The sequence below is a fragment of the Phacochoerus africanus genome, chromosome 5 (assembly GCF_016906955.1).
Source record: "Phacochoerus africanus isolate WHEZ1 chromosome 5, ROS_Pafr_v1, whole genome shotgun sequence".
NCBI lineage: Eukaryota > Metazoa > Chordata > Mammalia > Artiodactyla > Suidae > Phacochoerus > Phacochoerus africanus.
Window position 1 is genome coordinate 63655485 of NC_062548.1, and position 140661 is coordinate 63796145.

General features: G+C 49.4%; 4 protein-coding genes and 2 long non-coding RNA genes across 14 annotated transcripts in view; 4 read left to right on the forward strand and 2 right to left on the reverse strand.

The window, feature by feature from the left end:
* Positions 1 to 5567: 5567 nt before the first annotated feature.
* On the forward strand, positions 5568 to 46618 carry LOC125126807 (uncharacterized). Its single transcript, XR_007134787.1, has 3 exons — positions 5568 to 5768; positions 19499 to 19632; positions 46454 to 46618. It is a non-coding gene; the product is annotated as an uncharacterized LOC125126807 (long non-coding RNA).
* Positions 46619 to 53166: 6548 nt separating this feature from the next.
* SH2D6 (SH2 domain containing 6) lies at positions 53167 to 60252 on the reverse strand. Its single transcript, XM_047782794.1, has 16 exons — positions 60223 to 60252; positions 60097 to 60122; positions 59676 to 59710; positions 58988 to 59058; positions 58598 to 58885; positions 58088 to 58147; positions 57275 to 57356; positions 56824 to 56846; positions 56335 to 56395; positions 55858 to 55930; positions 55676 to 55706; positions 55523 to 55547; positions 55027 to 55079; positions 54704 to 54793; positions 54380 to 54538; positions 53167 to 53755 (listed from the first exon to the last, which is right to left on the reverse strand). The coding sequence occupies exons 1-16, from the start codon at positions 60250 to 60252 to the stop codon at positions 53639 to 53641; spliced, it is 1224 nt and encodes a 407-aa protein (XP_047638750.1). The 3' UTR covers positions 53167 to 53638.
* An 8300-nt stretch (positions 60253 to 68552) lies between these two features.
* LOC125127890 (uncharacterized) lies at positions 68553 to 73443 on the forward strand. The gene is made up of 3 exons (XR_007135082.1): positions 68553 to 68677; positions 72992 to 73154; positions 73295 to 73443. It is a non-coding gene; the product is annotated as an uncharacterized LOC125127890 (long non-coding RNA).
* Positions 73444 to 82858: 9415 nt separating this feature from the next.
* CAPG (capping actin protein, gelsolin like) lies at positions 82859 to 99591 on the forward strand. Of its 6 annotated transcripts, none has more exons than XM_047781637.1 (11): positions 82859 to 82935; positions 83664 to 83717; positions 89985 to 90020; positions 90181 to 90353; positions 90450 to 90604; positions 90804 to 90971; positions 92774 to 92923; positions 93283 to 93375; positions 93832 to 93964; positions 98497 to 98585; positions 99416 to 99591. In XM_047781637.1, exons 3-11 carry the CDS (start codon positions 89998 to 90000, stop codon positions 99479 to 99481), a joined length of 1050 nt encoding a protein of 349 aa, XP_047637593.1. In that variant the 5' UTR covers positions 82859 to 82935; positions 83664 to 83717; positions 89985 to 89997; the 3' UTR covers positions 99482 to 99591. The 6 variants fall into 6 exon arrangements, with proteins under 6 accessions (XP_047637593.1, XP_047637594.1, XP_047637598.1 ...); XM_047781638.1 differs by lacking the exon at positions 82859 to 82935 and adding an exon at positions 83132 to 83194; XM_047781642.1 differs by lacking the exons at positions 82859 to 82935; positions 83664 to 83717 and adding an exon at positions 84792 to 84813.
* A 2978-nt stretch (positions 99592 to 102569) lies between these two features.
* Positions 102570 to 134111, reverse strand: ELMOD3 (ELMO domain containing 3). Of its 4 annotated transcripts, none has more exons than XM_047781644.1 (13): positions 133974 to 134110; positions 132583 to 132751; positions 131105 to 131368; positions 125893 to 125970; positions 124627 to 124708; positions 120408 to 120476; positions 119373 to 119464; positions 118822 to 118945; positions 118480 to 118602; positions 113810 to 113940; positions 104485 to 104561; positions 104104 to 104231; positions 102570 to 103496 (listed from the first exon to the last, which is right to left on the reverse strand). In XM_047781644.1, the coding sequence occupies exons 3-13, from the start codon at positions 131156 to 131158 to the stop codon at positions 103294 to 103296; spliced, it is 1161 nt and encodes a 386-aa protein (XP_047637600.1). In that variant the 5' UTR covers positions 131159 to 131368; positions 132583 to 132751; positions 133974 to 134110; the 3' UTR covers positions 102570 to 103293. The 4 variants fall into 4 exon arrangements, with proteins under 4 accessions (XP_047637600.1, XP_047637601.1, XP_047637602.1 ...); XM_047781645.1 differs by having other exon boundaries at positions 132571 to 132751; XM_047781646.1 differs by having other exon boundaries at positions 124627 to 124696; positions 133974 to 134109.
* A 69-nt stretch (positions 134112 to 134180) lies between these two features.
* RETSAT (retinol saturase) overlaps positions 134181 to 140661 on the forward strand; it is a 14053-nt gene continuing 7572 nt past the window's right edge. Inside the window, exons 1-5 of the mRNA XM_047781643.1 lie at positions 134181 to 134482; positions 137010 to 137192; positions 137680 to 137921; positions 138568 to 138769; positions 139901 to 140098. Of these exons, the coding sequence (XP_047637599.1) occupies positions 134314 to 134482; positions 137010 to 137192; positions 137680 to 137921; positions 138568 to 138769; positions 139901 to 140098 (994 nt within the window). The 5' untranslated portion in view covers positions 134181 to 134313. The remainder of the gene's footprint in view (positions 134483 to 137009; positions 137193 to 137679; positions 137922 to 138567; positions 138770 to 139900; positions 140099 to 140661) is intronic.

The window sequence follows — 140661 nt, forward strand, 5'->3', positions numbered from 1 at the left end:
TCCTCCCTCTCTAGCAGAGCAAAAGTGTCACTCCTCACCCTGAGGAGTCTGTGACCTTCCCAGGTCAAGGCCATCATTATTGTCAGCTGCAGCCTTTATTGAGCATGTTTTGAGGCACTGGTGCTATAAGGAAAGCCATCATTTCTCGAGTACCCAGTGTCATATACACAAAACCATGCAAACTTTTTTTTTTTTTTTTTTTGGCTGCACCCATGACATGTAGAATTTCCTGGGACAGGGATCAAACCTGCGCCACAGCAGTGACTCAAGCCATGGTGACATCAGATCCTTAGCCCATTAAGCCACAAGAGAATGCCCATGCAAACATTTATAGTCATCATCTCACTTTATTTTTGACTATAACTCTGCCAGATAGGGATTGACATCTTCATTTTACAGATTAATAATAAATAACATTTAATAGATGCTTACAAAGTGTTTAACATGTATTAATGCCTTTCAGCCCCATGATAGCCTTGTGAGATAAGTACTATTATTATGTATCCCCAATTTTGGGAGGAGGAAACTGAGGCAAGCCGAAGGTAAGTAACTTTTCCAAGGTCACACAACTGGTATGTGATTGCGGCCCATGGTTGGTTCTGGCTCAGATTATTCTCTCGCCTTTCCTAACCTCTGTGCTGTATCACAGAGGACTACATTTCCCAGGCTCCCTGGCTCTCTCGTTTCCAGGTTGATTCAGCCAATGGGAAGCACTAGTGGAAGCTTGGAGAGAAGGAGGAGGAGAGAAACCAGAGTATTTCTTCCCATCTCTCTCTCTCTGCTTCCTGAGGTGACTCTGGCAACAGCTATGTCTCCCACAGCTCCTGTATTTGCTTCACAGGCCCTTGCTCCATGGTCCCAACTCCTATCAGGCAGCCTTATGGGGTTCTAGATCCCATCACTTGGCTCCCACTCCAGGCTTTTGCAATAGTGCCTCCTCTTCTTCTTACACTTCTAGTGTAGTAGCTTCCTGTTCTTGCATTAGGCTACCTGGTCCTTCCATCTCCTGTCACCAGTTTCCTGTATTAAATCCTCTCTGCTTGAAAGATCTAGAAGACTTTCAATTTTCCTGAGTGGACTTACTGATATTCAGACAAAAATGACTGTAGAGCCCATAGTCTTCTTAATCTTTTCAGATGAGAAAACTGACTCGGACTTAATCCAGGTTGTTGGACCAATGAATTATTTTTAAAAAAGAGCTAAGGCGTTCCTGCTGTGGTGCAGTGGGTGAAGAATCTGACTGAATTAAAAAAAAAAAAAGAAAGGAAGAAAGAAAAAAGAAAGAAAAAAAGAGCCAAGAAAAATTGAGAAAATAAAAATGAGATGTCTTTTTAGATAACAGAACATACCTTGAAGCTGTAGTAATAAAAACAACATGGTGCGGATGCAGAATCAGTGGAACAAAAAAGGGAACAGAATACGATCCAGAAACAGCCATGGAATAAAAGAATGTTTTATTTGTTAAAGGAGGCATTTCAAATAAATGGAGAAATACTGCTGAAAGGATTAATTCACCCATAAATTTGAGAAAGACACCCAAATAAATTCCAGATGGATTGAGGAGCTAAACCATATGAAAGTACTTGAAATAAATACAGGAGAACTTCTTTTTTTAAAAAAAAAAATCTTAAGATTAGGAAAGCTCTTTCCAAGACTGAAAATACAAAAACCATAAAAGGATAAAGCTGACAGTTTCGCAATTTATGTAACAATTTAAAATGTCCGTGTGGAAAAGAACTCAAAGCTCTAAATCATTTTTTTTTAATTAAAAAAAAATTTTTTTTCTCCTTTTTAGGGCCGAACTTGTGGCAAATGAAAGTTCTGGGCTAGGAGTGGAATCAGAGCTGCAGCTGCTGGCCTATACCACAGCAGCACGGGATCCAAGCCGCATCTGTGACCTACACCTCAGCTCACAGCAATGCCAGATCCTTAACCCACTGAGTGAAGCCAGGTATCAACCTTGTGTCCTCATGAATATTAGCCAGGTTTGTTACTGCTGAACCTCAACAGAAACCCCAGATCCTTGCCTAACTTTTTGTTTGGGATCTCCACAGTGCACTGAAAATGAAGAGGGAAGCTGGGATTGATTCCTTCGATCCTGTTCCTGTGCTTTAAATGGGAGGAATTGCACATTTCTAGCCCTTCATCTAGTTGGAGGCACAAGGAGCCACCTCACAAGAGCAGGGAGATCCTGGAGTTCCTGTTGTGGCTCAGCAGTAACAAACCCCACTAGTAACCAGGAGGATGTGCATTTCGATTCCTGGCCTTCCTCAGTGGGTTAAGTATCCATCTCAAGTTGCCAGGCACTGTGGTGTAGGTCACAGATATGGCTTGGATCAGAATTGCTGTGGCTGCAGCTGTGGCTGGCAGCTGCATCTCCAATTTGACGCCTAGCTTGGGAACTTGCATTTGCTGTGGGTGCGGCCTTAAAAAACAAAAAGTAAAACAAAACGAAGAAAGTGGGGAGATCCTGCCTGTTTCCTCATGGGCAGTTTTCATTGAGTCCTTGAGCTGCAAAAAATGAGATAAGCTCAAGCCCATGGTATATGAGAAGTGGAGATGAAGAGGGCAGAAATTCTATACTCTTTTTATTTTTTATTTATTTTTTGTCTTTTGTCTTTTTAGGAGCCATGCCCATGGCATATGGAGGGTCCCAGGCTAGGGGTCCAATTGGAGCTGTAGCTACCAGTCTACACCACATTCACAGCAACACCAGATCCAAGCCGCATCTGTGACCTACACCACAGCTCACAGCAACATGGGATACTTAACCCACTAAGCGAGGCCAGGGATTGAACCCGAGTCCTCATGGATGCTATTTGGGTGCGTTAACCACTGAGCCACGATGGGAACTCCCTGTGCTCTTTTTTTTTTTTTTTTTGGTCTTTTTGCCTTTTCTAGGGCCGCTCCCTGTGGCATATGGAGGTTCCCAGGCTAGGGGTCTCATCGGAGCTGTAGCTGATGTCCTATGCCACAGCCACAGCAACATGGGATCTGAGCCACGTCTGCAACCTACACCACAGCTCACAGCAACGCCAAATCCTTAACCCACTGAGCAAGGCCAGGGGTTGAACCTGCAACCTCATGGTTCCTAGTCAGATTCGTTAACCACTGAGCCACGATGGGAACTCCTCCCTGTACTCTTTTTTTTTTTTTTTTGTCTTTTTGCTATTTCTTTGGGCCTCTCCCTCGGCACATGGAGGTTCCCAGGCTAGGGGTCGAATCGGAGCCGTAGCCACCGGCCTACACCAGAGCCACGGCAACTCGGGATCCAAGCCGCATCTGCAACCTACACCACAGCTCATGGCAACACCGGATCGTTAACCCACTGAGCAAGGGCAGGGACCGAACCCGCAACCTCATGGTTCCTAGTCGGATTCATTAACCACTGCGCCACGATGGGAACTCCCCTGTACTCTTTTTAAAGGAAGGTTTCCACTTGGCCTATTTATTTGCTTGGGAGAAGACAAGGAGCACAGAACAGATAATGTTCTGAATCACTGATCCATGAGCAGCCAAAACAGGATAGGTGAGGAGAGCAGAGCAGGAAGACAGCTAAATTCTTCTTTTCTTTTTTCTCTTTAGGGCTGCACCTGCAGCACATGGAAGTTCCCAGGCTAGGGGTCAAAGCGGAGCTGCAGCTGCCGGCCTACACCACAGTTACAGCAACGTTGGATCTGAGCCGCATCTGTGACCCACACCGCAGCTTTTGGCAATGCCAGATCCTTAACCTACTAAGTGAGGCCAGGGGTGGAACTAGCATCCTCATGGATACAAGCTGGGTTCTTAACCCCCTGAGCCACAGTAGGAACTCCAATAGCTCTTAGTTCATATTAAGAAGTGTGAGGAGTTCTCCTGTGGCACAAAAGGTTAAGGATCTGATGTCACTACTGTGGCTTCAGTCACTGCTGTAGTGAGGTTTCAATCCCTGGCCTGGGATCTTCCACATGCCACAGGCATGGCAAAAAATAAAAAATAAATGCTGCTTTTCTTTGTACAGAAAACGTTACTTCTTTTCCTCTTATGGTGTAGTAGACAAAGTCTCTAGATGATTTAAATTATTTTGTTTCTGGTCTATCATTTTCCACATCAATTTTTTCTGAACTAAAATTTTTTTCTTGTTCTCCTTTTTTCTTTTCCCCCCTAGAGTTTTTCTTTATATTAGAGGTTTCTTTTTTTTTCTTTTTTTCCTTTTAGGGCCACACCTGCAGCATGTGGAGGTTCCCAGGCTAGGGGTCCAATTGGAACTACAGCTGCCAGCCTACACCACAGCCACAGCAACTCTGGATCTTTAACCCTCTGAGCAAGGCCAGTTCAAAGCGGAGGATACCAATTGGGTTTATTAATCACTGAGCCATTATGGGAACTCCCTCTGCTTCAATTTTTAATTGGACATTTTACCCAGACTCAGAACACTGGACTTTTTGTCCAAATATACTTTGTCTTAAGGTTTGTTACCCTTGAGGACTTATTTAATGAAGTCATTCAAATAATAAGATTTAGGTATTTTGGGAAAAAGTTGAAAAAGAATGTAGTAGATGTAGCTAAAGAATACCCATGATACTTTTTCCCCCCCTACACCCGCAGTATGTGGAAATTCCAGGGCCAGGGATCAAACCTGCACCACAGCAGCAACCCAAACTGCTGCTGTGACAACACTGGTTCCTTAATTTGCCAAGCCACAAGGCAGCCCCCATCATACTTTTAAGAATGAAAGAAGGAAAGAAAGGCAAGAAGGCAGGAAGAAAGAAAAGAAAGAAGGAAGGAAGGAAGGAAAGAGAAGGAGGGAGGAGGAAGGAAGGAAGGGAGGGAGGGAGGAAGGAAGGAAGGAAGAAAGAAAGAGAAAGAAAGAAAGAAAGAAAGAAAGAAAGAAAGAAAGAAGAAAGAAGAAAGAAAGAAAGAAAGAAAGAAAGAAGAAAGAAAGAAGGAAGGAAGGAAGGAAGGAAGGAAGGAAGGAAGGAAGGAAGGAAGGAAGGAAGGAAGGAAGGAAGGAAAGAAGGAAGGAAGGAAGGAAGGAAAGAAAGAAAGAAAGAAGAGAAAGTTCAAGGACATATGTACATTATGGTTGCTTCTTTTTTTTTTTCTTTCTTTCTTTTTAGGGCTGCACCCGCAGCATATGGAGGTTCCAAGGCTAGGGGTCTAATCGGAGCTACAGCTGCCGGCCTACACCACAGCCACAGCAATCTTAGATCCGAGCCATTCTGCGACCTACTCCACAGCTCACAGCAATGTGGGATCCTTAACCCACTAAGCGAAGCCAGGAATCAAAACTGCCACCTCATGGTTCCTAGTTGGATTGTTTCTGCTGCGCCACGACCGGAACTCCAATGGTTTCTTCTTTGTAAAAAAAATAAAAAGAATCACATGATATATGTATGCATGTATGAAAAGGTATGGAAGGACAAGCTGCCCACAGTAGGTACCACCTGGGGCATGGAGAGTGAAGAGGGTAAGGGGAAGAAACTTCCTTTCCCTTATGTCTTCTGAATTCTTTTTTCTTCTAGAAGCATGTGCCACCATGTAATTTTTTATTCCAGTGAAAAAGCATAAACAAGGTTAATGAGCCACAGAGTCAGGATTGGAATCCAAGCTGCTTTCTGAGCCCAGGCTCACCGGGTCATGGAGAAGACAGCATGCACACCTGCAGAGAAGAGGTGCAGCCCAGGGCGGCTGAGTGAGGACTGGTGGGAAGAGCATCTCAGGAATCTGGCGGTGGGAGTGACCCCCAAGCCGTGGGGCAGGTGGCAAAGGAGGAGAGGACCTTTCAGGTAAGGGGAGGATGAGGGGTGGAACAACAAAGGCCTGAAGGCAGAGTGGGAATGCTTGGGACAACCTCTGGGCTGGAGGGCTCAGGCATGTGAGGGGTCTAGGGTGAGTTCTAGGGTGAGAGGGGAGGGGTGGGAAGGAAGCAGGTGGGAGGGCCAGGGACTGAGACTTGACACTCTGGGCACGGGGATCCAGTGCTTTAAGGAGAACAATCTAGATAGCAGTTCCCAAAGTTCACTTTGTGGATGCCTGGGGAACCTCAAGACCCTTCCAAGGGGATCTGTGTGTCCAAACTAGGGACTTCCTGTTGTGGCTCAGTGGATTACGAACCCAAGTAGTATCCAGGCAGATGCAGGTTTGATCCCTGGCTTCGCTCAGTGGGTTAAGGATCTGGCGTTGCCGTGAGCTGTGGTGTCACAGATGTGGCTCGGATCTGGCATTGCTGTGGCTGTGATATAGGCCAGCAGCTACAGCTCCAATTCAACCCCTAGCCTGGGAACTTCCATATGCTGCGGCTGCAGCCCTAAAAGTAAAACAAACAAACAAACAAAACTATTGTCATAACTAGGATATTATTTACCTTCTTTACTCTCATGAGCATGTATAGAATTTTATGGAGGCTGTGTAATGTGTGATGGTGTCATCACTCCAATGACATGTTTTCAAGTAATGGGGTATTTTCTTTAAATTTTTTTATTTTTTATTTTTAATTAATTAATTAATTAATTTTTTATTACTCACATGAATTTATCACATCTATAGTTGTATAATGATCACCACAGTCCAATTTCACAGGATTTCCATCCCACAATCCAAGCACATCCCCCCACCCCCCAAACTGTCTCCTCCAGAGACCATAAGTTTTTCAATATCTGTGAGTCAGTATCTGTTCTGCAAAGAAGTTCAGTTTGTCCTTTTTTCAGATTCCATATGTCAGTGAAAACATTTGATGTTGGTGCCTCATTGTATGGCTGACTTCACTTAGCATGATAGGTTCTAGGTGCATCCATGTTGCAAAAAATGCTGGTATTTCGTTCCTTTTAATGGATGAGTAATATTCCATTGTGTATATGTACCACATCTTCTGGATCCACTCCTCTGCCGATGGACATTTAGGTTGTTTCCATGTCTTGGCTATTGAAAAGAGTGCTGCAATGAACATCGGAGTACATGTGTCTTTGCAAGTCATGGTTTTCTCTGGGTAGATGCCCAGGAGTGGGACTGCTGGATCAAATGGTAGTTCTGTGTTTAGTTTTCTGAGGAATCTCCTCCATACTGTTTTCCGCAGTGGTTGCACCAATTTACAATCCCACCAACAGTGTACTAGGGTTCCTTTTTCTCCACACCCTCTCCAGCACTTATTGTTTGTAGACTTTTTGATGATGGCCATGCTGGCTGGTGTAAGGTGGTACCTCATCATGGTTTTGATTTGCATTTCTCTAAGAATGAGTGATGTTGAACATCTTTTCATGTGTTTTTTGGCCATCTGTATGTCTTCTTTGGAGAACTGTCTGTTTATATCTTCTGCCCATTTTTTGATGGGGTTGTTTGTTTTTTTGGTATGGAGTTGCAGAAAGTGCTTATAAATTTTGGAGATTAATCCCCTGTCAGTTGATTCACTAGCAAAGATTTTCTCCCATTCTGTAGGTTGTCTTTTCGTTTTGTTTAAGGTTTCCTTTGCTGTGCAGAAACTTTGAAGTTTGATTAGGTCCCATTTGTTTATTTTTCTTTTTATTGTCAGTACTCTAAGAGGTGGATCTGAGAAGATGTTGCTGTAGTTTATGTCAGAGAGTGTTTGGCCTGTGGTTTCCTCTAAGAGTTTTATAGTGTCTGGTCTTATATCTAGGTCTTGAATCCATTTGGAGTTTATTTTTGTGTATGGTGTTAGGGAGTGTTCTAATTTCATTCTTTTCCATGTGGCTGTCCAGTTTTCCCAGTACCACTTATTGAACAGGCTGTCTTTTCTCCATTGTATATTCTTGCCTCCTTTGTCATAGATGAGTTGGCTGTAGGTGCATGGGTTTAATTCTGGGCTTTCTATCCTGTTCCACTGATCTGTATTTCTGTCTTTGTGCCAATATCATACGGTTTTGATGACTGTTGCTTTGTAGTATAGTCTGAAGTCTGGGAGCCTGATTCCTCCAGCTCTATTTTTCTTTTTCAGGATGTCTTTGGCTATTCTGGGTCTTTTGTACTTCCAAACAAACTTTAAAATATTTTGTTAGAGTTCTGTGAAAAATGTCCTTGGTAATTTGATAGGGACTGTGCTGAATCTGTAGATTGCCTAAGGTAGTATAGTCATTTTGATAATATTAACTCTTCCAATCCACGAGCATGGTATGTCTTTCCATCTATTTGTGTCATCTTTGATTTCTTTCATCAGTGTCTTACAATTTTCAGAGTACAGGTCTTTTGTCTCTTTATGTAGGTCAAAATACAGCAGTGACTCTGTTATACATAAATATACATTCTTTTTCTCATATTCCATCATGTTCTATCACAAGTGATTGGATATAGTTCCCTGTGCTATACAGCAAGAAATGGGGTATTTTTAAATGACTTAATAAAAATATCTTAAAATTTTCCCTGCTGTAATTTCTAATATAGTAACTATTGATAGATATAACCCACATAAATAGGAGTTCCCCTTGTGGCTTAATGGGTTAAGAACCTGATTCTGTCTCTGTGAGGATGCAGGTCTGGTCCTTGGCCTCGCTCATGGGGTTAAAGATCTGGTATAGGTTGCAGATGTGGCTCACATCCAGAGTTGCTATGCCTGTGGTGTAGGCTGGCAACTGCAGCTCTGATTTGACCCCTAGCCCAGGAATTTCCGTATGCCCTATGTGTGGCCAAAAAAAGAAAAAATAAAGTAAAATAAAATAAAAAATAAAAGGAAGATTCGCAGCCCTGTGTCCATAGTCTTCAGGGAATCTTTGAGAGGCCTGAGAGTTAATGTACAATTGTGTGTGTATGTGTTTGTGCAAATGGGTGTGTATATCAGTGAACAGATTAGATTCTCTAAGTGATGGAACACCAAAGGTTGAGAACCAGAGATGTAAAAATGGTAGATGATTGACTTGAAGAGGGAGAAAAGCCAAACCCCATGACTGAGCAATAGTCCACCTGGAGGCTGGTTTTGGAGGGGATAACGTGGCTTTAGACAAGTAATATAGTCTCTTTGTTCCTCTCTAATTTGCAAATAATATCTACCAGTAAGTAGGTAAGAGGTACATGTGAAAACACTTTGCACATCAGAAATGACTCAGAGATCTTCAAAAGCTATGCAATGATAGTAACTAAAACTGTGGATAATTCAAGTGTCTGAAACCTTTGCACCCTGACCTCTACCCATGGTATGGTGAGGAGAGAAAGCGTGACATCTTAGGCCAGTGTTTTGTCCTGGTCTAGGCACGCTCCGGGTGAAGGACATGGGAGAGAAGATAGGGTCTAACCTCTCTTGTTGGAGGTCAAGTCTGCCCGTTCACACATTGGTTGCTTTTGCATCATCTGGATGAGGGTCTGCCTGATAGCTTGGCTGGACTCCTGCCTGGAAATAGGTGGCATGGGAAGAAGACAGGACTTGTCACTTACTCCCAAAGGAATGCTTTCCCAGAGACTTAACTTCCCTCTCTCACCGTGGGTAGCTTCTGCAAGTTCCTTCAATACCCTTCCTATGGGAAAAGATCATCTTATTTTTCTAGGCTTTTTCCAGACCCCTTGGACTACTGGGGATTCATAACGAATTTGTGCCCAGACCAAGCTGGGTGGGGGGAAGGGGCTGGAATCAGGACCCAGGCTTCCTTGGGCAATTATTTCAAGCCAGTAAGGTAAGAAAAAGAAATGCCAGGTGGCGCATGAAAACTGGAGCCCTAGCCCAATAAAGGTTGCAGTGGAGGAGAAAGAACTATAAAACCATAAGGATCTCCATTTTAATGAAAACACCATCTTTATTGATAAGAAGCTTAGAAAGATTTAGTTGGGAAAACTCTTAACAATACTTCCTCAGAGTTCTATGCCAGCTTTTGTTCTCAAATGCCAGGTGTGAATTTCTCAATATGAGAGCTTTATGAAACACGGCAGGTTTAAACACAACTATTCTCTTACTGTTCACCTCTGAATTCTGTGCTATGTTCTCCAAATGGTTAAGATCTTTTGCAAGGTGTTAATGAATCTTTCAATAGCTTTCTCTTGAACTGCTAGGACTTGACCAGGCTATGTGATCCTTATAAAACCTTAGACTATTTGGGAGCCAGTAAGAAGATGAAGTCTGACAGATGTGACTTTGGATTAGCTGCTGACCTAATAATTGGTAAGCTATTTAGAATCTCTAAGCCTTGGTGTCCTCACTTGTAAAAGGGGGATTCGAAATTCATTCAACAAATACGTGTTGAAGGCTTTTACCACGGGCCAGGCACCGTTCTAGGCACCGGGGATCCAAGGGCAAACATGACAGATGTGCTCCCTGTGCTCCTTGACCTTATCCCAGGACGTGGGATACGAAACAAAAGATTACATAATTAAGTTGTCAATTCCAATTGCAATAATAGCAATGACCTCGGCAGATGTTGTGAGGATTAAGAGTCAGGCAGGCCAATTCAAAGCTGGCTGATAATGATACTAGTCATTAGTTTTGCTAACAATCCTAATTAGTGTAAATATGTATTGGGTATTGGTTCCTCTCTTGGTATTGGCGTTGTGGTAAGAAGTAACTGCTGTCCTGTGACTTACATGCACGTGCCTTACAGCAAATGGGAAGGCAAACAGCCCTCCTAACGTTGGGATCATGGTCTGCCCATCTTTTTTTTTTTTTTCTTTTGGTCTTTTTGCCTTTTCTGGGGCCGCTCCCGCGGCATATGGAGGTTCCCAGGCTAGGGATCCAGTCGGAGCTGTAGCCACCGGCCTACACCAGGGCCACAGCAATGTGGGACCCAAGCCGCATCTGCAACCTACACCACAGCTCACGGCAACGCCAGATCCTTAACCCACTGAGCAAGGCCAGGGATCGAACCCATAACCTCAGGGTTCCTAGTTGGATTCGTTAACCACTTTGCCATGATGGGAACTCTTGGTCTGCCATCTTAAGGAAGGATGCCGAACTTGCTGCTGACTGCCGTCAATTTCATGTTTCATGTTAACATTAACTAGACTCACAGTGCCTAATCCCGAGAGTGGAGGGCCTGGGCACAAAATTTTGTGAAATGTCTCTGAATCCTGCTGTGCACCAAGCGGTGTCCATAGAATGAAAACATATTTTGCCCACATATGGACATTACTACAGTCTGTAGTTGCTCATGTGGTTAATGCAGTATAGCTTCCTTTAAATGAATTACTGAAGTCTTACTACCACTTTTCCTCTTTTTTTTTGGAATAGGGCTGCACTTGCGGCATATGGAAGTTCCCAGTCTAGGGGTGGAATCTGAGCTGCAGCTGCCAGTCTTACACCACAGTCACAGCAACACCAGATCCAAGCCGCATCTGTGACCTACACCACAGCTCACAGCAGCACTGGATCTTTAACCCACTGAGAGAGGCCAGGGATCGAACCTGCATCCTCATGGATTCCAGCCTGGTTCATTACCGATATGCCACAATGGTAACTCCTTACTACCATTTTTCATCACGTATTTTCTCACTCAAATCTCATCCTGGGATTTCCCGTCATGGCTCAGCAGTAACCAATCTGACTAGTACCCATGAGGACACAGGTTTAATCCTTGGCCTTGCTCGATGGGTTAGGGATCCGGCATTGCCATGGCCTGTGGTGTGGATCACAGACGTGGCTTGGATCCCGAGTTGCTGTGGCTGTTGTGTAGGCTGGCAGCTGTAGCTCCAATTCAAACCCTAACCTGGGAACCTCCGTATGCTGTGGGTGTGGTTCTAAAAAGACAAAAGACAAAAGACAAAAACAAAAAACAAAAAACAAAAAAAACTTATCCTGTCTCTTCCTGTCTTAAATCCTTTAACAGCTCCTCAGGATAAAGTCCAAATTCCCTCCCCAGCACCGTAAGATTCTGTTGACCTTTCTTGGCAAGTACACTACCCCCACTCCTGTCTATGCCCCAAGCTCTGACAGGAAGCCTCTTCCGGGCCATGGCTTAGAGCCTTTGGCACTCAACCCCACACTTGTTCTGGCCTGAATAGATCCAGCCACTGAGTAGGGAAAGGTATCCATGCTTCCTATAGGTATCATGCCTTTTGAGGTGGTCACAGGTCCTCTCCAGCACTAGATCCGGCCTCACCCTGGACCAGTCAGTTCTCACCTGAACCATCTCTCCTCCCAGGCTCCTGTTCCACTCTCTTCCCCTCCCCCTCTAGGAGTCAGAATGGTCCAGATGGAAGTGAGGTGCCTTTGCTTTTTCCTCTGGCACTGTTGCATCAGCGCTCCAAACAAGTACACAAGCCGTTTTCCAGTTAAAGCCATTTTCCTTTCAAGGGTTTCAAAAATAAACAATCTTGGAGTTCCCTGATGGCCTAGTAGAAAGGATCTAGCGTTGTCACACTGTGGCTTTGGTTCAATCCCTGGCCCTGGGAACTTCCAAATGCCGTGGGTTCACCCCCTCAAGAAAAATCTTGGAAGTCGCAAAACTTATCTTTTTTTGGCTGTGCTCGAGGCATGCAGAAGTTTCCCAGGCCCACAATCAAACCCGAGCCACAGCAGCAACCAGAATCACAGCAGCGACAACACCAGATCCCTAACTAACTGAGCCACCAGAAAATTGCACAAAACTTCTTTTTCTCTTTTTCTTTTTATGGCAGCACCTGCAGCACGTGGAAGTTCCCAGGCTAGGGGCTGAATCAGAGCTACAGCTGCAGGCCTACCCCACAGCCACAGCAATGTGGAATTTGAGCTGCTTCTGTGACCTACACCACAGCTCATAGCAACACCAGATCCTTAACCTACTAAGTGAGGCAAGGGACCAAACCTGGGTCTTCATGGATACTAGTCAGGTTCATAACCCACTGAGCCACAACAGGAACTCCTTGGTTTTTTTTTAAATTGAAGTACAGTTGATGTACAGTATTATACAAATTACAGGTATGCAATATAGTGGTTCACAAGTTTTAAACATTATGTTCCATTTATAGTTATTATTATTGGCGAGGAGTTCCCACCGTGGCTCGGCAGAAATGAATCCAATTAGGAACCGTGAGGTTGTGGGTTTGATCCCTGGCCTTGCTCAGTGGGTTAAGGATCTGGCATTGCTGTGGCTCTGGCATGGGCCAGCAGCTACAGCTCTGATTGGACCCCTAGCCTGGGAACCTCCATATGCTGTGAATGCGGCCCCCCCCAAAAAAAGCAAAAAAATGAAATAAAATATTGGCGGTATTCCCTACTTTTACAATATATCTTAATAGCTTATTTTATACATAATAGTTTGTACTTCTTAGATTATTTTTTTTTTGTCTTTTTAGGGCCACACCAGCGGCATATGGAGGTTCCCAGGCTAGGAGATGAATTGGAACTGTAGCTGCCAGCCTACGCCACGGCCACAGCAACGCCAGATCTGAGCCGCATCTTTGACCTAAACCACAGCTCACGGCAACACTGGATCCTTAACCCACTGAGTGAGGCCAGGGATCAAACCTGCAACCACATGGTTCCTAGTCAGGTTCATTTCCTCTGCGCCATGATGGGAACTCCCTGTACCTCTTAGAGTTTTAATCTTCCTGTATAATTTCCTATACAATACATTTTAATTTGGGGGTGTTGGATTTCATTGAAATCACAGTCTTTATCTTCTGTGACTTACTTTTTCTCACTCAACTCTATGTTTTTGAGACCCATCTATGCTGCTCTGCCCACCTATAGTCCACTCATTTCTATTGATAAATTGTGTTCTGTTGTATGAATGTGACACTGTCTACCATCCTCCTGGTAACAGTCATTTGCATGTTTCGAGCTTTTGGTTATTACAGGCAGTGCTGTACATTCTTGCACCCGTCTCCAGCTTCAGTGACACAAGGAAGCCATGTACTGTGAAGTAAAGGCAAGGGCACTGTTCCGGAAGGCTCGTCTTAATGGTCCATTGTTTGGAACCATAAGGCAAGCAGCTGGAAAGACTCCAGAGAAGAAACTCCATCCTGCAGGATATAGGGAGTGGGGAGGTGGAAGTAATGGAGAAGCCATGCTTTGGGGCCATATTAGTTATCTGTGTCCTCACCTTCTAGCTGGGGAGCAGGGGAGATGTGGGAGGGGGAAGGAGGGAGCAAGAAGTGTCAGAAATTCTGCTCTACACTGAATGTGTCCACTCAAAATTCATATGTTGAAACCCAATCCCCAGTGCAATGGTATTTGGAGGTGGGACCTTTGGGAGGTGATTAGGTCATGAGGGTGGAGCCCTCACAAACAAGAGTAATGCCCTTATAAAAGATACCCTAGGAGTTCCCGTTGAAGCACAGCAGAAACAAATCTGACTAGTATCCATGAGGATATGGGTTCAATCCCTGGCCTCGCTCAGTGGGTTACGGATCCCGTGTTGCTGTGGCAGTGGCGTAGGCTGGCAGCTGTAGCTCCGATTCGACCCCTAGCCTGGGAACTTCCATGTGCCGCAGGTGCGGCCCTAAAAAAGAGACACCCCAGAGCTCCCCCACCCTTTCTGTACAGGGGTGGGAGGTGTAGATAGTGAGAAAACAACAGTCTATGAACCGGGAAGCAAGCTCTCACCAGACACCAGACCTGCTGGTGGCTTGATTTTGGACTTAGCTTTCAGAACTGTAAGAAATAATGTTTAAGCCACCCAGCCTATCACTTGTTTTTTTTAAATAGCAGCCCAAACGGCAGAAGACCAAGCCTGTCTTAGGGAGTGTCACCACACTGATTCCCTTTATCTGGAAAACTGGGAAGATAAGGCCCCAGACAGAGGAGAAACCAGATTTGGTGATATAATGCTTGAAGCAAAAATGTCAATTTAAAACTGTGGTCTGGAAGTTCTCATTGTGGCTTAGCGGTAATGAACCCGACTAGTATCAATGAGGACACAGTTTTGATCCCTGGCCTCACTCAGTGGGTTACGGATCCTGTGTTGCTGTGACTGTGGCATAGGCCGGTAGCTGTAGCTCTGATTCGACCCCTAGCCTGGGAACTTCCATATGCCAGAGGTGCAGCCCTAAAAAGACAATAAAATAAAATAAAAGCAGTAAAACAAACACCTGTGGTCTGTCCAGATCCCTTGCCTCATCTTTATCTAAACTAATTTTTTTTTTTTTAGGGTCACATCCTCGGCATATGGAGGTTCCCAGGCTAGGGGTCCAGTCAGAGCTACAGCTGCCAGCCTACACCACAGCCATAGCAACATGGGATCCGAGCTGTGTCTTTGACCTACACCACAGCTCATGGCAGGGCCGGATCCTTAACCCACTGAGCGAGGTCATGGATCGAACCCATGTTCTCATGGATACTAGTTGGTTTGGTTACCTCTGAGCCACAATGGGAACACCCATCTCTAAGCTAATTTTTAACAAATAGCTGTTTTCTTTCAAAGATGAGCAATGGCCAGAAAGACACGCATATTAGTGCAATTTCCAGTTAAACAAGCCAGTGTTTATAGCCTCTCCTCCCCAAAACCCTCCTGAAATGACAGTGAAGGAATATAACAGGGCCTCACACCTACAGGGGTCAGGAGATATCAGTACCTGAGAGATTTCAACAAGTTTTTGAAAGACAGAGGCTGAAGTATCGAGAGGCAACCGAACTAGTAAAGTGAAGAAAGACATCATTTAAAGTCTGCGGGACCTCCCGCTGTAATGCAGCAGGTTAAGGATCTGGCATTATCTCTGCAGCAGCTGCGGCTGGGTTCAATCCCTGGCCTGGGAACTTTTATATACTGTGGGTGTGGCCAAAAAATAATAATAATAATTAAAACAAAGTGTCTGTAGACCCCATGAAAACACCCAATACTGTGTAAAGTAGGGGTGAGGCAGAGAGTGAAAACAGCTGAATGTTTTCATGGGCCTCTTCCTCCAACCCTTAAAGCAAGGTGACTACCAGACCAAGCAAGAAACTGTAGGTTCAGTCTATAGAGATTAAATCCAAAGGGGGTTGGTGAGGTCATGTGGAATTAAAAACTCGGGGATTAAGAGTAAGTCTGTCCTCTTCATATGATCCAGAAATTCCACTGCTAGGCATATACCCAAGGGAATTAAAATTGTATGTCCACAAAAAACTTGTACACAAATGTTAATAGCAACATTTTCATAATATCCAAAAGGTACAAACAGTCCAAATGTCCATCAGCTGATGAATGCATAAGCAAAACGTGGTATATTCATACAATGAAAGAATATTTGGCCTTAAAAAGGCCTTTAAGTGCTTCTCTACACTACAACACAGGTAAACCTGGAAAACATTATACTAAGTGAAAGTAGCCAATCGCAAAGGACGACTTATTATATAATTCTATCCATACGAAATGTCCAGAATAGGCAAATCCTTAGAGGTAGAAAGCAGATTAGAGATGGCCAGGAGCAAGGAGGAGAGAGGCATGGGGGTAACTGATCATTGATATGAGGTTTCTTTTTTTAAAAAAATAGACATATAATTGATTTACAATGTCGTGTTGGTTGCAGATGAACAGCACAGGAATTCAGTTCCATGTATATATATACATTCTTTTTTCATTCTTTTCCCTTATAGATTGTTACAAAATATTGAGTATGGTTCCCTGTGCTATACAGTAGGTCCTTGTGGTTATCTATTTTATACATAGCATTGTGTGTATGGTAGGTATATGTTAATCAATACAGGATTTCTTTAGGGGACTATAAAAAGGTTCTGAAAATAGATAGTGGTGGTGGCACAACTCTGGGAATATACTAAAAACCACTGAGTTCTACACTTTTAAAGTACAGAGCTGTATTTTTAAAGGGCAGATGTAATGGGATGTGAATGAAAGAGCGAGAACTTCAGTGTATCCAAGTAGAAGCAGCAAGTCCTGTACAGCAAGGAAGTATCAGTTATCCTTGGACTTCCCCCCAAGCATCACTCAACATCAGAAGACAAAGAAGCCAAGTCTAGGAAGATCTGAGGGAAAGAATGACGCAAGAAATTTTGCCCAATTTTCCCTTTAAGTATAAAGACACAAACCCTTTGAAGCGTGCAAGAACCCATGAGACCGCTAGGATAACAAAAATCGACTTGATGACAACATCCCACCAAGGAAAGGTTGACTCCAAAAATAGAAATGGAGAAGTCATGGTAAAAGAACAATAATGAGCACCAGATCCCCTACAATACAGAACCAATTGGGCCATTGTGGGAATTGTGGCAAAAGAATGGAATGTAGGAATTCCCATCATGGCACAGCTGAAACGAATCCAACTAGGAATCCTGAGGTTGAGAGTTCGATCCCTGGCCTCGATCAGTGGGTTAAGGATCTGATGTTGCTTTGAGCTGTAGTGTAGGTCGCAGATGTGGCTGGGATCTGGTGTGGTTGTGGCGGTGGCACAGGCCAGCAGCTGTAGCTCAGATTAGACCCGTAGCCTAATGCCGTGGTGGTGGTGGCAGAACTCTGGGAATACACTAATATACCATATGCCTTGGGTGCGGTCCTAAAAAGCAAAAAAAAAAAAGAATGGCGTGTAAATATTTTTCCTGTGTGTAAATAATACAAACAACAAAATTAAAGGGAGGAGGCAAGGGGAGAGAGAATGGGAGAAAATATGTATGTTTGTTTCCCCATATGTCTTGGCTGGAAGTCAATCAATATTGTCTAAAATTGAAACAAGTTGTTTTTTAAAATGACTTAAAATTCCTAATGTTATCCTTTTTCTTTTTTCTTTTTCTTTTTCTTTTTCTTTTTTTTTTGTCTTTTTGCTATTTCTTTGGGCTGCTCCCGCAGCATATGGAGGTTCCCAGGCTAGGGGTCCAATCGGAGATGTGGCCATCGGCCTACGCCAGAGCCACAGCAACGCGGGATCTGAGCCGCGTCTGCGACCTACACCACAGCTCACGGCAACGCCAGATTGTTAATCCAGTGAGCAAGGGCAGAGACTGAACCCACAACCTCATGGTTCCTAGTCAGATTTGTTAACCACTGAGCCACAACGGGAACTCCTTTTTTCTTAATTTAAAGGGCTATTTTTAGGAAGCTATAGATTTTGGTGTTAAGATATGTATATATTGGCCATGTCCGAGGCATATGGACGTTCCCAGGCCAGGGATCAAACTAGTGCCATGCAGCAGTCCCAAACTGCTGCAGTGACAACACCAGATCCTTAACCCCCTGCACCACCAAGGAACTCCTCATTTTCATTCTTATCTGTATGTTTGACTATAGAAGCATCTGGAAGGATGATCTCTGTCAATAGCAAACTGTCTCTGAGTGGTGGAATTGGGATCAAATTTATTTTTGGTTTTTACTTTTCCTCTTGACAATTTTTGGCATGCTTCAGATTTTTATAATACAGTAAGAATTCAATAACCAAGCATAGATCAGACTTAGAAAATGCCAGATTATTAGATTTTCTAGATTATGTTTTCTGGGTTTTTGTCTGTCACTATTCCAAGGTATTATAATTTCACAAATGTATTTGTAACATACTTCATTAATCTGTTCTTCACCGGAGTTCCCGTCATGGCTCGGTGCAAACGAATCTGACTAGGAACCATGAGGTTGCGGGTTCGATCCCATGCCTCGCTCAGTGGGTTAAGGACCCAGAATTGCTGAGAGCTGTGGTGTAGGTTGCACACGCTGCTCAGATCCTTCATTGCTGTGGCTCTGGCGTAGGCTGGCAGCTACAGCTCCGATTGGACTCCTAGCCTAGGAACCTCCATATCCTGTAGGTGTAGCCCTAATTAAAAAAAAAAAAAAATCTGTTCTTCACCTTAAAAATATCATAATTGAAGTAATTCATATACTAAAATAGTACACTCCAATTCAGTTATAAATGTAGTTGACTATAGTAAAAAGACACTAATAATTCAATAACTGTCTCTACAATGTACAATGCAGATTCTTCAGTATATTACAGCATACTGCATGTGTGGAGTTAATTTGAAAAGTGAAATAATTTCTTGCATATTTCCATGTGGTGCAGTCTCTCTTTTGGAAGAGGTATATTTATAAACAATTGAGAAAATCTATTATACTTGTCGTTTAAATTGAAATTCCATTTATCAAAAAAGAAACTTCCTTTTATCATCAAGAGCCTTTAGAGCACGCACAATAATTTTTTGAAAGCATGCACATATATAGGATTTATTCACTATTATTTTGTAAAATTGAAGTAAAATACACATAAAATTCACCACCCTAACCAATTTAGTCTACACTTCAATGACTCTTATTTTATATTATTTTTTCCCAATGGCTTTTAATACATTCACAATGTTATGTGAGTTCCCGCTGGGGCAGAAGGGGGTGGGCAGCATCTCTGGAGCGCTGGGACACAAGTTAAGTATGGGGCCAGGCACAGTGAGTTAAGGATCCCGCATTGCCACAGCTGTGACATAGGGCAAAACTGTGGCTCAGATCTGATCCCTGGCCTAGGAACTCCATATGCTCTCCAGGCGGCCAAAAAGGAAAAACAGCAACAAACAAACAAACCCCCAAATGACATTACGCAACCATCATCTAATTCCAGAACATTTTCATCACCCCAGAAGGAAACCCTATACCCATCTGTCGGCCACCCCCCACATCCCCTTCCTCATTTCCTCCTCCATGACTTTGCTTTTCTCACCTAACAAGACATCAAGAACCTCCTTCCCATTAAAGGGCTTGTTCTTTTCCAGGACTGTGATGACTTTGTGGCATTGCACCGTGGATGGATGTCCTGTGGTTTCCCAGTTGGGGCTGCTCTGAACGGTGCCGCTTTGAGGGCCCTCATCCCTGTGCTCTCACATCCTGCAGCAGCCAGCTTTTAAGGGTGAGTCTCAAAGAGAAGCTGCTTTGTCAAAGGGTGTATGTGTGCTTCAATTGCATAGATATTGGCACAGTACTTTCCTAGAAGATTTCTTTTTTTATATACAAAAACAATTGTTGCTTACAAAACATATGCAAAAAAGGTAAAAAACAAAAAAAGAGATCAAAGGCATCTTTTTTTGCTAATTTTCTTCTACATAAAAAAATCTCATAACTAAAGTTCCTTTTACCCTCCTTAAAAAAAGTATCAAGGCGTAGGCACAATTTGCTGGTAGCTCTGACCCAGCTGGCTCCCTTGTAGCCCTCATTTTATGTACTTCCTCATTTTATATAAGGCATTTTTTTTTTCCTTTTTGACAAAGAGTATATACCTCCTGTTTACTTTCTTTTCCAGTTTTGATTAACAAAAACAAAACCAAAAATGCTCCCTTGGACCTGGGTGCAGGCCAGTGGTAGGGTGGCCGAGTCCTGGGGTGGGGCCTGCCTTCAGAGCCCCCAACACTGGAGCCCCCAGGTCAGCATTGGCTCAGCACTGACGGCAGATGTCCGTGAGGTAGGGACCTGGTACTGGCGTGACTGACCAAGTTAGATTGAGGTCGGGTCACTTGACCGGGCTGTGTCCTTGTCACATGTGTCCAGTGGGGTTGTGGGCCTCGCCCAGGCCAGGGTGGGCAGCTGACAGCACCATCCTTTCCCAAAAGATTTCCACAATTTTTCTTTTTGTCTTTTTGCCTTTTCTAGGGCCGCTTCTGAGGCATATGGAGGTTCCCAGGCTAGAGGTCCAATCAGAGCTGTAGCCACCAGCCTTTACCAGAGCCACAGCAAGGCAGGATCCAAGCCGCATCTGCAAACTACACCACAGCTCATGGCAACGCCAGATCCTTAACCCACTGAGCAAGACCAGGGATGGAACCCGCAACCTCATGGTTCCTAGTCGGATTCCTTAACCACTGAGCCAGGGTTTTTTTTTTTAATATCAGATATTTTCTTTGTTCAAATGGGGTCGAATACCATTGGTATAGTTTCACCCAACTTTAGGTCTTTGCGTGAAATCTTTTTTTTTTTTTTTTTCACATATGTGAACAGATCTGGTCTTGGGATCAGAATGGACGAGAAGATTTTGCCCATGGAGAAGGCCTGGTCACTGGGCTCCGGTGTTTTCTGTGTTTTCTCCTGAGGCAGGTGTGTTTGGCATGGACCATCTATAAAATTCATCTTCAGCAGGTGTCTCTGTAAAGATCCTCCTATTTTTTAGTAGCGATGAAATAGCAGGCTGGCAGAACGTTGTGTGTGTGTATATGAGAGTAATAAACGGCTTATTTCAGGGTAGTTTCAGATTTACAGAAAAATTATAAAGGTAGTACAGAAAGTTTCCATAGACCTCAGACCCAGTTTCTGCTTCTAACAATCTCTAACACTGAGATGGTCAATTTATTACAATTAAGGAGCCCACATTGGTACTTTACTACTCAGCAAAATCCATGCTTTGTTGAGATATCCTTGGCTTTATTATTATTATATTATTATTATTATAGTTGATTTACAATATTGTGCCAATTTCTGCTGTATAGCAAAGTGACTGAGTCATACGTGTATGTACACAATTTTTTTTTTTTTTTGGTTGAGCCCACAGCACGCAGAAGTTCCAGGGCCAAGATCAAACCCATGCCATAGCAGCGACTCACACTGCTGCAGTGATGCCAGATCCTTAACCTGCTGTGCCACAAAAGAATTCCCTATACATTCTTTTTTTAATATTATTTTCCACCATGGTCTATCCTAGAGGATTATATATAGTTCCCTGTGCTATACAGAAGGACCTTGTTGTTTATCCATTCCAAATGTAATAGTTTGCATCTACTGACCCCAAACTCCTGGTCTATTCCACCCCCTACCTTCTCCCCCTTGGCAACCTTAAGTCTGTTCTCTATGTCTGTGAGTCTGTTTCTGTTTTGCAGCTAGGTTCGTTTGTGCCATATTTTAGATTCCACACATAAGTGATATCATATGGTATTTGTCTTTCTCTTTCTGACTTACTTCACTTACCATGAGAATCTCTAGTTACATCCATGTTGCTGCAAATGGCATTATTTTATTCTTTTTGCATGCACAATACTTTAACTTAAATTTCTGTACTGCTCAGTGCTTAACCAAAATGGTTTATTCCATAATAAAAAGAAAAGTCACTTATTCACACACCTACTCAAAACATACCTTAAAACAACTTTGGCAGATGTTAATGGCTGCTTGGAATTCCACCAGATGAATTTACTCAGCAAATTCTCTGTTGTTAGCCAATGAGGTACTTTCCAAGTTTTTGCTGATATAAACAGTTTCAGGTTCCTGATGTCTTGTTAAGTGAAAAAAATCCTGAATTTTTTCTTTGAGATAGATTTCTAGAAGAATTGCTGGGTCAAGGGAATGTATCTTTCCAAGGCACTTTATATTTCTTGCCAAGACACCTTCCAGAAAGGCCTACCTGGTTATGCCTTCCCACCTGCTGTTCAGCAAAGAAAATTTTGCTGCTCCACACCCTCATTATCACAAGATGTTTTTCTAGGCCAGATGAACTCTGAGCTTTCTTCTTAGGTGCCTGGAGGAAACTCCCTCACTAACTAAAGATGTGGATTATTATATATATGCCTCTAAAGGCTGGCCGGTGGGGGTAGGGCATGGACCTTCTAAAGAACCCTTGGTGTAGCCTGAGTTAAGGTGCCTACACCAGAATGGCCAGGTCTAGCCCTGATTCTCATGTTGGTTCACCATTCATCAATAATTTTCTCTAGGCTCTGCTTCCCAAAGTTGCCTCCTCATGGTGCATATTTGTTCCCAACCCCACCTTGTGTTTAAATTGCTTAGCTTGTACCCCTCCCTGCAAGACATGATTTCCATGAGGGCAGGAAGCAAACGACTTGCCCACCAATGACTTCCCGACGCTGATTCCCATGCCAGGCACATGGCCCCTTGTTCGAGGCAAGGGTGGAAAAGACTGAGAATTGGAAGCCCCTGGGGGGTTAACTAGACATCTGACAGTCCTCTAGTGGTCTCGGTTGTTTTTTTTTTTTTTTTTGGTCTTTTTGCCTTTTCTAGGGCCGCTTCCCTTGGCATATGGAGGTTCCCAGACTGGGGGTCTAATCGGAGCTGTAGCCCCTGGCGTATGCCACAGCCACAGCAACACGGGATCTGAGCCGCGTCTGCGACCGATACCATAGCTCACAGCAATGCCAGATCCCCAACCTACTGAGCAAGGCCAGGGATCAAACCCGCAACCCCATGGCTCCTAGTCGGATTCATTAACCACTGTGCCATGACAGGAACTCCTAGTGGTCTCTGTTTTTTTCCTCATTCTCCACATCCTACCAGTGGTGTTTAGCCAGTTTGGGTCTCTCTAAACCATTCCCTCCTTCCCATTGCCTTGGGCTCCCCTGCCTAGTTCAGGTTGTGCATACATATGGCTTCAACAGTTAGCTTGCCTCATAGTCCTCTGCTTCCCATGTCCCTGCTGCCTGGGTGCCTTAGTCTCTCAGTCCATTGTTTTCTTTTGAGCCAAGGATCTGTGATCTCTTGATATCCCTGCTTAGAAACCTCCAGGGCTTCCTAGCCCCTCCAGAAAGACCAACCTTTTCTATGGAGTTTGGGGGTCTTTTCATCACCTTATTTTGGCTTTCTATCGGACTCTGACACCTCATTTTATTATTATATTTTATTTTTTAAATTGTATTGAAGTATAGTTGATTTACAATGTTATGTCAATTTCTGCTGTACAGCAGTGATTCGGCTATACATATAGTTTATCACAGAATACTGAGGAGGTTTCCCTGTGCTGTACAGCAGGTGCCTGTGGACCATCCATTCCATATACCACAGTGTGTCTTTGCCATTCCCAAGCCCCCAAGTCTTCCCTCACCCCACCCTTCCCCTTTGGTAACCATAGGTTTGTTTTCTATGTCTGTGAGTCCATTTCTGTTTTGTAAATAAGTTCATTTGTATCATTTTTTAGATTCCACATATAAGTGAAATGATACGATATTTGCCTTTCTCTGCCTGACTTACTTCACTTAATATAATAATTTCTAGGTCCATCCATGCTGTTGCAAATGACATTATCTCATCCTTTGACAACTCCATTTTTTTTTTTTTTTTTTGCTTTTTAGGGCCTCACCTGTGGCACGTGGAGGTTCCCAGGCTAGGGGTCAAATCGGAGCTGTAGCTGCCGGCCTGTGCCACCACCACCACCACAGCAACATCAGATCCAAGCCTTTTCTGCAACCTGCACCACAGCTCATGGCAATGCTGGATCCTTAACCCACTGAGTGAGGCCAGGGATCGAACCCGCATCCTCATTTTCATTACCTCAGTTTCGTTACCACAGAGCCACAGTGGGAACTTCTGACATTGCTATTTTAAAGACATTTACACAACAAATCAAAATCACCCTTGAAGACTCTTATCTGTTTTAATGTTTCTCTTTGTGCATGCTTATTCCGGCACCTGGTATGCTTTCTCTTCCACTCTGGATTTCTCTTCTGTTACAGGCCCAGCTCATTTGGTACCTTCTCTATGAGGCTTCCCTTTCTCTCTAGACAGAACTCATTGCTACTTCCTTTCTCCTCCCACATTCTCTTATTTTTTATTTTTTTGTCTTTTTGCCTTTTCTAGGGCCGCTCCATAGCACATGGAGGTTCCCAGGCTAGGGGTCGAATTGGAGCTGCAGCCACCAGCCTACGCCAGAGCCACAGCAACTCGGGATCCGAGCCACGTCTGTGGCCTACACCACAGCTCATGACACAGCTTAACCCACTGAGCAAGGCCAGGGATCGAACCCGCAACCTCATGGTTCCTAGTCAGATTCGTTAACCACTGAGTCACGATGGGAACGCCCTCCCACAATTCTTTGTTCACATCTTTACAAAAGTTTTTTTCTTTTCTTCTAGGAATTCTTTTTGGCGTGGGTTCAATCCCTGGTGCAAGAACTTCCACATGCCCTGGGTGCAAAAAAAAAAAAGTTTTTTTTTCCTTATGATATAATATTCAGTTGATTTTTAGTGCCTTCCCAAAATGTGTAAGTTCCTTAAGAGCAAGGACTCTATGAACTTTATCTTTGTGTTTCCTGTGCCCAGAAGCATCTGCTACATAACTAGTGTTTGTAGCAGAAATTGCTAGATGCCTACCTCAGCATTCCTTCATGATTCCATTTGGGACAGCAATGCATCCAGCTAAGATTTTCCCATATTTCTTTGTAGTTGGGTGTGTCCGTGTCATTAAGTTCAGCCCATTAAAATGTAGGTGGGGGTGTTACATAGGACTTCCTGGAAGTCTGCTTAAAACAGAAAGGAAACACCCTTCTCATCATCTTTACTTCTACCTGAAAGTAAATGTGCGAATGTGGGAGCTGTAGCTTCAACAGCCGCGTCGAACAATAAGGGATCTTGGGTCCTAATGACCAGAAATGTGCCATACTAACCCTGGTTTCCAACATCAGATTCTTTTACCCGCAAAAAAACACATTTTTTTTCTGTGATATGCAGCCAAACATTATCCAGAATGATTCAGTAGTCAAATATTTTTTTAAAATGGAGTAATTCCAAAATTAGGTAATTTCTATTGTGTCCTCCCTACCCAGGAAACTTGGAACAAGATTTAACCCTTTACTATATCAGTTTATCATCACAGGATCCTTGAAACCATCATGTCACTGACTGTTTTACTGGAGTTTTAGTCTGTATTTTTAAATTGTCTTTGCTTATATTTCATTAACCTTGTAAAGTTGATTCAAAATTGTGTAGGCAGTAAAGTGAGCTAAAACTTAAATCTACTTGTGGAGTTCCCACTGTGGCTCAGAGGGTTAAGAACCCAACGAGTATCCATGAGGACACAGGTTGGATCCGTGGCCTCAGTCAGTGGGTTAAGGATCCAGTGTTGCCACAAGCTCTGGTGTAGGTCGCAGGTATGGCTTGGATGGGGCATTGCTGTGGCTGTGGTGTAGGGTTGCAGCCACAGGTATGCCCCCCCAAAACAAAGACAAAAAGAATAAATCAACTTACAATATGAAATGTAGACAATGAAAGCTGAAGGTCCAAGATTGGGGAGCAGTAGAATCAGAGGGAAATACTGGAAACTCAGAGCTCTGTCCTCCCCCAGTCCCTCCTCCAGGGACTGCCTACACAGGTTGCCTCCATTCGGGGTTTTCCAACATCTTTACTGTGACACGAGACAGATGAGGGCACTGCCCCCCCCAATCCCAGAAGTTTAGTTTGGGTAAATGGGTGTGGCAGATACCCATGTAGGAAGGTTGAGTAGAGGAGACAGGAGGTGAAGAAAAGTGACCATTGGGGAGTTCCTGTTGTGGCGCAGCGGAAACCAATCCAACTAGTAACCATGAGGTTTTGGTTCATCCCTGGCCTCATTCAGTGGGTTGAACTGGAGCTGCAGCTGCCAGCCTGTGCCACAGCCACAGCAACGCTGGATCTAAACTGCATCTGTAAAAGGTGTTTATAAATTCTGGAAATGAATCCCTTGTCTGTCGATTCATTTGCAAAGATTTTCTCCCATTCTGTGGGTTGTCTTTTCGTTTTGTTTAGGGTTTCCTTTGCTGTGCAGGAACTTCTAAGTCTAATTAAGTCCCATTTATTTATTTTTGCTTTTATTGTCATTACTCTAAGAGGTGGATCTGAGAAGATGTTGCTGTTGTTTATGTCCGAGAGTGTGTGTGCAGACACATCAATTTTTAAAAAAGACACACAGGAATTCCTGTTGTGGTGCAGCGGAAACAAATCCGACTAGGAACCATGAGGTTGAGGGTTCAGTCTCTGGCCTCAGTGAGTTAAGGATCTGGCGTTGCTGTGAGCTGCAGTGTAGGTCACAGACACGGCTTGGATCTGGCATTGCTGTGGCCTTAGTGTAGGCCAGCAGCTACAACTCTGATTATACCCCTAGCCTGGGAACTCCAAAGGCCTCAGGTATGGCCCTGAAAAGCCAAAAAAAAAAAAAAAATATATATATATATATATAAATTAAAAAGACACACAAATAAAAAATGGGCATATGGCATTTCTCAGGCTAGGGTTGGAATCAGAGCTGCAGCTGCTGGCCTACAGTGACTGAATCCGCATCCTCATGGAGTCTAGTCAGATTCATTACTGCTAAGCCATGATAGAAACTCCCTGTTTGTTTGTTTGTTTTTCTCTCTTTCTTTCTTTTTAGGGCTGCCCCCATAGCATATGGAAGTTCCCAGGTTAGGGATGGAATCAGAGCTACAGCTTCCAGCCTATGCCACAGCCATAGTAACGCCAGATCCAAACAGCACCTGTGACCCACACCTCAGCTCACAACAACACCAGATTCTTAAGCCACGGAGTGGGGGGTGGGGAATCAAACCCACATCCTCAGGGATACCAGTCAGGTTGGTTTGTTTGTTTTTGGGGTTTTTTTTTTGTTGTTTTTTTTTTTTTTGCTTTTTAGGCCACACCCAAGGCATATAGAGGCTACCCCCCGCCGGCCTACGCCACAGCCAGAGCAACACGGGATCTGAGCTGAGTCTACCACCTACACCTCAGTTCATGGCAACACCAGATCCTTAACCCACTGAGCAAGGCCTGGGATCGAACCCACAACCTCATGGTTCCTAGTCAGATTCGTTTCCTCTGTGTCACAATGGAAACGTCTAGTTGGGTTTGTTTCTGCTGAGCCACAATGGGAACTCCCTATTTTTGTATTTCTAGTTCGAGCCCCTCTCCTCCCATGATCAGAGTTTCTTTACTGGGCCATCATGGTCATGAGTTAGTCACTCACTGATACTAGGGATGAGAGTTTTTCCAGACGTCTGCTCAATCACTCAGGCAAATAAGCTACCAGAGACACTCATGCATATCCAGGTGCCAGTTTGTGCTCCAAATTCTGTTACCCCTTCTCAACATATTCAATGTGTTTTCTTGTGTGTGTGGATTAATGTTAGGGAAAATCAACTATGGTGGTAACCGGCTCTATATCTCTGACTTTTCTGGGGTTAAAAGTGGGTGAGGCTCAGTGACTGTGTGCTTAAGAATGGTTCTTTGTAAATTAGGACTAGGACTGCTTTTGTTTGTTTTTTTGGCCACACCTGTGGCATGTGGAAGTTCCTGGGCCAGGGATCAAACTCATGCCACAGCTGTCACCAAAGCAACATCGGTGACAACACCAGATCCTTAACCGGCTGATCCATGAGGGAACTCCCATGGGGACTGCTTTTAGTGGCAATAACAGAGTACCCAACCAGTGGGGCTCAACCCAGGTGTGAGCAAACTATGGCCTGCAGGCCAAATTTGGACTTCGGCTTTTTTCGCAGAGTGCATGATCTAAGAAAGGTTTTTGAATGTTTAAATCACTGAACAAAAGTCAAAAGAAGAATAGGACTTCGTGGCATGCTAAGATTATATGAGGAGTTCCCGTCCTGGCTCAATGGAAACAAATCTGACTAGTATCCATGAGGACGTAGGTTCGATCCCTGGCCTCGCTCAGTGTGTTAAGGGCCTGGCATTGCTGTGAGCTGTGGCATAGGTCACGGATGCGGCTCGGATTTTGCACTGCTGTGGCTGTGGTGTAGGCCAGTGGCTACAGCTCTGATTCGATCCCTAGACATACGCCATGGGCGTGGCCCCAACCACCAACAACAAAAAAAGATTATGTGAAATCCAGGAGTTCCCATCATGGCTCAACAGTAACAAACCTGACTAGTATCCATGAGGACATGAGTTTGATCCCTGGCCTCACTCATTGGATCAAGGATCCAGCATTGCCGTGGCACTGGCATAGGCTGGCAGCTGTAGCTCTGATTTAACCCCTAGCCTGGGAACTTCCATATGCTGCAGGTGTGGCCCTAAAAACACACACACACACAAATATGAAAACCAAATTTCAGTGTCCATAATAAAGTCTTCTTGGAACATAGCCATGGCTATTTCTTTACATGTTGTCTATTTTGATGTCCATGCTACAGCAGTCGAGTTGTTGTGAAAGACACAGTATGATCTGTAAAGCTTAAGATATTTGTTATCTGGCTCTGAAAGAACATGCTGATCCCTGGCTGCACCATTAAAAATGTGTTATTTACTTAAGAAATCTGAAGATACGCATTTCCAGGATTTAGTTCAACAGATCCACAAAGCCCAGTTGCTGAGTTGGTATCTCTAAAATTTTCATGGTCTCCTCCTTCTAGTCACAAGATGGATGCATTAGCTCCAAGCATCACATACTTAGCATCTCACATCCAAAAGCAGGAAACAAAGGAACAACAGGGAGGCAGAGAAGGGCCTCATGAGCATACATCTTTAAATTTATCAGAGGGGGATATTTTTTCCCCAAAATTCCACTCAAAAGACTTCCTCTCAATCTCATGGTCCAGCATTAAATTACTAGGTCACATCACACACGCACACACACCCCCCCCCCCAGCTTCAGTGGAAATGGCTAAGGGAAGAGAGGTTGGGAAATGTGCCTGGGAGAGCTCTGTATGATGGCCACATGCACAAAGTATGGCCATGGCCAGATGATGGATTAATGGCAGTGGTGTGAGAGCGAATTATGCATACCTCTTGCTCTGCCTTCTGAAGTTGGTTGAAATTGACCATGGGGGGAGTATTTATACCACGGAAATTGGCAAACACTATAAATCACATAGCACGTTTTTTTTTGGGGTTGTTTGTTTTTGTTTTTGTCTTTTTGTGGCCGTACCCCCGGCATATGGAAGTTCTCAGGCTAGGGATCAAATTGGAGCTACAGCTGCCAGCCTACGCCACAGCCACATCAACACAGGATCCAAGCCACGTCTGGGACCTACACCACAGCTCATGGCAACAGCAGATTCTTAACCTACTGAGCAAGGCCAGAGGTTGAACCCAAGTCCTCATGCATACTATTTGGATTCATTATCACTGAGCCACAGTGGGAAAGCCTATCAGCACATACTGACTAGGGATGTTTTTAATTCTGCTTATGATTTTCTAAGTTTTCTACAATGAGCATGAAATTTATAATCAGGGAAAAAAAGTTGCTTTTAAAGCAAAAGAGGCCTTGCCTTATACCATTTAAAAAAGAATTAACTCAAAATGGATGAAAGACCTAAAAGTAAAAACTATGAGACTCTTAAGAAAACATGGGGTAAAAGCTTCCTTTTGTTGGATTTGACTGTATTCTTTACATGTAACAACAAATGCACAGACAACAAAAGTAAAATATATATAGAATATACCAGAATCAAAAACTTCCATGCATCAAAGACACAAGAGTGAAGAGGCAACCTATGGAATGAAAGAAAATATTGCAAATCAAATATCTAATAAGGTGTTAATATCCAGTGTACCAAAAACTTCTATTTGACAGCCAAAAAAAAAAAAAAAGCAAATAACTCCATTTAAAAATGGGCCCAGGGGAGTTCCCGTCGTGGCGCAGTGGTTAACGAATCCGACTAGGAACCATGAGGTTTCGGGTTCAGTCCCTGCCCTTGCTCAGTGGGTTAACGATCCGGCGTTGCCGTGAGCTGTGGTGTAGGTTGCAGACACGGCTCGCATCCCGTGTTGCTGTGGCTCTGGTGTAGGCCGGTGGCTATAGCTCTGATTCAACCCCTAGCCTGGGAACCTCCATATGCTGCGGGAGTGGCCCAAGAAATAACCAAAAAAAGACAAAAAAAAAAGGGCCCAGGGAGTTCCCGTCCTGGCTCAACAGAAGTGAATCTGACTAGCATCCATGAGGACTCTGTTCCATTCCTGGCCCTGCTCAGTGGGTTAAGGATCCGATCCGGTGTTGCTGTGAGCTGTGGTGTAGGTCGCAGATGCGGCTCCAATCTGTCATTGCTATGGCTGGGGTATAGGCCAGTGGCTGCAGCTCCAATTTGACCCCTATCCTGGGAACATCCATATGCTGAGGGTGCGACCCTAAAAAGACAAAAAAAAAAAAAAAGGGCCCAGGACTTCAATAAACATTTTTTCAAAGCGGATATACAAATGGCCAATAAACATATGAAAGATACACATTTCACTAGGGAGATGACTAGGAACATGCAAATCAAAACCACAATGAGGGCTTCCTGCTTTGGTAGAGTGGGTTAAGGATCCAGCGTTGCTGCAGCTGTGGCTCAGGTCAAAAAAAAAAAAAAAAAAAAAAAAAAAAACCAAACCACAATGAGATACCACTTCACACCCATTAGGATGACTGCTATTAAACAAACAAACAAACAAAAACCAGAAAATAAATGTTGGTTAGAGTGTAGAGAAATTGGAATCCTTGTACACCGTCGGTGGGAATATAAAATAGTATATACACAATGAAAACAGTACATGGCTCCTTAAAATATTAAAAATAGAATTAGCATAGGATGCAGAAATTCCTCTTCTGGGTATATATTCAAGAGAATGAAAGCATAGTCATGAAGGAGTTCCTATTGTGGTCACTGGGTTAAAGACAAAATGTTGTCTCTGTAAGGATGCAGGTTCCATCCCTGGCCTAGTTCAGTGGGTTAAAGATCAAGCTTTGCTACAAGGGGCATAGGTCGCAGATGCGGCTCAGATCCTGCGTTGCAGTGGCTGTGATGTAAGCTGGCAGCTGCAGCTCTGATTTGACCCCTAGCCTTGGAACTTCCACATGCTGCAGGTACAGCCATAAAAAGAAAAAGAAAGAGAGAGAGAGAGAGAGAGGAAGGAAGGAAGGAAGGGAAGAAGAAAGGAGGAAATCAGAGTCATGAAGAAATATTTGTGCATCCATGTTTGTAACAGTTTTATTCACATTAGTCAAGAGGTGGAAGCAACCCAAATGTCCACTGATGGATGAATAAATAAACAAAATGTAGTGTATACATGCATGTAATATATTATTCAGCTGTAGAATGGAAGGAAATTCTGACATGCTATGGCGTGAATGAATCTTGAAGACATTATGCTAAGTGCAATAAATCAGTCACAAAAAGGCAATGTATGATTACATTGATATGAGGTTCCTGGAGTAAGCAAATTCAGAGAGACAAAGAATGGTGGTTGCCAGGGGTTGGGGGGAGGGGAGGACGGGGAGCTGTTGTTGAATGGGTATTGAATTTCAATTGTGCAAGATGAAAAGAGCTCCGGAAAAAACCTTTTTTTTTTGTTTGTTTTTTTTTGGTTGCACCCATGGCACATGGAAGTTCCAGGGTCAGGGATCAAATTGAAGCTGCAGCTGCAACCTATGCCACAGCTGCAGCAACGCTAGATCCTTTAACCCTCGGCACTGGGCTGGGAATCGAACCTGTGCTGCCACAGAGATAACACCAGCACCACCAAAGGAACTCTGAGTTTTGGGAATTGATTGCACACAATGCAAATGTACTTAGGACTATGGAACTGTATACTTTAAAAATGGCTAGGATGGTAAATTTTATGTTACATGTATTTAACCACAATTAAAGTTTTTTTTCCCCCTCTGGGGTCAGTGCCTAGAGGCATTCAGAAGGTCCAGCATTTGACAAATCATCATAAGCTGTCCTACAGTACAGCCTCTACCAAAACTAGGCTGTCCCAAACCCCTGCTAACAGAATTCTTTACCTTTACACCGCAAAGTCAAGGAGAGTACCAGAATTTGCACGTGGCCTGTGCCCAGGCTGACTTTGAGAAGTTTCTACTTGGAGACCTAAACTTCTTATGAGGTTGTCAAAAATGAAAGATCATATCAGCAGGGCTTATGGTGGTTGCAGTCTGCTAAATGTTTCCATGACAGGATAGAGCATGCCTTCTTTACTGAGGAAAATGAAAATGTTGATGAACAGCTCACAAGCACAGAGTTAAAAAGCTAAATTTTAAAAATAAAACTCAGAGCTGGAGTTCCTGTTGAGGCTCAGTGGTTAATGAACCCAACTAGGAATTATGAGGTTGCGGGTTTGATCCCTGGCCTTGCTCAGTGGGTTAAGGATCGAGCAGTGGCGTGAGCTGTGGTGGAGGTCAAAGACGCTGCTCGGATCCCTCATTGCTGTGGCCAGCAGTTGCAGCTCTGATAAGACCCTCAGCCGGGGGACCTCCATGTGCCGAGGTTGCGGCCCTAGAAAAAGACAAACAACAACAACAAAAAACCTCAGAGCTCCCACTGTGGCTTAGTGGGTCGAGAACCCTATGTAGTCTCCGTGAGGATACTGGCACCATCCCTGGCTTTGCACAGTGAATTAAGGATCTGGCGCTGCTGCAATCTGTGGCTCATTGGGTGTTGCTCTAGCTGTGGTGTAAGCCTGCAGCTGCAGCTCCGATTTGACCCCTGTCCTGGGAACTTCCGTATACCATGAGTGTGGCTATAAAAAGAAAAAAAAGAAAAGCTCTTTTGGGAGTTCTCTGGTGACCCAAGGATCCAGCATTGTCACTGCTCTGATGGGGTTTGATCCCTGGCCTGGGAGCTTCCCCATGTCTTGGGTGTGGCCAAAAAGGAGCTCATTTGAGAAATAAAAGAATTGTTAAGGGTATCTAAGGCTGAGGTGGGAGGTGGAGGTAAAGGAAAAATATTCTGAGTCCAGGTGAATCCAGATTCTAAGACAGATTAACTTCAGAAGTAGTAGTTAGTGAAACCCCTGCAGGTCAGGAGTTAGACTTCCTGACTCCTCCGGTTAGAGACAGGAGCAAAGACAGTCCTATCTCTCTCCACTTTGGGGGCTCCTTTATTAAACAATAAAGAATGCCAGGTTAGAATTACAAAATTGTGGTATATTTTATTTTTTTGAATTTTCAGGGCCACCCCTGTGGCACCTGGATGTTTCCAGGCTAGGGGTCAAATTGGATTTGCAGCTGCCAGATCCAAGCCGCATCTGTGACCTACACCACAGCCACAGCAACGCCAGATCTGAGTCTCATCTGCAACAGCTCTTGGCAATGCCTGATCCTTAACCCACTGAGTGAAGCCAGGGATCAAACCTGTGTCCTCATGGATACTAATCAGTTCATTTCCACTGAGCCACAACAGGAACTCCCAAAATTGTGGTGTATTTTAAATGTTCCCCTCTAACTGTGTAATGCATTAACCTAAAAGATACAATAAAATATAATCATGCTACTCACAGAATTTTGGTAAAATGTGAATCCATTGCACATGAAAGGCAGCAAAGCCAGTCGCTAAGCCACACAATTAAATCTGATAAACGTCTTTTTCTTCCATTTCTCTCAGAGCCTCTCTGTGACTGTACACATAATTTTATTTGGGAGTAACGTCAAGGGTCTGAATCTAAGAACCATTAGACAAGTGAGGCCCAGCCCTTCAATTGCTCTGTGATAGGCTGGCCAGGAAGCCCCTGGGGACCTGAGAATCTGCTCAGAATCATTTCTTGTCCTGAGCATTACTTTCCTTTCTCTCTCTCTTTTTTTTTTTTTTTCCTTTTTGGGGCCACACCCACAGCATGTGGAGGTTCCCAGGCTAGGGGTCAGATTAGAGCTGTAGCTGCCACAGCAACACCAGGTCCAAGCTGCATCTGCCACCTACACCACCACTCACAGCAATACTGGATCCTTGACCGACTGAGCGAAGCCAGGGATCGAACCACATCCTCAGGGTACAAGTCATGTTCATTACTGCTGAGCTGAAACAGGAACTCCCATTTTATTTTTTATTTTTTTATGGCCACGACTGCCTCCTATGGAAGTTCCTGGACTAGGAGTTGAATCGGAGCTGCAGCTGTGGGCCTATGCCACAGCCAAGACAACACCAGAGCTGAGCCGCATCTGCAGCCTGTACTGCCGCTTTGGGCAACACCTGATCCTTAACCCACTGAGTGAGGCCAGGGATTGAACTTGAGTCCTCACAGATACTAGTCAGGTTATTAACCCTCTGAGCCACCACGGGAACTCCCTCTGGGAAACGTCTCTGTTTACCCTGGTGTGAGGACCTGGCAGCTTGTAGAACTGCTCCCTGCCAGTTCTCAGCATCTGGATTGGCATCCATCAGGCCCCCTTCCCTCTTTCTGCGTCTCCATAAAAGCACCACTTTTCACCCAGTCACTGGCCTCTCATCTTGGGAGTGACCCCCAACTCCTCCTTTTCTTATGACCCCCACGTTCAGTTCAATTGCCTCTGCTCTCAATTACCTCTGATAAGAATCCTTTATCTGTAAACAGTTTCCTTATCTCTGGCTTTCCCACCCCGCACACTGGAGTCGTGGAGGTTTCTTTGTTGAGTCCGAATTCTGCAGCCTCATTGCTCAGCTCAGAGCTCTCTATACCTTCACCCCACCTGACTCTACCTCTCACTTTCCCCACCCTGTCCCCTCCCTCCCTCTCCCCTCCCTCAGATCCTTCTCATGCATTTCTGCTTGTCCATTTCTCCCCTGCCTGGGGAGCCTCCTGTCTTTGCGTCTTCTATCTGAAGCCTGGCTCTCTTTCCATGCCCATTAAATGCCTTTCCTTCCTTTTTGGGGTGGGGGATGGGATTGTTTGTTTTTGTTTATTTGTTTGTTTTGGTTTGGGGTTTTTTGGCCTCATGTGGAAGTTCCTGGGCTCGGGATCCCGCTCATGCCACAGCAGTGACCCAAGCTGCTGCCGTGACAATGCTGGGTCCTCAACCCTTTGTGCCACAGGAGAACTCCATGCCTTCATTTCTTTTATGTTGGGCTTAGAATCAAGGATTTGTGACCAGCGTTCCCAATAATGATCACTGTTATGCAAAAACATCATAGAAAAGATTGGAATAGGGAGTTCCCTGGTGGTCTAGTAGTTAGGACCCTGCTGTCTCCACTGTTGCCTGGGTTCAGTCCCTGGACTGGGAAATAAAAATCTCACAGCAAGCCACTGCATGCCACGGCATAAAAAAAAGGGGGGGGGGAATAAAGTAACAACATAGTAACCATGGTGGTCTCTGAATTCTGGATGACTGGTACTTTTTTTTCCTACTTTTATTTCTATTTTATTTATTTATTTTAGGGCCGCACCCATGGCATATGGAGGTTCCCAGGCTAGGGGTCAAATCAGAGCTACACCTGCTGGCCACAGCCACAGCCACAGCCACAGCCACTCAGGAGCTGAACCTCATTGTTGACCTACACCACAGCTCACGGCAAAACCGGATCCTTAACCCGCTGAGCGAGGCCAGGGATCGAACCTGCGTCCTCATGGATCCTAGTCGGGTTTTTTAACCACTGAGCCATGAAGGGAACTCCCTTTCCCTGCTTTTAAAAAATGCTTTTCCATTTCCTACGCTGGGCAGGTATTATGCTATAATTATAGGAAGAGCATTTCTAAAGAAGAGTTTGAAGCTGGGGAGAGGCTGAAGGGGACAATACGGTTCAGGAAGGCGGTGGCTGGACGAATCCAGATGAATGGCCTTGGGAGGATGAAGAGGTAGAAAGCACAGTGGTTATAGGTTGTGCTTAATTCAGCTCTGGGCTTGAGTCCTACCTTTGCCCTCTGACCCCCTCTCCTTCCCCCGCCCCCAAGACCTCGGGCAAACTAGTTAACCCTCTGAGTTTCTACATTTGGTAGTTGTGGGGCCTTGGACAACTAATTTACCTTTTCTAAGCCTGATTCATTCAACAACTTTAATAACTGTGGAACTCTGTGCCAGGCCCTGTTCTTGATGCTGGAGTCGGTAGTACGCAGTTCTAATTCTCCATCTTCATGGAGTTGTGTATTCTAGAGGGAAGAGGCAGGTAATAAACAACCAAGAAACACGTAATATTTTATTTTTATATTTGTGAAAACACACACACAGTGTGCGTGCACACTATAGGCCAGGTGGTTGATAAGTGCTGTGGGAAAAAACAATGCAAAAAGGAGGCATCCAGGGTTCCCTTCGTGGCTCATTGGTTAATGAACCATGAGGATGCAGGTTCAATCCCTAGCCTCGCTCAGTGGGTTAAGAATCCAGTGTTGCCGTGAGCTGTGGTGTAGGTCACAGACATGACTCGGATCCTGTGTTGCTGTGGCTGTGGCGCAGGCCGGCAGCTGTAGCTCAGATTCGACCCCTAGCCCGGGAACTTCCATATGCTGCAGGTGCGGCCCTAAAAGCATAAATAAATACATAAATACATAAATAGAACCCAATTAGTATGGATGAGGTTGCAGCTTTGATCCTTGACTCATCAGGTTGAGAATCTGACAGGTATCCATAAGGATGTGGTTCAACCCCTGGCCTTGCTCTGTGGGTTAAGGATCTGGCATTGTCATGAGGTGCTATGTAGGCTTGGACCTGGCATTGCTGTGGCTGTGGTGTAAGCTGGTGGGTATAGCTCCGATTCAACCTCTAGCCTGGGAACTTCCATATGCTGCCAGTGCAGCCCTAAAAAGAAAAAAAGAAAAAGAAAAAAAAAGGTCAATATTCAGAATAACATACTTACAAAAAACTTAAAGAAGAAGAAGGAGGCCAGTGTGGCAGGAGCAGAGATGGGGGGGTGGCAGGAGGTGAATCCATAGAGGTGGCAGTGACCCAGACAACACAGAGCCTGGGTCAAGACAACAGTAGGTAGAGTAATGGCACTGGTGCAGTGGTGGATATATGTTGAAGGTATAGACAAGGGGATTTACTGACATATTGGCTCAAGTGTGAGTAAAAGAAACACATCAAGGAAGAGTCTTCTTTTTTTTTTTTGCTTTTTAGGGCTGCACCTGCAGCATAAGGAATTTCTCAGGCTAGGGGTTGAATCTGAGCTACAGCTGCCAGCCTATACCACAGCCACAGCAACAAGGGATCCAAGCCTCATCTGTGACCTACACCACAGCTCCTGGCAACACGGATCCTTAACCATGGAGCAAAGCCAGGGATCGAACCCACATCCTCCTGGATGTTAGTCAGGTTCGTTACCACTGAGCCACAACGGGAACTCCAGGGCCACCATTTTTGAAGGTCAATGGTTGTTTTCATTTGTTTTTAATGGCCACACCTGAGCTACAGCTGTGACCTACGTGACCTACACCACAACGCTGGATCTTTTAACCCACTGTGCCAGGCCAGGGATCGCACCTGTGCCTCTGCAGTGACCCAAGCCGCCGCAGTGGGATTCCTAACCCACTGTACCACAACAGGAACTCCCTAATGGTCAATGGTTGAACAAACCAATCCCATTCAGTTTAATTCAACAGTCATCCTTACTCCCAGGTGTGATCCCCTGGACCTCCCACAGCCACGTGGAGGAAATCCAGAGGGAGGCAGGTACTGGACGGTGGTGGGGAGCAGGAGTCCTTGGCTGGAATCCCAGGAAGGCAGCTGTGGCCTGAGATCCCACAAGAAAGCTTGGGTCCCAGGGCAGGCTGGTGGGAGTCAGGTGAGATCTGGGCCTGGACGGAGTGTCCTGGCCCATCCCGATGGTGACACCTTGAGCTAGAATGAGGAAGCAGGAAGGGAAGCCAGTTCTTGGAGCAGATGAGTCCCTTTGTGAGTAAGCTGATTTTTAGGTAGAGCCTCCAGATTCCCGCTCTGTGTCCCCTGACCTGCCAGACCTTAGAGTTACCATTTCCTCGCCCTTCTCCATGATCGGAGTCCCCTCTCTGATTCCAGCCCCTGGATCGCCACTTGTTTCCCTCCCTCCAGCAGCATGGCCTTACGATCCTCTCACGTCAGCAGCCCCTCTGGCCCACGGGCTTCTCTGGTGTCCCTCACTCCACGGATATCCTCACACCCACCCTCGAACTGAGCCTGAATGCACAGAATAGCCAGATCCTGTTCTCTGAAATAAAATCTACCCTTTGTTCCCACTGCATCACTAAACAGGTGCAGCTCGTACCTTCTGAAGCCACTGTCCCTTCTCTTATGGTGCTTTCTGAGAATATGATCACTCTAGGCATTCTGCGACCTTTAGAGAGAAACCTGCTTTACCAGAGTGAGTCTTTCATAAAAGGCCCAAAGATGAGAGTTCCTATTGTGGCTCAGTGGAAATGAACCTCACTAGTATCCATGAGGACGCAGGGTTCCATCCCTGGCCTCGCTCAGTGGGTTAAGGATCTGGAGTTGCCATGAGCTGTGGTGTAGGTTGCAGATGAGACTCGGATCTGGTGCTGCTGTGACTGTGGCATACGCCAGCAGTTATAGCTCCAATTCGATCCCTAGCCTGGGAACCTCCATGTGCCACAAATGTGGCCCTAAAAAGACCAAAACAAACAAACAAACAAAAAACAAAAACAGAGGATGGTCCAGGTCCAGAGAAAGCCCAAGGACCACCGAGGTGGGGAGGAATCGGGAGAGCCCATCACAAAGTTACCTATCTCCCGTGGGAGAACTGTGCACTGCATTTCATGGAGAAACAGTCTCTCTTTGTCACCCAGCTGTAATTTGTAACTCTGGGAAGTTCAACGGCAAAGAGCAGGATGTTTAGCCTCAGGATGGTTCTGTCCTTGGCGAGCCGTCCCTCGGCCTTGACCTTCCAAGCAGGGCCATTCACTGATCCCACTGCAGTGTAAGAAGAAAACTCATGAGGCCCAGGGCCTGTGGGTCAGGGAGTGTGGTGGGCAGAGATGTGCATGGGTCTGGGTGCAGGGATGGGTATGGGTCCAGGTTCAGACTTCAGGCCTGTGAGCTGCCCCTGCAAGACCAGTGCCCACTCTGCCTCTCTCATTTGATTCAGGCAATATCATCGACCATTGCTGAGGAATTGAGAAGGCCCAGCTTGGAGTCCAGCTCGGAGTCCAGCTCAGAGGAGGTGGCAGAGGAAGAGACCTTGCCTTTGCCCTTGGGACATACATAGTCTAGCTGTGGCAATGAGACCTTCAGGAAGTCAAGGTCATCTGGAAGACAAAGGGAAGATATTAGGGAGGTGGGGTGACGGTAGAGAAAAACTGGGGTACCCTAGCTTTGCTGTGTGATGTTGAGTCTCCTTAGCATCTTGGCTCCTCAGCTTCCCTAAGAAACAAAGCCAAGGGTATCTGCCCCTCCTCACCTCTATCTTAGGCATCCCTGGGGAATGGGTGGGGATTGGGGAAAGGGAGAGAGAACAGGAATGTGGGTCCGCTGTGGCAGTTTCTCTCTGGTCATTTCATGTTCATTCTCAAGGACTATTCAAAGCCAGGGAGTTGGTTTTTTCTCATCCCAAGCAGAAAATTTAAGCAAGAAGTGACCTTGCTGTGTGAGTGCCCATAATCAAAAATCCAGTGGATAATCTAGCCTGTCTCTGGAAAGATACACAAGACCTGGGAACAGTGCTTTTCTCTGGGGAGGAGAACAAGACAGCCGAGTTCAGGGGGTGGGAGGGACACCTGTTTTTCCCTGGATCACACCTTTGCATGACGTTTTAATACCATGTGATTGTGATATCTAATAAAAGATAAATATACTTCCAACTTGAACATGATTGTAGCAGTTCCAAGAATTGGCTCAAGGTTGGGGCAGAACCAGGGGCTGGCTTTGCACTGGGTTTTCTCTCTTACTTTACTTATTTATTTATTTATTTTTGGCCTCGTCACAGCGTGTGGAAGTTCCCAGGCTGGGGACTGAACCTGAGCAGTAACAGTGACAATACCAGGTCCTTAACCTGTTGAGCCACCAGGGAACTCCAGGTTTTCTCTCTCTCTTTTTTTCTTTGTTAGGGCTGCATCTGGGGCATATGGAGGTTCCTGGGCTAGGGGTTGAATCAGAGCTGCAGCTGCCGGCTTACACTACAGCCACTGCAACATGTGATCCTTAACCCACTGAACAAGGCCAGGGATCGAACCTGCGTACTCATGGATACCAGTCAGATTCTTGACCTGATGAGCCACAGTGGGAACTACCTCCGGGTTTTCTCTTTCAGGCCCCCCTTCTCTGACCAGGACAAATGGGTGAAGTGATGGGAGAGGAGACAAAAGGCGTGGAGGACTCTGCAGGCCAGGACTCGGGTGGCCCCTGGTCTCATCGCTGGGTCCTTCCAATGAGCAGGACACACATGCTTGCCTCTTCCCCTCCAGCTCCATCACACAACTTCCCGCCAGGCCCGAGAGCCCAAGTCTGGGAGGGGCGGGTGCAGTTGGCACAGGCTGTACCCTCCAGCTCAGGGCACTGTGTGCTTGCCTGCTCGCCGGCCTGGGCAGCCTGAGTGCACCAGCCTCAGCAATTGCATCAGCAACAAGAGCTACTGGGAGGATCATGAAGATGTACACGTGGCCACGCAGAGAGGTCAGAGTGGCTGGAGGAAAGGGCAGCCCCAGATAGAATGGGGCAGATGACAAGGACAGCTTCAGGCAACCCTGGCATCAACAAGGAGGCCAACAATGGCCACTGTCACTCATCCTGGGCCAGAACTGGAGGGCCCAGTCCAGCAGGTCCAGTCTAGCGGCCCCAGTGCAGCAGGTGCCAGGCCAGGGTCAGCATGGCCAGTGAGCCTTGGTCTGAGTGAGCAGCTGAGATACAGGAGCTGTAACTGCCAAGTTCCAAGTAACACCCCCGCGCCCCAGATCTCAGGGCTCCCCAGGCAGACCTGACTCAGCAAGCCTCTACCCCAGGCCCACAAGTCCCGTTGGTTCTCCCAGCCTTTTCCACCTGCTCCCCTTCCCCTGAGAAAAGTTCCTCTGTCCAAACCAGGTCTCCAGTGACAAGCAAGCCTGCTTCCTGCTCAGGTGCTACCAGGGAAACAGGATGAAGGGGGCCTGAGGATGTGGGGAGACCCTGGGCACGTGACTCCTGGTTTAGTCACTTAAGCTTCCTGGGCCTCGGCTTCTTCATCTAGGGCCTTCCTCTGTCACAGTATTGTTACCAAGATCCTTTGAAGCACTAATTAATCCTGAAAGCACCTTGTAAAATGACACAAACATGCTATCTGTGTTATGTTAGGTTATTGTTACTACGCTCAACGTAACAGATGCTGAATGAATCTTCACCCTGAGCTCATGATACTGGAGAATCCCTGAGAAGGTGGCAGGACCCTGCAGTTCCTCCCGTGGGCCTGGGCACTAAAATCAAGATGTGAGGGCATGTGGAGAAAAGTCCATTCTTCTAAAGCAATAAGAAGGTCTGGAGGCTTCTCCCTCAAGAAGTGGGCTGGAGTTTCCGTTATGGCTCAGCTGGTTAAGAACCCAACTAGTATCCATGAGGATGCAGGTTTGATCCCTGGCTTGGGGGTGGGATAGCACTGAGCATTTCTTTTTCTTTTCTTTTTTTTTTTTTTTTTTCGTCTTTTTGCTATTTCTTTGGGCCACTCCCGCAGCATATGGAGGTTCCCAGGCTAGGGGTCGAATCGGAGCTGTAGCCACCAGCCTACGCCAGAGCCACAGCAACGCGAGATCCGAGCCTCGTCTGCAACCTACACCACAGGTCATGGCAACGCCAGATCGTTAACCCACTGAGCAAGGGCAGGGACCAAACCCGCAACCTCATAGTTCCTAGTCAGATTCGTTAACCACTGCGCCACGACGGGAACTCCTTTTCTGCCTTTTTTAGGGCTGCTCCCATGGCATATGGAGGTTCTCAGGCTAGGGGTCTAATTGGAGCTGTAGCCGCCGGCCTATGCCAGAGCCACGGCAACGTGGAATCTGAGCCACATCTGCGACCTACACTACAGCTCATGGCAACGCCAGATCCTTAACCCACTGAGCAAGGCCAGGAATCGAACCCAAAACCTCATGGTTCCCAGTCGGATTTGCTAACCACTGTGCCACGACGGGAACTCCGCGTTGAGTATTTCTGAGTCAGACCTGCTCCCCTGCATAGGGAGCCTGTGGACAATGATGGGACCTGGAGCCCTATCTCCAGTGACCTGCCAGTGGGAAAGGAGAGTCCACACGCAGTGGCCTCAGGCTCCATCCATGCCAGCCCACTTTTTGTTTGTTTGTTTGTTTGTTTGTTTTTTAGCTTTTTAGGGCCACACTTGGGGCATATGGAAGTTCAAATCAGGCTAGGGGTCAAATCAGAGCTGTGGCTGCTGGCCTACACCACAGCCACAGCAATGGGGGATCCTTAACCCACTGATCGAGGCCAGAGATCAAACCTGCGTCCTCAGGGATACTAGCCGGGATCATTACTGCTGAGCCACAGTGGCAACTCCCTACTTTTTTTTTAGGGCTGCACCTGCGGCACATGGAAGTTCCCAGGCTGGGGGTCAGAGCTGCCTATGCCACAGCCACCAAGCAGGGCCTGCTCCCAGACCCTTAGGTGGCCCTGCTGTGCTTGCAGAGGAAGGGAGTTTGCCTAGGATGGCCATAGCACAGAAAAACGAATGGGTGTGTTTTCTAGGGTGGGGTGGGGTGCAGGAAGCTCCGCGTGCCAGGGACAGGCTGAGCTCACCCACCCGTGACCTTGCATCAGCAGAAGAGCTGGCTGTCAGGCCCTGGGAATTAGGCAGGAGGCTCCCAAGAGAGGGTAGCAAGGAGGAGGAGGCAGCCTGCCTCTCCTAAGGCCCTCCACTTCCAGGTCAGCCAGCTGCCCCAACTCCCAGCTTCCCAGGCAGCAGGCGGCCTGGGTGATCAAGGACTGACACAGCTGAGGTTCCTGGGGGCTTACCCCACCTGCCCAAGGTCTCCTTGTTCTTAGAGTTGGTGGCATCTGCCAAGTAGATTTGGGAACTTTGGGACTGGTTCCTCTCCAACCTCTGACATCACTGCTTTAATTTTTCTTTTTCTTTCTTTCTTTTTTTCCTTTTAAGGCCCCACCTGGGGCATATGGAAGTTCCCTGGCCAGGGATCGAATCAGAGCTGCAGATGGAGCCTGTGACACAGCCATAGCAACTCCAGATCTGAGCCACATCTGTGATCTACACTGGAGTTTGAGGCAACGCCAGATCTTTAACCCACTGAGCAAGGCCAGGGATTGAGCCCCACATCCTGGTGGATACTAGTTGGGTTCTTAACCTGCTGAGCCACAGTGGGAACTCCTGACATAACCGCTTTAAAAATGACCCTCGGGAGTTCCCACTGTGGCTCAGCAGAAATGAATCTGACTACACTCCTGGGCATCTACCCAGAGAAAACCATGACTTGCAAAGACACATGTACTCCGATGTTCATTGCAGCACTCTTTTCAATAGCCAAGACATGGAAACAACCTAAATATCCATTAACGGAGGAGTGGATCAAGAAGATGTGGTACATATACACAATGGAATATTACTCAGCCATTAAAAGGAACGAAATACCAGCATTTTTTGCAACATGGATGGACCTAGAAACTATCTTGCTAAGTGAAGTCAGCCATACAATGAGGCACCAACATCAAATGTTTTCACTGACATGTGGAATCTGAAAAAAGGACAAACTGAATTTCTTTGCAGAACAGATGCTAATTCACAGACATTGAAAAACTTATGGTCTCCAGAGGAGACAGTTTGGGGAGTAGGGGGATGTGCCTGGGCTGTGGGATGGAAATCCTGTGAAATCAGATTGTTATGATCATTATACAACTACAGATGTGATAAATTCATTTGAGTAATAAAAAATAAATAAATATTTTTTTTAAAAAAAAGAAAGAAATGAATCTGACTAGTATCCATGAGGATGCAGGTTCAATCCCTGGCCTCACTCAGTGGGTTAAGGATCCAAGTTTCTATGGCTGTGGTGTAGGCCTGCAGCTATAGCTCCAGTTTGACTCCTAACCTGGGAACTTCCATATGCCATGGGTGCAGCCCTAAAAAGCAAAAAATAAAAATAAATAAAAAATTAAAATGATCCTCTAGGAATTCCCTGATGGCTCAGAAGGTTAAGGGTCCACCATCGTCACTGCTGTGGCTCAGGTTCGATCCCTGGCCTGGAAACTTGTGCATGCCAAGGCTGCAGCCAAAACCCCCCCCCCAATCAACCAACCAACCAAAAACCACAACAAAAAACTGCTAGTAGAATGGCAGCAGGTGCTCTAGACATGAGCAGGGCATGTTTTCCCACATGGCCTTCCATCTCGCACTTGATTTCCTAATGATGCATCTCAGATTGAATGAGAAGGAGCTTCACAGAGGGACTCCTGGTTCTGCTGTTCTCTCCAGGCCCCAGCCCCAGCATCCAAGAGACCGCCTCTGTTCATGGATCCTCTTGGAATATAAAAATGTACTGCAAGGGGGACAAGAGTCTTTCCTAAGCGTAAGTGTCACGCCAGCTCCCCTTTGTCTCCCTGCCTCCTGGAGCCTCTCAACCAGGGCGTATGGAGTTAGAACTCTGGAGAGCACCCAGCAGCCCTCCTCACTCTCCAGCTCTCTTGTCAGCCTCCTGCTCCAAGCCCAGTGGGGACCAACGTCTGGAAGGTCCCAGAAGCTGAGCTGAAGGTTGTGGGCAAATGAAAGGAGAATTGAGAGGGGCCCAGAGGGAGTTCCTGTTGTGGCTCAGCAGGTTAAGAACCCAACTAGTATCCATGAGGATACGGGTTCGATCCCTGGCCTCACTCAGGGGGTTAAGGATCTGGCGTTGCCCTGAGCTGTGGTGTAGGACGCAGACACGGCTCCAATCTGGCATTGCTGTGGCTGTGGTGTAGGTGTGGCAGCTCCAATTCAATTCCTAGCCTGGGAACTTCCATATAGGGCCAGAGCAGAGTGACTGGGCTGGGATGCAGGAAACCAAGGGCTTGTGTGGAGCCTGGATCAGCCCTAGCTTGTACTTCTGGCCTCTTCTGGACTCAGTTTCTAAGTGTCTCTCCCTCAATTTTTTTCGACCTCCAGGCCCAGATGAGGTGGTGCCCAAGAAAAAAAATGTATATGCGCCCACCCCCACCTCCACCACCTCCCATCTCCCCAATCACAGAACTCTCTCCACTCCCTGGACCTTAATCTCAGCTACAGCATGATGACCCAGGACAAGACAGCCTAAGATAGCCTACGGTTCCCCAGCTCAGGTGTCCTAGGATCTGTGATGTCATTCTTCAGCCAGAACTCGTGCCGCAGCATATGAAAAGATGCTCAACATCACTGATTATTACAGAAACGCAAATCAAGACTACTATGAGGCATCACCTTACACCAGCCAGAATGGCCATCCTCAAAAAGTCTACAAACAATAAATGCTGGAGAGGGTGTGGAGAAAAGGGAACCCTCTACCACTGCTGGTTAGTAGGTACATTGGTGCACCACTATGGAGAACAGTATGGAAGTTCCTCAGAAAACTAAAAATAGAATTACCATACACTCCAGCAAGCCCACTCTTGGGCATCTATCCAGAAAAAACCATGATTGAAAAGATACGTGCACCCCAGTGTTCACTGCAGCGCTATTTACAATAGCCAAGACATGGAAGCAACCGAAATGCCCATCAACATTTAAAGGAGATGTGGTACAGGGAGTTCTCTCACTCATCACTGCAGTGGCTTGGATCATTGCTGTGACATAGATTCGATCTCTGGCCTGGGAACTTCCAATAACAGGCATAGCCTAATTAAATAAACAAATAATTAGTATGGGAAAAAAAGATTTAAAAAATATGTGGTACATATATGCAATGGACTATTATTCAGCCAGAAAAAAGCATGAAATAATGCCATTTGCAGCAACATAGATGGACTTAGAAATGCTCATGCTAATTGCACTTAGACAGTGAAAGGCAAACATCATATGATATCACTTATATGTGGAATCTAAAAAAAAGGATACAAATTCACTTATTTGCAGAACAGAAACAGACTGAAAAACTTATGGTCACCAAAGGGGATAGGGGGCGGGGGGCGGGTGAGAGGGATGTTTGGGGGTTTGGGACTGGCAGCTGCACACTGAGGTATACGGAACCATTGACCAGCAGGGACCTGCGGTATCGCACAGAGACCCCTACCCAGCATTCTGTGATACTCCATGTGGGAAAAAAATCTGAGAGATATGTGTTATATGTATGACTGTGTCCCTTTGTTGTAAGGGAGAGATTGTCACAGCCTTGTGGATTAACTATACTTCAATAAAACTTAAAAAAAAAAAAAAAAAGAACTTGTGTCTCTTTTGACGTTCGCCCCTGCTTTTCTTGGGTTTTTGCTCCTCATCCGTGACCTGCTGTCCTTCTCCCTTCCAGATGCTTGGAGGCCGGGCTGGATCCCCTCATTACCTCAGGACAGACATTCGTCTCTTCGACACCCACGCTGTGCCTCTTATGAACCGTATCCCCGGGGTTATCATTTAATCCAGAGGACGTTATGGACCGGGTGCTTCTCCCCACGGAGCACAAGGAGAGCTCATCAGGAAGGCAAGCTTTGTGGGGCTGAGCAGGGAGGGGCTGGGGGTGTGGGGGGACGTAGGGAAGATGGGGGAGGCAGGCCCAGCTGTGACAGGGACACAATCCTGGGCAGTGTGTACTTGGCCCTGGGCCTGGGGAGCTTGGAGTATGGGAGTTGGAAAAGTCTTCGAGGTTATCTAGGCCAACCGCCCTGCTCCTCCCACTCCTTTTTAAAGATAATACCTAAGAAAATCAAGCACCTAAAAGAAAATATGAGGGTTTTTTTTTTTTTTTTTTTTTTTTGGCCGTGGTGTGCAGTGACTTGAGGTGGGAGCTCAGCTTCCAGACCAGAGATCAAACCCGGGCCGCAGCGGTGAAAATGCAGATTCCTAACCACCAGACCGCCAGGGAACTTCCAAGAAAATATACTTTAATACAGAGAAAGAAGGAGGAACTTGATTTCTCTTTAAAAGATGGTCCAATAAATGGAATCATTTTGCTTCCGGAAGAGCTCGCTTCTCAGTTGTGTTTTTCCTCCCTTTTTTGTCTCCAGCCAGTGACCTCCTTCATCGTGGTCCATGGTGTCTGAAGATCAGACTTGGAAACCACTTTCCTGAGGTCCTTCTGCTCCCCAAGCCCCTCTTGCGGATTTGCAAAATAAAGGAAAGAAACATCTGGAAGGATTTAGATTAAAAACACTTTTTTTTTTGTCTTTTTGCCATTTCTTGGGCCACTCCTGCGGCACATGGAGGTTCCCAGACTAGGGGTTGAATCGGAGATGCAGCTGCCAGCCTATGCCACAGCCACAGCAATGTGGGATCCGAGCCGAGTCTGCGACCTACACCACAGCTCACGGCAAAGCCAGATCCTTAACCCACTGAGCAAGGCCAGGGATCGAATCCGCAACCTCATGGTTCCTAGTCAGATTTGTTAACCACTGAGCCATGATGGGAATTCCTAAAAACACTTTTAAAATGGAGTTCCCTCGTGGCTCAGCAGGTTAAGGATCCAGCATTGTCACAGCTGTGGCATGGTTGGATCCCTGGTCCAGGAATTTTAGCATGCCACAGATGCAGCAAAAACAAACAAACAAACAAACAAAAAACACTTTAAAAATGACCTCAGTGGAGCTCCTATTGTGGCTCAGCAGAAATGAACCTGACTAGTATTCATGACGACGCAGGTTCGATCCCTGGCCCACAGCTCAGTTGGTTAAGGATCCAGTGTTGCCATGAGCTGTGGTGTAGGTCACAGACACAGCTCAGATCCTGCGTTTCTGTGACTGTGGTGTAGGTGGACAGCTGCAGCTCCAGTTCAACCCCTAACCTGGGAACTTCCACATGCTGCAGGTGAGACAGAAAAAAAAATTTTTTTTTCCAGCTCACACACCTGGGAGAGGCAAAAGCCAGGACCTTGGGATAGGACCCCATGTCCTCAAGACTATATCTCTCCTTCTTGTTGCCTGACTTCTGCAGATAGGCTCTGTCCACGTGGTGGGGAAGGTGGCCCTTGCTGCCCAAGCTCAGGCTTGGAGATAGGACTTCCTCTCTCAGCATCAACATATCCATTTCAGAGAACGCTTTGATTGGCCTTGTTTTGGTCCTAGCCACACTTAGGTCACATACTTAGTCCTATAGTGGGAGAGCAGCAGGATAGCCATGAACTATATGTGACTACTTAAATACAAATGAATTAAAAATCAGTTAGGAGGAGCTTCTGCTGTGGCTCAATGGGATGGGTGGCATCTCTGCAGCATCACGGTGCAGATTCAATCCCCAGCCCAGCACAGTAGGTGAAAGGATCGATCTGGTGTTAACACAGCTGCAGCATAGGTTGCATCTGTGGCTTGAATCTGATCCCTGGCCCAGGAACTTCCATATGCTGTGGGGCGGCCAAAAAAGAAAGAAAAAAAAATCAGGAGTTCCCGTCGTGGCGCAGTGGTTAACAAATCCAACTAGGAACCATGAGGTGGCGGGTTCGGTCCCTGCCCTTGCTCAGTGGGTTAATGATCTGGCGTTGCCGTGAGCTGTGGTGTAGGTTGCAGACGCGGCTCGGATCCTGCGTTGCTGTGGGTCTGGCGTAGGCCGGTGGCTACAGCTCCGATTCAACCCCTAGCCTGGGAACCTCCATATGCCGCAGGAGCGGCCCAAGAAGTAGCAACAACAACAACAACAACAACAACAACAAAAAAGACAAAAGACAAAAAAAAATCAATTAGAGAGTTCCCTGGTGGTCTAGTTGTTAGGAATCAGTGCTTTCACCAGTTTGGTCCAGGTTCAATCCCTGGTCTGGGAACTGAGATCCCACTGCATGCACAGCCAAAAAATAATAATAATAATATGTATATATGTATATATATAGTTAAAATATATAGTCAAATATAGAGTTAAAAATATATAGTTAAAAATTCAGTTCCTTGATCATACTAGTCACATTTCAGATGCTTTTGTGGCTAGTGGCTACCTTACAGGACAATACAGTTACTGAATAGTCCTATCATCACAGAAAGTTCTACTGGACAGCACTGGATTGGATTTTTCTCTTACAAAGGAAGACCTGATCAAGGACTGTTATCAGCTTTAGGGGGATCCAGGGTAGACTTGACTTATTCAGTGACTCAAGAAATAGTTGGCACCTACTGTATTCCAGGCCCTGGGAGCACAATATTGGGGAGAAATAGCAGTTAGTTCTTTCCTGGGAGTGAAAAGGCAATTGCCAGTGGGTATGTTATGTCCCTGAGCTCAGGCTGGAGGAGCCAGGAAGGCTTCCTGGAGAAGGAGACATTTAAGCACAGACCTGGGTCTGAGGCTGAGTTGCTTTCTAGACCATGTTCTTTTTTGGCTCTCTGGGTTCCTTATCACAGACTGTCCCCATGGCCTGGATTCTTCTTCCTCTCTTTTTCCCCAGGGAGGGAAGGAATGAGGCTAGTTCCTTAAAGCCAGTCCCCCAGCTGGGACCAGGCAGTTCCTGTTGAGCACTAACTCATGAGCTCTGTGCTTTGTTTTTTTTTTGTTTGTTTGTTTGTTTGTTTGTTTTTTGCTATTTCTTTGGGCTGCTCCCACGGCATATGGAGGTTCCCAGGCTAGGGGTTGAATCAGAGCTGTAGCCCCCAGCAACGCGGGATCCAAGCCGCATCTGCAACCTATACCACAGCTCACGGCAACGCCAGATCATTAACCCACTGAGCAAGGGCAGGGACCGAATCCGAAACCTCATGGTTCCTAGTTGGATTTGTTAACCACTGCGCCACGACGGGAACTCCTGAGCTCTGTGCTTTGGCCCTTCTCTGCCTCCTATGGGCTGCATGGCTTCAGGGCTAGGTAAATCCCGGGCTTGGTAAAGGCAGGCCCTAGGGTGGAGGACTCCTCCAGAAATGTCAAACCTGCTCATCTGGTGAGGGATACAGGAGTCTGATTGTATGTGTTACGAATTCAAGTTTGGCTGCTCACCATTTAGAAGCCAATAATGCAAGAAGCAAGTTTCAGTGGAAAGGAAAGATGCTTTAATCAGAAAAACTGGCAATCTGGGGAGACAGCAGACCTGTGTTCAGGGACCAAGTCTGAAGATTCTGCTTAGCCATGACTTTTTTTTTTTTTTTTTTTGTCTTTCTAGGGCCACACCTGAGGCACATGGAGGTTCCCAGGCTAGGGATGGAATCGGAACTGTAGTTGCTGGCCTACACCACAGCCACAGCAGTTCGAAATTCAAGCCACATCTGCAACCTACACCACAGCTCACGGCAACGCCAGATCCTTAACCCACAGAGTGAGGCCAGGGATTGAACCTGCGTCCTCATGGATGCTAGTCAGATTTGTTTCTGCTGAATGGTGACAGAACTCCTTCTTTTCCTTCCTTTCTTTCTTCCTTTCTTTTCTTTCTTTTTCTTTCTTTCTTCTGCCTGCAGTATATGGAGTTCCCAGGCCAGGGATCACATCTGAGCCCCAGTTATGACCTAAGCCACATCTGGGGCAACACTGGATCCTTAACCCACTTGTGCAGGGCCAGGTATAGAACCTGCATCCCAGTACTCTCAAGATGCCGCCACAGTGGGAACTCTAGCCATGACGGTTTTTAAAGGGAAAATTGGGGTTGGTGGGGGAGGAGGGGAGCTTCCCGTGTGGCACAGGGATGTGGTGCTGCCACAGCTGTGGTGCTGTCGAAACTGAAGTGCAGGAATCCTCCACATGCTGCCAGTGCAGCCAAAAAAAAAGTGGGGCGGGGGGTGGGGGTGGCATAAGAGTGGAAGAATCTTAGTGAATCATCCAGGCAGGAAGTTGGGTTCTGCATCATTCTCCATTGAATGCAGACTGGCTGACTCTTTCTTCTGATGTTATCTTGCCTGAGTGATCTGCCTACAGGATTGCTTTGGGGGGGGTGCTGCTGGGAATAGAGAGCTTGTCATTTTTTAACTGCTTAATTTTTCCTTCTTCTTATCTAGGAAACCAATCAACAGTTTAGACAAGTCTAAACTGGTGTGCGTTCAGGAGAACCTAGTCAGGAGCTAGTTTCAATTGCCTAGTGGTCTCATTTCTAGAATTAGCTTCTTTGAAGGTTAGAGGGAAACAGGAAAGGGGCCAAAGAGCTGCTTTCAATTCTCCACTGTCAAACATCACTCCACTTCCATGGGATTCGTGGGGAAGGTCTATCTCCTATAACTTCTTCTTGCTGCCCTGAGGTGTCCTATTCTCATAGTGAAAGATGTCAAAATGGGTCTGTGTCATCTCTTTGCTGACGATTTCAGTTTCCCACTTACATATGTGGGCAGAGCAAACTACAATTATTCTGATGCCCACAAAGATACAGATTTTATGAGCAATACTGTTAATCCTATTCTCTTGAGGCTGATTCTTGGAACTGTGCTAGCCATAGATACAGTACTGCTCAAGATGGAGCCGCTCATGTCATGGCTACAGTCTGGTCATCATGCAGTTAGCTGTTTTCCTCTGGTGGCAGTGAGAATATCTGCAAAACTCAGGAATGTGCATCAGAGTCTTAATATCCTCATCATTAAATGCTTGGTTTTACACTGGGAGGGTGGGGTGGGGGTGCAGGATTCTGATCGGTTCCATAAGTACCCTGAGGTCCACCCCAAGGTGCCCCCACCCTCTCCGGCCCTTACTTCCGGCAGGAGTCAGCCTGGGGAAAGTATAGAGAGTGGCCCCTCCCACCCACGGCTTGTGGGGAGCCAGCGCTGGCTAATAGAGGGGAGGGAGGCTGTCCTGGGGACCAACCCCACCCCCTGCTTCTGCTAGAGCCCCCAGCTGTTAGCCACCTTCCCCCATACCATTTACAGCGGTGCTCAGCCCCGCCCCGTGCCAGCTGCCCATCCTGCTTCTCTTCCTGGTGCCCTGGCCGGAAATTACATCCCTAATGTAGGGAAGACTGAAAGTGGCAGTTCCTTAACCTGAATTCACTTGCGTGTTTATTTAGGGAAGATGGGCCAGAGCGCAGCCCATCAGGCCCTGGGCTAGCCTCACCTTTCACATGGACCGCCTCACTCAAGCGGTTACTGGTAGGGACGACTTATCGTCGTCACCTCCGTACAGGAATGAAGGTTGGGAGAGGGTAATCTGCCAGAGCCAGCAGTGGTAAAGGCAACCGTCAACCCTCTCCAGCCCAGCCTGGACCCCCTATCGCCCAGCAGGACTCACGTTTGCATTTCACCCACGTGCCCTGAGGAGGCGGGTGGGGAGAAGCAGCTCCCCTCCCACACTTGCCCCCCCCCCGGAGGGGGGGCGGTTCCCGCGCTACCACCCCAGTCTCAGGAGAATCCGGCTTCTCCCCACCCCGGCGGGCGCACATGGTTGGTCAGGGAGCGGCGACCCGGCTGGGGGCAGGGGCCCGGGCCCTCAGTGCCAGCCCGAGCGCCGGCGGCCGCTGAGCCGCCCTTTGTTTAGCGGCTTTTGCGGAGTCACGGTCACATGCGCTTCCCGCACGGGGTGTTCCGGGCGTTGCGCCAGGGCCGGGGGACGCCCCCGCTCCTCTGCCCAGCCCGCCCCGGGCCACCCTCCTCCGCTGTCCCGCTAGCCCCGCCCGCAGGCTGCTGGCCTATCTCGGAGACCCCAGCTGGAGCCTCCTGGGCGCGCCTGTCGGGCAGCTTACGCCTATGCCTCCTTTTCTGAACTCCGCGTGCAACCTTCTATAGCTTTGATCCCAGGACTGACGCCCATTAGTTGACCCGTTGTTTCCTGGGGCCTGCCGGTCTTCCCCCTCTCTAGACAACGGCAAGGGTGCAAAATCAGGCCCATCCCTCCTGGGTGGAACGCTGTACGGTAAATGGATGGTGGACGCGTACCTAGCTCCGTTCGCCTCCTGTCATGGGGTGGCCGCGCAGCCCTGAGCCCCTCTTCTTCCCCCGCCCCGACCCCCCCCCCCCAACAAAACAAAACTCAGCCACCCCGGGTGGCTGCCACAGACCATCTAAGCGCCAAAGCCCCAGTCAGGGGGCAGAAATGGGTCTGGCTCTTCTGCCCTGGCTGGGCCTCCACCGCTCCCTCACTCCCAGGCCCAGGCTGTGCCCCAGGACACTTGAGAACCTTGGCACCTCAAGGAGGCCATCTCTGCCTCACTCCTCAGAATTCAAGAACTCACTCGACAAATATTTATTGAAAGCAAACTACGGGCAGAGTGACCAAGTGCCTCGAGGGTAGATGCCAGCCCTGTGTTACACCCCTTATGGAATGTGAGAGGATCCGAGTCGCAGCCAAGTAGTTCCCATGCAGTCCCCCTGAGGATCGGCTTCCCCAAACAGGTCTTCATGCAGAGCAGCTTGGGGGGCCACGCCTGGGGCCGAAAATGGGGCCCTGCCTGTCCCCTGCTTTCCAGGAGATGCAGGAGCGAGTGGCAGGGCCAGGCTCTGGGTGAGCATGGCGTGGAGTCTTGCAGACCCTTTCTGTCTCTGGGGCACCTTTCCCAACGCCTCTCAGGGGAGCCTGCAGGGACTGGGGCACGGGATGGGGGCGCTGGAGGGATGGTGACCTGGGAGAGTACAGCCGGCGGAACAAACTGGGGGCCCAGCAGTGGGCCTGCACATGCGCAGTGACGTCAGGGCTTGGTGGGAAAGAGCAGGCAGGTGAGCTGCCGGCTGCCGCTGTGTCGGTCCACGAGCGGCAGGGGGTGCTGCACGTAGTGCTGGACCATGGCGACCACGGAGGAGAAGAGCTGGACAGGGAGGCAGGGCATCATCGGTCACTTGAGCCTCCTGCTAGGAGAAACTTCCAGAGGGAACTGGGGGGGAGGGGGGTGTCTAGCAAAGGGGCCGGCTGACATTTTTCTAAATATTTTCCTTCCTGTTTGCCCATGAAAATCCACCACAGTTTTTGCTCCCCAGTTCCAGGCCTTTCCTGTGACGGTACCCGGGGGGCATGGTGTTGGCCAGACTCCTATTTCCCAGGCCAGATGGAAATAACTGCACAGGGCCCTCCATTGGGGGAGCTGAGTGGTGACTGTCTGCAGCCTAGCAAGTGCTGAGTGCACAGGGGAGTCCTTGGTACAGATAGGTGTCTGGACTACCTGGCCTCTGCTCTCCTAGTCGGGTTCATTACAGGCACAAATGCCCCAGCCTGGGCCATGCAGGAGGGGCTGTGTCTCCCCCACATCAGGCTAGGCGTCTTCTCAAAGTACAGGCTTCTGGAAAGGAGTTCAAGGCACTGGCCACTGAGATTTCCGTTCACTCCAGAAAAATACAAAACCTGGCATTTTCTCAGGCACATGCTCCTGGCTGGGGCCAGGGACAGCTCTCTCTTTGTCCTTGCCCTTTAGCCCTCTATCTCCTCCAGTACCCACCTCCTCGTGGTTCCTGCCCTCCCGGCCCAGGGCATAGTGGCGCCCGCCATCCAGCTGCCGGATGGGAATGTTGAAGACCCGGCCATGGAGAAGCACTGCCAGAGTGAAGGGCTGGGAGCCATGAGGGCCTGAGCTGGGGCGTATGGTGTAGGCCCCATCCTGTGGACCAGAGCCCATTTGTCAGCCCTCACCTTCCAGCTGAGGCCCTGCCTCCGCCCCCAGCCCTGCTGCTCCCACCTGCTCATCTGGCCATAGCCTGTGAGCAGAAGGGATTTCCGAGAAGGCCCAGGGCAGGGCTGGGGGGGTTGCCTTCTGGTGGCGCACCTTTTGGAGTCGGAGCAGGGCACTCTCAACAGCATGGCGGTCACAGTTCCCTGCGTACCAAGGCTGGCCCAGCAGACCACCTTCCTGTCCCTGCACACACACAGCGGTTTCGAGAAGTGCCAGGGCACAGGATCGGGATCCGGGGTGGGCTGCAGTTATCTGTGCTCGTGTCACCCTTCCCAGACTGAGTCCACACAAGCAGAACAGAGATGTGCCCATGCCTGGTGTTCAGCGGTTGACACTGCCCAAGAGGGCTCCTGGGTGAGGACTCCAGCTCTGAGCCTCCCAGGCCTCCCTAGCAGCCCTCTCCAGACCCTCCTCACCTCAGCAGCCGAGGTGTTCTGGGTGGCAGCTACAGAGGAAAGAGAGGATCTTCCTGCTGGAAGAAGCAGATTATAGCCCCTGGGACTGGGAAGGGATTAGGCAAAGGAGGCTTCGCCCTCCCCCCACCCGCCACTGTGAGGGTGGGAGAGGGCACAGAAGGGTGTGCAAAGGACTGAAGTCCAAAGTTGGACACCCAGAGCTTCACCCCTCCTCTCCTGGGGCGCTGGTAGGGCCCACCAGCTAGGCCACACGTGCCCTCCAAATGAAGAGTGATTTTAAGGGACAGGCTGGGAGCTTCCCGCTTTGGTGCAGACCCTGGAAAATGCCCAAGGGGGTCCTCTCTGGCCTGCTCTCAGCTGGAGTCAGAGCTGTAGGGACCCCCTCGGCCAAGCGGGGTGTCAGGGGCTGGGAGGCAGTCCATGGCCTGCAGGGCTGTGGCTGCAGAAGGGCCCCGCATGACTGCCCCAATGGTTCATGCTGAGACATCGTACTCACCTCTGGAGGTGACATTTGATGCTCCCTGGGACACAGGATGTTGGGTCAGAAGAGCTCGGCCTTGCAGGCCTGCTCCTTTGGCTGGGAAGTCCCACCCTGAGCCTCTCTCCCTCCCTCTCTCCCAGCTCACCTCCCCCACCCCCAGCCTCTTACATTCTGAGCTTCCTGGGGGGCTGCAGTGGGCCTGTGGGGAGCAAAGTGGAGAACAGAGCTCAGGGTCTTTACTTTCTTCAAAAGAAAGAGCCCAGTGAACTTAGAGATCCTAGGGTCAGGGCTGGGGAAGCCTGGGCTGGCCTTCCCCCCCACCCCCCAACACACACCTCTGGGCCACTCACCTGGGTCCCTCTGATGTCCTTGGCAGAGGAACTAGGGATGTGGGGACTTGGGAGCTCAGAGTCTGAGTGAAGGCTGGGAGCAAAAGAGAGAGGGCAGGCTGAGCTGGGCAGCAGGCAGGGAAATGCAAGTGGCCGGGGTGGGGCTGGGGACATTGGCGGGGTCTCTGCTTTTTAGCAGTCGGGCCTTTGGGGAGTTCTCCCAGCAGGCAGAGTGCCGGTCCTGGCTATGGCAGCTACGAGGACCCCCACAGCCCTTGCTCTAAGAGGGGGGGGTCCCCTCCCACACAGGCACAGTGTAGGTCAACCTGGACCAGAGGTGGAAGCATGGGCGTCCGTGTGGGTACCTGCCGGCAGATGTGTGTTGGTGGGGGTGCTGAGACAGGACGGGGCAGAAGATGGAGCCAGGCGAATGGATGGAGCTGCGGGTGGGCAGTTGAGCCTGGGGCAGGAAGGGGCGGGGTGGAGGGAGGTGTTCACCTGGACTGGGCTCACACTCCAGGTAGATGTCCTCTTCCGGCTTCTTTGCAGGGCCTGGCACCTAAGGAAGGGAGGCCCTGCGTTTAACCAGTGAGTGTGAGGGAGGAAGAAGCTATCACTTGGGGGAGTTATTGGCACCTCTCCACCCCACCCCACCTCACCACCCGCCCTTCCCTCTCCCCTCCGCCACCTCACCACCCCCCTCCCCCTCTCCCCCTGCTCAAAGGGAGACCTGGAATGATTGAAAGTGCTCCTTTGCCCAGAAGGGGGCGCCCACGAGGACCTCCCCTGTCCTCGGCCCTGAGAGAGCATGAGCGTCCAGGAGGAGCTCTGGGCGGGGCACGTCCCAGGAGGGCAGTGGCTGACGCCCTGCCAGGGCCTGTGGCCGAGTGGGAGGGGCTCTGCTCTGAGCCTTTTCCCTTGGTTTTAGGGCTAGTCCTCCCAGCCCCCAACCAGAATCCTAGCCAGAATCCTAGAGTGGCTACTCACCACTCGGGCCGGTGCACCCAGCTCTGGAAGGAAAAGGAGAGACCCAGCGGTCACGAGCAGCGGGGAAAAAGGAAGTCAGTGAAACGTGGGCTGGAAGAGTGGCGTATACTAGAAACTTCTCTGAGGGGATCCTAGAGCCCGCTTTGAAGTCCCAGAGGAAGGCCATCCTCATCGCCTCACTTCACACCCCCAGGGTGCCCCTTGCCTGCCCCAGGGACCACAGCAGGTGCAAATCGGGCAGGAGGTCAGGGACTCTGTGACCTCAGGCAAAGTTTTGAATGTCTCTGGGGTAAAGAAGGAACTGCTGAGGGGGATGAAGCGACCATCGCGCAAAGCATGACACCAGTGTAAAGCCAGCTCAAGTTCCCCCACCTCGTTCGACACCCCAGCTCAACTCCCCTGGCCTTTCTCAGGGTGGGGACCTCAGAAAGAGATAGGACATCCCCATTACCTCGCTTCCCAAAGGGCCAGCCCTGCTTCAGGGCTTCCTGCAGGCTCATGACTGCCTTGGGCTGTGGGCACAAGGCTGTGGCCTGAGAGAGAATGGGCGGGGGTGGGGGGGTGGGGGAGGAGAGTGATGGAGAGAAGCTGGGCATTAGGAGGGCCAGGATGCAATGGGGCTATGGATATCTGTGCAGTTTAAAAAAATACTACAACAGGGGTTCTCTTGTGGCACAGAGGGTTAAGGATCTGGCATTGTCACTGCAGTGGCTAGCGTAGCTGCTGTGGTGTGGGTGTGATCCCTGGCCTGGGAACTTCCATATGGGTGTGGCCAGAAAAAAAAAAAAGAAAAGAAAAGAAAAACGAACACAAGACTACCACACAAGGGTTAATGTGCAAAGGAGGTGGCTTTCCTCTTTGTCTCTATTCTGTGGCTCTTTCTTTGTTGTGAATCACTCCCCGTTTTTCCAATAAAATATATGATGGATGTGGTAATGGTCAGAGCCCACAAATGGTGGGAATGAGAGCTGCCAGTGAGTGGCAGCTGAGTGAGGGGTTTCTTCACTCTGTAGGAGGGAAGGCTCCTCAGACCTTAAAGTCCAGGAGGAGCAACAGAGCTCTAACCTCACGCCCCTCTCCCCCCACCCCTTAGGCTAGAAGGGCAAGTCTGGGGTGATGCCAATGGGGACAGTGAAAGGACCGGGCCAGGCAGGTGGGAGGGGTGACTGTAAACCAGGCTCTGACGCAGCTCATTTTTTCAGGGGCCTCTTGAAGGCAGACGCGGGGGAATCTTGCAAATGAGATGCCTCTTGGATGTACTCACTGGGAAATGGCAGCCTGGGGTGGGGCGGGCGGGGAGGCTGTTCACCATCCCGGGCTGAGGCTGTGGTGGTGGTGGTGGTGGTGACGTGGGAGGACCCAGGGGGCCAGAGTGATCTGGAAAAGCCCCCAGGCCTGGTGACTCGGTGGGTTCCTCCCACGTAGGTCCCTTTTCCTCTCATCCCTGACCCAGCCTCTCTTCCCTCCTCCCCGCCCTCATGGCCTCCCTGCTCTCAGGCTTCCTGACAGCCCGTCTCCATGGCAACTGGAGGCGGCCAGCTTCCCTGCCCCCACCTGGCCAAGCCTGGAGCTGTGGGGGTGGGATGGCGGCAGCAGCTGGGGCTCTCCTGGCATCCCTACCCTCACTTGGAGATGTGCTGGGATTTCGGAGGGGGAACGCCAGGCCCCAGGGACCCTGTTGGGCCTCACACTTTCCTGCCGTTGCCTTGGTTACAGTGCCCCTCTCCAATCCCCTTCCCACCCTTCCTCCTTCCCTTCTCTGCTCCTCCCTCCCTCCCTCCATCCCTCTCTCTGCCCAGCCAAGAGGCTTCGGTGACTGCCAGCTGAGAGCCCCCCTCACCGCCCCAGGCCAAACAGAGGGAGAAGTGGCCAGGCCTGGGCTCTCTTCCCTTGTGGGGACCTTCCCATCCCGCCTGACCACCCAAGCCCCCGCCCCAATTTCCCAGATCTCACCCAAGTACAAAGAGTCCTCAGTGCCAGGAAGGTGGCCGGGGGCTCGGCGGAAGGGCAGAGCCTCACAGGGGGGCAGCTCATATTCATCCTCCTCCTCTTCCTCCTCCTCCTTCCGGGAAGGGATACTCAACACAGGGAGGATGGAAGAGGCTGGGAGGTGATGGCTAACGCCTCCCCCCGCCCCCCACCTTGGGTCAGCAGCTGAACCTACCCTGTGTCTCCAGGTGCCTGGGACAGACAGAGGAGATGGCCGGGGGGCATCTTTCCTCCAAGCTGGGGAGTCTGGACAGGAGAACTGGTGAGCGGGGCCTCATCTCCCAGCCCAGCCCCTCTCTAGCACAATGACTTACTCTCTCTCCTCAGTGTAATAAACCATCTACACTTTTACAGTGGCCTCAATGGAAAGACTAATGATGGGTCTTCCCAACACTGCAGCAGGGCCAGTGAAGCATCTGGGAAATAAGGGGGCCTTGCAGCCTGTTCCACCTATGCCAGTCCCCAGCCTCTGCCTCCCTAATTTTTCTTTTTCCTGCACCTGCGGCAAATGGAAGTTCCCAGGCTGAGGGTCGAATTGGAGCTACAGCTGCCAGCCTATGCCACAGCCACAGCAATGCCAGATCCCAGTCGCATCTGTGACCTACGCTGCAGTTCTTGGCAACGCTGGATCCTTAACCCACAGCGTGAGGCCAAAGATCAAACTCACATCCTCAAGGATACTAGTTGGGTTCTTAACCCGCTGAACCACAACAGGACCTCCCTCTGCATCCCTAATTCTGATCAAGACAGGTGGAAAAGCTAGACAGCAGTGACTTAGCTGTGCTGGACTATAATGGGCAGGAGGTGTCCAGAGCCCTCAGGGAGACTCAATTTGCCCCCACCCCCTGCCCACTGTCACTTACCTGCGCATCTAGGGGGTGGAAGAGGTGGCCCCAACCTGCAATCAGATGCTAGTCAGCTCTGTGCAAGGGCCCTGAGTTTGTGCTAAGCCAGACCCTGCACAACCCTAGGACATTCACATCCACGACAGTGTGAATTGTGGCCCCTGGAGTTGTGTGATGGCAGCCTGGGACTGTCACACAATGGTGGCCTCTAGAGTTGTGGGTGGCAGGAGGAGGGGTCTGGCTGGTGGGTGCACAGCTGCAGAGAAGCTGGTCGTGGGGTGGCCCTAGTGTTCCTGGGAGTGGAGGTAGATGCATGGTCTCACTGGGCAGAGAAGACCCCGGGGAAGAATGGCACAGCCCGAAGGATGGCTGTGCCCAGGAAAGGGGCAGCGAGCTGGCAGGAGGAGGGCAGAGGAAAGAGAGGAAGCTTAGGACTCACCTGGGCTTGCTCCTGCCGGGCTGGTCCTGGAAAGAGTCAGGGAGGGGAGTAAGAGGGGGTCAGGGCAGCTGGCTGGCTCTCCCTCCCCAGACTCCCAGGCCCCCAGGGGTGGGCAGGTCTGTGCACCTGGGCTGCCCTAGAACCAAGTCTCACCATGGCCAAAGTGAAGGAGCTATGGCTCCCTGGAGGCCAGGTCCTGCCACCAAAGGCCTGGGGACAGGGGCCCTATTGTTCCCATCATTTGCATCTCTCAAGCACCAGGAAGGTGGGCCTGTGCCACTCCCAGGGCCCAGCCCCAGCTCCCCCAAGCTAGCCCCCATTGCCTCCCGAAGCTGCATCACCAGCCCCCCTGTCCCAGGAAGGAAGCACTCCCTCCTCCACAGCCAAGCCCACAAAGCTAGACCAGTGCCCCAAAGCTTCCTCATCAATGTCCCCTCCTCCCAGAATGTCAGGGATCAGCCAGACCAAGCCCTTTCCTAGTTCACAGAAGACAGGGCATTAATGGCAAATCCAGTTAAAAACAGGAGACAGGCCCTATGGATGCTTTTCTGAAGTCCTTTGTGCCTCCTGTCATTTACTGGTGAGTGGTGATCAGTGATCATGGAGATGAAGGTTAGTGAAAAGCTCAGAAATACGCACTTGTATTTAGTTTGACAGCCGCCTTTATGGATGGATGTCGTTATTCACCCAGTGGGTATTGATTGAACGTCCACTACACACCAGGCACTGTTCCAGGTGCTGAAGACGCAGCAGGAAACCTAAACAGGCAGACATTACACATGCATTTCCTTACTGGGTTCTCACAATAGCCCCATGATGCAAAGACTAATTTTATCCCTGCTTTTCAGATGAGGAAAATGAGCGTATTAGTCAGCCCAGGGCTGCCATCACAGAATACCACAGACTGGGCGGCTTAAACAACAGAAATTTATTTTCTGACTGTTCTGGAGGCTAGCAGTCCAAGATCAAGGGGCTGTCAGGATCGGGTTCTGGCGAGAGCACTCTTCCTGGCTTGCAGACACTCAGCTCCTCTCCGTGTCCTCACACGGCCTTTCCTCTGTGCCTGCAGGTGTTACTGGACTCAGGTTTGGCTGCCGACGTTTAGAAGCCAATAATTCAAGAGGCAAGTGTCATTAGAAAGTAAGGCCGTGTTAATTAGAAAAGCCAACAACCTGGGAAGATGGAGGACGTGTGTTGAGACCACTTCAGAAGATTCTGCTCAGCCAGGACAGTTTTTAAGGGAAAAATGAGGCAGGGGTGGGGGGCGAGAATCTCAGTGAATCATGGAGGTAGGAGGTTGGGGTCTGCAGCCTTCTCCATTGAGTGCAGACTGGCTGATTCTTCTGCTGTTATCTTGCCTGAGACATCTGCCTGCAGGATTGCTAAGGGGCTCTTGGGGATAGAGAGCTAGTCATTTTATTAAACCACTAAATTCTTCATTCTTCCTTTTTATCTAGGAAACAGATCACAAGTTAGACAAGTCATGGCATGCGTTCAAGAGAGCCTAAGTCAAGAGTTCGTTTCAATCAATTAGTGATCTCATTCCTAGCATTAGGTTCTTTTAAGGTTGGCGGGAACAGAAAGAGGCCAACAGGAAAGGGGCAAAAGAGCTGCTTTCAAGGGAGAGAGAATTCTGGAAAGAGAGCTCTCTGATCACTTCTAATAAGGATAGTCCTATTGAATTAGGGCCCCACCCTTATGACCTCATTTGATCTTAGTTGCTTCCTAAAAGCCCCATCTCCAAGTACAGTCATACTGAGAGCGAGGGCTTCTACATATGAACTTGGGGGAGACACAATTCAGTCTATAACACTGAGGCTCAGAGAAATCGAGTAAGTCATACAACTAGTAAGTGTCAGAGGTGGGATTCGATCCAAGGTTTTACAGCCGAAATTGGCACAACGTTGTAAATCAACTATACTTTAATAATATTTTTAAAAACTGCAAAAAAAAAAAAATCCAAAGTTTGCCCAACCCAGAGCCTGTGCCCTAACCGTTAAGCATCCCCTTTCCCCTGATGGGATGAGAAACATGAGCAACCACAGGCTTCCTTTAAGGAGCCCATAACTTCCCGGTGCTCAATTACCCTAATGAATTTTGGAACTCTGACTTCTTTAAGGTAGGAAGAAGGGCCAGGATCTGGGGTCCGAGTGTTTAGACCAGAGAACGGGGGAACACAGATGACAAAAGTGAATGCAAGAACTTTCTAGGACACTGTAACTTTCCTGTGGTTATTATTTTGGTGATGTGGCTGTGGGCACAAAGGAGAAATGAAGGTCAAGTGCTTGCATCTTTAGAGGTCACTGGCCTGGGGGCACTGGGGAGAGAGCCCAAGGTTGGAGCTGGCCACAGACTTTAGAGAGGAAGACCAGATGGTTCCTGCGACCTACAGGCAAAAGGGCACTTAAGAAGCTGTGGGGAGTTCCTGTCGCGGCGCATTGGAAACAAATCTGACTAGGAACCATAAGGTTGCAGGTTTGATCTCTAGCCTCTCTCAACGAGTTGAGGATCCAGCATTGCCATGAACTGTGCTGTAGATCGCAGACGTGGCTCGGATCCCACATTGCTATGGCTCTGGGGTAGGCTGGCGGCTACAGCTCCAATTAGACCCCTAGCCTGGGAACCTCCATATGCCGCAGGTGCAGCCCTAAAAAGACAGAAAAAAAAAAGTTATGGGATTTCCCACTGTGGCTCAGTGGAAATGAATCTGACTAGCATCCACGAGGACGCAGTTTCGATCCCTGGCCTCGCTCAGTGGGTTAAGGATCCAGCATTGCCGTGATCTGTGGTATAGGTTACGGTCATGGCTCGGATCCCACATTGCTGTGGCTGTTGTGTAGGCCGGTGGCTGCAGCTCTGGTTAGACCCCTAGGCTGGGAACCTCCATATGCCCAGGATACAGCCCTACAAAGACCAAAAAAAAAAAAAAAAGCTATGATCCCACCCATGAGAAAGAATGAAATAATGCCATTTGCAGCATCATGGCTGAACCCAGAGATTATCATACTAAGTAAAGCAAGTCACACTAAAAACAGACAAATATCATATGATATCACTTATATGTGGAATCTAAAATATGATACAAAGGAACTTATTTACAAAACAGAAACAGACTCACAGACATAGAAAACAAACTTATGGTTACTAAAGGGGAAGGGAGGAGAGGGATAAGTTGAAGGTATGGGACTAACAGATGCACAACACCATCCATAAAATAGATAAACAACAAGAATTTACTGCCTAGCACAGAAAGCTACCTTCAATATCTTGTAATAACCTATAATGGAAAAATTGAAAAAGATGTATACGTATATATATACACGTATAACCAAATCACTTTGCTGTATACCTGAAACTAACACAATATTGTAAATCACTTACACTTCAATAAAAAAGAGAAGATATGAAAAGCCACTAGGGAGGCTTAAGGGGAGCCCATTTAGTGTAGTGGGAAAAACTGAGAAAACAAAACAAAGAAAGAATCCAGCCCTGCCATCAGGCACAGGGAACTCCTTCCTGACCTCCACTCCCCAGCTGACCTTTGTTCCACATTCGGATGTAAGGCAGGGACAGTTTCCCTAACCACAGGACCGCCCACAGGAGCAGAGTCAGCCGGTCAAAGTCAGCAGAATGCACTACCCGGCTGCAAACCCCACACTGAGTGGTTTCCCAGTGCAGACTGCCCTGGCCTCGGCCTCCTCCCCCTTCTGTGCAGGGCTTTGCATAGGCAAATGCCAGGGCCAGAGTGAGGGAAAGAGCCCTGGGCAGAGGGTGAAATCCATGCCTGCTGGGTGGGGGCCCTGGCTTGGGCGGTTCAGGGACAAGGGGCTGGAAGGAAGCTGCCTCCAGGCTTGGTCTCACCCCAGCCAGCCCAGCAGCATTGTTCTTTCTATCGATCGCATTGGAAGGCTTGGACAACCTCTGTTTCTTTGGCACAGGACTGTTTGATGCACAACGATCGCTATTCCCACTAGATGCATTCCTAGAAATGGAATTTCTGGAAACATATTTTTAAGGTTGTGATGCCCCATTGTCTGGCAGCACCTGAGTGCTAGTTTCATGGTCTTTCCATAGCACATAGCGCTTCTCCATTTTTTCAGAACTTGGTTGCTGATCTCCAATAAGAACAAGCCATAATTTTCAGGCTCAGCATAGTCTAAACTCACCCTCAGAGAGAAAAAGAGCTGTTCAGAAAAAGAACAGCTCTCTAGAGCAGTGTCCACCCCCCAGTTTCACCAGAATCACTGGAGGGCTTGTTAAAAGTCTTAGATTCCCAGACCCTCCCTGAGATCTTAAGAACTGGATGTTCCAGGAGGGAAGGAGGAACCTATATTAATTAATTAATTAATTAATTTACTTTTAAAACCTTGGACTAGAACCTTTATTTTATTTTATTTTATTTTTCTCCCCCCCCCCCCGCCTTTTTCATTTTTGGCCACCCCTCATCATATGAAAGTTTCCAGGCCAGGGGTCATATCTGAGCCTCAGTTGTAACCTACACTGCAGCTGTGGCAACCCCTGATCCTTTAACCAACTATGCTGGGCTGGGGATTGAACCTGTGTCCTTGGCACTGAAGAGACACCTCTGATCCCACTGTGCCACAGCAAGAACTGCTATTTCATTATTTTTTTGGCTGCATCCGCAGCATGCAAAAGTTCCCAGACCAGGGATGGAACCCATGTCACGGCAGCGACCTGAGCCACAGCAATGACAGCCCCAGGCCCTTAACCCACTGAGCCACCAGGAAACTCCCTTTTATACTATTTAATTAATTAATTAATTAATTTTTCTTTTTTTTTTTAATCTTTTTGCCATTTCTTTGGGCCGCTCTTGCAGCATATGGAGGTTCCCAGGCTAGGGGTCGAATCAGAGCTGTAGCCACTGGCCTACGCCAGAGCCACAGCAACGCGGGATCCGAGCCTCATCTGCAACCTACACCACAGCTCACGGCAACGCCGGATTGTTAACCCACTGAGCAAGGGCAGGAACCGAACCCGCAACCTCATGGTTCCTAGTCGGATTCGTTAACCACTGTGCCACGACGGGAACTCTTTATACTATTTTAAATAAGCATCCTAGATCAATCTTACCACCAGTCAAGAAATCCTGCTCTAAAGGAAACATTCTGAGAGGATCCAACTCCCAGGACATCTTTAGAATCACATATAGCTTTTTGCTCAGCAGGAACACGGGGGTCTCCTGCGGTTCTTTTTCTGTGTCAGAAGAACACAACACAAGGGGCCACACGGAGAGGGCAAGTCCAAGGAGACGTTCAGTCTCTCTGGACTGCGGTTTCCCTCTGTGAAAATGAGGATATGAACAAGGCATTCCTCATGGTGGAGGTGCTTCTGAGGGTTGAATGAGATGAAACACTTGCGCATGCACAGTAAATATCAGTGCTTCCTGAGGAGGTGGTGATGGAGTAGTTGCCAGTGTGCAGGGACGGTGATGAAGGTTGGCTGGGGTCCTTGGTGTGAATGAAATGGGAAGCATTGTGAGCAGGAGGGGGTGGTTTCTGAAGACCTGATAGAGGAGAGCTAAGCAGACTGTGGCCAGAGGTCTCAGAGGTGGGAGAATGCAGGCTGTGGGGGGAGGACCCCTAGAGGCTGAAGGGGCTGTATGCCATTCCCGTTGGCTGTGAGCACTTCCTGCATTTGGGGCCATCTCCACCTTAAGAATCCTTGCTTCCTTTCTTGGATGACAGATGAGACCTTCCCAGCATCCCTTGCAGCTGGGCTGCAGGCATTCTGCCAGTCAGATGCCCCCATGCTGGGCTGTGGATATTCCACAGGGCATCCACCCTGGGGAGGGGATAACAGCTATATTCTGTTTTCAGAGGCCAGGAAGGCTGACACCTCAGTGGTACCACCCAGGGGCAGGGATCAGCAGCGCTAGCCCAGAGCTGCTCCACCAGGGCAGTCTGGACATAGCCTTAGGGACCTTGTTCCTGGCTGATTCTCTGGTCCTCCTGGAGATGTGGTGAGCTACTGAATTTCTTTTTAAATTGAAGTATAGGTGATTTACAATGTCGTGTTAATTTCTGCTGTACATCAAAGTGATTCCGTTTTTTGGAGTTCCCTTCATGGCTCAGCAGAACTGAGTCTGACTAGCATCCATGAGAACGCAGTTTCAATCCCTGGCCTCACTTAGTGGGTTAAGGATCTGTCGTTGCTGTGGCTGTGGTGTAGGCCAGTGGCTACAGCTCTGACTTGACCCTTAGCCTGGGAACATCCATATGCCGTGGGTGCGGCCCTAAAAAGACCAAAAAAAAAAAAAAAGTGATTCCTTTTTAAATTTTATTGTGTTATTATTATTATTATTATTGTCTTTTAGGGCCACACCCGTGACATATGGAGTTTCCCAGGTTAGGGGTCAAATCGGAGCCTACACCACAGCCACAGCAACACAGGATCCGAGCCAGGTCTGTGACCTACACCACAGCTTACCGCAACACTGGATCCTTAACACACTGAGCGAGGCCAGGGATCTGACCCCTATCCTCATGGATACTAGTCATATTTGTTTCCACTGAGCCAGGATGAGAACTTCTCCTTTTATTTTTTGCTTTTTTAGGGCCACACCTGTGGCATATGGAAGTTCCCAGGCTGGGGGTTGAACTGGAGCTGTAGCTTCTGGCCTACGTCACAGCCACAGCAAGGCCAGATCCTTAATCCACTGAGCAAGACCAGGGATCAAACCTGCAGCCTCATGGATACTAGTCAGTTTCATTAGTGCTGAGCACAACAGGAACTCCTAGCTACAGAATATTATTTTTAATAAATTATTTTTCAGCCTAAACTAGCTAGAGTTGGTTTCTCTTTCAGTTAAGAACTCGAATTTATGAGTTCTCTGGTGGCGTACTGGTTAAGGATCTGGCATTGTCACTGCTGTGGCTCAGGTCACTGCTGTGGCACGGGTCTGATCCCTGGTCTAGGGACTGTAGGAACATCTACATGCTGCAGGCATGGCCAAAACAACAACAACAAGCAACAACCTCTAATTTAGAAATGCAGCATCGGTGGGAGCACCACATGGATACCAAGAAGCCCAGTAAAGGTGTCTCATGGGAAGGGGAGACCAGGTAGAAATAAGTATCACAGCTTTATATTCCTAGGCTCTTGGGACTTTATATGACAAACGTTAATTTTGTAATTAAAAAAATCAGGAGTTCCTGTCGTGGCGCAGCGGAAACAAATCTGGGTAGGAACCATGAGGTTGCGGGTTCAATCCCTGGCCTCGCTCAGTGGGTTAAGGATCCAGTGTTGCCATGAGCTGTGGTGTAGGTTGAAGATATGGCTCAGATCTTGCGTTGCTGTGGCTGTGGCTCAGGCTGGCAGCTGTAGCTCTGATTTGTCCCTTAGCCTGGGAACCTCCATATGCCACTGGTGCGGCCCTAGAAAAATACACACACACACAAAAAATCAGTCAATAGGGAGTTTCCTGGTGGTCTAGTCATTAGTACTAGGTGCTTTCACTGCCGTGACCTGGGTTCAAACCCATCAATCCCAGGTCTCGGAACTGAGCTCTCATGCTGCCATTAAAAAAAAAAAAAAATCAGTCAATACAGATAAAAAGAAGCAAGGGAAGGCGAGAGGGAGGAGCTGCATTTGAGCTATGAGAAAGCTCTAGAAGAAGAACAGCCTAGGGGAAGGCAGGGCCCTGGGAGTGCAGATGAGGCCAAGGGGCATCCTGAAGGTATGCCGCCACCACAGGACAGCCGGGTCCCCTAAGCCAGGGAAGCAGGGAAAAAGGTGGGAAAAACAAAAAGCATGCTGATAAGACAAGGATTCTTCTCCCAGGAGAATGGGAATCTACTGGCTGGAGTGGAAGGCCTGGGGTAGAAACAGGGAAGGAAGGGAGTTCCTGGTGCAGTTCAGGGGTAATGAACCTGATGAGGATCCATGAGGACATGGGTTCGATCCCTGGCCTTGCTCAGTGGGTTAAGGATCTGGCATTGATGAGAGCTGTGGTGTAGGTCGCAGATACAGCTCAGATATGGCGTTGCTGTGGCTCTGGTGCAGGCCGGCGGCTACAGCTCCCATTCAACCCCCAGCCTGGGAACCTCCATATTCTGCAGGTGTGGCCCTAAAAAGAGAGAGGGAGGGGAGAACTTTCGGACCATGAGTTAGGGCCACGTAGGTGTCAGGGATGAGAAAGGGGAGTGGGGGATGGAGAGCAGGTCCTGTGAGGCGTGAGAGAGAAGGAATGTGTCCTCAGGAGAGTCTCACTTGAGCAGGTGGTCAAATTAGAAGCCTGAGAGGCACCTAGGGAGGGGCCCAAGGCCAACTGAAGGGCCGAGGATGGGTTAAAGTTAACGTCGGGGGGCAAGCTGAGATGCCAGTGGTTGGAGGGAGGGTTGGTGAGCAGAGGGCAATGTTGGGGCTGATTGAGCCTAAGCAAGCAAAGGCCCCTCCTCCTCCTGGCCGCTGCCCTCCCAGACCTGCTCGCTCAGCTTATTCTAGTGGCAGCTATGACAGGCGACCAAAGGCTGACAGAGGTTTCTGGCCCTGTCCCTTCCGGGGGTGCACCTATTGCTACAGCTTCAGAGGCTGTGACAGATCTCCCTGCATCACCTTGAAGGTAGGTACGAAGCTTGGTGTGTAGTGTGTGTTTTTCTGGAGGGCAGCACCCTAGCTTTCTATAGATTCTCCAAGGGTTGGGTTGAAGCTGAAAGTTGAGGTTGGCTTTCTCTGGTCTCTTGGGTAAAGTCCACAAGCCGGCACCACCCTGCTCCTCTCTGCCTCTGCTGGGTGGGGGCGGGGGGGCTGTGCTTCTGCCCCCTGCACACTGCCTTTCCCTGTTCTGGAACTTCCCTGTTCATCTCAACAGATTTGGTTCAGACACAGTGCTGCTTGTAACACTTGAATGACAACCCCTCTTCCCTGGCTCCTTGAATGGAGACACTTTTCGCTTATTTTTTTTTTTTTTTGGCTTTTTGTTTTTTTAGGGCCACATCCGCAGCATATGGAGGTTCCCAGGCTAGGGGGTCTAATCAGAGCTGCAGCTACTGGCCTATACCACAGCCACAGCAACGCCAGATTCTTAACCCACTGAGCTAGGCCTCATGGTTCCTAGTTGGAATGGTTTCCGCTACACCACGATGGCAACTCCACTTTTTGCTTTTTGCTGCTTTGTAAGATCAGTCCTACCTACCTCCCCAGCCTCAGCTCCTCCATTTTCACCACAGACTCACTCACACGAAATTTCTCCCCATGGTTCCACCATGACCAGGCCCCAGGTGGCCCATTCTACACTCTGCTGAGTTAAGGAAATTCCCAAGTTGGGAAAAGTTTAGATCTTTACTGTCCTTACAGAATATTTAACTCTTAAATATAGCAAAGCTGGAAAGAAAGAAAGAGAGAGAGAGAGAGAGAGAGAGAGAGAGAAAGAAAGAGAGAGAGAGGGAGGGAGGGAGGGAGGAAGAGAGAGAAAAAGAGAAAGAGAGAGAAAGAAGGAAGGAACAAAAGAAAGAGGGAAAGAAAGAGGAGTTACTGCTGTGGCCAAATGGGATCAGTGGTGTCTCGGAGCACTGGGACATAGGTTCAATCCCCGGCCCAGCACCGTGGGTTAGGGATTTGTTAATGCCACAACCGCAGCTTAGGTCATAACTGTGGCTCAGATCTGATCCCTGGCCTGGGAACGCCATATGCTTCAAGGGTAGACAAAATAAAAAATAAAGAAAGAAAGGATAAAGGACTCTTATGTGGGAGTTCCCATTGTGGCGTATTGGAAACAAATCTGACTAGGAACCATGAGGTTGCAGGTTTGATCCCTGGCCTTGGTCAGTGGGTTAAGGATCTGGTGTTGTCGTGAGCTGTGGTGTAGGTCACAGATGCGGCTTGGATCTGGCATTGCTGTGGCTGTGGCCTAGGCCGGTAGCAGCAGCTCCAATTAGACCCCTAGCCCAGGAACCTCCATATGCTGCGGGTGAGGCCCTAAAAAGAAAAAAAAAAAAGGACTCCTATGTGTATACTTCAAAAATTTTTACCATCCCCCCCAAATCCACTCTGGTCATCTCTGCAACCAGCAATCCTCACAGGCGGTGCAAGCACCCTGTTCTCCCTCCAGACCCCAGTCTTCTCTCTCCACCTCAGCTCTTATCATAGGGCTCACCAGCGCTCCTTTAGCTGTCTTTAAATGTGATGGATTAACCCCCTCCCCAGATTCCACCCTATGGAGAGCCCAGCATGTATCCCAGGAGCAGGAAGCCTGGGCGAGGTGGGGGCAGGGTGACTTACAATGGCACCTGGCTTCTTTCTAGTCTCAAACAGGCTCTTTCTTACCTGGGGCTGTGCACTTGCCTTTCTTCTGCTGGAACATTCCAGTCCCCTGCCTCCCTTTTCCTTGGGGCCACAGCTTAAGTGACCCTCAGCAGGGGTCCCAGACCGGGGAAGTTAGTCCCTCTCACGCTCTCCTGGCTTCCACCAAAATGAAATCTGCAGGGACATTTCGGGCTAGACTGTGGCCTCCCACTCAACTGGAAGAGCTCTAAATGGGTAGCCACTGTGTCTGTCCAGTTCACTGCCAAATCTAAGTGCCCAACCCACAGCCTGGCACATCACAGCCTCTCAAAAAATATTTGCTGTAGCTGCATATTCAAATCTTACTCATTCTTTACCCCCTGCTCAAAGCCCCCACAGACCTGCAAACAGCCTTGGTGTCTCTCCTCTGAAAGGCCCATGGCTCGCTCCCTTCCTGCCACTGGACACCAGCTACCAGCCCCAGCACAGTGTCCTGAGGCCCCTTCCCTGTTTATCCGCTTCTCAAAATGCAAACGGTACCTCTTCTCTGGGCACCTTTGACCCTGCCCTCACCCTACTGGGTCCTTTCCTCTGTTTACCCTAATAAGTAGAGAGGGGGTTGTCTATTCCTCCCCTCATCTCCCAGCACTCCATCACCCCCACCACCTTAACCCCCCATCCCTGGCCAGATGTAATCTGGTCCTGCTTAGGCTTCCTGCTCTTCCAGCTGGAGAGCAGGCATCTCTCGTTCCCGTTGCTTCCTTGTTCTTTTCTCTCAGGACTGGTAAGCAGAAAGCATATGGAAACCGCACTGGCCTTCCACCTCCCTCTTAGGAGGGAGAGACCCATCGCTACAACTGGCGGATGTGTCTCTGTCCGCACATCCTTCCTTGATGGGTGTGGAGGGCCCTGAGATCACCATCCCCACCTTCACCCACAGATAAGCTGAGACTGGAGCGGAAATGGATGCTGGGCCCTGGGCCAAAGCCATCTAATTTTGTACAGAGGACCAAAGCCCTCAGTGCACCGCCCCGACCCCCCACCCCTGACGCTATAGGGACCTGAGCAGTTGTTCCACGGGAAAGGGCGACCCCTGGTGGTGAGAAATAACGTGGGGGCCTGTCCCTTATCTCTAGACTCTCTGTCGGGGGAAGGGGCGTGGCCTGTAGGACGACAGACTTCGGCTCAATTCACTTGTTTGTTTTTTCTTTGTCTTTTTAGGGCCACATCCCTGGGCATATGGAGGTTTCTAAACTAAGGATCCAATGGGAGCTACAGCTGCCCGCCCACACCGCAAACAGAGCAAGGCCAGATTCCAGCCGCATCTGCAACCTACACCAGGGCTCATGGCAACGCGGAATCCCACTGAGCAAGGCCAGGGATCAAACCTGCATCGTCATGGATACTAGTCAGATTCATTTCCATTGAGCCACAACAGGAACTCCTTAATCTACTTGTTGACGCAAGGACCTTGCTTTGAAAAATCAGCAGAAATCTGTGAAGTCCTATACAAATGCAAGATTTTTAAAATATGAACAAAATATGGAATTTAAAGATAAATTCAACTCTAATTCCACTAATTTTTATGAAATTTTTATGAAAAACATTTATGTGCCAAGAATATCTCTAACAAAATGGGAATCTTGCAGTTGCATCAGGATGTGTAACCCATATAGGTACAGGTTTCCCATGAATAGAACATGCATTTTCCAAGGCCCAGAAGGGGAAAAGAACCCCAATTTTGGTGCACCTCACCCTTAGACACAGTCCCTGTAATGACTTAATAACACTGCCCTGTGACTTTTTTTTTTGTCTTTTTGCCTTTTCTAGGGCTGCTCTCGCAGCATATGGAGGTTCCCAGGCCTACACCAGAGCCACAGCAACGCTGGATCTGAGCCGAGTCTGCGACCTACACCACAGCTCACGGCAACGCCAGATCCTTAACCCACTGAGCAAGAGCAGGGATCGAACCCACAACCTCATGGTTCCTAGTTGGATTCGTTAACCACTGAGCCACGATGGGAACTCCTGCCCTGTGACTTTAACTACAGCCTGCTGGCTGGATTTTCAGGAAGCAGGGGTAATCATTCAAGGGCTTTGGCATATCACAAGCAAGTCACACAGGCTCTTACTGATTCAAGAGTCTGGTGCTAAGTCGTGGAATGCAAGAGAGAACAGGGATGGGTCAAGTGCTGTTCCAACTTTTTATGGCACTTATCTCTTGTCTCTAGGGGCAGAGGAGCTACTCAACAAAAGGTGGTTGTCTTAACAGAAACACTCGGAAAACCAAGCCTTTGAGAACTTCCCCAGGCATCAGTAACCAGTTAATATGAACCCTACTCTGGTTCCCAAAGGGAATTTGGGTGTTCTACTTTGAATATCCTTTCTGGAGTTCTTTCTAATTGTTCCAAGATGAAATGGACTATTACTTGAAAGCAGCTGGTTTCCACCTGACCATAGAATAAAATCTCGCTGACATTAATTACAGGGTCATGGCTATACCTTCATAAACTAGGTATTTTTTCTACCCACCTTGATGATTAGGGATATGACAGTATACGGCCAGAGCAGAACATGTAAAAGATGAAAATGGGGTTGGAGACAGAAAGTCCAATGTGCAGCTGGCCATGTGGTGTCACTGCTCCTGATACAGGTGTAACCTGAATCCTCACTTGGGAGCCAGAAATCAGCTGAGAAGAGGCCTCAGGAGAGAGCCTGCCCTGGCCCTGGAGGGTGGATGAAGTGGGGCCTCAGCACCGCTTATCCCACCAAGCAGGCTGGACCCTTGAGTTCCTGACCAGCACTGAGGGGTTTGGGTAAGTCCTTTCTGCGGTGTCTCAGTGGATCCTTAGGCAACCTGGGAAGTTAGTTCTGACGCTTGACGCTGACATGTGAGCAGAGCACTTTGAGAGAGAGCAAATTGAATGAGAGTGCCCTCGTTATTACTTCCTGGCAGCTCCTCAGCCCTATCTGGCTCTGCCATATACAATGATACCTGGGCGAAAGGAGCGGTCAGACACCGTGGACCGAACATTCGGACCTGCACCGGAGGACCCTGGCTTTCCCTGGGCTTCTTCAGGAGACCTACAGGCTGCACAGAGACCTAACAAGTTGAGTCCTGCCTCAGGGCGGGGGCTGCTCCTCCCTTCAGGAAAAGAGAGTTCCTTGCAGGCGATGGAGAAGAGGGTCAAGGAGGCACCCTCTGCGTCCCTCCAAGGCGTCTGGCCCGAGCCCCCACTCGCCATCCCCCTTCCCTGGCAGCCCCAGCAGGGTCGGGAGGGCGGGGCGGAGCTCAGGATCGCGGAGTAGGGCGCGGGCTGGCGACCCCACGGTTGAGCCCTGCGTGAGGAGGCTGGGAGCTGTATCACGGGGAGAGAGGCCCCCTAATTTCCCAGGGCAGGTGAGACCCCGCCCAGTGCTGGGGATGCCACCCCTTCAGAGGTTCCCTTCCGGTCGGGAGCTCCACCCTCCCCGAGACTCCGCCCCTCAGCCTGCTACCTGATGGGATTTGTAGTTCGTGGTGACGGGACTAAAACGGTCAGCGTGTCTGTCTCTGGATCGCAGAGTGTGTATGTGCGCGTGTGCGTGTCTGTCTGTCTATCTGTCTCTCGCAGAGATCGCAGAGTGCCAGTGTGTGTCTCGCAGGGATCCTGTAGGCTGCCGCTCTGGAGGCCCCGCCCCGCGATCCACGCCTGCTGGGATTTGTAGTTCGAGATGGGGTTGGGGCTTGGGTGGGATCTTGGGGTGTCATCCTTATTCCTGCTTTTCCCTGCGAGCCCTGGATCTGTCTGGACAGTGGACCTGGCGCGGGGTCGCAACTCCGGCCGAGCTCCCGCTGGCCCTTCTCGCAGGCCCGACGCCCCCCAGGACGTGTCTGCCGGCTCCTGCAGGACCAGAGGCTAGATGCTCAAACTGAGAGGCTCGAACAAGGGCGCACTCTGACAGGGGTGGAAGGGAGGGAGAGAAAGCCAGAGAGAGGAGTTGGCCTGGGAGGCGCAGCCCAGGCTTGGTGGGTGAGGCTGGGTTAGGTGACTGCCCAGAGCTCTTTTCAGTTCTTGAGTTTGTGATCATAGTTGTCTCAAAGGGATAACCACACCCCTTCAGGACTGGCTAGACATCTTAGAGCTAATTAATGACCCTACGGGATTGACAGATAAAATTTTTATTTGCCAGATTTAGCAAACTTACAGAAGGAGCCCTTACAGAGAGAGAGGAAGGCTCTTGTAACCAAGAAAACCAAGAAATGGGGGCATCTCCATAGGTTTGCTTTGAGGATCAAGTACAGGGTGTTTTTTTGCAGGAGAGGGAAGTGTAAACTATAAAGCCCAGGGCATGGGTGAGGTGTTATCATCCAGGGGATATGAACTCTGGGGCACTGGGGAAAGGGCACTGGGCCTTTGGGAGCTCTGCTTTAAAGGGGAAGATGCACTTTCTGTAGTTAGGTAAGATGTCCCCACAAGGAGAAGTTGGGTAATAGGTACATGGAACTTCTCTATACAATTTTTTTTTTTTTTTTTGTCTATTATCTTTTCAGGGCCGCAGCCCCAGCATATGGAGGTTCCCAGCCTAAGGGTCCAATCTGAACTGTAGCTGCTGGCCTACGCCACAGCCACAGCAACACGGGATCCAAGCCATGTCTGTGACCTACACCATAGCTCACGGCAGTGCCAGATCCCCAACCCACTGAGATAGGCCAGGGATGGAACTTGCATCCTCATGGATACTAGTCCGGTTCATTAACCACTGAGCCACGACAGGAACTCCTCCATACAATTTTTTAATTTATTTTAATTTTTAAACTTTTTTTGTCTTTTTGTCCTTTTTAGGGCAGCACTGGCGGCATGTGGAGGTTCCCAGGCTAGGGGTCTAATTGGAGCTGTAGCTGCCAGCCTATGCTGGAGCCACAGCAACTCCAGATCTGAGCCGAGTCTGTGACCTACACCACAGCTCATGGCAACACTGAATCCTTAACCCACTGAGCGAGGCCAGGGATCGAACTGGCAACCCCATGGTTCCTAGTCGGATTTGTTTCCACTGTGCCACGATGGGAACTCCCTACAATTTTTTTAAAGTGGGGTGCAAATGAATCAAGGCTGGCCCTGCCACTCAAAGGTTCCAAAGCCCTTTTCTGTTTGTTGACAACTTTATTGAGTGTACAATTCAGTGTTTTCTAGTATTTTCAGAGTTGTGAAACCATCACCACAATCTAATTTTAGAACATTTGCATCACCCCCAAAAGAAACCTGTACTGATTAGCAGTCACCCCCTAAAGTCCCCATCCCCTCCGACCATAGGCGACAACTAATTGACTTCCTGATTTTATAGATTTGCCTATTCTGAACATTTCTTTCTTCTTCTTCTTCTTTTTTTTTTTTTGCCCACACCAATGGCCTGGGTCTGAAGTTCTTGGTCCAGGGACTGACTCCAAGCCACAGCTGCAGGCTATGCCCCAGCTGCAGCAACACCAGATCCTTAACCCATTGTGCCACAGTGGGAACTCCTGGACATTTCCTATAAATGAAATCATATAATTTGTGGTATTTTTTTGTGACCGGCTTCTTTCACTTAGCATGATGTTTTAAAAATTCAGATTGTAGCACATATCAATACTCTGTACATTTTTTGTTGTTGTTTTTCAGGCTGCACACACAGCATATGGAGGTTCCCAGGCTAGGGGTCCAATCAGAGCTGTAGCTGCCAGCCTACGCCACAGCCAGAGCAATGCCAGATCTGAGCCGCGTCTGCGACGTACACCACAGCTCACAGCAACACCAGATCCTTAAACAAATGAGTGAGGCCAGGGATCGAACTTGCAACCTCATGGTTCCTAGTGGGATTCGTTTCCGCTGCGCAAGGACGGGAACTCATACTCTGTACAATTTTTGTAATGTCTTGGGAGTCTAATTATTTTGAAATAAAACTTTTTTTCCCCCCCAAAGTACAGTATCTAGAGAATGAGCAGAGGCAGCCCCTTATGTGTGAAGGACTCAGAGGTATTATTAGCATTCAGTGCTGAGAGCAGGATGGGCCTTGGTGGAGGAGGAGGGAGAGCAGGGCCTGGGAGAGGAGGGGCTCCTGTCTCAGCCCAGCTGCACTTCAGGAGGCCCTGTGCAGTCTTGGCTGGGAGCAGAGGCATGGGGTCCTACTACCTGGCTCTGCCATTTCCTAAGGGAGTCCTGGAGCCAGTTACTCTGACCCCACTTTGCCTGCATTTCCTCATCTGTAAAATGAGGGTAAAGTGAGGATCTACTTTATTATATTTTTTTGGTATCAATAGATTATTTATTTTTTTTATTCTTTTTTTGAGATTCAATGATTTTTATTTTTTTCCATTATAGTTGATTTACAGTGTTCTGTCAGTTTTCTACTGTATAGCAGAGTGACCCATTCACACATATATCTGTCATTTTTTTTCTCACATTATCCTCCATCAATTCTCCATCACAAGTGACTAGATATAGTTCCCAGTGCTATACAGCAGGATCTCATTGCTTATCCATTCCAAATGCAATAGTTTGCATCTACTAACCCCAGACTCCCAGTCCATCCCACTCCCTCCCCCACCCCTTGGAACCACAAGTCTGTTCTCCAAGTCCATGATTTCCTTTTCTGTGGAAAGGTTCATTTGTGCTGTATATTAGATTCCAGATATAAGTGATATCATATGGTATTTGTCTTTCTCTTTCTGACTTACTTCACTTGAGTCTCTAGTTCCATCCATGCTGCTGCAAATAGCATTAGTTTGTTCTTTTTTATGGCTCAGTAGTATTCCATTGTGTATATATACCACATCTTCTTAATCCATTCATCTTTTGATGGACATTTAGGTTGTTTCCATGTCTTGGCTATTGTGAATAGTTCTGCAATGAACATATGAGTGCATGTATCTTTTTCAAAGAAAGTTTTGTCTGGATATATGCTCAAGAGTAGGATATCTGAGTCGTAAGGTAGTTCTATACTTAGTTTTCTGAAGTGCCTCTATACTGTTTTCCATAGTGTTTATACCAATTTACATTCCCACCAACAGTGTAGGAGGGTACATTTTCCCCACACCCTTTCCAGCATTTGTTATTTGTTGACTTGTTAGTGATGGCCATTCTGACAGGTGTGAGGTGGTATCTCATAGTAGGTTTTTGTTTTGGGGGGGTGGTCTTTTTTTAATTTTAGGGCCATACCTGTGGCATAAGGAAGTTCCCAGGCCAGGGATCCAATCATAGCTGTAGCTGCTGGCCTATGCCATAGCCACAGCAATGCCAGATCCAAGACACATCTGTGACCTACACCACAGCTCATGGCAACGCCGGATCCTCAATCCACTGAGCCAGATGAGGGATTGAACCTGCATCCTCATGGGTGCTAGTTGGATTCATTTCTGCTGAGGACATGATGGGAATTCCCTTTCATAATAGTATCGATTTGCACTTCTCTAATAAATAGTGATGTTGAGCATTTTTTCATGTGCTTGTTGGCAGAGGATCTACTTTAGATAAAGGTAAAAGGGAGGATTAGGTGAGAAAATCATATGAAAGACAGTACCTGGCATACGATGCCAACACTCAAAAGTGATAGCTCTTATCATGACCTTACAATGGTGCTGAGAACCCGGTGTGACCCTGGCCTTGAAAGGGTAAACTTGTCCTCTCATGTCCTCCTTGGGGCCAGCCTCTGCTGCCCCAATCACTCAGTGCCCTCCCCACCACCACAATGCTCCATTTGAGCTTCTCCTGGACTGATTGTTCATGCTCTATTAAACAGTCCCATTTTCCCAACAGGTCACCAAGGAATTCCCAGGTGTCACCGTCCAGGACACCTCTGAGCACCCAGAAATGACTGAAAGGAAACTTTCTTCTTTTTTGGCCATGCCTGTGGCATGTGGAAATTTCCAGGCCAGGGATCATCGAACCCATGCCACAGCTGCCACCTGAGCCACAGCATTGACAATGTCAGTTCCTTAACCCGCTGCACCACCAAAGAATTCCAAAAACAAACTTTCTAATTGTGAGCTTTATTCAGAAAATATGGTCATCCTTGGAGTTCCCTAATGGTCTAGCAGTTAAGGATTCTGCACTGTCACTGCTGTAGCTCTGGTTACAGCTGTGGCACAGGTTCGATCCCTGGCCTGGGAACTTCCACATGCCTCAGGTGCAGCCAAAAAACTCAAACAAGCAAACAAACAAAAAAACCAAAGAGACAGAAAATATGGCTACCCAGACTCCTGGATATTGCTCAGAGCAGCTGAAATGATCTAGAAAAATTCACTACAGGTCATACTTAAAGGCTAGCAGCATCCTGAGTCAATGCTTTCAAAAGAATGTTTTTGGGACTCTGTGATATGGGAATATTTAGAACCCTGTCAGCACCCCCCGGGCCAAGGAAATGCAGCAGCTCAGGCTGACGTGCCCCTCTGGATGGGAGTCAGAGGAACCAGAAGGGACTCCTTGTTTAGTGCCTGCCATTTACAAGTGGCAAACAGGAGTCCTCATTATGCCTCAGTGGGTTAAGAACCTGACATAGTGTCCATGAGGATGTGGGTTCGATCCCTGGCCTCTTTCAGTGGGTTAAGGATCTGGCATTGCCACAAGCTGCTGTGTAAGTCACAGGTATAGCTCAAATCCCATGCAGCTGTGGCTGAGGCCTGCAACTCCAATTCAACCTATAGCCCAGGAATTTCCATATGTTGCAGGTGTGGCCCTAAAAAGAAAAAAGAAAAAAACAAAACAAACAAACAAAAAACCTCTATACAGATGGGAAACAGGTTGAGACGGCCTTATGGCAGAGGAGTTAGAAACCAGGTTGGGACGGAGTTCCTGTCGTGGCGCAGTGGTTAACGAACCCGACTAGGAACCATGAGGTTGCGGGTTCGATACCTGCCCTTGCTCAGTGGGTTAACGATCCGGCGTTGCCATGACCTGTGGTGTAGGTTGCAGATGTGGCTCAGATCCCGCGTTGCTGTGGCTCTGGCGTAGGCCAGTGGCTACAGCTCTGATTCGACCCCTAGCCTGGGAACCTCCATATGCTGCGGAAGCAGCCCAAAGAAATAGCAAAAAGACAAAAAAAAAAAAAAAAAAAGAAACCAGGTTGGGAACTTAGGGAGAATCATTTGCAATTTCAGGAAATTCTTGGCCCTGGAAATCAGCCCATAGCTTGGTTCCATGGAAAGCAGGCCATTTGGGTAGCCCCAGACCTTGGCCAGAGCTCAGAAGTCAGTCTCTGATGCCTCCCTCTCCTGGTTTCTTTTAGTCAGATATTGTCTTAGCAGTAGGAGTTTATTGGGAGTGTCTGTTGTGCCTCAGAGGTCACGAACCCAACTAGTGTCTGTGAGGATGCAGGTTCAATCCCTGGGTTAAGGATCTGGTGTTGCCGTGAGCTGTGGTATAAGTCACAGATGCAGCTTGGATCTGGCGTTGCAGCCCTTAAAAAAAAAAAAAGAAGTAGGAACTTATTAATAATAATGACAATGGCACCCTGTATGTGTCTAAACCTTCATGCTTTTTTTTTTCTTTTTTTTTTTTAGGGCCACACCTGAGGCATATGGAAATTCCCAGGCCAGGGGTCAAATCGGAGCTGGAGCTGCTGGTCTACACCAGAGCCACAGCAACATGAGATCTGAGACACATCTGTGACCTACACCACAGCTCACGGCAATGTTGGATCCCCAACCCACTGAGCAAGGCCAGGGATTGAACCCACATACTCATGGATACCAGTGGGGTTTGTTTCCACCTCATCACAAAAGGAACTCCTTAGACCTTCATTCTTTTCAAAGAGCCTTCCATAGGTCATCTCATTGGATCCTCACAACCCCTCAAGGTAGGAGGGCTGGGGTAATTGTCCTCACTTCACATGTAGTTGGTTCAGAAGGTTCAAGTGACTTTCCCAAGGTGACAGAGGCTAGACAGTACTAGAATTTGAGGATTTTTCTTTCGTGTGTGTGTGTGTGTGTGTGTGTGTGTGTGTCTTTTGTCTATCGAGGGCATCTGCAGCATATGGAGGTTCCCAGGCTGGAGGTCGAAACGGAGCTGTAGCCGCTGGCCTACACCACAGCCACAGCAAGGTGGGATCTGAGCCATGTCTGCGACCTACACCATAGCTCACGGCAATGCTGGATCCTTAACCCACTGAGCAAGACCAAGGATTGAACCCGCAATCTCATGGTTCTTAGTCAGATTCGTTAACCACTGAGCCACGACAGGAACTCCTCTAATTTGTTAATTCATTCAGTTAAAAACATTTTTTTTTCCCAGCTGCACTGGAGGACCATGGAAATTCCTGGGTCAGGGACCAAATCCGAGCTGCAACTACAGCCTACCCCACAGCTGTGGCAGCACCAGATCCCTAACTCACTGAAAGAGACCAAGTATGGAACACGAATCCTTACTAGACTACAATGGGAACTACTTTTTTTTCTTTTTTTAAACGTCTATGAACTACTGTGTGCTCTGCTGGGTGCTGGAGTCACAAGGATGACCTGATATGGTCCTTGGGCTGTAGGATCTACCATGCGATGGGAAAGGCACACGCGTAAAAAAAGTAGTGGTGAGGGAACTTTCTGGGGTAGTGGCAGTGTTTTATATCTTGGCAGTGATGTGGGTTATATGGGTGTTTGCATATGTCGAAACTCATGGAAATGTACATTTATGATTTGTGCATTTCATTGTAAATTTCACCCTTAAAATGCAGAAAATGGGAATGCTCGGGGAGGGCTATGCCTAGCGGGTCTTGGAGGAGCTCAGCTGTCCAGATGTGGACCAGGGGCTGACTAGGCTGCCAATGAATACAGTTCTATCTTTGCTCCTGGGGTGTGGCGGAAAAGTTTTCCCATGGAGTCTGTACACCCAGATAGTGCCATGGTGTGATGCCCAGAGGAGGATGGACAGGTAGAGGGAGGGTAGTTTTTTTCTTTTCTTTCTTTAAATTTTTTTTTTTTTGGTCTTTTTGCCATTTCTTGGGCTGCTCCCTCGGCATATGGAGGTTCCCAGGCTAGGGGTCTAATTGGAGCTGTAGCCACCAGCCTACGCCAGAGCCACAGCAGTGTGGGATCCGAGCTGCGTCTGTGACCTACACCACAGCTCATGGCAATGCCAGATCCTTAACCCACTGAGCAAGGGCAGGTATCGAACCCGCAACCTCATAGTTCCTAGTCGGATTCGTTAACTACTGCGCCACGACGGGAACCCCCCCCCCCAAAAAAAATTTTTTTTTAATTTTTTATGGCCACACCTCCGTCATATGGAAGTTCCCCAGCCAGGGGTAAAATTGGAACTGCAGCTGCCAGTCTACATACATGTACACAGCCAGATCCAAGCCGCACCTATGAGCTACACCTCAGCTTGCCACAAGGCTGGATCCTTAACCCACTGAGCAAGGCCAGGGATTGGACTCGCATTGTCAAAGAGACAGTGTGGACTTCTTAACCTGCTGAGCCACACCAGGCACTCCAAAGAGGGTGGTTTCTAAGCTTCCTCCGGCGTGGAGTGTGGTCACCCAGTGTCGCCCAGTTGGAAAGGGGGAAGTTCAGGCTTTGAATTGCTTCCCTTACCCCAGACCCCATGAGTGGGCCTCAGAGAAAGTCATGCTTGTTGGAATGTTCCAAGCTCATTCCCAAGGAAAAATAAAAAAGTCCTCTTCCCATTGTGACAGGGGGCCATGACCTAATTCTGATGCCTCTTGTTGCCTCACTTCTTGCTGGGGTCTGCCTGCTGCGCCTGGCTCTCTCCATGCAGAAGCCAAGTTGGGGTATGCACCGTTTGCTGGCCCCCTGACTTCCAGAAGGCCTAGCCTGAGTGCAGACACTGGCCCCTTTTCCTTTGAATAAAGAGGATAAGGGTGAGGTGCTGCAGCTCTAGCACTGACTGAAGCCAAACCAGCCTGGATCAGGATCCTGGTTCTGCCACTGAACTGGCAGTGTGACTCTGGCCAAGTTGCCTACCCTTTCTGAGCCTCCCAGAGACTTCTTCATCTATCAAATAGTACAATGAGGACAGTTGAGAGGACTGAAAAAGATTATGTTTAAAGGACCAAGTACCTGGCAAGAAGTCGAAAAATAGTAGCTGTTACAGCCTGATCGAGGTCAAGGATCTAACAACTGAATGGGCTGTGAACACTGCCTTGCTTTTAGTTTTCTGCAAAGGACGGTTGTTAGTTCCCCCAATGCGGGCCCCAATTCTAGGTCCCCTTCGGTCCCCCAGGCTTCCCTGGAGGGACTGTTGCCAGGGGTGGACATAGCAGCGCCCCCAACCGGCTCAGGCCGGCCCGGCCCCGCCCCTCCCTCTGGCTCACTAGGGGCGGCTTCTAGCCGCTCACGTGGGGGGGGGGGCGGGGGAGGGGAGGGAGAGATGGGAAAGGAAGGGGAGGGGGAGGAGGGAAGGGGGGGAGGGGGAGGAGGGAAGGGGGGAGGGGGAGGAGGGAAGGGGGGAGGGGGAGGAGGGAAGGGGGGAGGGGGAGGAGGGAAGGGGGGAGAGAAGAGAGGAGGGGGGAGAGAAGGGGAGGGGAAGGAGGGGAGGGGAAGGAGGGGAGGGGAAGGAGGGGAGGGGAGGAAAGGGTGGCAGACACTGTGGCAGACACTGTGGTCCAAGTAACACAGCGGAGCGTAGGCAGGTAAGTAGTACTTGGGGTCTGATCACCCGGTAGCCGGGCGCCCCTTGTAGGGGTCCGAGGGGCTCGGCTGGTTCCAGGCAGCCTCCTCAGGGCGCCCAGCTTTCTCCTCCCCAGTTAGGGGCGCACTCTTGTGTCTCCCGGTTTCCCGGAAGGAGGGGCCGGCGCGTGGGGGCGGGTCCTTGCTGAAGAAATGCTTTCTTTTACTGAACTTGGGACAAACTGAGCATTCCTGCTGGAGAGACTGGAGAGAGAGGAAAATGTGCGTCTGATAGAAAACAAGTTTGAGAGTCTGGTTACCAGATTGAGACTCCTGAAAGCTTTCAAGTGACCAGCTCATTTGTTTCACTGTTAATTTGCAGATTTCTTCCCCCCGCCCCGTCCCGCCTGTGGTGATGGGGCCACCTTTTTAGTTAGACGAGGCTCCAGTGTGGAGAGAGAGCAGTGACTCGTTCATTTTGGTCACTGCAGAGTCTGAGCCTAAGAGCCTCCCCGGTTCTGCTTGGGGGTGGGGGCGAGGAGGGGTGATCTGCGGTTTTAACTTTTCATCTCTCTGCTAAACCCTGAGCTGGGGGAGAGGGCAGGGGCATTGATTCCCGAGGTACTGGGATTTGGTGGTAAATTCTGTGTTAGAAAGTGAAAGTCATCTAGGTTTACTGAGAAGCTCTCATTGCTCATTAATTATATCACCTCATTTAATCTTAACGTTCATCTTCATGCCTATTTTACAGATAGGGCACAAGGAGGCTCCAGGAAGTCTTCACTTGCCAGACGAAGCGCAGCTAGTAAGTAGCCAAACTGTCTCTTTCCATTTTTCCAGGTTATCTGCCAGCCTCTGGTTCTCATGGGATCACTCAGGCGCCAGCTAGAGTTTAATTTATCTTGTTCTGGTCCAGAAATTTTTTTTTTTTAGGGCGGCACCTGTGGCATATGGAAGTTCCTAGGCTAGGGGTCAAATTGGATCTGTAGCTGCTACACCACAGCAACGCAGGATCCAAGCCGCATCTGCGACCTACACCACAGCTCAAGGCAACGCCAGGTCCCTGACCCAACCCACATCCTCATGGATACTAGTCGGATTCGTTTCCGCTGAGCCAGGAGGGGAACCCCTGGTCCAGAAATTTTAACGCAGGGGATTGATTTACTTCCACTGCGCCCCGCCCCCGCTGGGTGTGGCCTGGACCCTGAGGGCTGAGCCTTATCTCTAACTAGCCTGTTGACCAGCCCTGGGCCAGGCCAGGTCTGTGTTCAGGGAAGGTGGTCCAGGGTCCTGGGCTGGGGGTCCCCTCACTTTCTGCTGGAGGACACAGACCGTGCTGCGTCCTCCGACAAGGGTTCAGGAGGAAATGGAAGCTTCCTTTGCTCTGCTCCCTGCTCCCTGTGTGATCACCGGCAAGTCACTGCCTCCTCCTCCTCCTTGTCCAGAAAGCCAGGGAACCAGTGGAACCAGGCTAGCTTTAGAGCCTCAGGGCCTTACGATGAGGTGGAGGCAAGATGGCCCTGGACTGAGTCAGAACCAGGTTCATTTTTGTTGCTGTCCTGCAAAGCGCCCAGGACCAAGATGGTGTGACAGTCAACGTTCTGGTGAATGCGAAGCTGAGCAAGGATAGGTTTGAGAGGCATGCAGCATGCAGGACACAGCAAAGAATGTTTAACTGGTCTCGGCCACTCCCTGGGCACTGAGCTTTAACCAAAAAAAAAAAAAAGAAAGAAAGAAAGAAAGAAAGAAAGAAGAAAAAGAAAAATCAAATGTATGCATTCAGGACAAGGAGGCGGGACAAGTCAGGGAGGTGGAAAAAGTGGTGCGGAGGCAGTGACCCACCCAGGAAATCTGACCAACCCAGTATCTGTCGAGGCTGGGCAGATGTGCCCACATGGCTGGTGAGTGTGGAATGTGAGCAGTCTCGGCTCTCCTGTGGTTTTTCTTGCAGGTTCCAGACTCAGAGCTGCTAGCCTTGGCCTGAGGCCACTGCAAGGGGGCTGAGGGGGGAAGGGGGGGCCTCTGAGGAGCCAGCCTAGCCTCACTGCCTGCCTGCCGGCCCGCAGTGTTGCTCTCCTCCGTCCGGAGCCTGCCCACCGTCCAGCACAGGCACCCTTTTCCCGTCGGAGGAGGTGGGCTTGGCACAAGCTGCCGGGGGTGGGGCCGATGGGTGGGGCCGCTCTGGAGGAAGCGGAGGGAGTTGAGAACCTGGGGTGGGGCAGGCTGGGAGGAAGCGGAGCCCGAGAAGCAGAAGCGGGAGCTGCACGGAAAGGTGAAAGTGGAGGGTGGCTGAGGGAGGGTGGCTGAGGGAGGCCCGGCTGTGGGTCAGGCTGACCGAGACCCTCTGAGGTGGATAGGTGAGGGCTGGCTGCCAGGGGTCGGGATCAGATGTTTCTGGAAGCCGCTTGTCCAGGATTGGTGTGTTCTGCCCGCTGCCCTGTCCAGTCCGATAATCCAGTCCGATACATTATCGGACTGGCTGCCGGGATATGGGTGGGGTGGGCTCACCATACTGATAAGAAACTTCTGAACCAAGGGTTGTCCCTGCTTGTGAAGAGGTGGTGTCCTGACAGAGACCACCACACGGAGTGACTGGACTCCTAAAGGCCCTCGGCCAGCCCAGAGGTACATTCAGATTTGAGGATGCCTGTTCCTAAGACAGGACGGTGGTGTGATGGTGGACAGGTGGGCTGGAGTGGTTGGGAGGGTAGGGCAGACCTCGCATTTGAATTCCAACTATGTGGCACAGTCCATTATTTTGCAAATTCAACAAGGCCCCAGTGGGGAGTTCCCATTGTGGCTCAACAGTAACGAACCTGACCAGTACCAGCATCCATGAGGACACAGGTTCAATCCCTGGCCTCACTCAGTGTTAAGGATTCAGCATTGCTGTGAACTGTGGCAGCTCAGATCTGGCATTGCTGTGGCTGAGTTGTGGGCCAGCGGCTGCAGCTCTGACTTGACCCCTAGCCTGGGAACTTCCATATGCCGCAGGTATGGCCCTAAAAAAGCAAAAGGAAAAAAAAGATCCCAGCGGGGGTCTGGCCAGGTGCCTGGGGGAGGGTGGGGGAGGGAGGCGAAGGTGGAGTAGGAGTGCTGCTTGGTGTCAGGCGAAGGAGCGCTGGACCTCTGGACCCAGGTTCTGGGGATGTCCAGGTTTCAAGCTGGGAGGAGGTGGAGTCATTTCCAGAGCTGACACTCAGCCCCCTATTCTTCCCTGGGAATAGAGGTAGGGGCTGTTGCATTTCACACTTAAGGGCAGACAGGGACTGCAAGGTGAAGGGACCTGTTGTGAATCAGTGGAATCAGTGGGGTCTGAGGAGGGCAACGATACCATGTGGCCTAAAAGATATGTAGAACCAACCTCCATCTCCCTCTGCAGGGTATCCTCAAAGGCTGGCTACTTCTTTTCTTTTGGCTGCACCTGAGGCATGAGGAAGTTCCCCGGCCAGGATGGAACCTGAGCCACAGCAGGGACAACGCTGGATCCTTAACCGCTAGGCCCCTGGGAATCTCCACTGGCTCCTTCTTAAGTCAGGACAACCAGCAGGGCACACAACTGCCCCCCCCAGCCCCCCAGCCCCTGCTTTCTGCCTTCAGGGCTGCTCCAGCTTGTTGAACCCCTGTGCCATCTCTTGGGCTCCATCTGGTCTAGTAATTGGAGCCCAGTAAGTCCAATTAATCAGACGTAGTCTCTGAGCACCTGCAGGGTGCCTGGCACAGTGTGAGCTTCCAGCTAGGTCCAAAGAGGCAAAAGGCGGTTCCTGCCCCAAACGCCCTTATAGTCTAGTCGGGGAGATGCCCAGGCAGGCCCATAACTCAGCACGCTGTGGCAGAGTGGCCGAAAGTAAAGGCTTTAACCTAAGAGGTATAGAAGCAGCTGCCTTGTGAGGTGGTAAGTTCCCCATCACCGGAGGTATTCAAGAAGATGATGGTGAGGGATGTATAGAAGGGACTTCTGTGCTGTGCGTGTATGGGTATGTGTTGGGATGCGGATGTGGAGTAGGATTAGCTGAGTATTAAGGCCCCTTCTGATGCTGATGTCTGTGATTCTGTGACAATCCCCATCTAAGGGAAGTTTGTCTGCAGTCCCTCGGATGTGATGCTTCCAGTTCACTATCCTTATCAGCTAGACCAGTGAGACTTACACGGGTTGTTCTTCATGTCTGTGCCCCTCCCCCTTCATTCTGCCCACTGCCGGGCTCCCAGCATAGACCTTGAAGAGACCCTCTCGTGGGCTGCTTGAGGAATGCAGGAGTACTGGGGGTGTCTCCTGTCAGGCTATGCTCTAAGACAGCCTGTGAGCAGGAACAGAAGCGTCTGCTCCCAGGTGATGGGGCTGGGAGAACTCCCAGAGCGCTGAGGCCACTGAAAGTCCTAGAAGGTTCCTGGGACAGCTGCGGCTTGACATGAGCCTGGAGGGGTAGTGGGGCTTTGATGGATGTGAGGGTGGAGGTGAGCATCAAGGAAGCCTAAGGAGCTGTGGGCGTGGGCAGAGGGGCTGGAGGGAGAGGAGGAGTGACGGGTCAGATGTCAGGTGGGTGCTCCCCTGGGAGAGCCTGACGCAGAAGGCTGGGGGCCAGCATTAGAATCACCTGGAACTTCTCCAGCATTGATATCCAGGCTCCACCCTGGAGAGTGGTTTTAACTGGTCTGGTATGTTGCCTGGGCATTGAGATTTTTTTTTTTTTTGAGGCCCCCCAGTGACTCTAATGTGCAGGCAGGGAGCTCCTGTCGTGGCTCAGCAGGTTAAGAACCTGACTAGGATCCATGAGGATGCGGGTTCCATTTCTGGCCTCGCACAGCGGGTTAAGGATCTGGCATTGCCACCAGTTGCAGTGTAGGTCGCAGACGTGGCTCGGATCCGGTGTGGTCCTAAAAAGACCAAAAATAATAATAATAATGTGGAGGCAGGTGTGAGATGCTGACCTGGACAGAGTTACCTGGCAGCAAGAAAACCACCTGGAACATAGTTCAAAATGCAGATGCGGAATCCAGTGTGGAATCCAAATCGCCAGGCATGGGTCTTTAGTTTTTATAAGATCCCAAGGCAATGCTAACAGGCAGCCAGGCTGGAGAGCCAGAGGGATGAGGGACAGGCAGCCATCCCCTCTCACCAAAACACTACAGTGGCTCTCGCCCCACCTATATCTATTGTGGGCTGCTGCCTGAGCCCTGAGGTCAGTAACGCAGAACAAAAAGCAGACAGCTGACCGTCCACTCTCTTGTTCACACCACCTCTGTCCCCGAGCTCTCCCCACTGGCTTGGGCTTGGGGGTGGCCACCTCACCACTTGAGGCCTGAGTCACAGGATGAGCCTTCTGTTGCAGGGGATGTGGGCACAGCATGTGACTCTCTGGGGGATGGCCAGCTATTAAACGTTCCCCTCCCTGCCTCCCCCGTTGGGGAAGTGTGATGCCAAAAAACGCCTTCAGCTCTGTTGTGAATTAGGAAGGGGAGGGAAAGTCAGACTTCACATGGGATTTGATACCCATGACCACTGCTCCTGTTTCTCCCTGTTTCCTACTCAGACTCACACCTTTTGTTCTCTCATCTACCCCTCAAAGGTTGCTCTTTGCCCTTCCTGCTTCCTCAGCCCCCAATAGTCTCCTGATGGTGCCAGTTTGCCTTTTTTTTTTTTGTCGTCTTTTTGGGTCATACCCATGGCATATGGAAATTCCCAGGCTAGGGGCTGAATTGGAGCTGCAGCTGCTGGCCTGTGCCGTGGCCAGAGCAACGCCAGATCTGAGACATGTCTGCGACCTACACCACAGCTCAGGGCAATGCTGGATCCTTAACCCACTGAGCAAGGCCAGGGATCGAACTGTGTCCTCATGGATACTAGCCACTATCACTGAGCCACTACAGGAACTCTGCTAGCCTGCCTTTTAACCTTGGAATTCCCCAGGCTCTTCTCTCACACTCACTGCTGGGGCTTCCTGTTCAGCTGCACGGCAGGAACTGTGTTGCAGTGCTTGCTGCTGTGGGCGCTGCATTTTCAGCCAAAGAAAGAAGCCCTCTAGTAATGGGAACATAGGAAAGAGTGAGTGAAGCTATGGATACTGCATTTGCTGATTTTCTTTTTTTCCTTTTTTTTTCTTTTGATCTTTTGTCCTTTTAGGGCTGCACCCGCAGCATATGGAGGCTCCCAGGCTAGGGGTCAAATTGGAGTTCTAGCTGCCGGCCTATGCCACAGCCACAGCAACATGGGATCTGAGCTGCGTCTGCAACCTACACCATAGCTCATGGCAACACCAGATCCTTAACCCAATGAGCGAGGCCAGGGATTGAACCCGAGTCCTCATAGTTCCTCGTCGGATTCATTAACCACTGAGCCACAAGGGGAACTCCTGATTTTTTTAATTGCAGTTGTTTTACAATACTGTGCCAGTTTTTGCTGTACAGCAAAATGACTCAATCATACATTTATGTACATTCTTTTTTAATATTATTTCCCATCCTGGTCTATCCTCGGAGATTGGATATAGTTCCCTGTGCTATACTATGGGACCTTGTTGTTTGTCCATTCTAAATGGAATAGCTTGCATCTACTGACCCCAAACTCCTTGTCCACCCATGCCCTCCTCCCTCACCTTGGCACCCACAAGTCTGTTCTCTATGTCTGCGGGTCTGTTTCTGTTTTGTAGATAGGTTCATTTGTGCAATATTTTATTTATTTTATTTTTAAATTTTATTTTATTTTTAAATATTTATTTATTTATTTATTACTTTTTAGGGTTGCAGCTGCGGCATATGGAAGTTCCCAGGCTAGGGGTTGAATCGGAGCTTCAGCTGCCAGCCTATGCCACAGCCACAGCCAAGCAGGATCTGCGCCACATCTCCAACCTGCCCCACAGCTCACAGCAATGCCAGATCCTTAACCCACTGAGCAAGGCCAGGGATTGAACCCACATCCTCCTGGATACTAGTCGGGTTCATATCCCACTGAGCCATAATGAGAACTCCTTGTTTTAAGTTTAAAAAGAAAGCACTTAGAAGGACCTCCCCAAACCAATGCGAAGGCCAGTTGTCATGACATTTGTAGTAACAACAGCTTCTTCTGTCTTTCCAGATCTGGAAACAGCATGAACACATCCATCCCCCAGAGGTAGGCTGTGCCCCCCCCATCCCCTTTCACTCCTCCCCTCTTCACTTCCAAGGGCTCCCCCTCCTCACCTGGCACTGCAGTCCCCAGGCCTGCCAGGTCTCTGCTTGGGTCCACTCCTCAAGGGCCTCTGCCGGTCCTCTCACCTTCTCCCCTCCCACAGTGGCTCTCCGTTCCCAGCCTCGGTGCAGGATCCCGGCCTGCACATATGGCGGGTGGAGAAGTTAAAGCCCGTGCCAGTGGCCCGTGAGAACCAGGGAATCTTCTTCTCCGGAGACTCCTACCTGGTGCTGCACAATGGCCCGGAAGAGCTCTCCCACCTGCACCTGTGGATAGGTACGTGGATCGGTGGGGGGACTGGCCCGGGAGGGGCTGGGGCTGGCATGGTCTCACAGGCTATGCCCTGCTACCTCCCCCTTCTCCCCCCACAAGGCCATCAGTCATCTCGGGATGAGCAGGGGGCCTGCGCCATGCTGGCTGTGCACCTCAACACCCTGCTTGGGGAGCGGCCCGTGCAACACCGAGAGGTGCAGGGCAATGAGTCCGACCTCTTCATGAGCTACTTCCCACGAGGCCTCAAGTACCAGGTCAGAGCCCACCTCCTGCACCCTCGCCTGGTAGCTTCTTTCAGAGCCCGCCCCACTTCCAGCTGGTCCTTACCCCGCAAAAGGCCCAGGTCCCCTCGGGGCTGGGTCCTTCCCCTCCACCTCCCTGTCCACCTGCCTGCCAGTGGGACAGGGCTTGGCGTGCTTGGGCACCCACTCAGGCTGGCCATCTGGGCTGCAGGAAGGCGGTGTGGAGTCAGCATTTCACAAGACCTCCTCCGGGGCCACTCCAGCTGCCATCAGGAAACTCTACCAGGTGAAGGGGAAGAAGAACATCCGTGCCACTGAGCGGGCGCTGAGCTGGGACAGCTTCAACACAGGGGACTGCTTCATCCTGGACCTGGGCCAGGTGGGTAGGCAGGGCTGATGGAGCACCTGCCTGTGATACCACTGTGCTTAATTATTTATGAAAAAACATTTTTTTTTTGACTGCACCATGAAGCAGCTTGATGTGATATCTCAGTCCCAGACCAGGGACTGAGCCTGGGCCGTGTCAATGAAAGAGTGAAATCCTAACCCTTAGACCACCAGGGAACTCCTAGGTGCTGTGTTTTAAAAGGGCAGGGACAAGGAGGCCACGGTGGAAGGAGAGTGACCCTAAGTAGGGTCACTGCAGCCACTTGAAAGCATCCCTGCATTTGTAAGGACAGGAACGTCCCCTTGCTGTCTGGCCATTGCCTCTTGACACTAGAATTTGCTCTCTCCTTCTGAGCCTTTGCAGCTCTGAGTTGGCTGCCTGCCAGACCATGCATTAATCAGTTCACGCACCCCTTACTCAGTGAATCTATGATGCTCTGGGCCAGCATGGGGACCACCATTTGCTTGGCCAGGGGAGGCAGCCAAGATGGGCCTGTCACTGACTGTAACCCCTGGCAGGATGTGATGAGGGCCCCCTTAGGGGCATCAGCATGGGCTGGGGAGCTTGGGGCAGGGAGGGGCCTTCTAGCCAAAGCCACTGCCCCAGGAAGGTACCATTTGCCTGGACTTTCATGGAGGGGAAATGTTATTCCAGGCAAAGGGACTGGGGAGCCGAGCCACTAGGGGGCAGAAGGGCACAGACATGCATGCTCACAGCAAGGAAGGATCTAGCCTGAATGGGTCCTGGAGAGGGGGATGGAGGATGGGGCATTGGGAGTGAACATTGCCTGGGAGACCAAGACCCAGGTCAGGAAATTGATGCTCTGGGGGTCTGGACTGCATCTTGCAGTACTGGAAATCTGGGGCAGGAAGAGCAACCCAGACACTGTTTGGATGGAGGACTGGAAGCAGTGAGATGGAGGCAGGGGACCTGCTCAGGAGAGGTGATGAGGGCTGTGCCTGTTGGGGATGCAGAGGTGTATGAGCTGGGTCCAGCAATGCCGGTAACCCATTTATTCAGTCAAGAAACATTTTTTCTGGGCCTAAATATGTGCCCTTGTCTGTTTCAGCACTGGGTATACAGCAGTGGGCCAAGCCGAGCAAAACCAAACCAAACACCCATGCCCTAACGAGGCTTTCTAGTCAGGAAAATAGGTTATAAACAAGATAAAGGTTTTTAAATATAGGACATAAGTGATGTGGGAAAAAAGTAGGACGGGGGTTCCTGTTGTGGCTCAGCAATTGAAGAACCTGACTAGTATCCGTGAGGATTCAGGTTCGATCCCTGGCCTCGTTCAGAGGGTTAAGGATCTCATGTTGCTGCAAACTGTGGGTAACATCACAGATGTGGCTCGGATCTGGTATTGCTGTGGCTGTGGTGTAGGCCAGAAGCTGCAGCTCTGGTTTGACTCCTAGCCTGGGAATTTCCATATGCTGTGGGTACAGCCCTAAAAAGTCAAAAAAAAAAAAAAAAAGCAGGAAGGACATGGGGACATTAGGCAGAGAAATACTCTTGCAAAGGTTGTCCTTCCCATTCCCAGAGAGCCCTTGGCTTCCCTCTGCCTTTTTTTCTCTTTTTTTTTTTCCCCAACCAGTGGATGTTCCTGGCCAGGGGATTGAACCCACGCCACAGCAGTGACAACTTCAGATCCTTAACCCGCTGAGCCACCAGGGAACACCTCCCCCCTGCCCTTTTAATGGTCTTTGTCTGGTCCCAGAGGATGGTTCTGGGATGCTGCCAAGGACAGGATGCAGGCAGCTGTCTCTAACCTGAGCCTCCCCACTTTCCTCCAGAACATCTTTGCCTGGTGTGGTGCAAAATCCAACATCCTGGAGCGTAACAAAGCTCGGGACCTGGCCCTGGCCATCCGGGACAGTGAGCGGCAGGGCAAGGCCCAGGTGGAGATTGTCACTGACGGGGAGGAGCCTGCAGACATGATCCAGGTTGAGAGATGCTGTGGCCGGGAGTGGGTTGGGGGTGGGGGCTCTTCTTGGAAGCCACTGAGAGTGGCAGTGATCAGCTGGGGGCACGAGGGTGGTGGGTGGAGAGCTGTGGGGGCATCTGGGGTTGCTGCTCAGGGCTCGGCTGGCTCATCGGCTGAGAGTGGGATTCAGGGTAAAGTAGCCCCCAGGACAGAGGGGCCAGAAGCTGGGCAAGTGCCCCTGGCCCTCCCCACTTCTGCCTGGCAGTTTTGTGCAGACACTTTGTCCCACGGGAGGCCATGGTCCTGGGCGTGATGGACTGGGAAGGTCCAGGCTGGGTGCCCAGGCATCTGTGGGAACGCCTGCCCTGGCCTCTGCAGGTCCTGGGCCCCAAGCCTACTCTGAAGGAGGGCAACCCCGAGGAAGACCTCACAGCTGATCAGAAAAATGCCCAGGCTGCGGCTCTGTACAAGGTGGGTGCCCTGGGACCAGGCAGGGGGTGCAAGCCTGGTGCTCGTGGGGCTGAAAGGAGAGGGAAAAGCAGGGTACAGAGTGGGCCAGCCACTGGGTGGTTTATCCAGGGCTGGGAGTGAGGGGAGGATGGGAATTGCACGAATCCTCAGGAGGTGAAAGCTGCCTTGCTTCCGGCCCAGTATTGGAGAAGGAGGTTTGAAACAAGCCAATGCTGAGCTTTATTTTTTTGGCTTCTTGGCCTTTACTTGTTCGTTTGGAGTCTGCTTAATTTCCATGTATTTGGGGGCTCTAGGAGGCCACGACAGAGGGTGAAGTGGAGGTAAAGGTGCCCAGGATTTGCCAGTCAATGGAGGCAGCAGTGGGGCCATAGTGGGAGAGGCAGCCTGGTCCCTGAGGAGAGCAGGGCTCTGTGCGATAGGGAGGAGGGTGACCTGGCACTGCTCATCCCCCCCCAGGTCTCCGATGCCACTGGACAGATGAACCTGACCAAGGTGGCCGACTCCAGCCCCTTTGCCGTTAAGCTGCTGATACCTGACGACTGCTTTGTGTTGGACAACGGGCTCTGTGGCAAGATCTACATCTGGAAGGGTACGTGTGGCTTCTCCTCCCCAGCCTGAGGCCTCCGCGGCCGCTCTGACAGGGCAGGCTTCCTTCCCCCAGAAGGGCTCAGCTCCAGGGAGTCTCCATGGCTGAGGGTTTTCTCTTGGCCGTGCCTAGCCCCTTCATTCCAGGCAAGGGGCCTGAGCCTTTAGCCTGCCTCAGAAACACCCAAGGATAATGAAAAAAATACGACTCATATAACTTGGAAAAAAAAAAAGAAAGAAAAATGGAGTTCCCATCATAGTTCCGCGGAAATGAATCTGACTAGTATCCATAAGGACGCAGGTTCAATCCCTGTCCTCACCCAGTGGGTTAAGGATCTGGCCTTGCTGCGAGCTGTGGTGTAGGCCGGCAGCTACAAATCTGATTTGACCCCTAGCCTGGGAATCTCCATATGCCCTGGGCGCAGCCCTAAAAAGACAAAAAAAGAAAAAGAACAAGAAACACCCTAGGGCCTGTTAACACTCATAGCTGGACGCCCCCCACTGAGATTCTGATACTCGAGGTCTGGCGTGGAGCCTGGGAATTTGGGAGTCTAACCGGTTCCCAAGCCTTGCTGCTAGTCCAGGTGTTGCCGGAAGGGGAACCTCTTCCGGGGCCCGAGAGTGCACTCTCGTCTAACCCTCAGAAATGAATTGCCTGTGCTGACACATGTGCTGACGAAGCAAGACTTTATTGGAAAGGGACACCCAGGCAGAGAGTAGCAGGGTGAGGGGAGCCAGGAGAACTGCTCTGCCACATAGCCTGAAATCTCCAGTTTTATGGGAATGGGGTTAGCTTCTGGGTTGTCTCTGGCCAATCGTCTTTTTTTTTTTTTTTTTGTCCTTTTGCCTTTTCTAGGGCCGCTCCCGCGGCATATGGAGATTCCCAGGCTAGGGGTCTAAACGGAGCCGTAGCCACCGGCCTACGCCACAGCCACAGCAACATGGGGTCCAAGCCGCGTCTGCAACCTACACCACAGCTCATGGCAACGCTGGATCCTTAACCCACTGAGTGAGGCCAGGGATTGAACCCACAGCCTCAGGGTTCCTAGTCGGATTCCTTAACCACTGCTCCACGATGGGAACTCCTCTGGCCAATCGTCTTTCTCGGCCTGTGCTTGGTCTGGCCCAGGGTCCTTCCTGGTGGCATACATAGCCTTCAAAGATGGATTCCAGTACTGAGGATCCTGGGAGGTTGGTCATATCCTCCCTCCAGTTGGCCCCTTCTCAGTCCTCCCAGTTAGTTTTCAGGGCTGCACCATGTCCTCATCAGGGCCTCCTGCTGAGACTACTCATGCAAGTGGCTATTGTGCTTGGCCAAGGTGGGCAGTGTCAGTCAATGGTCCCCTAAGAGGGCCTGCATGTTGAGGGCCACTGTCACAGAGGTCTCCTAAGCCCTCAGGCCTGCTGGGACCCCTCATCCTGCCAGTCTGCCTTAGGGTGTGACAGAGATTTTAGATATTAAATCTCACTTTATGCAGGAGTTAGTGAACTGGTAAAACTTGTTTCTCCAAGAGATGATATTGGCTGGAAAGAGCAGCACTGCCCCGCAGAAGCCTGTTGGCTGTTTGACTCTGGAAATGTGGAAACAAAGCCTGGAGCCTCTCCAGGAGCTGGAGCTTCAAGTGATACTTGAAGCCTCCTTACTGCTCTGTGCTTGTCTCTTCTTGAACGTGTCTCACCTCCTTGCCCAGATTATAAACCTGTTGAAAGCAGGAACCACATTATCTCTGGACGAGATAGCATTTGCTCAATCAGGAGTTCTGTACTGGTGCAGTGGGTTAAGGATCCGACTGCAGGAGTTCCCATCGTGGCACAGTGGTAACGAATCTGACTAGTATCCATGAGGTTGCAGGTTCTATCTCTGGCCTCGATCAGTGGGTTAAGGATCCAGTGTTGCCATGTGCCGTGGTGTAGGTCGAAGACTCGGATCTGACGTTGTGTCTGTAGGACAGGCCAGCAGATGCAATTCCGATTCGACTCCCAGACTGGGAACTTCCATATGCCATGGGTGTGGCCATAAAAAGCAAAAACAAAAGAAGAAGAAAATAACACCTGAGCATTTGCTTAATAAATATGTGTGGGGTCAGCCAAGACCAAGAGAAATTTGCAGCCAAGAGGATGGAGAAGTCTTAGGTGTTCTGACTTGGCGGCTGCTGGGCTGCCTCAGGGAAGGGCCAGCAGGGCAGGTTTCTAAGAAGTAGGGCGTGGGGTTGGAGGGGGGAGATTGTGCCTCTGGGGCTGCCTTTTCCCTCCTGCCTGCAGGTGCCTTTTCCTGGAACCAATTCTGAGCATGTGCCCCAGGGTGCAGGGAGGGGGAGGGGGTGAGTCCCGGAAGCCCAGGCAAAGAATTGAGTGGAGAACCGAGAAACCAGAGGAGAAACGGGAAACTTGGGAGCCAGGAAGAGAACAATCTTGCAATCACAGAGGGAAGGACACAGCACATTCATTTCAGATTACATGGTCGCTAACTAGATTTTTATAGCCTGGCTGGCTGGAGAGCCAATCGCAGTTGACAACATTGTTTTCTTGGAAAAACCGCTTCCAGCCAGAGCACAGTTTGGTGAAAGGGACTGCCTGCTGGCTGGAAGGGAGGACACAGCCCCTTTTTTTTTTATCGGCTCTCAGTTGGCATAACCATTAGGCCAGTGGTGGCATCTGGCTTTGTGGGAATAAAATCACAGTAAATCTCCTCCTTTATGTCCAATTTAGTTTTACAAAAAAGGATTGATGGGAGTTCCTGTCATGGCTCCAGTGGTTAACGAATCCGACTAGGAACCATGAGGTTGTGGGTTCAATCCCTGGCCTCACTCAGTGGGTTAAGGATCTGGCATTGCTGTGAGCTGTGGTGTAGGTTGAAGACGTGGCTCGGATCTCGCGTTGCAGCTACAGCTCCGATCCGACCCCTAGCCTGGGAACCTCCATATGCCGCGGGTGCCGCCCTAAAAAGACAAAGTCCCCCCCCAAAAAAAGGCTTGACAGATGCAAGGGGTGAGGGGCCCTGGCGTGCGAGAAAGGGGCTCTAGGGTCTGACGCCAGGGAGACACTAATTCTCCCTGAATGTCCCTGGAGCCCTGGTCTCTGAGCAGAAGTCTTCGATGATTGGAGGCAGAGGGCAGTTTTCATCCAGAGCTTCCAGGTCAGGTGGGGCTGACCCCTCACCTCTAAGGAGCCCTAGGTGTTCTTAGTGCCTCCTGGTCCATTTATTTTAGAAGGTGCCAGCTATTCTGTGGACCACTTTAAATCTCCTTGAGAGAAAGGGGGTGTGGTGGGAGTTCCCTAGCAGTGCGGTGGGTTAAGGATCTACCATTGTCACTGCAGTGGCTCGGGTCATTGCTGTGGCTCGAGTTCAATCCCTGACACAGGAATTTCTACACACCACAGGCGAGGCCAAAAAAAAAAAAAAAAAAGCATGTGGGTTAGAGAGGGTACCTGCTCTTTTAAAAAATCTTGGAGTTCCTTAGAGACTCTCATCCTGAGTGAAGTAAGTCAGAAAGAGAAAGACAAATACCATATAATATCACTTATATCTAGAATATAATATAAGGCACAAATGAACCTTTCCACAGAAAAGAAAATCATGGACTTGGAGAATAGATTTGTGGTTGCCAAGGGTGAGGGGGAAGGAGTGGTGTGGTTGAGGAGCTTGGGGTTAATAAGTACAAACTATTGCCTTTGGAATGGATTAGCAATGAGATCCTGCTGTGTAGCACTGGGAACTATGTCTAGTCACATATGATGGAGCATGATAATGTGTGAAATAGTATGTGTACATGTATGTGTAACTGGGTCCCCATGCTATAGAGTAGAAAAAATTTGTATTGGGGAAATAACTATAATAATAATAATAAATCCTGGGGTTCCTGTTGTGGCTCAGCAGTATCCATAAAGATTCAGGGTCAGTCTCTGTGGGTTAACACAGCTCAGATCCTGAGTTGTGGCTGTGGTATAAGCTGGAAGCTACAGCTCCAATTTGACCCCAAGCCTGGAAACTCCTAAAAAAGCAAAAACTAAAAAGAAAAAAGTGAAAAATCCCCTCTTGGGAGTTCTCTGATGGCCTAGTGGGTTGAGGCCTCTGTGATTTCACAGCTGTGGCTCTGGTCACTTCTGTGGCACAGGTTCAGTCTCTGGCCTAGGAACTTCCACCTGCTGTGGATGTAGCAAAAAAGAAAAAAGAGAGCGAGAAAGAGGATCTGAAATAAATGTTGCACCTCTCATTTACAAAACAAATCAATAGGAGTTCCCGTCGTGCCTCAGTGATTAACGAATCCAACTAGGAACCATGAGATTGCAGGTTCGATCCCTAGCCTTGCTCAGTGGGTTGGGGATCCGGCATTGCCATGAGCTGTGGTGTAGGTTGCAGACACGGCTTGGATCCCGCGTTGCTGCGGCTCTGGTGTAGGCTGGCGGCTACAGCTCCATTTAGACCCCTAGCCTGGGAACCTCCATATGCCTTGGGAGCGGCCCTAGAGATGGCAGAAAAGACAATGAATAAATAAATAAATAAATAAAATTTTAAATCCCCTCCCTATGATCCAGGGCGCAAAGCTAACGAGAGGGAACGGCAGGCGGCCCTCCAAGTGGCTGAGGACTTCATCTCCCGCATGCAGTACGCCCCGAACACTCAGGTGAGGGGACCCCCCCACCCATACCCCACATCCTCCTCCTGGGGCTCCTCCCTGGCTTCCCACCCATGGACTGGACAAGGAGGGCAGGAAAGCCTGGGGCACCATTATTTCCTTCCTTCCTCTCTTTCTTTTTCCTACTCTCTCTCTCTCTCCCTCCCTCCCACCCTTCCTCCCTTCCTTTCCTCTTTTTAGGACCACACTTTTTTTTTAGGCATTGCCTTTTTTTTTTAAGGGCCACATGTGCTGCATATGGAGGTTCTTAGGCTAGGGTTGAATCGGAGCTGTAGCCGCCAGCCTACACCACAGCCACAGCAAAGCGGAATCTGAGCCAAGTCTGCCATCTACACCACAGGTCATGCCAATGCTAGATCCTTAATCCACTGAACGAGGCCAGGGATCGAACCCACATCCTCATGGTTCCTAGTCGGATTCGTTAACCACTGAGCCACGACAGGAACTCCAATACATGCTATTTTCTAAAAGGCTGTTGGGCAGCACTCCCCTGAGAGCCCAGTGAGCCGAGTGTGCTTCTGGACAGCCTGTGCAGCCCTCTGGGCCATGGTCCCCAGCTGGTTCTGCCCCCTGCCTGCCCCAGCAAGGCAACACCACAGGCCATTCTGACAGAGCTGATAAGACTCATGTATCATTAGTGCTTCTATCAAATGACACCTGAGTCCTTGAAGCAATCTGTTTTCTCCCTGTCACCTTTGTCTTGGCTTATCTGGAGGGGCAGCCCTGGCCTGGACAATGTAGAGTTGGGCCTGGGTCCCAGCAGTCTCCTCCATGGCTCTGGCCTCATGAGCCAGCTTCCTCCGCTGCTGTCCCCACAGGTGGAGATTCTACCCCAGGGCCGGGAGAGCCCCATCTTCAAGCAATTCTTCAAGGACTGGAAATGAGGGTGGGTGCCTCCCTGCCCCCATCTCTGGCCTGCTGGCTCCTCCTGCAGCTTCCTGATCAGCACTGAGGCATCCCCCGCGGATTTTCAATAAAGGACACCAGCTCTCTTGCCGCTCTCTGCCTATAATGCCTGCCCTGGGCTGATTCTCCCTGACCCATGTATTCACGTGGCTTATCCCCATGCTGGGCAGAGTAGGACCCAGGTGACAGTTCCACAGCCTGCAAGGGGCCAGAGCTGGCTTTCCATGATAGGGGCACGGGGGCCAGGAGTCCCATTGGGCCTGGCAGGTATGGCTGCAAACCCAGTAGGGAGGTGGCAGAGGGCCAGGCTTCGGGATTGCTTTTGGCCAAGGATTCGGTTCAGTCTCACGTTCCCAGTTGGGAGAAGGTTACGGCGGTGGGCGTGGGCTGCGTCTCCATTCAGGCCAGGATTTCCCCAGATGCCCTCGTAAACCATCGCGTGGCAGCTTCCAAGTGATGTCTATTCACCAAGCAAGAGGACAACCCTTCACTCCTGGGCGGAGGTCTGGCTTGCCACGTCTTGAGTACGTTGCATCGTGTATTAGATGGATGCGCTCAGGGCCACATGGGGTGGTGGGAAAAGCATCAGATGAGTGTGGAGAGTTGTGGGTTCTGGTCCTCACCTGCCTGTGGGATCCTGGGCAAGTTGCTTTTTCTCATTCAGACCTTAGTTCGTTCTCTTGTGCACTGGGGCAGTGGCTGGGGTAGCACAGAGGCTAGATGGTTAAATAGGTGAAGGAAGAATGGAGTAGTCCCAAAGCAGTCCCACCCTGGAGGAGTGACCTGGGGGAAGGAGCAAAGCAGGAGCTGGACCAGTGACTGGAATCCGCAGGCCTGGTGGGCTGCAGCCGTCCTGACCCACCCTCGCTCTGGGCCCTCAGGGCTCTGTGGCTTCTGGGCTCTGACACACTGGATCTTCCATCCCAAACAGAATTTTTTTTTTTTTTTTAATGGCATATGGAGGTTCACAGGCCAGGGATTGAATCAGAGCTGTAGCCACCAGCCTATGCCAGAGCCAGAGCCATAGCAACTCGGGATCCGAGCCAAGTCTGCAAACTACACCACAGCTCATGGCAATGCAAGATCCTTAACCCACTGAGCAAGACCAGGCTTTGAACCTTTGTCCTCATGGATGCTACTCGGGTTCATTTACTGCTGAGCCACTACGGGAACTCCCTTTTTTTTTTTTTTCCAAACAAATTCTGATCAAGTTCATCTTGGTGGTTTGTGCCAAGAAGCACAGACAAATCTGTTCCCTGTCCAATCCTCTCTCTGTGCAGAAACATCCTGGCCTCCACTGGACAGCCTACGCAAGGAGCCTGTGCCAAGGATTTTTTTTTTTTTTTTGGTCTTATTTTTGTGGCCCCACCCACAGCATATGGAAATTCCTGGGCCAGGTATCAAACCTGCACCTCTGCAGTAACTTGAGCCCCTGTGCCAGGGTAGGAACTCCCCAGGGATGATTTTTAAAAAGGGATAGGGTAAGGGTTGTACTGACAAGATTTTTAGGGTTGTGAAGCATTTTAAGTCTCTCGTGAAAGGCCTTGGACTTTCCTAAGAAAAATGCACAGATTAAGATTTTTGCATCTGGGAGTTCCCATCGTGGCTCAGTGGTAACGAACCCAACTAGCATCAATGACTAGGGTTCAATCCCATGCCTCACTCAGTGGATTAAGGATCCAGCGTGGCTGTGGCTGTGGTGGAGGCTGGCAGCTGCAATTCTGATTCAACCCCTAGCCCAGGAACTTCGATGTGCCTTGGGTGTGGCCCTAAAAAGACAAAAAAAAAAGATTGTTGCATCTGGAGTTCCCCTTGTGACTCAGTGGGTTACGAATCTGACAAGTATACATGAGGATGTGGGTTCAGTCCCTGGCCTCACTCAGTGGGTTAAGGATCTGGCGTGGCTTTGAGCTGTGGTGTGGGTCAAGGAGACAGATCGGATCTGGCATTGCTGTGGCTGCGGTGAAGGCTGGTGGCTACGGCTCCAAATTGACTCCTAGCCTGGGAACTTCATGTGCCCCAGGTGGTGCCCTGAAAAGCAAAAAAAAAAAAAACAATTTGCATTTACTTTCAGAGAGTGTAGACACCCCCCCACAACCAGTCCATCAACAGTACCGCATCTTAATCCCTAGAGTGTTACTGCCAACTTCCCCACGTCCAAAGTCGCATGGAGAACATCACACAGGGAGTGATGTGGCTCCTGCAGAAGCCGAGGCCTCCCCTCCAGCTAGAGGCGTGTGGGGAGCTGGTCCCTGGCTGTGCTGGGGGCTGAGCATTCATGGTCAAGTTCTGCCAAGTTGAGGGAAAGGAATCTTCTGATCTCAGAGCGACGAGGGGAGGAATCTGCAGGAAAGGAACCATCAAGCTTGACACCCCAAAGTGGAGGCCATGCTGTTCCAACCCCACCAGGCCCAGTAATCTCTGCCAGTCAGCTAAGCACGTAGTCAGGAGGGAGGTGGACAAAAATTAGCTCAGGTCAGGCAAAGATGTGACACAAGGCAACCAGCCCCACCCTTGAGACTTCCTGCTCAAGTATGGTCCCTGCCATACTTGGGTGGCCATGTGTGGTCCCCACCTCTGTGATGGGTACCCCCGGCAGTGAATCAGAATTGGAGAGGACTGCGGGGGCTGGACAGCTGTCTTCCGTGGCTCTACTGGCAGGGGCTCAAGGACAGGAGAGCAGCTTAGTGGGGCTCTTGCCCCCCCCCCCACCCCCCACTCCCCAGTACTGAAGCCCTGGGGGCCCTTTTGCAAGTGGAGCGACAGAGCCAGCTTCCCTAGAAGCAAATATAGAAAAACCCTGGCCTCACACCACCAGGCTGCCTCGCCCAGTGGCCAGAGCAAGCAGAGCCTCAGGGTCTGCAGCTGCGGCAGGGTGGGGCTGGGTGGTGTATGAACTTGTGGGCGGCAGTGGCCAGTGCTGAGCAGCCTTTTCTCCTGGGGCCCATGACCAGGGCAGAGACAGCCAGGCTGTGACCAGCCAGAATGCCTGGCTCGAACAAGGACCCTGGGATGACATGGCCAGGAAGGGGCAGAGCGTGTCTGGGAGGAAAAGACTTGAGACCCTTAACCTGGAACAATTCTTTTATTCAAAAACTGCTGGTGTGTGAATTTCCTCCTTCCCTTAGCCAGGCCAGAAAACCACCGTGGGCGGGACCTGTGCGGCCTCCACCGGGAAGCCCAGCTGGTGGGCGGTTAGTGTTGGGGCAGTGGCAACACCGAGCCCAGCACTGGCTTCTGTATCACCGTGGGGGGAAGGAATGAGGGGGTGAAGGTAGGGGAAGTGCAGAGCCAGAGCCCCCCCTCCCACAGGGGCTGCTGGGCAGACAAGAAGGCGGGCCCAGCTGCTGAGGTTCACATGGCCCCCTGCCAGCAGCTCCCTTCACATTCTAAGGACCCTGGGGCCTGAAAGCCCGGCTGTCAGCAAGTCAGGATTCCAGCGCCTCTACTTGGGAATATCTTTCATGTAGGGCTGTGTGGGACATCCAGATGGGGTCTCCCACCCTGTTACCCATTCACTGTCACTGACTTTACCTGGAACCCGACTCTGGAAGCTGTAGCCCAACTAAGAGCACAGCAAAGTTTCCCCAACCCTGGAGGCAGGTCTGCCGGGTCTGGGTCAAATCTAAGGGCCCCCAATGTCTCCCACAGGTGAGGGTCCCTGGCTCCCCTCAGGCCCAGGGGCTCCCTTACATCCTTCTGCTGGGGCTGGAATGGGCGTGGCCCAGCCGAGGGAGCCCTCCCAGAGCCCCCCTCAAGGCTTTCCATCCCCAGTGGCCCCTGGAGTTGGTCAGATCAGCCACGTGGCCTGGGGTGAGTTCGGTGGCAGGTCACATACACCCGTGAAAGTGAGGTCCTTGGAGTGAGGGGCTCTGGGCCGGGAGCACTTCTGTGCTCCCAACAAGGAGGCCTGTCCCTTTGACACGCCAGCCAGGTAGATCTCCAGGGTCTTGAGCAGCCGCCTGGGGCTCTTCTTGGCCCACGCCTCCAAATCTGGAACAGAGAGGATTGGGGAACAGATGGCTTGAGGGGGGTCTGGACTGCACACCCCACGGCCTCTGGAGAGAAGGGGGAAGGGGTTCTCCAGATGGAGAGCTCAGCAGAGAGGGGGGCCAAGGAACCAGATGCGGCCACACGCTCTGCCCTGTCCAGTTTCAGCTCTGAAGAGTCAGTCCAACTGCTGGGCCCGGCTTTTTTCTTTGTGTCTATTTAGGGCCACAGGTGCTGCACATGGAAGTTCTCAGGCTCGGGGTCGAACTGGAGCTACAGCTGCCGGCCTACACCACAGCCACAGCCACATGGGATCCGAGCTGTCTCTGTGACCTACACCACAGCTCATGGCAACGCCGGATCCTTAACCCACTGAGCAAGGACAGGAAGCAACCCCAGGTCCTCATGGATACTAGTTGTGTTTGTTACCACAGAGCCACGATGGGAACTCCCTGGTTTGGCATTTGATTCAGAAAATATGTTTAAGGCCAGAGAGGGAGGAGGGTGAAGGGAATAAGTCCAACACCAGTGGCGCAACCATGCCCGGGGTCCCTGAACACAGGGACACTAGGGGTGCAGGAGCTAGGCCTCCCCAGAAGAGCGGGCACACCTTTGAGGACAAAGCCTGAGTCTGAGATGGTCTTGTGCTGCGTCCTCCAGATGTGCGCCAGGCGGAGGAAGGTGGCGGCGTAGAAGCTGTTCACCACTGGGATCACCTTCTGCTGCCGGTTACACTCCCTGCAGGACCAAGGGTGCAGCCTGCTCAGCAGGGGGCAGAGGCTGACACCCGGGCCCTCCCGCCCTGTCCCCCAGGGGAGCCGTTCCCCAGGCAGCCTTCACAGCTGAGGTCAGGGATGGGGAGGAGAGATGGGCCGGCAGGCTGGTGCACGGGGACTCTGTCTGGGGCCCCGGAGCCAGCAGATGAGGAAGAGAGCTGCGGACGATGAAGCAGGGTGGGAGGGAGGCAGGGGTGATCGGCGTGGGGACTCACCTGGAGAGACACTCCTCCCTTAAGGCCTGGATGGTGATGCGGGTGATATTCACGGACATCACACAGAAGGGGAATTGCTGGATGGGAGTGGGGAGAGTGGGTCAGTCCAGGGCCGAGAAGCTGGTGTGACTGATGCTTATGTATAAAATTTCACAATAATCTTCCCATCTTACAGAGGAGGAAACTGAGACTTAGTGACCTTAAATAACTTTCCTCTTGTGGCTCAGCAGGTTACAAACCCGACTGGTATCCATGAGGATTCAGGTTCGATCCCTGGCCTTGCTCAGTGGGTTAAAGATCCAGCATTGCCATGAGCTGCAGCATAGGTTAAAGATGTGACTCAGACCCAGTATTTCTTTGGCTGGGGCATAGGCTGGAAGCTGAAGCTCAGATTTGACCCCTAGCCTGGGAACCTCCCTATGCCACGGGTGTGGCCCTAAAAAAACAAAACAACTTTCCTAAGGTGTTGGAACCGGGATTCCTACTGAGGTAAATTCGCTCCAAAGCTGGTGTGCAAACTCCTGTGCTAATTCTCCAGCCTCTTCAACCTCCTGACCCATCAGCCTCCTTGGCTTCACCAGCCCTGCCCTGTGTGCTGCCCACGGACCGCCTCACCCCGAGCTTGGATGGACACAAGAGGACCGAGGCTCAGTTCTCTAACCAACTCTACAGGTTCTGAATATCTCTCCTCCCTTCTCTAGGCTTCTGGTTATTTGACAGCTCATGAGCTCTTCACACAAAAGCAGAGAAGGGACCGGTAGGCAGAAAGTCAGCCTTGACTTAGGGGGTGTGTGCCATCTCTCACTGACACAGGCCCGAGGACCAGCTGTGCAGGTGACACTCCTGAGAGGGGCAGCCTGGGTCCAGCAGGGCTGCTTCACCAGGAAGGGCCTCAGAATCCCCTGTAGGGTTCCCTTGAATGCTTTATTTTTGGAAGGGCCAGTTCCTTCCGATTTTTTCTTTTTCGGCTCTACTCCTGGCATGCATAAGTTCCCCAGGCCAGAGATCAAACCTCCGCCATAGCAGTGACCCGAACCACAGCAGCGACAACACCAGATCCTTAACTGCTAGGCTAGGAGGAAGCTCCCCTTCCTACTCTTTAATAACAAAAAGCTGAGCAAATGAAAAGGGGCTTTTCCCAGGGAATTTGCAAATATTACGTTAGTGCCTGCTGTTGCACCCATGCTGGGACATCTGCTGAGAGGGACACAGAGACCAGTGTGTTCCTTATTTTAGAAGAAGAGCCAAAGTCTGTTTATCCCATCTGCTTCCCCTCCTGAGAAGAAAAATCCATTACATTATGATATAGAGCTGTGCTGTCTGTTATGACAGCAACTAGCCACATGTAGCCATTTAAATTTTAGTTGAGGAGCTCCCATTGTGGCTCAGAGGGTTAAGGATCCGGCACTGCTGCAAGCTACGGTGTAGGTCACAGCTGCAGCTCAGATCTGGTGTTCCTGTGGCTGTGGCGTAGGCTGGCGCTGCGGCTCTGATTCAACTCCAGGCCTGGGAATTCCCATAATGCTGCGGGTGTGGCCCTAAAAAGACAAACAAAAATTTAGTTGAAAATTAAATAAAATTAAAAATTCACTTCCTTAGTCATACCAGCTGTATTTCAAGTGTCCAGTGGTCACAAGTTTAGGAGCTGCTGTATCAGGCAGTGGAGAGAGGTTATTTCCGTCACTGAAAAATTTCTAGTTGACAGCACTGAACAGCAGAGGGCATTCTGACTCCACAAGGATTTTTCTCAGGACTCCTGGATTGAGACCTTGGCCCAGCCACCTGCTAGCTGTGTGTCCTTGGGAAGGCTACCCGAACTCTATATGAGACCTGGCTCTCCCATCTCTCAAAACCAGAAAGGAAATAAACTTCCTTTATGCTGTGCAGAGAAGAGTCAACACAGCAAGCCTGAGCCTGCATCCTCAGAAAGGCCTACAAACAAGGCCAGCCCTGGGCTGCCCCTGGGAGCCTGGATGCTGAGAGGGTTCCAACCGTTCAGCCTCTTGAGAGGCTGACTCACTGGGCCTCGAGGGGTTGTGCAGCGCACAATAAGGTTTATGCTGAAGACCTGCTTTCCCTCTGATTCTGGAATTTTGGTACGTGCTAGACAGACGGCACCTGGGTGACCAGCCCCCAAGAAAAACCCCGGATACTGAGTGGCTCATGAGCCCCCTGGCTGGCAACATTCTGCCGCGTACCGTGACTGGGAGAAGACTCCTGGAAGCCTGCACCTAGTTCCCGTGGATGGTGTCCCCCGCATGCCTTCCCCGTGCAGACTCTGCCTCTGCTGCAGTAGATCACAGCTGAGAGAACAACTGTGGGCCGAATCCGGTGAGTCCTCCCGGGGTGGGGGGGACCCCGAACCTGGGAATGGTCCTGGGGACCCTGACACAAGTGCCAGGCTGGGGAGAATCAAGGTGCTGATCACTATGAAAACTTTACAAGATAAAGGTAGCTTTTTTTTCTCCCCCGCACCCTTGGCACACAAAGTCCCCCAGCCAGGGACTGAACCTGAGCCATAGCCCTAACAATGTCAAATCCTCAACCACTAGGAATTCCAAGACAGCTTTTATTATCCAGTCTCCCTTTTCTTTTTCTTTTCTTTCTTTTTTCTTTTTTGCTTTTTTAGGGCCGCACCTGCGGTATATGGGGTCCAAATGGAGCTGTAGCCACCAGCCTACACCACAGCTACAGTAACGTGGGATCCGAGCCGCGTCTCAACCTACTGAACCCGCGTCTCAACTCCTGAATTTCCATTTAAAATTTCATTTCTTGGAGTTCTCATCGTGGCTCAGTGGTTAATGTATCTGACTGGGAACCATGAGGTGGCGGGTTCGATCCCTAGCCTCGCTCAGTGGGTTAAAGATCTGGCGTCGCTGTGAGGTGTGGTGTAGGTCGCAGGCGCAGCTCGGATCCCACATTGCTATGGCCCTGGCGTAGGCCCGTGGCTACAACTCTGATTAGACCCCTAGCCTGGGAATCTTCATATGCTGTGGGCGCAGCCCAGAAAGACAAAAAATACATATATATAAAAAATTTAAAAAAACAAAAATTTCATCTCTTGGGAGTTCCCTGGTGGCCTAGTGGCTAAGGATCTGACGTTGTCATTCCTGTGCCACAGGTTCAATCCTTGACCCAGGAACTTCTGCATGCTGTAGGGACAGCCAGAAATGAAATGAAATGAAATAAAAATAAAATTTCATTTCTCTTCATGTCTCACAGTGGGAAACACTGAAGCAGGAAGGACCATCTTTGGTGCCTGCTGCTGACATGGCCCCAACCCTGGAGATTCCAAGTCAGTCATTCTGGGGAGGGGCCTGAGCATCTGCATCCCCAGGTCACTCTCAGGTGTGCTGCCAGCTGCGACCCCCACTGCGAGGAGCTCCCTGCTGGGTGAGCTGTTAGGAGATGGGGGCCCTAGGCCAGCTTTACCACTTACTAGCTGCCCAGCTGTGAAATGAAGGTTTACGAGGACCACCTCTGCCCTACCTCCTCACAGGCCTGTCATGTTAACAGAATGAGATAACAGGTGGAAACTGTAGGGAAGGCCATACATACTGCTGGATGTCGCTATGGTTATAAGGGGCTTCGCTGCCTGCCAGCAGTCAGCCCGCTGTGCTCTGCGTCAGCATCTTCTCCTCCTCTGGACAGCATGGGCCATACGATTCCACGCTGCTGCCATCATGGGAGCCTGGGGTCTCCCAGCATTTGTAGTTTCTGGCCAATTCCCCCTTATCAGGTACCTGAGACTTCAACTCTCTTCTCAGCAAAGAAACAGGACTGGATGCTAGCACGGCTGTGTCCCCCAACCATTACTCTGGTCCCATATGTGCCTCCTGGAAAACTGTATTTGCCAGATGAATACGGGCCTGAGGTCAAGTTTTACCTTAAAACCTTGGAATGACTTAAGAGTTCAATGAATTATAAAGCTGGAAGGGACTTTAGAATCATTTAGGCTAAACACTTTATTTCATAAAAAAGCAAACTGAGGACCAAAGAGGTTAAATGACTTGCCTCAAGTCATGGCCAAGTAATAATACTATAGATGGAACTGGGATCTAGCTTCCTGACATGTACACCAGACCTCTTATTATTTTAAGCTGCATTCCTTCTTATTGTCTGACATGCACATTGTAGAGTAAATCTGAATCTGCAATACAGGGTTGGCAGATGCCAACTATTCCATTTACAGTGGCTAAGTGGTGAGGTCCTACTGTACTGCACAGAGAACTATATCCAATCTCTTAGGATAGAACATGATGGAAGATAATATGAGAAAAAGAATGTATATATACCTATTGACTGGATCACTATGCTGTGCAGCAGAAATGGGCACAAGAGTGTAAATCAACTATATTGTAATTAAAAAAACATGTGCCAAAACAACAATCCTTCTTTAAATCTGCAACATATTCCACCAAGGCCAGTAGTGAAGGGATGAGGAACAGACTGGTCAGAGTGGTCAGGCTGGGCCGTGTGGTACTCAGACCAAGTACCCAGTGCTTCCTCTCTTGTCTTGCTGTTTCCTCTTCCCCGGGACAGTCCTCCCTCAGGTGTCCGAAGAAGCTGCCCCCTCACCTATGCAAGCCTGTCCTTGAAAACGCTGACTTTTTTTTTTTGGGGGGGGGTCTCTTTGTCTTTTTAGGGCCACATCTGTGGCATGTGGAGGTTCCCAGGGTAGGGGTCCAATTGGAACTGTAGCTGCTGGCCTACCCCACAGCCACAGCAATGTGGGATGGGAGCCGTGTCTGTGACCTACGCGACAGCTCACGGCAACACCAGATCCTTAAACCACTGAGTGAGGCCAGGGATCGAACCTGTGCCCTTATGGATGCTAGTTGGGTTCACTAACCGCTGAGCCATGACGGGAACTCTGAGGGTCTCTGACTTGATAGTAACCTTCCACTCTGGTGTCCACGTTTCTGCAGGAAGCTCTTACAAGAGAGCCTCCATCAACCACAAGAAGGGGTCAGAAGTGATTTCCAGGAAATCACATAAGCTGGGGGGCCTTAGGAAGGCCACTTCCCTTCTCCGGGTCTTCACTGCCTCTACGGCAAAGGGTTGGCCTCATGATCGCTAAGACGGTCCTCCCCGTCTAGGACTCTCATAACAAAGCAGTGTCACTGTAGGAGGCCACGTCGTTCATAAGCTACCTGCTGCAGTTCTCAAGCCAGACCCCGATGTCACCTCCCTGCATCAGGAAACCCAAGAACACACCCACGTTCTCAACTTGTGGGTCCTGGGGTATCTCAGGGCCAGATCCTCATGAAGCCCCCTCTTGCCTCCACCAGTGTCTCCTAGAATAAATGGGCATACTGAAGCTGTGAGGTTTTTGGTTTTGTTTTGTTTTCCTTTTTTTAGCTACATCTGCGGTATATAGAAGCTCCCAGGGCAAGGATTGAATCCAAGCTACAGCCGTGACCCATGCTGGATCCTTACTTAACTCATGGTGCTGGGCTGGGGAATCGAACCCGTACCACCCCAGAACAACACTGGATCCCTAACCCACTGTGACACAGCGAGAACTCCAGGCTGTGAGGCTGAATGGGTGTTTTTCCCCAGAAGATAGAGAGATATTCAGTGAATGTTAGAAATGAAAAACTGCCCAGGTAGCAGGAACTGTGGGATTATTTGTTCTGTATTCGGTAAGCTTTAGATTCAAAATGGATTTACCCAGGAGTACCCGCTGTGCTGCAGGGTATTAATGATCTGGCTTGTCTCTGGGGAGGTGCCAGTTCAATCCCCAGCCAGGCGCGGTGGCACAGGTTGCAGCTGCAGCTTGGATTCAGTCCCAGGCCTGGGAACTTCCTTATGCCAAAGGTATAGCCAAAAAAGAAAAAAAGAAAGAAAAAGGAACAAAATAAAACAAAATGGATCTACCTTACCCATGGCCGTGTATGTGTGTGTGTGTCTGTGTATGTGGTGACACACCACAAAATAAAACAAAATGGCTCTACCTTACCCATGGCCATGTATGTGTGTGTGTGTGTGTGTGTGGTATGTATGTGCACGCACACATGGACAGACATGATTTTAAAAAACACAAGATGTACTCATGTATGTCATGTATTATCCGTAAGATGTATACAACATGTATTTTTACTCAGTGAAACCAAAAGTCACTATGATAGGAGTTCCCGTCGTGGCTCAGCAGTAACAAACCCGACTAGGATCCACAAGGACGAGGGTTTGATCCCTGCCCTTGCTCAGTGGGTTAAGGATCTGGCGTTGCCATGAGCTGCAGTGTAGGTCGCAGACACGGCTCAGATCCCAAGTTGCTGTAGCTGTGGCACAGGTTGGCAGCTACAGTTCTCATTCGACCCCTAGCCTGGGAACATCCATATGCCGTGGGTGCGGCCCTAAAAAGATTAACAACAACAAAAAAGTAATTGTGATAACCAACATGCCTTGAATGACTAATGTGCTTAGCACTTTACACAGTTTTTCACTTTACAATAAGTCTACAGGGTTGGAGTTACCTTCTCAAGTTACAAAAGAAGAAGCTGAGGGTGTGAGAATTCAGTGACACATAGTTGTTGGGACAGTCTGTCTCTGCAGCGCAGGCTGGCCTGACTCTAGCTCTAAGACGCTGTGCTCTGATGAAAACGCTGCAGGTCTGACCTTCGGCCAATCCCTCGGGCAGCCCCCCCATCCACCTTCCTGTTCTCTGGGAAGTGCTGCCTGGGGTGGGCAGGCCTGCTCACCACTGGCGACCTCTCCTATCAGAGTCGGAAGGGGACCAGGGACATACACATAATTTTCCAAGCTCTGTCCACTGAGGGGGCCTAGAAGCAGTGAGAACACCCAGCACTCAGATCTTGGTTTCCAAATATTATTCTCCAGTTAAAGAACAAGCGCTCCTTGGAGACGTGGTGGATCCCAGGGCTGGGAATCATACAGGGAAAACAACAACATGAGCTGAGAGCATCTTCTGGTATCCAGGAAGTTAAAAAGTGCTCAAGAGAGGACAGGGCGTGCTGAGAGGGCACAGGTACCGAGCTGAAAGAGCTCTTAAAATGGCCAAAGCCGAAACAATCTGAGCAACAAAAAAATAATTACAACTCATTGAATAAAAGAAATATTTGAGTCCACGCTAATATAAAAAGTACGTGAATAAATAAATAGCATACAGCATTCTTTCTTTCAGAAGAATTCCAACTAGCAAATATAGGAGGAATGAGGAAAACAGAAAATCACCAGGAGAGCCAAGTTTGAGGATAAACAGGGTATGCGCAGAGGCTCAAAGTTTTTTCCCTAAGATAGTTATTAATTACAAAGGGTAAAACAGTTAACAGTGGAGAAACCTGGCTGATATCACCTTAACCCCATGATCAGGGTCCACGTCCCCAGCAGTAACACTGACACGGTGCTCCCGACGTGAAGAACATCGATTCTGTAGGGTTCTCTGACCTCAATCTAAAATGTATATGGCGAGGGAGTTCCCACGTAGCTTAGAGGGCCCAGGATCTGGTGGTGTCACTGCAGTGGCTTGAGTCACTGCCGTGCCACAGATTTGATCCAGGGATCCTGGCCTGGGAACTTCTGTGTGCAGCAGGTGTGACACAAAAGAACAGAATAAAATAGGATAAAACAATAGAATAAAATAAAATGTTATGGCAAATGGAACTCCCCACACTTGCTCCTTCTTTTTCCCTTTTAGTTAATGGCCACTTTGTCTTTCAGACTAAAAAAATCACCATTGAAGCCTCTCTTTTTCTTACATCTGTATCCATTCCATCAGAAAAATATGCTGACTCTACCTTCTAAAGCCCATACATTCAAGATTCTATATCCAGGAGTTCCTGTCGTGGCTCAGCAGAAACGAATCTGACTAGTATCCATGAGGACGCAGGTTTGATGGCCTCGCTCAATGGGTTAAGGATCCAGCGTTGTCATGAGCTGTGGTGTAGGTCGAAGATGTGGCTCAGATTCCAAGTTGCTGTGGCTGTGGTGTAGGCCGGAAGCTACAGCTTCGATTCGACCCCTAATAGCCTGGGAACTTCCATATGTCTCGGGTGTGGCCCTAAAAAGACCAAAAAATAAAAATAAAAAAATAAAAAAAATTCTATATCCAGAAAGTGATCACTTCGTAACACCTCTGAAAACACCCTGGTCCAAGCCACCATCATTTCTAACTTGATTATAAAAGCCCTCGCCAGACACTGCTCTCAACCTGGCAGCTGGCAGGATGTATTGAAGAAGGTAAGCTGGATCTCATCAGCTCAGGCTGTTCAAAACCCTCACCTGACTCAGAGTAAAACCAAGCCTCCCCATCGCAGTGGGCCAGGCTCTATGCCATCTGGTGCCCGTTAGCCCAAGGCCCCCTTTCCTACTGCGCCCCATGGTCCGGCCGGGCTCCCTGCTCTTCCTTCCCAGGCCATGCACACTCCTTTCTCAGCACCTTTGCTCTAACAGCTCCCTCTGCCCCGAAACACCAGCTTGGCTAACATCCTCCTTCCTGCCAAGGCTTAGTTAAAGTCTCACTCTTTCATGAGCGCACCCCAACCCCCCCAAACTGTAACCCTCCCACATTCCCCTAGCTCTGCCTACTGAGCACTTACCACGTTTGACACACTCTATACCATTTACTTAGGTATTAGACTTACTGTTTTGTATCTTTTTTGTCTGTTTTGTTCACGATGCACCCCAAGCACCAAGAACAATAACTAGCACAGGGAATGCTGAATAAATACTTGTTTAGTGAATGAATGAATTCCAGGCCCCATGAATCTGGGAGAGGCAAATGGCAGGGAACAGGTCAAGGTGGTTTTCTAAAATGGAGGGACTACTGCCTTGTACTACCTGGGCAAACCATTCAATCCAACCCCAGAGGGCAGGCCTGGACAGAACCTGAGGGCCACAGGTGCCACTTTGGGCCTTTTGGTAAGTCCACGTGTCACCTGGCCCCAGAGGCAGACTTCTCCCCTGGGCACAGAAGGCTAAGTCCTCCTCCAGGGTCGGGAGAACCTGCCAACACGGGGAGGGCAGGGACAGCATGTCGCATTTAGTGCTTTTGAACTAGACTATCTCATTTAATTGTCCCAACTATCTAGATGAAGTTTCCATGATTTCCATTCTACAGATGAGGAAACCAAGCCTCTGAGGAGCTGAGGCACTTGCTTGGAACACACGCTAATGAGTGGTGGAGCCCAGATTCCAGCCAGGTCAGGGGACAGGTGAAGCCCATGGTTGCTGTGCCTCGGCCCTCCCGAGGACCCTCAGCAACTGAAGACCTCTACTGGCGAGGCCCCCTTGGACACTGAGCAGAACCCTGCACCCAGGTCCAAGCCCACCGCCCTCTGCTGGCTTCCCACCCAAGCCCTACCTGGATGTGGTGACGTGACAGGCGGAAAATCTCCTGGGCCATCAGCAGGGTCTTGGAGTCCATCACCAGGTATAGGAGATGCAGGAGGGCAAGGAAGCCTGCTCCTCTAAGGTCTGTGGCTGGATTTGCTCCTATAACAGAAACCAGGAGGAAACCATTAAGTGACCAAGACTTAATGAAACCCCTGCCCTGTGAGCTTCAATGACTTGGTTACCTTGATCACAGCCCAAGTGGAGAGTTTAGATTTCCCCTGCCTGACTACTATGAGGTGCCACTGGCTCTGCCAGGGTGGTCAAAGTGGGAAGCTGTGACTTTAGCCCTCCTTGGTCCTAAGGAGCCCCCCACTCTCTGTCCGTGGAGGCCACATGGGAACTGCAGTGAGGCAGCCCAGCATTCTATTCCCACCTGGTGGTAATGAGGTGACATCACATCACCCTTTCCCCACTCCTCAGTGTCAGAGGAGGCCTGCTAAAAGAGAAGATATAAGAAAGGCCCAGTTAAGGATCCAGTGTTGCCATGAGCTGTGGTCTAGGTCGCAGATGTGGCTTGGATCCTATGTTGCTGTGGCTGTGATGTAGGCTGGCAGCTGTGGCTCTGATTAGACCCCTAGCCTGGGAACCTCCATATGCCGTGGGTGCGGCCCTCAAAAGACAAAAAAAAATAAAAATAAAAAAATAAAGAAGACCCAGGAGTTCCTGTTGTGGCTCAGTGGTAATGAACCTGACTAGTATCCACGAGTCCACTAGTATCCACTAGTGGATCCATCCACTAGATGGATACCCACTACTATCTATCAATCCCTGGCCTTACTCAGTGGGTTAAGCATCCAGCATTGCTGTGAACTGTGGTGTAGGTTGCAGACATGGCTCAGATCGTGCATTGCTGTAGGTCTGATCTGACCCCTAGCCTGTGAACTTCCATATGCTGCAGGTGTGGTCCTAAAAAGACAAAAAAATAAAAAAACAAAGAGGACCCAGAATGTCAATACCCCAAATGTATAGGACACAATTAAAAAAAAAAAATCACTCATTACACCAAGAACCAGGACAATCTCAATTTGAATGAGAAAGTATAATCAATAGATAGCAACACTGAGATCATACAAATGTTAGAATTATTCATAAGGAATTTACAGCAGCTGTTCTAGGTGGACTAAAGCCTAGCACCTCCAGATATGTCCAATCCTAATATCCAAAACCTACAAGTATGTTCTGTTGCAAGGCAAGGCAAAATCAAGATTGCGGGTAGAAAGAAGGTTGCTTGGCAGAATAGGGAGATGATCCTGGATTATCTTGGAGTGTCCAATGTAGTCAGAAGAGTCCTAAAAAGTGAGAGGGGGAGGCAGAAGCACAGGGTCAGAGAAAGAGATATGAGCACAGAATCAGAGAGATGCTACGTTCCTGGCTTTGAAGGAGGAGGAATATGGGCAGCCTTTAGAAGGTGGAAAAGGCAGGAAAAAGAGCTTTTCCCAGAGCCTCCAGAAAGGAATACAGCCTTGCTGCCTCCCTGATCTTGTCCCAGTGAAGTGCGCCAGACTTTTTTTTTTTTTTTTTTGTCTTTTTGCCATTTCTTGGGCCGCTTCCGCAGCATATGGTTCTCAGGCTAGGGGTTGAATTGGAGCTGTAGTCGCTGGCCTACACCGCAGCCACAGCAACTCGGGATCCGAGCCGCTGCGTCAGCAACCCACACCACAGCTCACGGCAACGCCGGATCCTTAACCCACTGAGCAAGGCCAGGGATTGAACTCGCAACCCCATGGTTCCTAGTTGGATTCATTAACCACTGAGCCACGATGGGAACTCCTATGCCAGACTTCTGAACTACAGAACTAGAAGATAATACACTTGTGTTTTAAGCCATTAAATGTATGGTAATTTTCTGCAGCAATAATAGAAAACTACTATACCACCTATCATAAAAATGTCTTTAATAGGCAATTACAAACACGTTACAAAAAATGAAAAAAATAGAAAGTCTCAATAAAGAAATATCAGATATAAAGAACCAAACAGAAACTTTAGAACTGAAAAATATAACTAAAATTAAAAACTCACTGGATGAAGAGATCCTGTTGTGGCTCAGAGGGTTAAGAACCTGACATAGCGTATGTGAGGATGCAGGTTCAATCCCTGGCCTCCCTCAGTGGGTTAAGGATCCATGTTGTCACAAGCTGTGGTACAGGTCACAGATGCGACTGGAATCCTTGTTTGTTCCTCTGGCTGTGGCATAGGGCGGCAGCTGCCGCTCCAATTCAACCCCTAGCCTAGGAACTTCCGTAGGCCATGGGTGAGGCCCTAAATAGATCCAAAAAAAAAAAAAAGGGGAAAGAAAACAAAACCTCACTGAATGGGCCCAACGGTAGAATAGAGGCAACAAAGGAAAGAATCAGTGAAACTGAAGATGGAACAATGGAAACTACCCAACTGGAAAAACAGAGAAAAAATGACAGAGCCTTGGAGACCTCTGAGCTGTATAGAGATCCCCTCAAAATGAACAGAGCCTCTGAGACCCATGGAACAGTAACAGAAAATCTAGCATTTGTATCATCAGGATTGTACAAGAGGAGAAAAAATAGGGCTGAGAAAGTACTCAAAGTAACAATGGCTAAAAATTTACCAAATTCAGCAAAAAACATAAACCTCCAGATTCAAGAAGGTGAGTAAACCCCTAACAGGATAAGACCAAAGAAATCCCCACTGAGACATATCCCAGGCAAACTCCTGCAAACGAAGGAAAACAAAAAAAGATCTTGAAAGCAGAGAAAGAGAAACAACTCCTTACTGATTAGGGAGAAATAATTCAAGTGACAACAGATTTCTCATCAGAAAATGATGCAGGCCAAAAGGAAGGAGCACATTTCTTTTCTTTGTCTTTTTTAGGGCTGCACCTGTGGCTTATGGAAATTCCCAGGCTAAGGGTTGAATCGGAGCTACAGCTGCTGGCCTACACCACAGCCTCAGCAACGCCAGATCCCAGCCATGTCTGTAACCTACACCACAGTTCATGGCAAAGCCAGATCCTTGACCCACTGAGTGATTAAACCCACATCCTCATGGATACTAGTCCGGTTTGTTACCACTGAGCCATGACGGGAACTCCCACACTTATTTTTATCTTTTTTTTTTCTTGTCTTTTTTTTAGGGCTGCACCTACAGCATATGGAGGTTCCCAGGCTAGGGGTCTGATCGGAGATACAGCTACCAGCCTACGCCACAGACACAGCAATGCCAGATCCAAGCTGTGTCTGCAACCTATACCACAGCTCACAGCAAAGCCAGATCCTTAACCCACTGAGCAATGCCAGGGATTGAACCCGCAACCTCATGGTCCCTAGTTGGATTCATTTCCACTGCACCATGATGGGAACTCTTTCCGCCCCCCCCCCCCCCCAAATGCTGAAAGAAAAGAACTATCAACCTGGAATTCTACAGTAAGAGAAATTATCCTTCAGGAGTGAAGGGGAAATCAAGATACTCTCAGATGAAGGAAAGCTAAGAGAATTTACTGCCAGCAGACCTACTTTAGAAAATGGCTAAAGGAAGTTCCTGAAACAGAAAGGAAGTGATAAGAGAAGGAATCTAACAATACCAAAAAGGAAGAAAGAACAGTGGAGACAGTAAATATGTGGGTAAAAAACACCAGACTTTGCTTCTCCTCCTGAGTTGTTTAAATTAATGGTTGAAACAAAAATCCTAACACGGATGTGATTCTCAGTGTATCTAGAAAGAATATTTAAGATGATTATAGATGAAAGAGGGTAAAGGCACAAACGCATTTCAATGCCAACAGAGCACCACTTCACTACGGACATATAAAGTTTCCTTTTATAAGCATTTTTGTTGTTGTTGTTGTCGTTGTTGTTGTTGCTATTTCTTGGGCCACTCCCGCGGCATATGGAGGTTCCCAGGCTAGGGGTCGAATCGGAGCTGTAGCCACCGGCCTATGCCAGAGCCACAGCAACGCGGGATCCGAGCCACGTCTGCAACCTACACCACAGCTCACGGCAACGCCAGATCGTCAACCCACTGAGCAAGGGCAGGGACCGAACCTGCAACCTCATGGTTCCTAGTCGGATTCGTTAACCACTGCGCCACGACGGGAACTCCCAAAGTTTCCTTTTAAAATTAAGATATTTTCCTATTCTATACAAATATAATTCAATATGATTTTTAAAAAACACTATAATCCCAAAACAGGGGCAATCACTTTTGTTCCACTCAAAAAATGACAGAATATAAAACAATTTTCTTTTTTTTGGCCATGGTGTGCAGTGGCCTAATGTGGGATCCCAGTTCCCAGACCAGGGGTTGAACTCAGGCTACAGCAAAGACCAAGTCCTAGCCACCAGACCACCAGGGAACTCCCTAAAACGAAAGACATGGACTCCAAATCCTATTCCTCCGTTGCTCTCCATCTCAGAGTAAATGTCTTACATGGGCCTGCTAACCTTCTTTCCCTTCCCACCTCAGCCACAGTACCTGCTATTTCTCTGGAAGAGTTACGCACATTTCACCCTGGGGCCTTTGCATGTGCTGTACCCTCTCCCTGGGATGCTCTGTCCTAGATGTCCTGTCTCGTGGTGCTGCCAGGGTAGGAAGATGACAACTGGGCTCTCACTCCAGTCCTGGAATAAGGGGTCAGAGAGAAGAGGAACCATTCCTCTCTCTTACCCTGAAAGCCCAGATCTTCCCAGTGGTCTCCATGGAGGGCGCAGTCAAACTTGGAGCCGGTCAGCTTCTTGTAGATGGTCTGCAGGACTCGGCCATGCATTGGGTCTTGGCTATCCAGGCCACCTGCCCAGAAACACACCCACACTCTGTTGAACTGGCGCTCAGAGGAGGACTGGGTACAGCCAAGACGGAGCTAGCCCGTGCTCCAGACACCCTGCTCTCCACCCCCAACATGGTACGTGCAGGAGCCCTGGCTTAGTCTCAGTAACAGCGTGGGCAAACCCTGCTCTCTGCCCGACCACTCATGCAGTGCCTGCCCAGCGGCAGCACCCGACCACTCACACTGAGCGATGGTCAGGACCAAGTCCCTTTCTTCACGGAGGTCCTGGTGGAGCTTTGGAGGCCCAAAGAGGCAGTGCCGGAGGGCAGCGAGCCCGGTCCTTCGAATCGTCGGCTGGATTCTTTTCTGGGGAGGAAGGTGCAGGCAATGGGCAGAGGGCCAGGTTCATTTGCTTTAATGGACTTAACCAACAGGCTCAGGACAGGAGTAGTCTTGCAGAAAGGAGCGGTTCCGCCAGCCAAGTGGCCAGCCAGCCTCTGGGCCAGGGAAATGGGACAGAAGCTGTGAAGTATCTGCTGACTCTCTGGAGAGAGCTCCTCTGGCTCCCAGGTTCTTTCTAAGTAGAAGGAGATGTCTCCGAGCACAGGCATCATCTGTTGTCTGCATCTGGGCCTTGGCCACTCGTGATCCTGTGCCCCAAGACTTCTTAGTTGGAACAGGGCCCTAGCAGCTTCCACCTCGCTTGCCCAGGGCCCTGTCCTGGTGGAGTGGAAACCTGGCTCCTGGGAAGACGGTGCTTTGCCTGAGATCCCAAACCTCCCCACGGTCATACCTTGAAGGAGGAGAGGTCCACGGTCTGGAAATGCTGCAGGGCCTCACTGAAGGAGATGAGCTGCCCAGGCTGCTCTGAGCTGGCCTGGCTCCCTGTGGCAAAAGGGAAGACACAGCAGGACTTGTGAGAAGAGTCATTCTGGCAGCAAACACTGGCTAAGGGCCTTCCGGTCATCACCCCTAAGCCCGGCCCTGGCCTCAACTGTCAGACACCTACAGCTACAACCAGCTCTCCACCAACGGCCGACTCGGCAGGGCCAACTCCCTGTCAGAGCCGTCTGTTCAGAGGCAGGCAGGCCAAGCCTGCTGTGAGTAGGGATGGGTCTGCAGGGGGCGCCCTGCAGGCCACTCATCTGTGAGGGCAAGTCGCTGCCAGGAGTAGGTACCCAAGTAGGAGTGTGCTGCCGAGCTGGTGAGGGCCTTTCCTAGTTTCTGCTTTGGCCTGGATGCCTCCTGCCCTGGTTATGAATGGGATGCCCCCTCCATCCCTTGGTGCAGGGGATAAGCCATCAGTTAGCGATGCAGGTAAAGGCTGATACAGTCCACTGAACATCTCTTCAGGAGCTCAAGGGGGCTCAGGCTAGATATGGGACCCCGTTCTACCCCCCACAGCTCATTCAAACCTCTCAGAAAAGCATGAAACAGTTCTGACCCAGCCCTCAGAGTCTTCCAGCAGACAGCTCCGGCCCCCATCTCTGGGGACCTTCCTTGTGCAACAACCTGCCCGACCTTAAGCAGGGGTCCTGGCTGCCTGCCTCCATCCTCTGCCCGAGCTCCTCACCCTGCAGAAGTTGACCCTGACCACAGCCCTCCTTATCTGCCCTCAGGGCTGGGCAGCTGGCGGCCCTCTCCCCTGGCATCCATCCCCATCTGCTCCAGAGGTCAGAAGGCATCACCTCTGGACTGGGGAGAGATTTCCTCCTCTGCCACACAGCAAAAAGGAGAACACTCAGGAATTCTGTCTCCCAGTCCCAGAGGCGCAGAGCATGAGCCACATGGCAGCACTGTGTGGAGGTGGCGCCATGCCTCCCGTTACCTGTCTCTGGATGGATGCTGTCCACAGTTTCCCACTCTTCTTGGGCTCTGAGCACCTCTGTACTCACAACTGCAACAGTGAGAAAAAAAGACCCTCTGAGATCTGGGTGTGTCGGAATCACCATCGTAGCCCTGGCCTCATCTGCCTGCCTGGGGTCTTGTTGCCCTCAGATACCCTCGCAACACGGCCACCAGAGTGAGCTTTCAAGTTGGCAGATCTGACGTCACCGTGCTACTCTGGGGACTGTCCATAACTCTCAAGACAAAACACAAACCCTTCACAATCTGGATCCTTCTTGCCTCTTTGGCTGGGTCCTAGGGCATCCAGAACTACCTGGGGTTTCTCAACCACCTGCTTTGGTGTCTTTGCACAGGCGGCTCTCCCACCTTCAGTTCTGGCTTCTGCTGAGGCAGCTCCGTCTCACCCTGCGGCCAATGCCAGCACTGCCCTCACCTGGGTGCCGTCTTTAACCTCCATGGTCTGCATGAGGAGCTGCTCCCTGAGAGAGCCTGGCACCCCGTGCTTATCACAGTGCTGTCACTGACACTCTTGCTGCCCTGGCAGCTACGTGAGGGTAGGGTTCTCAGTGCCTGACACATGACAGGCGCTCAGTCAATGTTCGATGAATGAATGAAAGCACAAGGAAAGGGGCCGGAGGGGACAGAGGAGGAAAAAAGCAGCAGGACGTGTGCTCTAGAACCACCACCCAGCCCTGTCCTCCATACTGAAGCTGCCACTCTCTAGCCCACATGGCCGGTGGCTTTTCCCACTTGCTATGGAGACATTGGCAAGTAAGGGGAAAGATGGAGAGATGCCACTTGACACCAGAACTCGTGAGCCCTCCAGCTTGGTGGTGAAAGCCATTTAGGACAGCTCCCCTCTGGCCCGCAGCCCTGGCTGAGGACATCACATGCCAATGAACTGCTCTGCAAGTGAGGATGATGTAACTCTTCAACTGCTAGGGGAGGACGTGGCCCCAAGGGGAGGGTTCAGTCCACATCAGCTAGTGTCACTGGGTCTGGGCTTGGTCTGGCAGGGCGGCAGCAAGTGAGATGGGTCCAGGGTCCTGAATGTCTGGCCCTCTGAGAAATTCCATCTTGTCGGCCCCAGCCCACGGGAGCCACACTGAGCATGGGGCTTCCAAACTAGATAACGTCAACAGAACACAGAGTGCTCGACAGGGTCAAGGGAATAAAATAAAACCTACTTCCAGTCTGCTGGGCCCTTGGGCGATGGGAAAGCGGCTCAAAGTGGCTAAACAAACACAGTGGGACAGCAGCCACGGATGCTCATCACGACGCTGAGAAGGTGGCCCCCACTGCCCACCCTTCACCGACAACCAGCTGCACTGGCTCATCGGCCTGCGGATCATGACAAACAACCTTTGACCCATGCCCCCTCACCTACAAATAAGCTGAGCAAAGGTTATGATGTGAGCCGGGGCATAAACCACACGGGCCAGGGTGTGACAGCAGTGCAGTCAACAGAAAGTACAACGTCTCAGGGCCACTGCAATCTGGCATCCAAGCTGGAGACCAACAGCCAACCCGGCTGGGTAAGAGCACGTCTTCCTTTCCTGCCTGGGTCTCCCACAAGGCAGGTGGACAACTCCCGGCCCGAAGACGATCCTGACACCAATGCCATTTCCCCCACACTAACGGAAAAAAGAGGGGCCCAAACACACATCTCTAGAACAAACCCGGTTCCCGTTACGGTTCCCCCTTTGTCGGAGGTTCCTTTACTAAGGCACTTCTCCGCCCACTCCTACAGTAAATGGCACTGCGGAGTCAGTCAGCCTAGTGGCTGAGATTAGCTGAGAGTAATCTGGAAAGAACTGAAATTCATTATTTTTTCTTTTTTTGGCCACTCCAAAACACATGGAGTTCCTGGGTCAGGGATCAGATGCAAGCCACAGTTGCAACCTATGACACAGCTGAGGCAATGCTAGATGCTTTAACCCACTGGGCCTAGGGAGGGATCAAATCTGTGTCCCGGCACCGCAGAGATGTTGCCCATACTATTGCACCACAGTGAAAACACTGTAATTTTTATTTTATTTATTTGTTTTTCTCCAAGTGGCTGCACCTGTGGCATAGGGAAGTTCCCGAGCTAGGGGTCAAGCCACAGCCACTGTAGAAGCAACGCCGTGTAGTTATGTTGAGAGCCATGGGGGAAGTTCAGTCATTTTAAAATACAATGAAAAATATCTGGGGGGAATTCCCATCGTGGCGCAGCAGTTAACGAATCCGACGAGGGACCATGAGGTTGCGGGTTCGATCCCTGCCTTTGCTCAGTGGGTTAACCATCCGGCGTTGCCGTGGGCTCTGGTGTAGGTCGCAGATGCGGCTTGGATCCTGCATTGCTGTGGCTCTGGTGTAGGCTGGCAGCTACAGCTCCAACTGGACCCCTAGCCTGGGAACCTCCCATATGCCGTGGGAGTGGCCCAAGAAATGGCAAAAAGACAAAAAAAAAAGAAAGAAAAATATCTGGGAGTTTCCTCTATGGTTTGGTGGGTTAAGAATCAGACTGCAGCAGCTGGAATGACTGCAGATGCTCTAGTTTAATCCCTGGCCTGGCACACACAGTGAGTTAAAGGATCTGGCGTTGCCTCATCTGCTGCTTGGATTTGATACCTGGCCCAGGAACTTATATATGCCACAGGTGCAGTCATAAAAAAAAATCTGGCACATAAATGCCAGTTGTATCAAAATAAAAAATATTTTGGCATTTAAAACAAAATCTCTGATAAATGTTGGGTTTATTACATCACGGCAAAGACAAAATTCAACTAAAAGAAACTTCACAAACCTCTAAATAATTTTTCTACACTGGAATTTCTTTTTAATCTACTTTTTATTTTTTTGCTGTGCCTGTAGCATGTGAAAGTTTCCAGGCTGGGGATCAAACTCACGCCACAGCAGTGACCCAAGCTGCAGCAGTGACAACACAGGATCCTTAACCCACTGAGATGCCAGGGAACTCTGTACACTGCAATATTTTTAATAGACCCATATTCTTGGAGATTACATAATTTGCATAATTTAAAGATAACAATTATGTACCAATGAGCACTCACTGATTTATATTCAGTGTGCTATGCATTTTACATTATCTCATTTAGTCCTTATAAAATTTCTATCATATAGGAATATACTCCCCTTTTTACAGATGAGCAAAGTAAGAGAGAGATTAAGTTACTTACTTAAAGTCATGGAGTTGGTGGGTGAGAGAGCAGGATTTAAGCCAGAGATACTTTTTTTTTTTTTTTTGTCTTTTTAGGACCATACCTGTGGCATATGGAGGTTCCCAGGCTAGGGGTCAAATTGGAGCTGTGGCCTCTGGCCTACATCACCCACAGCAACATATGATCCCAGCTGTGCTGCACCATAGCTCACAGCAATGCTGGATCGTTAACCCAGTGAGTGAGGCCAGGGATTGAACCGATTGAACCTGCGTCCTCATGGATGCTAATCAGTTTCATTTCCACTAAGCCATGACGGGAACTCCTAAGCCATAGATACTTGATTCCAAAACTGGTTCTTCTGAATTGGTGAGTGTACTCTTTCATGTAATAAACTAGCAGATAGAATGAGCTTTAAATATAGTATGAGGAGTTCCCTTCGTGGCTCAGTGGTTAACAAACCCGACTAGGATGCATGAGGATGCAGGTTCAATCCCTGGCCTCACTCAGTGGGTTAAGGACCAGGTGTTGCTATGAGCTATAGTGTAGATTGCAGATGTGGCTCAGATCCCGCATTGCTGTGGCTGTGGTGTAGGCTGGCAGCTGTAGCTCTGATTCCACCCCTAGCCTGGGAACTTCCATATGCCATGGGTGCGGCTCTAAAAAGCAATAAAAAAAAAAAAAAGTATGAGAAGAGTCATGTCAAGTAGATAAAATAGTGTGGCTTTTCAAAGCCTTTTCACATACTCTCTTTTCATTATCACAACATCCCTTTGACCCGTGTTCACTGCTGACATAGAGGTTGTACGATTTGCCCAAAGGCGTAGAGTAAGCCCTAGCTGAGCTTGCAAGACCAAATTAGAACTTGGGTCTTTTGATTCCTAATCCAGTGTTGGTTCCAGTTTTCCTTGAGGAATGATAAATCTGTAAAATTCTACAGGAAAGTAGTGAGGGAAATGCAAATGAGGAAAAGCAGACCCACAGGGAACTCTGCCTTGAGTCCCACCCAAGCTTCAGGGGCCCTGAAGGGGACCTTACCACCTGGCTGCCATCCGTTAGCTTCCACTGTCAGGGCCCGGAGGATGCTGTGGTTCTTCAGTTCTGAGATCTGTAGGGGCAGCTGACCGTCAGTGTGAGGGCAGAGTCCATGGCCCCCCACCCATACAACACGTCCCACCTGATGTACTGAGTGCTTTTTTTTTTTGGGGGGGGCCTCCCCAGTGGCATGTGGAAGTTCCCAGGCCAGAGACTGAACCTGCCTTACAGCAGTGACAACGCTGGATCCTTAACCCACTGAGCCACAAGGGAACTCCCTGTATTGAGTGTTCTTGAAACTGGAGACCAGAAGGATCTCATCTTCCCAGACGGGTTGAGTACAGTCAATCTTAAAGAGAGGCATGTGGGGAGTTCTCCTTGTGGCACAGCAGAAATGAATCCAACTGGTGTGCATGGGGATGCAGATTCGATCCCTGGCCTCACTCAGTGGGTCGGGGATCTGCTGTTGCTGTGAGCTGTGGTGTAGGTCGTAGACATGGCTCGGATCCCAAGCTGCTGTGGCTGTGGCCTAGGGCGGCAACAACAGCTCCAATTAGACCCCTAGCCTGGGAACCTCCATGTGCCCCAGGTGGCCCTAAAAAAATAAAAGCCAAAAAAATAAAAAATAAAATAAAAATTAAAAGAGGCACTTGGTTCCCGTCGTGGCGCAGTGGTTAACGAATCCGACTAGGAACCATGGGGTTGCGGGTTCGGTCCCTGCCCTTGCTCAGTGGGTTGACGATCCGGCGTTGCCGTGAGCTGTGGTGTAGGTTGCAGACGCAGCTCGGATCCTGCGTTGCTGTGGCTCTGGCGTAGGCTGGCGGCTACAGCTCCGATTGGACCCCTAGCCTGGGAACCTCCATATGCCGCAGGGGCGGCCCAAGAAATAGCAACAACAACAACAACAACAACAAAAAAAGACAAAAGACAAAAAAAAAAAAAGAGGCACTTGGAAAACTCCAACTATGATGTGCAAGTTGGGCTATGAAAGAACACTCATATGCACTCCCTGAATAGTAAACGGACAAAAATTCATTCAATACAACTGGGACAGCGGTGTGCCTTTGGTATTCCTGCTGCATATTATCTTCTGCTTTACTATAACAATTATCTTATTAGACGGAGGTTGTTTTGCATGTCTGTCCCCTGCCACCCCCTGAAGTGTGAGCTACTGGAAGGGAGGGTCGGTGCCATCCTGCGTCCCGGCCCCCGGCTCATGCAACTTGAGCTTCTGCTGGCGAGAGGTCCTGAGGTGTGGGAGATACATACAGGAATTCCTCTAAAAGCCAGAAGAGCACTGTTGTCCTTGTCACATGGTGGAGAGTACCCAGCAGACACACTTTCAACCTGCAAGATAAACCAGAGTCAGTCTCTGGGGCACTTATCAGCTGCCTAAAGAGGAAAGCTTAAATGTCATATCTTTTCCAGGAAAACACATGCACACATACAAAATGGATAAACTCCTGAGAAGTCAACTACAAGGAGTACTGTAAGGGAAAACTTCTATTTAACCTGGTCTTATCTCAAACTGCAAAAAGTTGAGTCACTGTTACCTCAAAAATCTTTTTATTTTTTTCCTTTGGGGCCACACCTGTGGCACATGGACGTTCCTGGGCCAGAGGTTGAAATGGAGCTGCAGCTGCCAGCCTACACCACAGCAATACCAGATCCGAACCACATCGGCGACTTACCCAACTCACGGAAACACTGGATCCTTTAATCCACTGAGCTGGGCCGGGGATCAAACCCCTATTCTCATGGATACTAGTTGAGTTCATTACTGCTGAGCCACAATAGGAACTCCCTCAAAATTCTTATACAGATTTCTTGGCTCCATTAAAGGTCTCAGGGCTCTGAGTTAAGTGTAGTTTGGTTTGCTTTTTTGCTCTTTGCTTTCTAGGGCCGCACCCACAGCATACGAGGTTCCAGGGCTAAGGGTCGAATCGGAGCTACAGCTGTTGGCCTATGCCACACCCACAGCAACGAGGGATCCCACCCAAGTCTGCGACCTATACCACAGCTCATGGCAACACCGGATCCCCAATCCGCTAAGCAGGGCCAGGGACTGAACCCACACCCTCACAGACACCAGTCAGATTCATTACTGCTGAGCCATAGAGGGCACTCCCCAAGTTAAGCAGAGCTGAGCAAGGCAGCTTACTCACTTTTGGCCTTTCTGCTCAGCTAAACCTTTCCTCTTTTAGAGCTGAAAAAAAAAAAAAAAACATCTGGCCAACTTTGGGCAACCCACATCACCAATCCAGGGCTCATTTTCCTAATATGTTAAAAAAAAACCCAACAACCTACAATCAGTAAGGAAAAAAATCAACACAGTAGAAAAATGGTAATGGATATAGAATAGTTTACACAAAAGGAAACACAAATCCTTGTTAAACATAAGAAAAAATGTTCAACCTTACTCCTAACAAGAGAGACGCCAATGCCTATCAATAGGAATGAATAAAGAAGTCATGGTACATATACACAATGGAATATTACTTGGCCATAAAAAGGAAATAATCAGAGTTCCCTGGTGGCCTAGCAGTTAAGGATCCAGCATTGTCACTGCTGTGGCTCGGGTCATGGCCATGGCACAGATTCGATCCCTGGCCCAGAACTTCTACATGCTTGGGCTTGCCCCCCCCCCCCTTCCAAAAGAACAAAAGAACTGCATTTTTAGCAACATAGATGGACCTAGAGATTACCATACTAAATGAAGTAAGTCAAAGACAAATACCATATGGTATCACTTATATGTAGATGCTAATAAAAAAAATGATACAAATAAACTTATTTACAAAACAGTAACAGACTTAAATTTTGAAAACAAACTTATAGGCTACAGCCACACCACCCTGAATGCTGCCTGATCTCATTTGAAAACATAGTTACCAAAGGGGGAGGGGGGGAGGGATAAATTAGGAGTTTGGGATTAACAGATACACACTATTGTATATAAAATAGGAGTTTCTATTGTGGCTCAGTGGTTAATGAAACCAACTAGTATCCACGAGGATGCAGGTTCAATTCCTGGCCTTGCTCAGTGGGTTAAGGATCCAGCGTTGCTGTGAGCTGTGGTGTACACCAGCAGCTATAGCCCGATTTGACCTGTAGCCTAGAAACCTCCACATGCCTTGGGTGTGGCCCTAAAAAGACAAAAAAAAGAAAAAACAAGGGCCTAGTGTGTAGCACAGGAAACGCTACTCAGTATTCTGTATTAACCTATACGGGAAAAGAATCTGAAAAAGAATGAATATATAATACGTGCAACTGAATCGCTTTGCTGTACACCTCAAACTAACACATTGTAAAGCAACTATATTCTAATAAAATAAAAAAAAGAGAATTGCCACATAAAACTACTCTGAGATAATATTTTTCAGGATAATAATCCTATTACCAAAGGTCATAAAGTGTGCCAACACTGTGTTGGCTAAAGGCCAACAGTTATGAGACACTGAGGAGTAAATTATTACCACCTCTACAGCTTGACAATACCTGACCAAATCATGTATGCTGTGTATATTCTGGGCCTGCAATTGCATGCTAGGAATTTACCTAACAGATATGTTCGTCCTTGTTCAGATTTTTTTTTTTATTTTTGTCCTTTTAGGGCTGCACCTGTGGCATATGGAGGTTCCCAGGCTAGGGGTCCCATTGGAGCTGCAGTGGCTGGTCTACACCACAGCTACGGTCACACCAGATCTGATCTGCATCTTTGACCTACACCACAGCTCCTGGCAATGAAGGATCCTTAACCCACTGAGTAGGGCCAGGGATGGGACCCAAGTCCTCATGGATACTAGTCAGGTTCATTACTGCTGAGCCACAACAGGAACTCCCTCACCCTTGTTCCAAATATATGGTAGCGCTACTGTTTATAATAGCAGAAGACTAGGATATCCAGTAATAGAGTTTTTTAATTATTATCTTTTATGATCCTATAGGTTGGCTGTGGGGCTCAGGTGGGATGGCTTGTCCTTTTTTTTTTTTTTTCTTTCTTTTCGGCCACGCCCATGGCATGCGGAAGTTCCCAGGCCAGGGATTGAACCTACACCACAGCAGCAGCCTGAGCAGCAGCAGTGACTACACTGGATCCTTAACCCACTGAGCCACACGAGAGCTCCCATCAATAGATTTTTAATTGATTTATATTTTTTTCTAGTTTTATTGAGATATAATTGACACAGAGCATTGTATAAGGGTAAGGTGTACAGCGCTGATTCAACTTACATCATGAAATGATTACCCTAACAGGTTTAGTGAACATCCATCATCTTGCATAGGTACAGCCTCAACAAACACAAAAACTGGTCTTTTCTTTGTGATGAGAATTCTTAGGATGTACTCTCTTAGTAACTTTCATTTATAATGCACAGCAGTATTGACTATCAAATGTGTACATTACATTCCTAGAACTTGTAACTGTTAAGTTGTACTTTTTGAACATCTTTATCTAATTCCCCTTCCCCGACTCCCCCACCTCTGGGAGCCATAATGCTGATCTTTTTTTCTATGAGTTTGCTGGCTTGTGTGTGATGTATAATTGACCTACAACACCACATTAGTTCCCGGTATGTAAGACAATGATTCAATAGCTCTATGTTTCAAAATGATCACCATGATAAATCACACTGTCACTAATGGACTAATTTTAAACAAATTAAAGCATACTGACTCAGTGAGATCCTACATAGCCATAAAGAAGAATAAGAAAGTGCTTTAAGGACAACATGGAACCATTTTCACGACATACTAGGTGAAAAAGCAAAGGGCTGAGTATGTACACTATTTTACCATTTGTATTTTTTCGTTCTTTTTTTTTTTTTTTTGGCTGTGCCCGTGGCACATAAAAATTCCCAGGCCAGGAATGAAACCCATGCCACAGCCGATCCAAGCTGTGGCAGTGACAACACCGGACCCTCAACCTGCTGGGCCACAAGAGAACTGCTACCGTTTGTATTTCTAAGAAATACATAAGTATACTTGTTTGTCTTTGCAGAAACTATTACCATAATTACATACAAGGAAGCAGTAACTTTGCCTCTAGCAGGAACGCTGGGTGGCTGGGGGACAAGAGTGGGGAAAGCATTTCCTCTGCACTTTTGGATTCTGAATTTGCGAATATATTATTCTCTCAACTAAATAAAAGAAAAAAAAAAAACTAGATAATTAAAGGAAAACAATGAAGAAAGGAATCATGGCTTATGTCAAGGCCCTGGAGAAAAAGAAAGGATGAACTTAGTCGATAAGTAACGTGATAGACAGGCTTAGTGGTCGGCCTTGTCACTGCTATTGCCTTACTTGGCGTCTGCTGTTTACAAAACCCCTCCCTCTGGTAAACACCTCTGCTGGTTATAGGGGATATTTATACTGGAAGTAGGATGAGTGGCCATATCTATTCTTTCTTTTCTTTTCTATCTCTTACAACTACCCATGCGAATGGGAGCTTTATACAATAGCAAATTTCTCAAGGATTACAGCTTGTAGACAAAATCTATCCCAGTGCTGGTCTGTCACCTCTACCCACAAAGTGATCCCTATGCATTTCACTCCCAAAAAGGAAAAAAAAAAAAAAAGTGGTGATTCATCATGCTAAATGACTCCCTGCAAGCATCTGTGACTCAGGACAGATGCAAACTTCCCTTCCCTCTCCAATTGCGTCCTTCCAGAGCCCAAACACAGAAGGCCTCTGCAAGAACAGTTCACCTGTCTTGGTACAGTGAAGAAAATCTTCTCGGACACTCTCAAAGCAAAGGTTTTGTCCGAATCCCACAGGCTCCATTTAAGACCATTTCTGGGCAAGGAAGGGAGAGAGGTGAGGAATGCAGGGTAAGCTACCTGCCTGGCTCACACAAGGCACAGCACCAGAAACCAAGGGGCCTGAGGAGAATCAGGCTAAAACAGGAGTTTGAGAGAGAAAGGGCCAGTGAGGTACACAAGCCAAACTGATGAAATATAAACTGGAGTGGGGGGTGGAATTCCTCACTGAAATTCTCCTTTCACCCAAGCAAATCAAACCCAAACCCTATAACCCACTTAGAAAACAAGCTGTCAGAAAAGGCAACAGACCAGAGGAGACTAGAAGCTTCTATTAATAGAACCAAGAGAATAAGGGAGTTCCATTGTGGCTTAGCAGGTTACAAATCCGACTAGAGTCTGTGAGGACGCGGGTCCCATCCCTGGCCTTGCTCAATGGGTTAAGGATCCGGCATTGCTGTGAGCTGTGGTGTAAGTAGCAGACTCAGCTTGGATCTGTCGTGGCTATGATGTAGGCTGGCAGCTGTGGCGATTTGACCCCTAGAGCGGGAACTTCCCTATGCTGCAGGTGCGGCCCTAAAAAAAGAGAGAGAACAGCCATGCTGGGTTTCTCTAAACATTGCTAAGGCTCTGCATTTTCTTGATATGTGCTCTGTCTTATTACTAGTAACAGCATTTTCCAAACCAACACATTCTTTCCCAAACAAAAGTGCTTGCTTACCTGTCCATCTCTTCTTTCTTTCTCATTACGAAAAGAGCAAGAGTTTTCGCTCATGACTCAAAATCTTTTGTTCCAGTGAGCTTTGATAATACGGTCTGAGATTAGAAGCTGTGGGGAGAGCTGGGGGTCTGGCTCTTCTACCTTTGCCTTCCTTCCCGGCAGTCATTCAGACTAAGGACAAGAAAACAGTCCCTCTGTGCCATCACCAGGGTACAGGTTTCTGTGAGGACTGAAAGAAGTCCCTGAGGTCTCTGAAGTCTCAGGCTTAAAAAAAAAAAAGTAAGGAGAAAACTGGTTTTGTCATTCAGTTATGCCTCTGCTGAGAAAAAACTGACTTTCCAAAGGTTTTTTTTTTTCTTTCTTTTTAGGGCCGTACCTGTGGCATAAGGAGCTTCCCAGGCTAGGGGTCGAATGGGAGCTGTAGCCATTGGCCTATGCCACAGCCACAGCCACAGCCACATCAGATCCAAGCCGCATCTGCAACCTACACTACAGCTCACGGATCCTTAACGCATGAGCAAGGTCAGGGATCAAACCTACGTCCTCATGGATGCTAGTCAGATTCGTTAACTGCCGAGCCATGATGGGAACTCCCTGACTTTCCAAAGCTTTAAGCAGCTGTAAACATACTGTGAAGAAACAGGCTGCTTTAGCCAAATGCCTGCCTCTTACTCTGCCTGTCGGTGGATGGAAAGAAGGGGTTTGAGGGCTGGATCACAGTGTCCACTCACCACTGTGAGTGGTGGGGTCTGCTTCTGACATGAAGTCACTGAGATCTGGGGCAGTGTCTCAAAGGGGTGAGGCTAATTTAGGGTGGCATGTCGGTGGGTGGTCTTTGCCATGGTGCTCAGGCTTTGCTGTAGTCTCAGACACAGGGTGAGTCTAACACTAGATGTGGCTCCTGTGATGGCAAAAACTCAAAACACAACACAATGCCTACCCTTCCCCAGTTAACACCCATACTGGACAGGCGGCAGCTGCCTAGCCTCCCACGAGTCTACCTTAGGAAAGAGGGCTGGACAGGCCCACACCTCATCATGGAGGAACTGACCATCATGGACGCCTATCAACAAAAATCTGGGCAAGGGGGCAGATGGCCCACCTACAACTGACAGTCAGACCTCACAGACTTGGTTGACTAAGGAAGGAGGGCAGTGTTGCTTTGGTCAGCCTTCTACTGGGAGAATACGGTCTGGATTTCCTACAAACTGGCTGCCGGTAACAAAACGGACTCTGTTGGGGGCAGGGCACACTGCTTCCTAACACCAAGAGCAGGAATACCTCCCAGCTCTTGGGCTGGGCATTTGGCTCATTGTGATTGGGGGTGGGAGTGGCAGAGGGCAGTGCCCCTCCATCATGGCACCTCAGGAACTAGCTCTCTCTGTGTCCTCTGGGGTCTCAGCATCTGCCTCCCTTTCCTGTCCCTCCCCCTTGACCTCCACGACAGCATACAGCAAAACACTCACACATCAGCTAACCTCGGGAAGCTGACAGGCAGGTATGGTGACAGTAGTCTCAGGAAGGCTCTTCTGTTACTGGGCTCGAAATGAATCAAGCAGTGTAGAAGCATGACCAGCTTTACATGTCTGCTAGCGCCTTAGTTCTGGCTGGAACCCAGCTAGGGGCTTCAACAGGGACAGTTACTATCTGTAACAGAAGAGAAAAGGAGTCAAACAAGCAAGGACTCCAAGTTACAAAGTCACTCCTACCAATATTAGGCAAGTTCCTTACACCTGGGCCTGAGGAAATGGCCTTTCTGTGATGATGGATCCTTTCCAAATTCAGTATTTATGCTGCACGCACTTAAATTTTTTAATTAAAAAAAATTTTTTTTTTAAATTGAAGTATAAGGAGTTCCCGTTGTGGCTCAGTGGGTTATGAACCTGACAAGCATCCATGAGGATGCAGGTGTGATCCCTGGCTTTGCTCGGTGGGTTAAGCATCTGGCATTACCTTGAGCTGTGGTGTAGGTCGAAGACTCCGCTTGGACCTGCCGTGGCTGTGGCCGTGGCCGTGGCCAGCAGATGGAGTTCCCATTCGACCCCTAGCTTGGGAACTTCCATATGCCGAGGGTACGGCCCTAAAAAGAAAAAAAAAAAAAATTGAAGTATACTTGATTTACAGTGTTGTGTTAGTTTCTGGTGAACAGCACAGTAATTCAGATATATATATATACACACATATATACATACAGTATATATTTATATCTGTACATATGTGTATTTATGTGTACATATGTGTGTGTATATGTTACTTTTCAGATCCTTTTCCATTATACGTTATTACAAAATATTGAACACAGTTTCCTGGGCTATACAGAAAGCCCTTGTTGTTTATGTTACGGTACATAGCATATGTTAAAGTACATTCTCTTTAGGCAAGGAGCTACATTAAGGGGAATGATTTTAAGTTTAAGCTTGCTAGAGTTTAAACCCTCTAACTGTTTAATCTAGAAATTGGATCCACACCTTAAATATAAAGATTGGAAGTTACAAAGTTGCACCTACCTAAGGCAGTCTTTTTATCAGGCTTGTCACTGAAGGCTCCCCGCCCTCTCCAGCCCCAACCAGGCCCCCGCCAGAGGCAACTCCAATCTCAAGAGAGCGCCGCGGCCAAAGCTGTTGCTTAATTGGGCGGAACAGAGCCGGGTGCTCGCCAGCTGCGGTGAACGGATCTCAAATAAGACCTCAATCCACTGAGACACCCAGACAGGGGCTGCAAAGGGACTCCAGACAAAAACTTTCTCACTGCTCGGTGGGGAAAATAGGAAACCAACTTGCCTCAGGTCATCTAGCGAGTTCTCAGCACAACCCAGGTCTCCTGTCTGCTAGTCGGGAGCCTCTCACTGTCCTGCAACGCTCAGCCTTACCTCCGCCCAGGACGATCATTTCCACCCTACATTCCTCCTCCTCCTCCGACCCTCGGGGCGGCCGGGCGGGTCCCCGAGTTCCCAGCGTTTTCGCAATTGGGGTCCGCAGTCCCGCTGCCCCCCACCTCCGCGCATGCGCAAGGCCCTCCGCACAGCAGGCGAAGGAAGTACGAGGAGCGGGGAGGGTCAATCTGCGCTGGAGACTTGGTCTCTGGCCAAAAGATCTGGGGGCATCAGCGGCCAAAGCTATTTCCGCCTACCCTGTGGGACAACAGGCTAATTGCGCAGAGCCGCGGCCGCAGCCGGAGCAGACGGGTTCCCCACACCTGAAGCTGACGCGATGTGGCTGTCGCTGCTGCTGCTGGCTGCGCTGCTGCTGGCCGTCCTCGGCCAAGTTTACAAGTGGCTGTTTGCAGGCAGCTCTCCGAACCCCTTCTCCGAGGACGTTAAGAGGCCACCCGCACCCCTCGTGACGGACAAGGAAGCCAGGAAGAAGGTTCTCAAACAAGGTCAGCTGGAGGGATCCCCGGGGTCCGAGGCTGCGCCCGCACTTCCTTGCGGGTTAGTGTTCCTGTTTCCGCAGGGCCAGCCGCTGCGCGACCCCGGCATTAGTTTCCCGGGATTTAAGTGCGGGGAGGGCTTCGTTGCAGGTGGAGGCGCCTGCTTTAGTGTGCATATCCACCACCTGCGAGAGCCTTCACCCCCCGCAGACTTGTGGAATCGTGGTCTCAAAGCGCGGGCACTGACCTCGGCGAACCAGTCTTGGCATAGCCACATGCAGGTCCTGCCACTTAGTATAGCCGTGGTTAGGCACGGCTAAACAAGAGAGAAGACCTTTTCCCCCACTTGGCTTGAAGACCTTAATTTTTTTCAGTTAGCTTCCAACATGAGTTCCAGGACGTGGAAGAGTGGCCCAGAAACCTTTATAGGAACTTGCATTTGGCCCGTCAAGTGATTTGATTGGCTATGCATGGTCCCATCTCATGTGATGAACCAGGGCTCAACGGGGTGCCTTAAGGCTTTGAGCTGCCCTTGATCAGAGGACCTGCACTGTTATGTTCAAAAAGTATTTGAGGGTTTCACACAAACACACGCTAAAAAAGGAGTTCCTGTTGTGGCTTGGCAGTTAATGAACCCAACTAGTATCCGCGAGGACACAGGTTCAATCCCTGGCCTCGCTCGGTGGGTTAAGGACCCGGCATTGCCCTGAGTTGTGGTGTAGGTTGCAGATGCGGCTCTGATTCACCCCCTAGCCTGGGAACCTCCATATACCTCGGGTGCAGTCTCTAAAGACAAAAGACAATTAAAAAAAAGTATTCGAGGGTTTCTACTAGGGCTTAAAGAATTCTGCTGCTTAAAAAAAAATAAAGAAAATAAGATGACTAGTTTCAACTGTTTTTCAAACCGGATTTTGATCTCTTAGTGGCTCATGAAATCAGTTTGGTGAGTTGCGACTAGTATTTCTGAATGCAGTAGAATGGAAAATATCAAAATGCCTCCTATGCAGTTCTGGCAAATATTATGAAAATTCTATTTCAGGTGTTTATATTATATACTAACATATGTCCTGGGGTGTGATAGGAAGTGTATTTCTCATTATAGATCCTTTTATTTTTGTTTGTTTGTTTGTTGTCTTTTGTTTTTGTTGTTATTGTTGTTGTTGCTATTTCTTGGGCTGCTCCCGCGGCATATGGAGGTTCCCAGGCTAGGAGTTGAATCGGAGCTGTAGCCACCGGCCTACGCCAGAGCCACAGCAACGCGGGATCCGAGCCGCGTCTGCAACCTACACCACAGCTCACGGCAACGCCGGATCGTTAACCCACTGAGCAAGGGCAGGGACCGAACCCGCAACCTCATGGTTTCTAGTCGGATTCGTTAACCACTGCGCCACGACAGGAACTCCTATAGATCCTTTTAAGAACGTTTATAAAGTTAAAATTTTACCAAGCTCTCTAGCAGCTTGAAAAACTCCAAAACTCAGTTCTTCAGGAGCGATCTTGTGTACGAAGTGCCCATGTGGCACCACATGCCATCCAATTTTGTCTTGCCTGGGTGCTGCCTCCTCCAACCCTGTCTCCAGGCTTCCCCAGTGTGAGGGGGCAGTGCTGTGATTTTTCAGAGCAGTTCTGTCCTGCCCAGGCCTCTGCATCCAGATCTGGAAGAACCATCATATGACTGGGCTGTTCCTCTGCCACCTGCAGACCCTGTATTTTCCAACAATAACCTGTTTGTGGATGGTCTGTTCCTTGAGCCAGAAGCCTGCCCCATGGCATTCTTGGCCACCACCTCCTGTTTCCTTTCTTCCTAGCTCGCTCTCTGTCTGCACTTAGGTTTCTCAGCCTCTCTTGCTGTCAGCTTTTTTGGTTCCTATAGTAGTTTATGGATTCTTACTTTCTTTGTAAGTAGGGAAGGAGTTCCCTGGTGGCTCAGTGGGTTAAGGATCCGGCACTGTCACTACTGCTGTGGCTTGGGGTTCAATCCCTGGCCTGAGAACTTTTGCATGCCGAGGGGGCAAACAAAAAAAAAAGAGAGAAAAATAGGAGTTCCCATCGTGGCTCTGTGGTTAATGAATCCAACTCGGAACCATGAGGTTGCAGGTTTGATCCCTGGCCTCGCTCAGTGGGTTAAGGATCTGGCATTGCCATGAGCTGTGGTGTAGGTTGCAGACACAGCTCGGATCCAGCGTGGCTGCGGCTCTGGCATAGACCGGTGGCTACAGCTCCGACTGGACCCCTAGCCTGGGAGCCTCCATATACCGAGGGTGTGGCCCTAGGAAAAAAAAAAAAAAAAGGAAAGAAAGAAAAGAACAGAAAGCAGGAAAAATCCCCGGCTACATAGTGGCTTTGGTTGTGTCAGTTCAGATCAAACCAGATCATTTTGTTTCACCTCCCTGGCTGGTCCTGAGTTCTTCCCGGGTAAAATGGTTGGGTATTTTAGTGAGGGAGCTCCATTCCAAAGGTCTCTAGAGTTTTCGTCTTTGCTCTTCCATGGCCCCTGCCTGAGAAGCTCACCTTCTACCTCTTCCCTCTGCTGCAGCTTTCTCAGTCAGCCGAGTGCCAGAGAAGCTGGATGTGGTGGTGATTGGCAGTGGCTTTGGGGGCCTGGCTGCAGCTGCGATCCTGGCCAAAGCCGGCAAGCGCGTTCTGGTGCTGGAACAACATACCAAGGCGGGAGGCTGTTGCCATACCTTTGGACAGGATGGCCTTGAATTTGACACGGGTAAGGCTTCTGTGGAAGAGGGTTGGGAGCAGGAGGTTTGGAGTAGCCGTGGCGGGATGATACTGGGCATTTCTGTGATTCTGGAGTCCCCACTTTCTCCCTGGGGATCATGTGCCTTGTCTGACGGCCATACTCTCTGGGAGCTGAACTGGGCATGGGTTTGGTTTCAGCTGCAGCTCTCCCTACTGAAAGCCTGGGTACCCCCTCTAGGCATGGACTTGGCCCTGCAGGACAGCCTCTTTCACCTTGCTTCCTTGTTGGAGCCTTTCCAGGGCTCAATCTCCTTAGCCCCATGATGCCTTATTTTGTAGTGGTTGTTGTTGTTTGTTGTTTTTGTTTTTGGCTACAGCATGCAGTGGCTTGATGTAGCATCTCAGTGCTCAGACCAGGGATTGAACTCAGACTGCAGCAGTGAAAGCACTTAGTCCGAACCCCTAGACCACCAGGGAACTGCCACATGAGGCCTTGTTTTTTTGTTTCCCAACAGGAATCCATTATATTGGGCGCATGGAGGAGGGCAGCTTTGGCCGATTTATCTTGGACCAGATCACCGAGGGGCAACTGGACTGGGCCGCCTTGTCTTCTCCCTTTGACATCATGGTCCTCGATGGGCCCAATGGCCGAAAGGAGTTTCCCATGTACACTGGGAAGAAGGCCTATGTTCAGGGCCTCAAGGAGAAATTTCCCCAGGAAGAAGCTGCCATCGACAAGTACATAAAGCTGGTTAAGGTAACACGGACATGCTGAGGACCCCTTACTCAGTCCCATCAAGACCTTACTAGTGGAACGACCGGTGAGGGAGACAGCAGGGAGGAATAGCATCTCTGTTGGGAGCTCATCCCCACCCAGGCTGGCCTCTGTGCCCAACTGGGCCCTCTGTCTTTGGAGCCTGGGCTCAGCAGCTGCCACTCTCACTCTGGCCCCTGGGGGGTGCCCTGCTCTCCTCCCTGACCAGGTTGGCATCCATGGGGTCATTTCACTACCTACCCTTTTTCCCTTCCTCTGAGACCAGATTGGGATTTTTCTGAAGGAATTCGGGCAGGAAACAGAAAAGCCAAAGAAAGGCTCATCTGAGTGTAAAATGAAAAATTCTACAACATTTTAAAAATCTAAATTCAGGAGTTCCCTGGTGGCTAAGCAGGTTAAGGATCCGGCATTGTCACTGCTGTGGCACAGGTTTGATCCCTGGCCTGGGAACTTATGCATGCTGTGGGCACGGCCAAAAAAAATTTTTTTTTTTTAAATATCTAAATGCAGCCAAGTTCAGCCAGGGGTAAGTGTTGCTGGGCCCTTGGGCTGGTGCAGGCTGTTGGAAGATGATTCTGTTGCAGGTCTGGAGATGGGACCTGTTCCTGCCTGCTCATTTCCCTCCCAGATGGTGTCCAGCCGCGCCTCTCATGCCATCTTGTTGAAGATCCTCCCGCTGCCCTTGGCTCAGTTCCTCAACAAGTACGGGCTGCTCACTCGTTTCTCGCCGTTCCTCCGTGCGTCCACCCAGAGCCTGGCCGAGGTCCTGCAGCAGCTGCCAGCCTCTCCGGAGCTCCAGGCTGTGCTCAGCTACATTTTCCCCACTTATGGTGGGTACTGGTCTTGGGCCATGGGCCCCTCCTGGCTCTGTCTTTCTTCCTGAACCCACTTGGCTGAGATAGAGCAGCACAACCCCGGGCACCCCGGAGCTTAGGAAGGAGATGTCTGTTGGCCTCTCTGCTGGATGCCCTCATAAAAAAATCCCCGTCATCCCTGCCCTGCGTGATTTTCCTTCCCGACCCACACTGTCTTCCCTGGTCTTGGCAGTATGGAGTTTACAGGGAGGACATTTCCACCAGCCCCAACACCTGTAAGGTTCCCCAGGTTTGGGTGGAAACAGGCCCCCCCGGCTGCCTTGAGCCCTGGGGTCACGTGGATCCTGGGATGCATAGACTCAGGCTGAGAGTTTTCAGTGGGAATCCACATCCCTCTCTCTTTCTCTCTCTCTCTTCCTTCCTTCCCTCCTTCCTTTCTTTCTTTCTCTCTCTCTCTCCCTCCTCTTCCTTCCTTCCTTCTTTCCTTCCTCTCTTTCTTTCTCCTTCCCTCCTTCCCTCCCTCCCTTTCTTCCTCCCTTCCTCCCTTTCTTTCTTTCTCTCTCTCTCTCTCTCTTTCTCAGCAACCACAGCATATGTAGGTTCCCAGGCTAGGGGTCCAACTGGAGCTGCAGCTGCTGGCTTACACCACAGCCACAGCAACTCAGGATCCAAGCTGCGTCTGTGACCTGCGCCACGGCTCACAGCAACACCACATCCTTAACCCACTGAGCAAAGCCAGGGATCGAACCTGCATCCTCATGGACACTAGTCATGTTTTTCACCCGCTGAGCCACAACGGGAACTCCCCAGATCCCTTTTTTTTTTTTTTTTTGGTCTTTTTTCCATTTCTTGGGCTGCTCCCACGGCATATGGAGGTTCCCAGGCTAGGGGTCTAATTGGAGGTGTAGCCGCCAGCCATGCCACAGCCACAGCAATGCAGGATCCATGCAGAGTCTGCAACCTACACCACAGCTCACAGCAACGCCGGATCCCCAACCCACTGAGCAAGGGCAGGGATCAAACCCGCAACCTCATGGTTCCTAGTCGGATTTGTTAACCACTGAGCCACGACGGGAACTCCCAGATCCCTTTCTGATTGGTTGTGCCACCTGCTCCTGCCCCATCATCCCTTCCTTCCTTCTGTAGGTGTGACCCCCAGCCACAGCACCTTTGCCATGCACGCTCTCCTGGTTGACCACTACTTGAAAGGGGCCTTTTATCCGAAAGGGGGTACCAGTGAAATTGCCTTCCACACCATCCCTGTGATTCAGCGGGCTGGGGGCACCGTCCTGACAAGGGCCCCTGTGCAGAGCATCTTGCTGGACTCAGCTGGGAAAGCCTGTGGTGAGAGCTTTGTGTCATCCTCACAGTCCCTGGGCTTGGGTGGGAGGGACTTGGGGTCTCTGGATGCAGAGAAAAGAGAGCACTGAGGGCAGAAGGTGTAGAAGAGCCAACTGCTTTGGGGCGGGGGTGGTTAAGGGCAGGAATTGCCCCCAAACTGGGTCCTGGGTGTAGTGATTGACCCAGAGGTAAAAAGGACATGGAGTTTCCTTGTGGCGCAGAGGGTTAAGGATCGGATTTTGTCACTGCTGTGGCTCAGGTCACTGCTATGGTGTGGGTTTGATCCCTGGCCCAGCAACTTTCACATGCCACGGGTGTGCCCCCCCCCCCCCAAACACAAGGACCCTGGAAGGATAAAAGTTTGCATGGTCCCCAGGGAATAGTATTTCATCATTTGTTCACTAGATACAAATTGTTATCCAATAATCTGTTACCTCCTTGCACGCAGGGGCTGTACCTTGGTTTTTTGGGGGGGGTTTTTTTTGGTCTTTTTTTGCTATTTCTTTTTTTTTTTTTTTTTCTTTTTGCTATTTCTTTGGGCTGCTCCCTCGGCATATGGAGGTTCC

Bases quoted from the DNA above. Each gene is read 5' to 3' on its own strand.
- SH2D6 (XM_047782794.1), bottom strand. From the start codon at position 60,252: ATGGTGAGACTTGGTTCTAGGGCAGCCCAG. The intron at 59,711-60,096 runs GTGAGTCCTAAG...ATCTGATTGCAG, and splicing joins CCCGGCAGGAGCAAGCCCAG to GTTGGGGCCACCTCTTCCAC. The intron at 56,847-57,274 runs GTAATGGGGATG...TTTTCCTTCCAG, and splicing joins CTGGCCCTTTGGGAAGCGAG to AGCTGGGTGCACCGGCCCGA.
- CAPG (XM_047781637.1), top strand. From the start codon at position 89,998: ATGAACACATCCATCCCCCAGAG. The intron at 90,021-90,180 runs GTAGGCTGTGCC...CCCCTCCCACAG, and splicing joins AACACATCCATCCCCCAGAG to TGGCTCTCCGTTCCCAGCCT. The intron at 93,965-98,496 runs GTACGTGTGGCT...CCTATGATCCAG, and splicing joins CAAGATCTACATCTGGAAGG to GGCGCAAAGCTAACGAGAGG.
- ELMOD3 (XM_047781644.1), bottom strand. From the start codon at position 131,158: ATGAGCGAAAACTCTTGCTCTTTTCGTAATGAGAAAGAAAGAAGAGAT. The intron at 119,465-120,407 runs GTAACGGGAGGC...CTTTTGCCACAG, and splicing joins CAGCATCCATCCAGAGACAG to GGAGCCAGGCCAGCTCAGAG. The intron at 103,497-104,103 runs GTGTGCCCGCTC...TCTCTGTTCCAG, and splicing joins CTCAGGCTTTGTCCTCAAAG to ATTTGGAGGCGTGGGCCAAG.